Source organism: Amphiura filiformis, chromosome 3, assembly GCF_039555335.1.
Source record: "Amphiura filiformis chromosome 3, Afil_fr2py, whole genome shotgun sequence".
NCBI classification, from domain to species: domain Eukaryota; kingdom Metazoa; phylum Echinodermata; class Ophiuroidea; order Amphilepidida; family Amphiuridae; genus Amphiura; species Amphiura filiformis.
In genome coordinates, this window is record NC_092630.1 from 2,921,514 (window position 1) to 3,065,692 (window position 144,179).

Here is a 144,179-nt window from a genome sequence, read left to right on the forward strand (position 1 = left end):
ACACATCTATCCAAAATTAAAATGTATGTATCCACATTGAAATCATTGGAAACAACGGATTACACTAACAGATTACGCTAATTTCACTAATTATAAAAAACGGAAATACCACATCGATCTACAATAGTTCCCAAATGTAGAACCTTCTCTACTAGTTTTGTATCTGCATAGATTTTCTGGTGCCCAGGCCATGTGACAATTGAATAATTTTCCTGATAGCTAAAACTGCAGTCATAATTCTTCCATATTTGATACATGTGGAAACAAAATACAGAATTTGAGGGTTAAATCAGATCGTACATTGAGCCGATTCAGCAAACTTGCGTGCCATTTCCCTGCTCTATATCTGCTTTTCTTGGCACATGCAGACACAAGTCAAAAAGAATTATGACGGTGATTTTAGTCCGTTAATCAACAACTGCCCCCATGGATTTAATTTTGTGGCGAAATGAGTGAGAATATAGGTGATAGTAGTAGATAGAAGTGGTTCAACATAATATAGAAGTACTTCAACAGGAGCCTAGGGTACTTTTTTTAAGTACCTTAATTGGTGAAATTGGGACTGTGTGATTATGCTCTACATGTAAAAGTAGGCCTACATGATTCAAATGACTAGGGACTTTCAACTAACAATGCAAGCCTGTGATGACCGTATGCTGCACTGGGAATCCATACATGCTTGGACCAGAAACAACAAATACCAAATTTGCAAACAAAATACAAATCATACATATTTTTTATCCCACATTTGACCCATTTGTGCACATATATAGCCCGCCTTTTTTTTTAGGTAAAACATGTGTTAATATTGAACAGAAAATCTTGGTTAACTTAAACACTCCCTTTAAAATATATTGTGAAGTACTTCTATTTTCTATCCAATTACTGTATAAGTGGTTATTTTCGCGTAGTTATTTTCGAGAATTGGAGTGAGAGAGACATTTTTGGGATTGTTTTTTTCGCGATTGCCTAGTCTTGCCCTATACTTGCAATACATTTATACATATATTCGTGAGGTGTTAATTTCGAGGATGGCACTCCATTCGCGAATTCCGCGAAAATAAAACCCTCGCGAAAATTACCACTTATACAGTATTCTAAATGTAAACTACTGGCAATGAAGAGAAATGCTGTGATCAATATTGACTGCTACCATGTACATTATTTCTCTATGTGTAACATATGTACACATTTACAAAATATACAAAAACTACATCGAAATGAAAACTCTGTGACTTCTCTTTACTTGATGTATTCTTGAACAAATGGACAAGGCATACAATCAAGATTTAGACAATACATACTTGGATGGAGTATTTATATTGATATACAAAAACTACATCGCAATAGAGGCCCTGCATGAAATTATCGATTGGCTCCAAACAAAGGATTTGAGCCGGTGTCCTTCACCGTAGTTATGGCGGAGTGCAGTCCATTCAATCAAATGTTGTCATCAACTTATTTGATCGTAGTGCAGGGTTATGTGTGTGAGACGAACTGTCACGGTAGTTTGTAATCATGTTTTTGTTGAATGCATTTGAGTAGTCCGCCATATTTACGGGATGATACGTCACATGCAAGGCCTCTATGAAAACTGTGTGACTTCTCTTTACTTGATGTATTCTTGAACAAATGTCCAAGACATACATATCAAGATTTAGACAATACGTACTTGGATGGAGTATTTATATTGATATACAAAAACTACATCCAATGAAAACTGTGTGACTTCTCTTTACTTGATGTATTCTTGAACAAATGTCCAAGACATACATATCAAGATTAGACAATACATACATGGATGGAGTTTTTATATTGACACTCCGTTCAATGTGGCATTTATTAATTACTTTGTAATTTTATGTGCACTTCACCTAAAGATAGCACTATCCATTCCGCTGCCACCAAGATACATTGCAATCATTTTGCTCCAACAAGGGCGTAGCCTAAGCACAGCTCCTCTCAGCACTTGGATTGTAATTATCCCTTGTCAGCTCCCCTTTACACTCGTGTGGAACGAGGCAAACAAGACAAAACACCTTACCCAGCTAAACAACACGTTGGTGCAACGGATTCATGCCACCATGCCTTTAAATCTCGTATCGGAGCCCTGTGCTACCAATGTGCATCTATGTAGATACTGGGAAGTTTCCTGCATTAAATTGAATTACACTGGGTCTGTAACAAAGTGCATATAAAATGTGTGGTTTTATTTAATATACAGCATCAATTTCTCGCAAAAATGCTACCTAAACCTAGCGAGCATATTTTGACTGAATCAACTACCCATACAGAAGTTGCAGAAATGGTTTAATATTAGCATAATTGCTGTACCATATGGACTGCGCAGTTCAATAACCTACTATTATGTTTATAATGGATTTAACCTTTGTTGAATATTGCACTCTGGCTATGAGAATAAGCAAGATGATGAATATACACCATACTAAGTTTACTCATACAGATCACTATTGTGAATTCACTGAAAATGTTTATCTGGGGATAAGCTTAATATCCCAAGATTTCGGACCTATTTCTGTAGTTTTCTTTCTTTGTGCTAGTCAATGTATCAAACATGTTCATTAATTACATGGCCAAATTTGTTGTACACTTCTTAGGTCAAGTTAACATAAATAATATACTTTTATTCACACAATTTCACCCAGTTGATAGTGTTTTATCCCAAACCCTTACCCTATAGTACCGCAGTACATTCTGTGTACAAATCACAAGATATTGAAAGCCAACAGACCCTCAACCACCCAACATAACACAACATAACACCTCCTTAGGGCTACATGTGAGTACTAAGTGCTGTTATTGACATGTTTTTTTTTTGTATGCCAACATCAAAATTTGACATAACATGTCAATGACAACACTAGTGTATGTACATATTGTATACATATTAGCACAGTATAACAACATACCAATGAATCTAACATGGACACTTGGATGTTAATTCAACTTTTAAAAATACCACATTTCCCCAAAAAAATAAATTAACAAAAAAAAACATTAAGGACCAAAGTTTGTTAATCTTTAGGTCCAATGCAATCTATATATATTCCATTACGCTTGGGGTGGGATACGGTGGACATGAGGTAAACTCCAAACTTGGTTCTCATTACGACAGGTGCAACAGTACTTCTGTTAATATCAATATATCCTCTCTCTACTAGGGGATTCCCGAACTGAGTTAACCCATTGCATGCTGATACAAGATTGAATCAAGTTAACTCTTTCTTTTTTTATTATCACATTGAGGACAATACTTGCGGTAATCACTTCAGCATGCACAGCCGAATAATCAAACAACGCCATAGGTATATGATATGATATATGTACAGAGGAAGACTGTAGACGGGGTTTAACGTAATGAAACACAAAGATTGCATTCCACAGTGGAATAACCAACCACAATGACTGACATGAGCTGTTTTCAAAGCATGTTCCAGTAAAGTTTTGAATCTTTAGGGCTGGTTGTGCCACTGTAATTCTTTTAAAAAGCATATTCCTAACAAAAAATTGTGTGAGTTTACAACTCGTCGTGTAATTCTTCATCTTCCTCTGCTCCCTCATCATCAAAATCCTCTTCGAAGTCTTCATCTTCATCCTCCTCATCCTCATCTTCAGGTTGGTCTTCCTCTTCTTCCGCTCTCTTTTTGGCATCTTCTTCTCGCTTTTTCCTCTCTTCCTCATCCTGTGAATCTTTCATTTTCTTTTCACCATCCTGCAATTGGGTAACAAAAAGAAAATGATTGTTAATTATTTAGCAAAAAGCAAAAAACATTAATGCCCAATAATGTAGTCAATTTTTTAACATACCGTATTCATGCCTTTGTGGTGTGGATTTCTTTCAGTGCGCTAGCTTAAAATGGGGTCAAAAATCTTATTTTATTGATGTTTTGATTTTGGTCCCAGGCCATCAATATTTAGTGGCAAAACTAGCTTAGGTCACATTGGATATAAACAAAAACCTAAGAAAATTTAGGCCTGAAGAGGTGTGAATCAGAATCGCCTTCATCAGCATGGACTTCTCAGTCCCGAAAGATGGTTTAAAGCTTGATTTCATCATATTTGTCACCTCAGGGGTTTGACCAATTAGCAATATTTGGAAAGTGACAACAAGATAACCCTTGAGTTTCCACCCCTTGGCCTTGCACATTATGTGACCATCCATGATGAACCTGGTGTAAAAGCACTATTTTGAGTATCTTAAGATTAGTATTCAGTTGGAATCTCCAGAAAAGCTTTAAAACGATATCACTACAGGTAAATTTAGTCATTCCTGGCCAAGCCGGAACATGCGTGCGTACGCAATGTAAGGCACGTATATGCTTCTTTGGTACAGCGCTATCTGCGCATGTGTTTATCACAGAGCCACTAGCGTTCATAATGTTCAAGCGTGGCCAAGAATTGCTTAATTTACCTGTAGTCATTAACTGCTTGGGAAATAGGTGTTCAAAAATCAAGTTTGTCCTTGAAATTCTTTTGTTTTCTATTGATTTCTATAATACTTGTTGGTCCATATCTCTAAATAAGCACTAGCGACTTTTACACTGGGTTTGTGGTGGATGTCGATATATTTATTGCAGTTGTCATTACAACAGGAAAGACAAAAAACATGTTCCACATTATGACTGCAATACATACCTTTGTTTTTTCCCATAATTCTTTTGCGTGTGTTTCTGCATCTGCTACATCATCAGCAATTAAAACATTATCAAAAATAGTTCCTGATTTTACCTGCAAAACAAATAAAAGACAACCAAATAGTCAAGTTGGCTGGATTTTTACTCTTCCCATAACTTTCCTAATTTATTCCTTTTCTTAAAATGTAAATATGTAGGGTGTAAATCAGAATCGCCTTCATCAGCATGGACTTCTCAGTCCCGAAAGATGGTTTAAAGCTTGATTTCATCATGTTTATATTATAACCTTGGGTTTAGTCATCGTTGTGTACTATTACATCTTTAAAATTACCAAAATAATCTACCACTCTACTAGTTAAGTTAATAAGCCATTTTGTGAGCCTAATTAATTGCACACCCAATGTATACGACACATTTCTGAAGTGATAACCAAGATGGGTCTTTGGAGACAAAATACATTTTCCTCCTTTTGAACATGTGTGCTCATTGTATGGCAACAACAATTTTAGCCTTTAAGTAGGTCTAATCTTGACATAGGTAACCTGGACAAATTTGACCGACCTAGATTTTGCGTTTGAGGTTGTCTTTTTTGCTAATATCATGTTATTGGCCAAAATTAACCAAATTTGACTGAAAATTTTTATACAAAATTCATAACATTTTCAAAAAATCCCAACCTACATACAGACAGGGTTTTTTGTGTAAATTTGTGAAAGCTAAATTTCCCTCACAAAGTGCTCAAATTTTCCGGAAAACAGCTTCCTGTACACCCTCTTCCCACTTTACCAACCCTGCATTTTCATAGACCGAGTCCATCAAACAAGAAACCGCCATTTTGTTCCGCCACGTTTACTAGTTTCAAGAGAGGGGCAAGGGACTGAGGCTAATATCTGCCATGTTTACTAGTTTCAAGAGAGGGACCAAGGGACTCGGGCTATTCACTCACCTGCCAAAGATCAAATCCTATAGCACCAAAGTCTTTGTACATATATAATTTATCGTCTGCTTCATAGTCTGGGTTATCAATTTCTGGATGTACCCATTTGCCTTTGTATTCTGGATTGTCTATTTGTGTTGGTTTCCATTCACCCTATAGGTAAAAAACAAACAAGAAAATGGTTTTTTAAAAAAATACAGCAAAAAATACTTCCTTTGCATGAGAAACCTAATTTCTGCACATGGGGCTTTCTTATGTTCAATTAATGTCTTGTGTTATATTTAGCCTTCACATCAATAGGACACAGTTTTAAGATCACAGAACATTCTGTGTTACTTTTTTTTACAATTTAATTAGCATTTCTTTAAATTTGCTGACAAACAGTGGGCGGGCAAGTTTTGTCAGGTAAATGACAGGCGGTTAGCCAAGACACTGGTTCGAGATAGTGATATACTGCTTCTGGACTACTTGCAACAAGGAGGAGAAAAGTTCGATATTAGTATATATTTGAAAACGGAAACTTTAATCTGTGCCCAATTACAAGCTTTAGGCCAAAAATACATAAATTTCGAGGAAATATATTTTTGCTCCCTTGCCTTAGCCTGACTGACCAAGCTGGCTTTGAGCCTGAAGAGGTACGAATCAGAATCGCCTTCATCAGCATGGACTTCTAAGTCCCGAAAGATGGTTTAAAGCTTAATTTCATCATATTTGTCACCTCTGGTTTTTGCACAACACAACTTGCAAAAGGTTCAACTGCAAATAAACACCAAAACTCAATCTGTCTAATCACAAAGATCCCATTGCCAAGTGGTTAAAGAGCAATTCGTGAAATCCCTGAGCAAAACCATTTGACTGTTATTTCCAATTGCATTACTTAACAATCATATGACAATTTTCAGCAAAGAATCTCTCCTACCTTATAATCTGGATTATTAATCATAGCTGGTTCCCATTCACCATCCATTTCTTCATCCCAATCTTCTGGTTTCTCTGCATCTGGGTCGGGGATGAATTCTGGCTTTTCCCAATCCTGCAAATAAAATTGTTTTGTTAAAATGTTACTATCGAGAATGGTTTCTTTCATACATAAAATCGCATCATTATTTCTGTTAGGTTAGAGCACAGTCATGAAAATGATCAAACATTTAGGAAAAACAAACTTGCTGCATTGCCCTCAGCGACCACATTACCCTAAAACTCAAATGTTTAGTCACTCACATTTTGTTTTTTTGCTGAAAATGAAATTGTTGAAAGAATTTTTGCAAGTAAAATTGACAATTGTCAAGTTCATGACTCAGCAACCACATTACCCTAAAACCTGCAAATGTTTAGTCGCATTTTGTTTTTTCGCTGAAAATGAAAGTGTTGTTGAAAATATTTGCAAGTAAAATTTACAATTGTCAAGTTCATGACATTTGGCTGAAAGATGCAATGCTATTTTTCAGTATTAAAACTTATTATTTATTTTAAAAAAGAATTAAAAATCAATGGACAAACCTAATTTTTTTCCATTTTAGGGCAAATTTTTGGCCTAATGCTGTGTAGCCAAGATGAAGTATCAAAAGGCATTTATAAGGAGCTTTTCAACTGAAATACTCACATCTGGCTTGGCATCCTCAGGATCATCAATTTTCTCATTATCATCCCAGTCTTCTGGTTTCTTTGCTTCTGGATCCTTGATCTTCTTTGCTGGTAGGAAGTCCCAGTCATCTTCTAGGTTGCCAGATTCGACCTTCTTGTTGTCTATTCTTACTTCGTATGTGTTGTCTGGCTTGACTATAAGTGTGTACAGATGCGTCATTTCATCATCCTGAAGAAGAAATAACAATGATCAAAATATGTCACTACACATTAACCCAACTGCTCACCAAATTTTATGAATGGTACAAAATTGTGTAGCAAATGATGAAAATTGTGTAGCATTTTGCTACTGCTACGCACTTATTGCAGACACTGAACATATACTGTGTTTGATCCTTTGCAAAGATCTGTTATTTTGCTCTGAACACAAGGTTCTCCCAGTGCAAACGCATGCTCAAAAAGTGTGCATAATTACCGTGTACGTATGCTTTGCAAAATCCTTCTGACGTATTGCTTCTAATTAAGATACATGTAACAGAAATGGCCGAAGAGCCTGGAAAGGTGCGAATCAGAATCGCTTTCATCAGCATGGACTTCTCAGTCCCGAAAGATGGTTTAAAAGCTTCATTTCATCATATTTGTCACCTTGGGTTTTGCTCAACACAACTAGCATACCTGGGATGAGAACTAGAATTCTGTGGTTCTCTGCTTACCAGCCTTGGACGCTTTACCAGCCTCGGACGGACAGACAGATGGAATGACGGACATCCAGGAAATATAATATGAGCCAAAGGAACTATTGAACAGGCGCTCCTACAATAAGACATCATATGATTGATGATGAGACTTACCTTGCACCTAATGTCCTTCTTTGTGAGTAGATTTTTGTCTTTGTAATTGAAGATAACATGGACTTTTTTAGTGCCTGGACCACATATATCAGGACCTGAAAGAACAAATCATGAGAAATAATTTATACATTGGTATAATACTGTCATCCTTAAACTTCAAATGCCAAATTAAACTTGTAAAGCTGTTAGAAACAGCAAATATATACACACACAAAATTTACCCTTGAATGATGCGATTTCTATCGGCATTCCTGCTTGTGTAAGAGTGTTTAATAGTATTGGGTTGAAAAGAAAAGCCTGCCTCAATGTGAACTGATTACAAGTACCGTACATGCACCATACAAATATATTGCAAGTCTTCCCTTAAACGCAAGAGTATTGAAAATCTTGACTCATGGCAGAGCAAAGAACCATTTAATCACGAAGTGGACCTCTAAACAAATGAGCACACACTATTAAAGTAGTGTGTAGGTACTGAACAAAAATCCTTTGAGGAGCTGTGTGTGTAGGGGGTGTATGTGAATACCATTAGTGATGTGGTCGACATGCCTTATGTCGACATAATGTCGACGTCGGCACGTATGCCGACATGTCGACATCAAAAAATCATGTCGACAAAAAAAATTTTTTTTTTTTTTAGTTTTCAAAAAAAAATTTTTGGCCAGAAAAAGCAAGTTATAGGCCCAAACTGACTTGTTATTCAAGGTTGGAAACCAGAGAAATACTGCTACTAAAAAAAAAAAAAAATGCCAATTTTTTTTTACAAAGTTGGATGAACTTGTACATTTTGATTACTTTTGCTTCTATTGAACAGTCAGGGACACATTGAATTAGTATGCATTGCTAGCTGTTCAATAGAAACAAAAGTAATTAAAATGTACAACTTTTTGTTAACTTTGTAAAAAAAAAAATTGGCATTTTTTTTTTTTTGAGTAGCAGTATTTCTCTGGTTTCAACCTTGAATAACAAGTCAGTTTGGGCCTATAACTTGATTTTCTGGCCAAAAATATTTTTTGAAAATTAAAAAAATTTTTTTTTTTTTTTTTTTAGAATTTTTTTTATGTCGACACACTGTCGACGTCGGTATACGAATTATATCGACATGTCGACAATAAAAAACGGTGCCGACCACATCACTAAATACCATATATAAAACATATTTATAAAACATCATAATATCAAAGTACGGTAATCAAACAATACCTACCAAACATTATATTATAAGGTGAATCTCCGTGCATATCTTTTTGTTCAAGTTCTGATGAAAAGATTTTGACGTAACCGCCTCCGCAGTCAATTTTTTGTTCATGTTTGACTGTGAATTGGATGACCAAATCCTTGTCTTCATTGCTGAAGGTGTCGTATTTTGCAGAGAGGGCGTAAAACTTGGCATCTTGGGTGGTTTGAATACCTGAAAAATTAGGAAAGAAACAAAGAATTTACCATATATGCTGAACTTAGTAACTACAGGGCTTGAAACCTACTGCGACTCTGGGCAACTTGATTTTTACTTTTCATTTGCAGGGTTTCTAGAGGGGGACAGTGTTTTGAGAACAGTTGCTGGTCCCTTTCTGAGGGGATCAGAATGGAAGAGACTAGCAATGAAACTGCCGAAGTCAAAATTATACTAAAGTGAAGGCCATGCTTTTAACAATTCTAATTTTATCAAAAAAATTTTGTTCTAGACTGGTTTGGACCAAAAATGAATTATTTTCATTAATCTGTGCGCGACTTCAAAATGTGATTTTGCAGCGTAAATGAATACCGTATGCAATTGAAAGTAGGCCTAGAGTTCAATTCAGTAGAAATTTTCTTGAAAATCAAATTTAGTTAAAATTGTTTTGAAGGCAATTGAAGCTGACTAGCATTCTCCGTTTGGTGTAAACCAGGGGAGGGGAGGGGTACTCGGTACAAAACATCATACAGGGATGAGCCCCATTTTCAGTCATTGACTCCTTTTCTTTTTTGGTATAGACGAATCCAAGTAGCCAAGTCATGGTCAGGATTTGGTCGGACATCTTTGGGTAGCCGTTTGCACCAACCTGGTGTTTTGAGCGCCCCATTGTGCAAATAAAAGCACTCATCACCTGTGTATGTCTGCAATCATAGATTGAATACAATACCGCTTTTTTCAAAGATACTTATCGTACAGGTGTGAGTGATCAGAATGATATGGTTCAATGCATAGATACCGCGTGTAGTTAATCCGATTATTATGTCACTTCAACAGCGAATAGACCATGTAAGCTCATGTAAAAGCTGTGTGTTTTGTCAAGGAACTGTAGGGCCTATTGTGTTGTAAACTAATCATTCTTTTGTCCACCTGTGTTTTCGCGGAAGGTGTAAAACGGGTGATGGAATGCAGTTTAAAATGTCCGTCAAGGTCGAATCATTTCACATTTTGGGTGCATTGTAGCCGCTACCCAACTAAAGGCTGCTAGTCAGGTGTAGGAGTGCGTGGATTTGGATTCGTCTATAGCGATGGGTCTACTTACAAATTCTCAGTGGCACACCCCTACTCAAACCAAACTTGATTCTTGAACCCCACAGTGTAAACCCCCTAGTATCAAAAACAACTTGTGCTAATTCTTAGTCTCAATTTGTATTGTTGTCGGAATAAACCAGGATGTAACATTGACTCTACATACCTTTATCTGCATCAGCATCACCATAGAATTTGCCTGCTGACCATTTCCATTTGCCGGCTTCACTTCCCTTTTTTGTCGACTCCACCCATCTGTCTTCCCAGCCCTCTGTATAGGAGCAAATAAAATACACAGCTTATCAAATACGGTACCATAAAAGCCACATGTGGACAAAAACATTTCTTTGCAAGCTGTTCACCATACATCACACTACTACTTAGCAGTAATTACAAAGCCACTGATTTTAGCATAATTTACATGAGATTATTGTGCTATACAGAATGTTGCTGATCACCAGGATTCAAGCCACCCGGGGCCGGGAGACAACTTACATGTATCAGTTCAGGCACATGTGTTCAGGGGCAGGGTAGTATTAGCAACTCCGCAGTTGCACAGGTTGCAGCCAAACTACGTTGTCAAGGGCATACATGTAGAACCAGTGCAGGGGAACCAGTGCAGGGCTACCAGTAATTGCACTCGGCTGAATACCCACTTAAATAAAGTGTAATGCTTTCTAAGTATCTGCAGTACACAACACAATAATGGGCTCTCTGCTTGGCTCCAAAGATTTAAGATTAGGAACCATTTCAAAAGATTTAAGTGTGCATGGAAGGATAACTTTAATCCCACACAACACCGAGTCTGAGTATGCCTGTATACCAGAACTTTGGCAAAATCTGCCAGCTTCATGGAAGCATATGGTTTATAATTTCTTAATAAAATACATACAGTATACCCCTAAATTATAGATCCTTATTGGTCACATAAAATTTGCTTGAGAAGTGTAGCCACAAATTTGCTCACTGTTGAGCTTCGCATTCGAGGCTAGAGACTGTTGCATTCAAAATCTAGTCAGATTCGCTGAAGCATGACACCATGTAAAACAGTCGATCCAACGGGCGATTTAGGTATATTGCCGATCGAGATCGATGGGCAAATGTGATGCATGATGGGAATGAAAAGGGCTCAAAAGCTATAGAATTTGTCACCCGAGATTGCAAATTTGAGCCTTTTTCCTTCCAAACATGCATCACTTATTGCCTATCGTTCGCTATCAGCAATATACCTTTATATCGTATCAAAAATGTTGCGAAATTTGCCATTCAACAAAATTTAGGACTGTTCAAAAATATGCAATCTTTACTCAAATTGGTACACTACAGTTGACTCATCAAAATAACTTATCCAAACTTCAACATTAACAAAATAAATAACATCTGTACTCTAGCATTGAATGCGTACTATTTAGTATTTTACCTACTAAAGTTGTTTTCTTTAAACTTCCGTGGTCGGGGTACGCGCTGGTGAATTGCGATCGCGTAACAAGGTGACAAGGTCGCCTACTACGCGCCGAACAGACAACCAATGGGTCAACCGACTTGTTGTCAAGTGCATTGATCAGCCAATCAGCGTGATTGCTTATTTTTTCTGTGTGTACGCTCGTAGACGCTTGGCGCACAGCTCGGACCACGGAAGTTTAAAGAAATTAACTTTACAAAAACATCTTGAAAAATGAAAAGTAATTACCGTATTAATTTTAAGTTTAATAATTTTGTAATAACTTTTTGGCAATCCTTGATTTTAAGGGGTTTTGATTATTTTGACGAAATAAAATTGTATACTGTAGAGCATGCTATTTATTCCATCAATATCAAATAAAACAAAAAATCGAGGATTGCCACCTTTTTTATCATTTCACACATTAAAAATTTTAATTGCTGGAGCTTTAAAATTCGAAGTTATTCTTGAAAATTGAACTGCAACTTGTTCGTAATTTTGTAAATATTAACGGCATGCACGCGTATGTTAGGATTTTGCCTTTAATGCAAACGCGTTGTTTAACCAACAGGCAAAATGAAATTTTTAGGTAAGTGCACTACATGCCGTGAATCCCCGACCCGGGCGATGTCTACCCAGCCACCTGAAAAAATAGATTTTGTAACGATTGTACAACTAGACCGACAAATTCAAAATGATGATTTGTTATTGATTTCATTCATGCTAAAAAGCTAGTCTACAGAAACACGACAAACAGCTGATCCTAGTCAATTTCATACACATACATGACATACTGCATGTACATGAATGGGCCCATCCCACCCATCCATCGACTCACGACTCGAGCTGCTGATCACACTTTTTATAAACACTATTTTTTGGCTTTTCTCACCTGTAAATTTCTCTTCAAAAAGAATAGTAGCACCAGTAAAAGCTACAGCACACACACATACGAGAAGTACAGAAAGATGCATTTTGGCTCAGGTTTCTACACCAAGTAAAGCGAAATCTACAGCAGCAAGGCTTCCACACCACACAGTGTTGTTGATCTGTGTTGGCTGGCATACACGTGAATGTGTGCTACAAATGGCTACTTTTGATTGGTCGATTGCCAGAGTTCATGAGGTGGACCAATCAGAGCGAACCACGCGTCTGGGCAGTCGTGTTTACTAATGAAAACTCATCGCCAAATACGCGGTTTGAAAGGTGACGTTTATTTGTATTTTCTATGGGAAGGTAGAGCTCAATTTGGGATCGATATTGTACTTGACAGAAATCTTTACACAGCAAAATTCTTTTATTCAACATTAATCAGGTTCAACGAGTGGACACCACGTAGTTATCGAGGTATTATTCAGCCTTGGGCACTTGGATTTAAAACAAGTTACAACAAAAGCAGGGGAAAACAACTACGTGTAATATAATTTTTGGGAAAATATTATAATGTTTTGCCTATTAAAGGAAATAGAACTAACTCCAAAGGCAAGGAATATTTAAAGCGTTACGGTATCGTATTTCACATTATCTTTTTAATACCTGGTTTACCATTCTGATGGTATTCTGTGCGCTTTTCATTGAATCTCTGTGTAGGTGAATTGCTTTTAGAGTACTTGACTGAAATTATGAATGAACCGTATTGGTCATTTTTTTGACTAAGCACCCGTAATTGCACATGTCTAAAAGCATCTTGAGTAGGGACCCGGAGTAGGGATAGGCCTATATACCGGGGATTTAAAACATAGAAAATGTGTTTGCTAAACCATGGAAGTAAGGGGCTGTGCAATAATTATAAGCCCTGGGGGAGGATAAAATTGTTAAATTGGGTGCGGGGAAAGAAATTTTGGCAAGCCAAAAAGGGGGGGGGGAGCAGCATTTTTTGGCAAGCCGAGAGGGGATGCAAGCGATTAAATTGGGATCCCAAAAATGTGGCATGCGCAAGGCCAGGGGGGGGGGGCAAATAAATTTTGGCAGGCCGAGAGGAGGGGTGGCAAGCGATTTGCGAGCCGTTTGGAAATTTTACCCCCCCCCCCCCGGACTCATAATTATTGCACAGCCCCCAAGAGACATCGGCTGAACTAATAAAAATTCCTTTAAAAAATGAATATGGGCGCCCAATGTGAGCTTGGACGTGATATGGTGAATTCCATGGTGTGTAGATTTGGTATTATAATGATTTTTCTATGGAAGAGTAGAAGATGATCAAATGCAAGAGAAATGTGTTTGATTGGGAAAGGTGTTCTGACAATCCAAATATATACTTAGTCCCCCGCAGATGACCTGTAACAATTTTGGCGCAGAATTGTGATCGACATTACTTAAAGCAATATTATAACATTTTCAAAAAAAATAGATTAGCATTTCTTTGCCATAAAATGTTAGCTTTTACTGTCAGATATATCCCCTGTTATTTTTGAGCAGAACAACAACGGCAAAGCAAAGAAAATTGGAATTTACTACCAGCGCACGTGTCGCCAATACATACCACTCCTTCGGTCATGTTGTGGTACGACCCTTTGTTGTGTATATCACCGTCGCCCACGCCGCGTACATACTGTGTGTTATGAACATCGTGTATGCGTTCGACTAACGATTCCATCGTAATAATAAATGGCTGAATCAGCCTTTTATTCAAAATCTCTGATTTTGACAAAACTACAGCACCTAGAGTCTTGATTTTTGCAGGGTATATTGGTTTAATAAAGTACAATTTAATCGTGTAAAAAATGAATTAAAAAAATTCAGTGAGGGCGTCCTCCTCAGCAAATGTTATAATATGGCTTTAATTCACCTCGGATGACTTTGATTTGACATTCAACATCATTCGCGCGTACACCAATCATGTCCATAACAATTTAACTCTTACAACTTCCTGTCAACTCTCTAATTTAAAACTCTAAATTTCTGTGTGTTTGCCTTTTCTGTCTTGTACCAGTTAGTACACTGTGGTACACTACAGTTTTTTACAATTAAGATAAGCAAACATTGCTGGGTAAATAACAAGATTTAGTTACAAGCACATTAAATCAAAAAGACTGCATACTCAATCCATCTTGCATTTTCTGAATGAATTGAATTTATGAAATAAAGGGTAATGCATTATCCTTTACACCCAAATAATGTGTCCGAGGCAGTAAAAACGTAAATAATGGACGAGGCGCAGCCGAACCCATTATTTAAACGTTTTTACTGCCGAGGACACATTATTTGCGTGTAAAGGATAATGCTGCACCCTTTATTTCTATTTTATTACTATTCTATTACCAGAAAATAGTGCGATTTAAAGAGAAAATATCATTTTTTGGCACAAATGTTTGAAGTTGTTTACTTCAAGGTGGAGCGCGTACGCGTAAGTGACAGCGGGTATCGCGAAAATATTGCACGCGTAACCAAGCGTAATGCTGTGCGTAGAATGTGTTATGGCGCTTGACCCATTATTGCAGAATAATGGGCTCTCACGTGACGCGTTTTAACAAATCACAGTGCGCGATTTTGAATAATGGGTCGTAAGAGTAATAGAATGTCAAATAATGTCGTAAAAACTTTATTTGTGAACGGTTTTCATCGTTGACAAAACAAAATGTATGTTTAATATATATCAATTATTTCAATGAGAGCAGTTCCATTAACTTTCTTCCATAAATAATCACAGAGTAGGCCCATTATCTGTTTATAAAATAAGCGGTTTTTAATTGTATATTCAGATTTAATTAGCGTGCAATTATCATTATCAGTATTTACTCAAAAACATGGCCTTGCCCATGTTTACATTGTATAGTGACTGCCTTGTTTGATCTTAGGCCAATAAAAAAAATGAATTTTCAAAATTGGGTCGGTCGGCCATGGGATTTCTTCTTCTTTTTTTTTTTTTTTTTTTTTTTTATTACTAGCAAACTCTATAGGCCTACTGTTTGTATTAATTAAGGTTCAAAATATGAAAAATCAGACAATTTTGGTGTCAAAATGAATCAACTAACATAACATTACAAAACAACTAAAATGTTGAACACAAGTTCTAAAATAGGCCTACATTTTTTTTTACATCTTCAGAATGCAACAATTTGAAAATAGGGTCGGTATTCTTTTACAGTAAATAGAAAAAAAACACCCTTTTTCTGATTTCCAAAATGTAGGGCCTGTCGGTTGAGGGCAAGCAAACATCACATTACTCGTTGACTGCCGATAAAACGCCCAATAAAGACTTAGTCACCGGACCGCGCCGGCCAGTTAAAGTACATGCCCTATCACACCACTCCACACCATACATAAATTCTCCCAGTCACATTTCCCAAATATGAAATTTAAAAAGTCAAATTTTAATTTACTTCTTTTAAAGTTTGGCAGAGGCGGGGTTCGAACTCACGGCGCAACGCTTAGTAGGGGAGAGCGGGGAGTGTTCGCCCTAGGGGCAGGTTCGCCCACCCCTTGTTTCTCAGCAATGTGGCTATCTGGGAATTTGGTGATGGCAAAATTAGGTGACATAGGTCATTATAAACTTCTCATATTAGCTACGCGACATATAGGGACGTGTCCATCGAACTGCAGCCAAAACAAAAAAATTACACCAAAACGTAATTTTTTCTTGCATTCATAATGTTGTATTATCATTGATACATAAATACAGATGGTTTAATGGAAATCTGTATTGGGAACATATGGGATTTGTCAAAGATTTAATGCAGTTATAAACTTCTTATTCGATTTGTATTTTGCATACCCTGAAGAAAACAAAAATGTGCACAAGGGGCACGTTCGCCCTTTTGAGGATGGGGCATGTTCGCCCTATATCTTCCCCGGGCGGACTTACCCCAATCTGGAGGGCGGACCTGCCCCATCAGCGTATTATGCAAAATATTGATAATTATAACATTACACAAGGTAAAACTACTGAAAAGCATGTCTTTTAAAGTTATGTGGTATCAGTATTACTCATACCACCGTTTATGTCCTAATCCATAATCTCCCCGAAGTTGTAAACATGATACGTTTAAGCTCACTTTGGACCCCTACATTTTACCCTGACCCGACCCCTGCAACAAATTTAGTGACTCCACAGAAGAGAATGAATGCCCTGTATACTCTTGCTAAATGTTTGCATTGAATATGTTATTGTTATGCAATGTTTAAACCTTTTTTGTGATTAGGGCGAACTTACCCCACCATATGGGCGAACCTGCCCCAATATGGGGCAAGTTCGCCACTTTGCACAACTTTTTTGTTTGCTCTATCCTGTTGCTATTGTAAGGCCTATAGTTGTGGGATTGTGGCTGTATATAGCTAAGACATAGGGCTTTCACATGGGCTAATCAGCCCATCCCTAACCTTAAAATTGACATCGCTAGACTGGTCAGAAAAAAATAGGGCGAACACTCCCCGCTCTCCCCTACTCATGAGCCTAGCGCCTTAGACCACTCGGCTACTTGTCTTGCTGTTTATTCATTTGAAACTTATTTAAAAATATAATCGCTACCACGTGACAAGCAAAGACAGAAAACGTATTATATTTTGGAATTTTATCATTAATGTGTATTATAATAGAGCTACCATTATTTATATTGTTGAATTCTCAAGCGCATCATTTCGAATTGGGTTTTTATTCCTAAAGCCCGATACTGACTCCACCTGTACATTTTAATTTCATCGCGGGATGCTGAGATGTTTGAAAAGCATCGCAGCATCGCATACCGCTGCGAAGTGGAGTCAGGATCGGGCTTAATTCGAACCACCAGCATCCATGGTTCGATGTAGAGAGTCTTTCCTATTCAGAGGAAATATTGTAATTACACACCTTATTGCCTTTTAACAATAACCAATGACACTAGCACGTAATTCCAGTCAAGCACCAATCTTTAATCCTATTGTTGAAGAGGATAATAAGCTTATACTTATGTATAGCATTCGTAAAAAAGCTTAAGTCTTTGTTTGCTTTGGTTAAGTCCTGTTCAAGTGGTGGATTAACCACCATTTGATATTTAATAGGGGCCTACCAGCAATGTGGAAAAAAAGAAATAATGTAGTGCCAAAATAATGTACCCTTTTACGGAAGGAGCAAAGTTTAACAAGTTACAACTCCGCTTCTGCAGTACGAATGTCAGCGGCGAATGTCAGGTTATTATTTCCCAGTCTTGAAAAAAAATTGCAGGCAGAGGTGGGAATCGATCTCGGTACCTCCCGGTTAAAAAGCACTGTGCAAAACCACTAAGCCAACTAAATATCTGTCGTGAGATGCTTGACATTAATCTTTGATATTGCTGAATGGAACAAATCGCGGAATTAAATCAGTAATAAAAGAAGTAGATTCTTATTTAGCGGCCAAATTGGATAAAAGGGGAAATATTTGTCCCTGCTCTAAAGAAAATATAGGTTAGAAAATTATCAAATAAATTAAAATTAAAAATTGAGACTTTATATTTATTTATTTCACAAGGCGGCATTTTCACAGACAAACACTGTATACGCTAAAAACTCGACCCTCATTACTAGATGATGGCATAGCTCAGTGTTAGAGCATCAGACTGGTAATGTTAATATCGTTGGTTCGAATCCGCCTGCCAGCAATGGTTATTATGATTTTAATGCTACGCTACAATTTGTTCAATTTTTTTCATTTATTTATTTATTTATTCATTCATTCATTCATTCATTCATTCATTCATTCATTCATTCATTCATTCATTCATTCATTCATTCATTCATTCATTTATTTATTTAAATAATTTGATATATTTGAAAGGGGTATTTGAGCAATTTGAAATTTTTACCCCGTATAATCCTATGGGGTCATTTTGAACCCACCCCCTCCCAAATTGCCAAAAGTTTAAATCATACATAATGATCAGTACGTCAATCATGAGTGAACACCGGTTGGTCACTGCATTTATTTGGGAATGGGTAGGCACTGCAGCCTGATTCACCATCCACAACATGATAATGTGTGCACATGCTACATTATATACACTTGTAGGCCTATGTTGTTGTTGGTGTATAAGTAATGAGCCTTGCAATTGAAATGCCTCAAGCTTTTAATCCGATATGCAGATTATCTATTTGTTTTCATGAATTGGAAGACATTCTTTGATGTATTACTGAGCTCAATGATCTGAAATTACTGGAGTGTGAGGTCAGCATAGTAGGCCTATTTTATTAACAGAAAGTATAGACCACTTGGCATGTGACGTCATTGCCCGGCAGTATGCGCGCGCATTATGGCAATTTCAATTGTTCTTTGCCCTGCAGTGTGCGTACGCATCATAGTCTGCTAAGGGCACGTGCATTTTAAATCGCCCGCCACATTTCATATAGTACAGGAAAGCTATTGAACAGTGTAGCGGCTTGTTCGAGCATATCGATAGACGAGTCCCTCGCCTTTGTTGATAAACAGTGATGTCAAGTGGTCTATAGAGGCCCTGCATGAAATTATCGATTGGCTCCAAACAAAGGATTTGAGCCGGTGTCCTTCACCGTAGTTATGGCGGAGTGCAGTCCATTCAATCAAATGTTGTCATCAACCTATTTGATTGCAATCATGCTTTGTTGAATGCATTTGAGTAGTCCGCCATATTTACGGGATGATATGTCACATGCAAGGCCTCTATTCTCCAAATTCATTTCCTAATGTATGTGAGAATGATACAATAATGACATGATGAACATAGTCATTGATGCATCAGTTTTAAAATAGACTAGGCGGTTACCATATTTGGCGGTTCTCGGCTGGGCGCGATTACCAGGCTGATGGTGACATGTCCATAGGGGAGAGCGGGGAGTGTTCGCCCTATTTTTTTCTGACCAGCCTAGCGATGTCAATTTTAAGGTTAGGGATGACCTGATTAGCCCATGTGAAAGCCCTATGTCTTAGCTATATATGGCCACAATCCCAGAACTATAGGCCTTACAATAGCAACAGGATGAAGCAAACAAAAAAGTTTTTTAAAGTGGCGAACTTGCCCCATATTGGGGCAGGTTCGCCCATATGGTGGGGTAAGTTCACCCTAATCACAAAAAAGGTTTAAACATTGCATAACAATAACATATTCAATGCAAACATTTAGCAAGAGTGTACAGGGTATTCATTCTCTTCTGGGAAGTCACTAAATTTGTTGCAGGGGTCGGGTCAGGGTAAAATGTAGGGGTCCAAAGTGAGCTTAAACGTATCATGTTTTACAACTTCGGGGAGATTATGGATTAGGACATAAACGGTGGTATGAGTAATACAGATATCACATAACTTTAAAAAAACATGTTTTCAGTAGTTTTACCTTGTTTAATGGTTTAATTATCAATATTTTGCATAATACGCTGATGGGGCAGGTCCGCCCTCCAGTTTGGGGTAAGTCCGCCCGGGGAAGATATAGGGCGAACAAGCCCCATCCTCAAAAGGGCGAACGAGCCCCTTGTGCACATTTTTGTATTTTCTTCGGGGTATGCAAAACACAAATCGAATAAAGAGTTTATAACTGCATTAAATCTTTGACAAATCCCATATGTTCCCAATACAGATTTCCATTAAAACCATCTGTATTTATGTATTAATGATAATACAACATTATGAATGCAAGAAAACATTACGTTTTGGTGTAATTTTTTTGTTTTGGCTGCAGTTTGATGAACACGTCCCTATATGACGCTTAGCTAATATGAGAAGTTTATAATGACCTATGTCACCTAATTTTGCCATCACCAAATTCCCTGATAGCCGTAGTGCTGAGAAACAAGGGGTGGGCGAACCTGCCCCTAGGGCGAACACTCCCCGCTCTCCCCTACATGTATGACAGTTTTTACTAATTTGACCTCAGATGACCCCTGGCGACCCCAAAATGACCTTCCAAAAATTTGGCTCTAAATGTTGACTGTACCCACCAAGTTTCATGCCCATACGACAGTTTTAGTAATTTGACCTCAGATGACCCCTGGGTGACCTTGGATGACCCCAAAATGATCTAAACTTATAACTCTAAATGTTGACTGTACCCACCAAGTTTCATGCCCATATATAAGTTTTTACTAATTTGACCTCAGATGACCCGTGGTGACCTTGGATGACCCCAAAATGACCATAAAAAAATGTTGTTTTAAATGTTGACTGTACCTACCAAGTTTCATGCCCATACGACACTTTTTAGTAATTTGACCTCAGATGACCCCTGGGAGCGGACCCCGGTGTCAGATTACTTTAAAACGAACATAAACATCTTCTTGACAGGACAGAACTACACCCACCCACCGAGTTTGAGCCCCGTACGACCTAGTCTCATGCCCATATGACAGTTTTTAGTCATTTGACCTCAAATGACCCCTGGGAGGGGGCCCCGGGGTCGGATGACTTAACGAACATAAACTTCTTCTTGCCAGGACAGAACTACACCCACCCACCGAGTTTGAGCCCCGTACGACCTAGGACGGCCTCACATTAGCAGTCACAGACAAAACCTAAATCTATACAGAATATAGGGTACCTGCAGGTAATATGGGACCATTAAGGACGTTTAGCTTATTTGCATAAAAACTAAAGAAGATATGCCTACAAGAGATTGTTATGATGAACAACCTGTCCTTTAAGATTAATAAAACAGGCAATGTTACCTTGTTTTTATGTTTGTTTGGACGCTATGACGTCAAAATGACGTCATCGTCAAGTGTCCATATTACCTGCATGTGCAGGTAATATGGGACACTGTGTTATCTCTATGGTGAAAATCAAAAAGTTCAGAAAATCACTCTTTTGTTCTAAAAACATTTTTGTTACATGATTTTGAATCTTAAATGCAAATTTCTACAAGAAAATTCAATTTTCTAAATAGTTTTGCTTTTCGCATTGACAATGCACACAATTTCCTATGTGTCCCATATTACCTGCACCCATTCAGTTAAAAATCAAAGAAAATAATCATTTATAAAAGGAAAGTGCCACTTGTCAGTGGAATTTTACCTGCTGATAAGCTTAACCCATCACCTAAAGATCATAAAAATGACAAATGCCCCCTCAGTACCAGAGTTTTTGGATACACAATCATAAAATGTGACGTCATTGATTTTATATCAGGCCAAAAAAAACGACATAATTTTTTGGGCAATTTCACTCTTTTTGGCATTGATTTCCAAGAGTTTGATACACAGACTCCAAAACTGCATTTCTAGAAGCACAATTGATGTCTCTAAACACTTAACAAATCAACTTAAAGTGTTTACCTTCTCTAAGCTACTTTTTGTTAAAATGAAAACAGGTGTCCCATATTACCTGCTGTCCCATATTACCTGCACCTACCCTATCCATTACTCGTCTCGAAAGAGCTCAAAATAAATAACTTAGACAATTTTCTTGATGTCCTTTAACATGTTTCCATAGTTAACCATCGTTAGCCATGGATATCTATGCTGTAGAACTGACCGGTGACTAAGTCCGATTTATTGGGACGTTTATCGACCATCAACGAGTAATGATTTTTTTGCCTTATGGTCAACTTGCACTATAGGATCCACATTCCACAACATGCGCATCTATCAACACACGGTTCTTTAACCCCAATACATTGTGTACATTCATTGAATGACTTTGGGTACAAAAACTCATACTCTGCAAATTAGGTAAAATTTTGCACTATGATTGTTTATTTGAGGTTATTGGACTATGCCATTGAGATTAATAGGCTATTGTAGTCCATAGTGTTGGTCACCGTCTATCGGGATCTAAGAGGTCGGTGTGTCATGGTTTATATAAATCAATTTATAGTCAACATCAGCCTGCATCTCGTCGGAACTAAATTCTCTCTTGGGTAGGCCTTGTGCTCGGACCCGCGCTGGTCCAGGAAAAATTGGTTTCATAGCGCCATCTGACGTTGATCATAACATTTGACACGTGCTAAAAATAGCTCAATTCGACCGGTCTGTCTGGGAAATAATAACTAAACATAGCTGCTCAAAACGTCAATAATCAATTTTATTTTCACCTTTAGTGTAAAGATATTGTATTTATTGTCTTATATATATTTGTTTAAAGTTAACTTATATATTTATAATTCCTATTATAATCAAATGTGTTTTTTGTTTTAAAACTTATTATGAACATTATAAAATGAGTAGCATCATCTCAACGGTGGTTAGGCGTCACAATCAAAACAAATCTTGTAAAAATAATTGACAGGGGCGAATCTACCCTGACGGCTGTGACCTCCCAAATTTTTGGTTGCCCTGTTTTCTGTTTTTCGGAGGAAATAAGCACAAAATCGACTGCAAAAGCGAACGGTCAGTCTGGCTTCAGATTCTAGAAGTATGAGAGTTCGGTTTTATGACCACAGGAATACCAGGGATCAACTTCAGAACTTCAATAAGAGAAGGTAGGATCAATAAGACAATAATCATGATAATAAATTTATAAAGCTTACAGTTACACACTGCATGCAATTGCATCATGAACATTAAAATTAGCTGATTTGTTTGTTTCTTTTGAAAAGGGCATAATTAGTACAACAAGTCATACCTAGAATATTTTCTCAATTTGAATTTTATCCTTTCTATTCTAGCCTAGGGCAGGCATGTATTATACTTATAGTATAGGTCTACTTGTATACCGCCGTTCTTCCGTGAATGAACGGCGGTCTACTAAAAAGCGTCGCTATAATTCACCAGTGAATGTTGTTGGTTTTCACTCATTGTTCAAAATGTGACATGTACAACAAATACAGCCCCCGAAATGGTCTACTTTTAGCAACCCTTAACTCCGAAACAGTTTTTGAGTTTAGTCAAAGTTAAAAATGCGATCCCCAACCCTTTGCTTACCTTTGGAAGAATTTGTAGTAATCTCCGTGTTGAAAAATGTCCGGTACTTGCCCGGTACAAACATAGAAATGGCCACATTGCTTCAGTCCTGGTAATGAATATTTCTTCCGTAATCCAATGGTTCCAACGTGGGCGTCACAATGATAGTCTCCTACACAACCAGATTGTGTCTGCTGAGTAGTACTAAATTAGAGAGGCGCTAATTCGATCGCTATTTAAGTGAGGACAGCGTGAGCTCTGTACCTGCGTAAGAGTCTGTTCGACAAAGGTGATTGTGAATATGTAATGATATGAATGAGCTATGTGACGTAGCTACGAAAAGGATGATTGACAGCGCCGTATATGTATGTTCAGCGAGGTCATGTCACACTTCCAATTCCGGTGTGACATGTCCAGAACTCCAATACATTTTCGGAAGCGACAGACAAATTGCAGAACAGCGTGCAAATTTAAGCTTCCTGTAATATCTATTGCACATAACATACGAAGTCACAAACTTACAAACTTCAATATGAACTTCAAATGATAGGCCTACACCAGACCAGCTGTTTAATCATTACCGATCCTTCAGAACGTTTTACTCTTTGCAGCTGTTTGATGTAAAATGCGACTTCGCTATCTCCATTTTCCCTATCGAAACGTCAGGTGTTGTTTACAATTTTGCGGAAATGTGGGAAATCGCCAGGCCTTCTTCTGGAAATGCGCAAGGCATTGTGGGAAATTGTCAGATCTGCGCACGTTGTGTAGCCTAAGTTCCTTGGCCCTGATCTCGAAACAATAAACATGGCGGAATAAAATGACCGTGCGTAAGCAATAAAGGGACTGGTGGATCAAACCTATGTAACTCATCGGTCTGACAAGGTCAGGTCATTACGCATCATCAGAGATGGTAAATACGTCATCTGCTTAATTATTCATAGCTACGCTTGAACCACTGGAGAGCAAGCGTGAGGTCTGGACACTTTTCGTGTTCTGGACACAAATTTGTCATAAATATATTGGCGATGTCCAGTATTTAAGGGCACTTTTACATACAGGTACGTTTGCTTGTGATAGCGTAGATTCGATAGCTGTACAAATTGTACAAAATATCAATTTCATACTGACCTCAAATTGTTTACAAAAATATTTTGGTCCACACGTTGTGATTGTATTCCGTTGTTCGACGTACATGTACCGTATATGGTTCATTGGGCGGAGCCATAAATGCCCATATTAGGCTGTTGTTGTGCAGACGTCACACTCTGTGAATGGTAAAACCAGCATTAGAACCGCCATTTTAACATGTGAGTTCTACTCTTCAGAAAAATTACTTTTGTTGACGTTTTATATCAAACAATTTTCGATAACGGGTCATACTAGGATTTCAATTTTTTATTAATGAAGGTATGTAGTTTTGAGGAATAACACGGGAAGTTTTGAGTTTTATTTCAACTGGTGGTCTAGGAAGGTGAGTGCCGGAGGTGAGTGAATTCGTGAATGAGGTTTTCATGTTTCAACGATCCGATAGTAGGATACGAAACGTAGGCTAAAAATGTCTTACGCATGCGCGGTGGTGTTCTTGAAAATTGAAATCATCTACATGTAGAAACGCTTCATTCGCTGGTATCATTTCAGGCTGTCTTGGCACGAGTAGGCATGCTACATGTAGGTATGACAGGGTTCGAGGTTTGAGTACGGTTTCACTGCCAAATGTGTGAAAAAAATATTTAGGTGTGAAGAATACTTCTAAAAATGAGCATATATATAGTATTTCTAAGGTAAAAATGTCTGAATTTTCAATTTTTCTAACTTAGAATACTGTATCTTAAGTCGTTTTTTGGGTTAAACATGGATTTATGGCCATTTTTTACTGAAAATGACCAGTTTTAGGTGAAAAAAAAATTCACCATTAATTTTGAATCCCTAATATTTTCTACTATATAGATAAATGTTGTCTTTCTCTGTTATTTTGTATTACCTGATGGTTTATTTGTTCACATAAAACTGTTTTTAATTGATTTCATTGCTTACTTTGTATACCATACCGGATAAAGTGGAACTTGAAAGTGAAAAACAAAGCCCAAAAACGGCCATTTAGAGAGATTTGTATCTTAGTTTTAGCCATAAAATTTGATCTAAAGGGTTAGAGACCTCATTAACCCCTCATTTTAATGATATTTCAATTTGACACACACTGGTAATAATTTTAACTTCCTTCAAAAAAGAAAAATTGAAGAAAATTGCAAAAATGTTACCCCTACCCTAAGCGTGAAAAAAATATGGCAAATTGTAAAACATACTTCGTAAAAACTTATGGAGGTACAGCTCTGAACAGTTGATCGATTGTGCACTCTACCAATCCCCACAATCGATTAGATTTGTGGAATGATGCCATGTATACTTTTTTCAAAATAATTTTTTTTACGACTCAGATTTTGCCCCATTTTGATGTTCACACCATTTTATAAATATATAGGAATACAGGGGCCTCAGTACCAACATCATTTCATTTTCATACATGATAACAGTGTTTAAGCAGTCTTTATAGTTTGTTTAACATATTTATAGATTCAAAACAACTTTAACTGAAGTAATAATGCTCTGTAACTTTTTTTAAATACAGTTGTGTTCCAAGTAGACTCCCAGGATTGGTTAACATTTTCATATTATATTCTTCGTAAAAACAACATGCGCTTAGAATTTGTTACATATCTTTAAAATGGTGATACCCTGTGTATTAAAAAGTTCAGAAATGGACTCAGCACAAAATTCTAGGCCAGAAAACATGTATAATGTTATGATAACATGAACTTCATTTTTCCCCCATTTTGGCAGTAAAACCGTACTCAAACCTCGAACCCTGTCGTATGACTGATCATCATGCTGTTTAAAAGTTAATACTGTAAGATGTGTGTCAATTACGATGTCATGATGATGATTAGTCCGAATAATCAGACCCAGAACAAAATATTAATTTCTGACATGATCCTGTACTGGGTCTGAACTGTTTCCATATGAAATCTTGATGGCAAATTGGACAATAGAAGCACATGGTTCTACGTGACAGCTTTTTAATCCCTATTCATGTTACGTGAATCACGCTATTGTGGACCATGCTTCTGATACTTGAGTGTTTGGACAAGCGGAACGGTCTTTTGTCTACCTCTGTTTGTAAACAAACCAGGAGGTCGAAATCGTCGGCGTAATAGTACGGCACTAGATGATGATATTGTAATGCTTTGACGCAGAACCAGATGGGCAAAATGGACAAGGATGGGCAAAATGGACAAGGATGAGCAAATAAACGTAGACAACAGACAAATGGAGCTAAAAGAGATGAATGGTGTTATCTATCAATAGTAAAACATATTTATTCAGCAAATATATACCTCAACAAAATCAACCTCTCTAGATATGAATGTATGTCCAGTCTCTTAAATCCTATTGGTCATCAATGCAGTACAGAAAAATAATATGTGTTAAAAGAAAGGGCTCCAACTGAAAAGTTGCCTAACTGAGAGGGGGACGGAATGAAAGTCCGCCCTCTAGGCCAGGCAACATCATAACTCCAACTAGGCAATCAGAAGGTGGAGGAGTTAACCACCGAGTTTTCCTGTCTCCATCCTGCGCAGTGCGTTTCCCTTTCGCTGCATTTCTATGTGCCGAAAAGGTGACACAAAAGCTATCAGGAGAGAGGAACACAATGGGACCTAAGAAACAATCAGTGCTAATTTGGATAATTATTTAGTTTCCTGTTAAAGATTTTGAAAAGGTGTAGTAAGCTTACCAAGTTGTCCACATGGTCTTAAATTGCGTCAATAATTGGCGAAAATCTGGATTGGAAACCTGGAAGTGAACCAGAAGTCAGTGTTTGTAGTTCATAGTTCGTCATTTTAGCGTGAGTTTTAAGTTTTCCTAATGATTTTAATGGGAATTATCGTTCTAAAATTGACCTTGAATAAACGCCCCCCTTGGGGAAATGTAACGCCCCCGGGGGCGTTTATTTGACGAAATACGGTCATTAATTATTTTGAAATTTTGGACACAGGCGGTAAACAGGAAACTAACAATCAAGTGCGAAGGGCCTAAGAAGATGACAATGCAAAACAAGGGATAGTTTGGTTTCTATATATATGAAATAGAAAAAGATCGAAAGTACGCCATGCCAGGATCTGCGCCCTATGCTGAACACTGAAACAAACAAGTCAGATGCGTCCCGAAGCTGTCAATCATGTGTCCAGGGTCTCACACGTTGGTCCAAGGTCAGTGACTTTGCAGAATGTGTAGTCACGGTCAAGCTTAAATATTACATTATTTATCAATAATATCAAGGAAAGCCAGAAAAGGTAGAGAGACACCTGTAGGCCAGAGCATTTCAATATCATAATACTAATCACAGCGTTTCCGTCCGCCCGCGCTATTGCGTTCGCGCGGTGCACTGTCGCATGCTCGCCGTGCGCTATCAACAGGAGTGTGCGCGGAGTACAGTGCGCGCATCAGATGGCATTACAGTGTGACTAACAGGTGCATCTCATCGGACCAATAGGCCTAGGCCTATTTTCAACACATATTTCAATACGGAACACTTGCATATATAGGCCTATTTCAGCAGAATATGACTATATCCAGGGTCCTCCAGAATGGTTATCATAAAAATAATCAGTTATGGTAAGGCCTATATCAGCGTTTGCATTCACGTATCTCCCGATTGATTTCATTACTTTAGTAACGGCCTACATCCACGTCCAGATACTTATTTCGGGTCCTCCAATGTGGTAGCAGGACAGGGCTTGGAAGAGACGAATGATGGGTTTCCAGATTATGGGTAGGCCTACCGAACTACCGAAGTAAGCATCACAGCTACAAAACAAACAGAGTGAAAGTAAAATTGTGTTCAGTTGGGTCTTGATCATTGAGAGATGCATTTCATAGTACTTTAAAAGGTCAGGACAGGTATAACGGGTGTTGGGTAATATTAAACCTATCACGAGAATCGCCCGACCCGAGAACCGCGAAATATATAGCTATATATATGACAAAAAAATTAAAGTTTCAAAAAATGAAATATAAATTTGATATCACTGGAAAGCCCTTTAGAATAACTTTCCAATGACACCAAAAACTATCTTCTATCATAGTTCTATGACCTTTATTAACCGAGTTATGGCAATTTAAGTATTCTTCAATTGGTCATATTTGCAGCTATTAGGTATATTCGTCTCAGATGTATATAAACTAATTAGGGCACCAGATTTGAATTGTGACTGTTCTGACCCATTTTGAAGCCAAATCTAAAAGATGTAACTTTCTTATTTCTGATTCCTTTTTAAAAAGCTTGATGTCATTGTAAAGCTGAAAGAATGCCGAATAAGACCAAGACACTTATTTTTAGTTTCTGCCCCCTCCCTTCAGTGCTTGTTCCCTCTCCTGTCAGTGCTTTTCCCCCCACATGAAAGTGTCTTGGACACTATATACAGAAATAAAAATTTCAAATGCACAGAAATAGATGTCAAATATGACTGAGTACAGACAAAGAAAAAGAAAGAACGAAGGAACAAAAGAATGGAAAAGGAAGGAAGGAATGAAGAAAGAATGGAAGAAAGAAAGAAATAGAAAGAAAAGAACGAACTAGAGAAAGAAAGGAGAAAGGAAAGAAAGAAGTAGAAAAAAAAAAAAGAAAGAAAGAGAGAAAAGAAAGAAAAAAAAAAAATAAAGAAGAGGAATAAAAAGAAAAGAAAGGAAGAAAGAGAAAGGAAGAAAGAAAAGAAAAGAATTTCTTTATAAAAATTATATATAAAATTATTTATTTGTTTTTATTTTATTATAATTAATTTTAATTTTATTTTTTTAAATATTATTTTGTCATTTTAATATTTTTTGTCATCTGTCAATCAAACTCAAGCACAGTTTGTTTACAAGTGCTGTGATGATTACTTGCTGAACGCGGCGGTATAACCGTGCGCCTTATTGTTAATTTTGCACCTTCAAACACACAAACCATCTCAAAAGTTAGGTCTTTGTAGTAGGAAACTTTTTTTCGTGAAGGGCTCCTGAAGGCACCTTGTCAACAATGCCTAGAAATGTTGCTTTTTGTCTTGTAAAAGTATGTAATGTTTGACCCCATCCGTGACCCAGGGGTCACGTTATAGAGGTCAAAGGTTAAATCACTGACATGCTTGGATTGGGCTTAAACTGGATAGTATTAACCATTGTGACACTCTAAACACGAGAAAAATGCATTGTGACACGATCTGGTCCATGGGGGCCAAAGGCGGCAAATTTGAAACCGAGATAAAGGTAATATGGAGTAAAAAACAATAAAATACATAAGAAAATAGACATCAAAAAACTTCATAACTTTAGAACCAAGTATGCTAGACATTTGGATTTTTCAGTAAATGATAGCCTATTGTATGTATAATGTAATAATTACAGTAACTCAATTTTCAAAAATGCCTCCTTTGGCCCCCATGGACCAGATCGTGTCACATTTAATAACATTTGTGACCCAGGAATCAAGTTATAAGGGGTCAAAGGTCATATTTTAAAATTGGTCCAATCGAGCTCAAATTCAACAGGAAGGATTCTTATGACATTCTAAGCATCTTAATAATATTTATGACCCCAAAGGTCAAAGTTTAGGCAGCTTGTACGGTGTACCCAGATTCTAATGACTCTAGTTTTAAATTGTGGTGTTCCACAAAGGTCTATAATTGGCCCCAGGGTTTTTACTGTGTATGCACAACATGTAGTTTCCATTATTCATCGTCATGGGCTAAATTTTCATATTTATGCTGATGAGGTTCAGATATACATGGTCCAAAGGACTTGCTGACATCACCACTAATGATTTACGTGCTGGTACAGTGGTATTGATAATGAAAAAAAACTAAACAATATCGATGAGATATCCACAAAATTATGATGAAGGTGTTTTCAACATAAATCCATTTAGGTGGCTGTGTTCTCTCAGACATGCTCATAGTAAAGATATAAGTATACATTTTAATTAAAGGCAAGACATCAATAAATCTAAATACAGATTTGGTGTAAAAACAACAATTATGAAGAAAATCCCAAAGAAGTGAATTTTTGGCAATTTTGGTACATCATAATAAAAAACACTCTTTCAGAAAAAGTTTTCTTAATCTTGAGTTGAGGCTCCATTCCAAAAACTGTTTTTTTGTTTATTTTTTGTGTGTGATATAATTGGCCTTATTTTTGAGATATTGACCAAGGATACATCAAAGTGAACCTTTTAAAATTCACAAATGCCTATTTGCACAAAATGATGCCTAAAATCGGAAATAGACCAAAATATAAAAAAAATGAGAAAACGGTTTCAATCATGCTTTTTACAATGAGCATAATTACTTACCTATAGATGAGATGACTTCTGACGTCAATGCCTGGCAGTATGCGCACGCATCATCACAATTTCCATTGTTTTTGCCTGGCAGTATATGCGCGCAAGATCATATTTTGTTCAGGGCTCACGCTTTTAAAACTCCGCCACATCACAATAAGGCTATTGAACAGTGTAGTGGTTGCATGGGGTTCACTCAAGCATATACCCGGGGATATACCAGTCCCTTGCCTTTGTTGATAAACATTGAGGTCAACTCATCTATATAGATGCTGTATTTATTGAGTTATTGAGTACCTAAATCATCATTTTATTGAGAAAATGAACATTGAAATAATGGCTGTTGAAGTTTAAAGTGGTCACATTTTGCACTTTCATCGAATCTCACAGAAGAATGCGGCAGTTCTCATTTTTCTACCATTACGTGAACATCGGGTAAATCCACAGACCCTTGAGAAGTTTGAGTTAAATCCATTCATAACTTGATATTTAAATCAAGGGAATGAACTTCAAAAAACTCACATTTTACCAGCTAAAACAGAGCCATTTGACCACTAGGTTTTTGTGAAATCTGAAGCGTTGTTGAGCGTGTACCCCACTGGTACAACAAAGATTTTCTTTCCTTTTAAATTGCGAACATGAATGAAATAGTGAAATAAAATCAACAAAATAGTGCAGTTTGAGTGTGCTAACCTGGATTTTCTTTCCTTGTATATAAAAAAAAGCGCAATTTAGCAAAAGAAACAATGTCTAGAGTACACAGCCGTGTAAAACATAGGGTATATTCCAAGGTGTCTTCCAGATTGGGTCCCAGAATCTTTATGCACAAAATAGATACTAGTTGACATCAGGTCAACAACGTCTCTACATTATATGGACTGAGATAAATTTCTTCTGTAGTTAAAGGTGATAAGAAAGGTAAGATACATTGATCACTGGAATTATGAGTTCATTCAGTGGACACACTTGGATCTCCCACCCCTAAGAAAATCATCACTCGGTCACCATATAGTGGAAGGTCGTCATCGATGTTTTCTGAAATTCAGGGAGAGTCTTGATGACAGTTCATTTACCAAATGAAAGTACAATCATAGGCAAAATTAAGGCAAGCCATCAAGTGAAGAAAGTTGGTGGTAGGAATGGGACTGTTCTTGAATTGTGTCCTGTACCCTATTCTCAGTTTGTCAAGCTCTCATTCACGACAGAGGGGTCAGTTAACTAAAGCAACCATATTGTGGTCCACATGCAGGCACAACCTCCAGTTAAATCAATTTTAGAATTTTAAGCACTACCTTCATAATCAGGTTTGCTGGTGATCAATGCTGGTGAGCCTTCAGCCCTTCACTGAAGAGTGGCTCATGGAGCAATCGGAAGACTTCCATTTTGTTGATATAGAAGGTTTCAAGAAAAATTGTGACGGTTACATTAAGGTATGCAGTGACCATGTTCAAGATTGAGATCAAAAGAATTTGGCTAGTACTCTTTCAAGTACCTTGTTCTACAAACTTATTGACTGCCCCTTATAGAAAACAACAGGAAAACCATGCCTCTTTAATAGTTGGACATGCCACTTTTACAATGTGAAGAACATACTGTACATACAGTAATTTCAGTATAAACCAACAAAACACAGTTCACCATCTTTGTAAAAAAATGCTGTACATGTACAGATCAAGAGAAAGCTGTTCATACAGCAAGAGCTGTAGGCATTCTTGTATTATTTGTGATATTTGTACAATGTGTGAAATAAAATACGTTTTTAACAAATATATAGTGTGAATCTGTCTGATTTTTTACCCTTTCTGATGTTTTAATAAATTTATAATTATAAGATATCACAAAATATTGTTCATTCCACACAGTAAATGATCATTTTAAATGGTATTCATTTACTTGCCCCTCTCCCTCTGAGAAAAGCACAACCCGATAACCGTGCGTAAGCAGTTGAAGGACTGGTGGATCAAGCCTACACTATATACACGTAGTAAGCGCCATAAACATGATACGATTCGATCGGATGATTTTAACGTGACGATAACATGCATATTCATGATCGATGAATGATGAATTATTCATAGATAGTATTTATTTCCGCATTTTAAATAGAGAAGGGTGTGCAACACTCGCCGATTGACCAATCAGAGACCCGCATTATCACCTTTCAATTCTGACAACAATGTCACACCGATGACCTCTCAATATTTTTGCGTGATTTGCGTGACCTAGAAATTGAACGCACTTTCACCCATGATTTTTACAATTTCTTGCCGGAAGTGGGAGCAGGTGGGAATTTCACTTTGTTTACAAGTTAGATGCGATCGTGAACAACCGGAGATTCGGATGATGTTTTCTTAATTTTGTGAGTAATACTGTATATTCCAAATGAATTCACTGGGGGACTGATACATGAAAATACAAATAACCAACTGAGTAAATTTCACCGAACTGAATAAAATCATGAAATTATTCAGAGACACTGACAAATTTCAGTACAATACATCACTGCATCCGATGTAAGCTTACAAATAAATAAGTGATAAATATAACATAATGGAAATGCTACGCCATGCGCGTAAATCGACGGCATTCACAATTCTACAAGTAGTCATGGTAGTGCCACTGGTAGTGGCTGTCATCTATGCATCACAGATCCTGGCATGCATGGGCCCAAGCCGCCTACATAGTATGCATGCATGGTAGTTCAGTCAGTAGGCCTATAGTCTGTCCACATAGAAGTACAAACCAAATTTGTGGCACCTGGGGTCGATGCTTATGCGTCACATGCACTGCGTGTTAAAAAGCGTGACGCTGTAAATAGCGTGGCAGCGCTTCGGCAAGTACAAATTGTGCAATAGTTGGCGCGCCAAAGTCAAAGAAGCAATTGAATATATGAATACAAAAGCCACCTAAGTCCATACTTAAACCAAATTGAGTTAAGCATGGGAAAGTGTTCCTTTACATAGGCCTGTCATATGTATGAAAGAACAACTCAAATTCATCCTCTGTGTCTATTGAGCATGTGAAAAATAGCATGTATGAAAGAAGCACCCAATTCCATGATTTGAGTCTTGTAACACATTGATTAAAATCCAGTATGTATAAAAGTCCACTTGTAACACATTCATTGCTAGAGAGTGACTTTTGAAAAAAAAAATGGGTTTAATAAAGGAAAGTGTGTGGTTTATATTACATGGCAGAATGCTTATCAACATTATACATACCTGTGCGCTTTATTTTGTATTATCTTGCTAGTGGTAATCTCATTCTAACATTGTTGTCTTTGTATATGATTCAAACAACCACCTAAGTCCAAAATTTAAAATGAACCCCACGAAGTCCCTGAAATGCTAATCGTCATACCTAATACTATTAGTTATTAGGTGAAGCGGAGGTAGGTGCGGAAATTATGCAGTGCGAAGTGTCATACTAGGTGAAGCCGAAGGCTGAACCCAGTATGACACTGAGCGCACGATAATTTCCTGCGTACCATACCGACGCTGAACCTAATAACGAATTTATCATACCACTAAGTCATTCTAAATATTGAAATAATTACGTTTTTAAACATTTTAATTCCTGCTAAATAGGAAAAATATTACAAAAAATAGATGACTGTTCCGCGTATTACAGGTTGCGTGCATTTTACGCGCTACCGTTTACGCGATTCGCTTTTATACGCAGTACCTCGCCAGACACGCCAGATCGGCCTTGCGAAATACGCCTCACTGACTAGATATAAAGCGTAAAATACGCACTCACTGACTAGATACGAAAATATATCAGGTTAGCGGTGTTCTTTGATGCTTACCTTAGTGGTATGATAAAGGTTAATCCACTCATTTGCACGTAAAACTTACCATAATGACCAGGTAAATCTAACTGAAGGAATTAAAATGATACACAGGTTTTTCTCTCAAAATCACTTCCCATGGACTTAGGTGGCTTTTGTATTCATGTATTCAATTAGTAGGTATCCTAGGTGAATTCAAATTTGCCATCAAACTGCATCATTTTATATATCAAATTAAAGCCCTTGAGTAAACAAAGCCAAAACTGAAAACCTTTTTTTCATAGCACTTTCCGTAGCAAAGTTACATCTTGTCAAAGCCTGACTTTCATCAAAAACGACATTTCGGGGGTGTTTCTAGATCTTAGTCTCATGGCGATAGCAGCTTTTTTTAATGGAACTGCTATCAAAATCCCTCTGAAATTCCATGTGCGGGTGACTTATCACCATAAAAAATTATATATTTGGGTCAAGCTCAAGTGAAGTATAGAAAACATATTTATGTAGGTTTCTTTCTTCGGGCACAAGTTTTAAATTTCTATGTAAAAATGCATTGACATTGTCGGCGAATTTGGCTGACCAGCAAATGTGTTAACTAAGGTTTGCTTGGGTTACCTACAATTAGGCGCATTGCACTGACGTCTGAAGAATATATTCTCATACCTCCAGTTTCCGAGGTCTATTTACTTTGTACTTCTAAGTGGACAGACTATACCCCATAGTACGTACAGCCACAGCACATAGTCCGCCATGCCCGACTATAGAAAAATTATCAAATTCGTGGACATCGTGGAACATTCAACTACGCTTGTTACTCCGCGACTAATCATGCTAACTACACGCAGCGTACAACGCTACTTCACGCGTCCATATTAGCGAGGCTATCTGCGTACAACTGCTTACTACGCACAGCCACGCAAAGAGTATGTTCCACGATGTCCACAAATTTGATAATTTTTCTATAGTACAAGGAACTTATACGATGTCCTCATTCACAAACTGGTACTATCTGTCCATCGTATAAGGCTATTACCGTACGATAATGTGCTGAAGGAATATTACACAGTCAAGAATAGGCTCCATCATTTTTTTTGTTCTGATCCCTCCCAGTCTCCCAAAACATCAAAACAGTAAAAGCATTGCACATTTACTTGTACTTAAGACTGTCCTTTTTCATATAACACAGACAAAGTAGGGCAAAGCTACCTAGAAATTGTCAAATTTTGGCAAGAAATATCTCTGTGTAATCCTATGTAAGTCCCATATCACATCGTTATCGGCGATCGTGATTTTTTTTTTCTGAAGTTTGGCTGGTACCCACTAGTGTCATGCACGTGACGCGACACAGCTAAAATAATCGACCGGAAATCGGGGATCATTAAAACGTCAACAAATTTCAAAACACAGAAAGCAGTAAACTTAATGGCGAGCGGTCCGAATTTTGAGCCATACAAGTTTATGTGGTGAACTAATGCCCGACTGTACATCATGACATGTGTACAATGTATGACTGCCGCAATGCAATAATGATAGTATTATGAAAGTATACATTTTCAGGAAGGAAATTAAATAAAAGTTGTTATGATTATGAATGATAGGGATGTTCATAAAATTTTGAAGTTCAATATATTTAGCTGAAAGTTCTTTCATTTGAAAGAGAATTGAATTACCTAAACAATAAGGGGTCAATCATGTTTCTAGTGCATATACTTTTGAAGTTACAGACAAAAATAGTGTCATCAATTTGCCCAAAATTTTGTGTGTGAAATTGTGACAGCCATGCAGCAGGCACATGTACAATGCACACTACTGTATGTGACCCCAGATGACCTCCTATTCTTTACTGTAAGAAAGCTGTTTTGGATGGTCTTGATTTACACACAAATTGCTTTTGAGCTAAATCAAGCGTCGACTTGGTGGAACATGGATTGCACTATGTGATAGTTTATGAATCCAGTATCATGCCAGTACCAACATATTAAGTCAACATCACTAAAGGTTTTGGTTGTCAAAATTAATTTTTACTGATTTTCTCCAATGAGCCCCACAGTAAAGCCATTTTTGGACCGTACATGCACATTCCACTTCCCTATGGATGAATAGCGCCACCTATAGTGTGTGATGTGAGCTGGCCTATGAATGACCACCACCGCCGCCGTGGTTCGGCGCCCACACAAGTCAGGCGCCGCTCTGCAAAAATACACAGAGTCAGGCGCCGATCTGCAAAAAAATAGAGGGGGGCACGCGCCGGGTGCGCCCCCTCTAAATCCGCCCCTGATAGAACTTAATAGGACTAATATTTCAAAAATCACTTTCACCTCGCAAGCTTTGTAAACCTTAAATAGCTCAACCATTGTCTCACGGTCTATGCACTGGCACAGCAGCACAAAAAATAGTAAAAACAGTCTCTACAACTACATGGTCTGTATGTACAGACAAGCTCTAGTCTCAGCATAGTATAATTTGGTTCACCTCAAGTTTGGTAGTGATGTCAATTGTCAATGCTTTTGTGCGGTTAGGCCGCAAACGTGTCGACAAGTCACACCTGAATCTACATTCAGTGAGTTTAAGTTAATGTGCGCTATTCGAAATATGCACATATGTCGATCACTGCCATGTGTACAGTCTTGGGGTGGTCATAATTTTTGATTCATCAGGCAAAAAAAAATGTTTGGTTGCCCTCAGAGACCGACCCAAAAATTAGAAATTTTGGTTGGGCTTTTTTTTTTTCCATTCACTCTTTGAGAAGCAACCTTAAATTTGGACAGTATTAAGGACATTTTATAATTGTTATTCACTCATTTTATCTATTAAATGCATATTTGATTTAAATTCAGTCCAAAAACACACAATTTTTTTCCTTAAAATGATCGAGCATTTGTGAATTGGAGAAATTGGAGGAAAAACACATGGAAAAAAAAAGATCGATCAACCAACCCTCGAAATTTTTGTCTTGGAAGGGCAACCAAACAATTTACTTTGGCCTCACTAAATTTTGATACTCCTACTTCTATTTTTGGTTCATTTCATTTTATTAGAAAAAGGTATTGAAATCTTTAAAACTAAATACCCAATTACAGCAAAAGTATACATATTTGGAAAGCTTATGTTCCAAGCAATGCAACTGTGCAAAATGGAAGTTAGTATTCAGGGTGTGTAAGAAAAAATATAGTGTGATATCATGTAAAAACCCTGGTTTTACTTGAAATTGATAATTTATTGCATTTGCTATTTAGTACTTGTATGAATGAAACAACTCAAAAGAAATCTAATTTTGTTACAGGCCACACTATGAGCTTTAATAAATTGTATCTATAGTTAGTTAGCTACATAATGAATAACTAAAGTGGTGATACAGGGTGTAAAATAATAAGTAAGTTCATGCACTTACGGGGTACTACACCCCTGCCCAATTCTGTGCCTATTTTTGCATTTTTCTCAGTGCAGAGTGTACTTCCATCATGTATTTAATATTCAATTTCCTGTAAATTTCATGAATACAGGTAATAGTATCATCAACGACAGGCACAATCATGGTCAACCAGAACCAGCACGATGACAGTACATTGTATCTCAGCTGAGCTGTTGAGAATGAACATCTGCAGGGACTTCTTGCTATACTTCATGGATGATGACTTCTGTTCAAAACAGAAGCAGAGGAAGAATACATGCAACAGGTACTTTATTTTTTATGTGTTTTTTTTTTTTGGGGGGGTTGTGAAGGCAAGCATGGCAGAGTCAGAGCCCCTATTGCCCAGAGCTGCCAGCATTTGAATCTTGAAAAAAGGGAGATTTCCTGTTGCAATCAGGGAGATTTGTCAAAATGTGTACATCTTAATGGATGAAACCATTTCCTTTTCAGGGAGATGACCAAAATTAAGGGTTCTGAAGGTTTAAAAGTAGGGAGTCTCCTGCGAAAAGAGGAGAGTTGGCAGCTCTGTATTGCCAGGCGGACAGGCGGTTGATTTAAAGTTTTGGATGCCCATCCTGGGATGCCTATTTTCAAATCACCCATAATATATAACAGTTTCTGCTCAAGTTTGTCTGTAGCACTGCATGATGTGTCATGGAGTTACTTGAGGGAGGCCTGGGAATCACTCATTTGAACAGTAACCGGAATGAATGAATGAATGAATCTTATCTCCTTAAAATAAACCAAATACAATGAAATTTAAGGCTGTGACCTATAGGGTAATGACGTATTCGGTACCGTGGTAAATTTCGTGGGTAAACCGGTACCGTATCAACCATTTATCTTTTTAAGTTTTGACTTTGTAGTGTCCCTGGACCTAGAGCTAAATGCTAGGATCATTCATGGTTGACTTATTAAAAAAAAAAAAAAATTGTAGGCCTATGTCATTTGAATAAATTTGTACTCATGTCATACTCTATTAATGATTTCAAAATTGATACAAATTCAATGAATGAATAAGTGAACAATGAATTATCCTAGCATTTAGCTCTAGGTCCAGGGACACTACAAACCCGAAAAAATAATTTTTTTTTTTTTTAAATTCGGGTAATCCGTAAATGGAATTTATATCCGGTATGGAAAAATTTTGCCATTTTGAAATTTAACTGTTGAAATATGGTGCAAAAATGGAATAAATTTGCATGAAGTACTGAAGAAATTTGCACTTTGGGGGCTACAATGGTCAAATATGAGGTTAATTTGGTCAGAAACCCACATACAGGCATCAACATTGGGGGATGATTGTATGGACCATTTCCCCTGGCAAAATATTGGGGGGATTTATCCCCCATCCCCACGGGATCTACGCCTAATCGCCTATGATATATATATTTTTATTCAATGACTTTTTGTTTATTCTTACCAAAAATATACGACCGCTTTTTACCGTGACAGTAGTACTACTTCCAAGCTGTTTCGTGCGCAATCTTATGATGTATACTACATGTAGTAGTTATTAGTTTGACAGGATGTACCCTTCTTAGGTTATAGCAGAGAAAGTCAAAGGTCACATTTTTGGTCTTAGGGGTCAAAAATATCAGAGTGCTCTGATTTGGACAAAAGGTGTATCAAAATGTTTGTTTTCATACAACAATTCAAATAAAGATAGGATTTAACAATTTAATTTCACTTTCTATGTGTTGCAATAGGTGCAGGTTAATAGGCCTCAATGGTACTTGACCTATTTTGCTGTGTTTTGAGAAACTTGATGTGAATCAAAAAATGCAGTACTTGGTCAACTATATAGCTTCAACTTGTTTGTGAATGGTGTGTGCCAATGTTATACTGAAAATTTCAACACCTTCTGTAAATAGATTATAATACCCCTCTCTCTTCTCTCTCTCACTGTTTTTCAGAGTCATAGATCCACCATGGATATCCACCTGAGTTCTGATTGATCAGCTCAAGAGCAAATTTCCTGCTTGTGGTATTAGAGGGTGCATGTGATACATTGTTGTTTGCTGCATTCTCTTCAACATCAGCCAGGATGACTTAAAATGCAGGACCTTACGATTATGTCGGCCATCAATGATGTGGAAGCTTCTGATGCTGATGAAGTAGACCTGATGCCAGACCTGGTCCAGTGCGCTGATGTGACTGACTCTCCATAGTAATAACCAATTGCTCTACCCCGCCCCCAGGAACTGAGACATTGTTATCAGCCCTAAGCCCTCAATTAAGGATCTTAAGGAACTTTTTTAGGGCAAGTTGGTAATTGCCTTAGTTTCACTGAAAAGGCAAGGCAGCACAGCACTTTGTAATATTTCAAGAGGGCATCATGGCAACTGTTGAAAATTTGAGAAGGGCACCAAGGCAATTTCTCAAAAGTGAAGAAAACACACACAAACATCAACTTCATTATAGGGCACGGCAAGTAAATTGCCTTGGGTAAAGGACATATTTTGAGGGTATTACGGCAGTAGGGATGGGCACCCACGGCAAAATGCCATGGGTGCTTTGGGTTAATTCGATGGCTGATTGTTATTACCAAGAACAGTGGAAACTTGTTGATATCAAATCTGTCAGCATAAAATTCTTGATAACACACTTTTTTTCCAGCGTACATACCGTACATTTCGGGATTCAATCATGTTTCACCGTTGTTCATCACCGATGTGAAATGGATGGGATTCTGTTGCAATTACTCCAGATTCTAGAAAAATGCAACACTATTTTTTTTTAATTAAAGACAATATCTTTGCCAATTGTAACATAGCTAAATCCTAATCCAGAGGTGTAGCCAGGATTATTTATGGTCCCCAAAGTCAAACCCCAAATTTTTGTCCCATTTGTCAATTTTTGCTATAGTTTGGCTATTCCCCTGTCTTAATCCTTTAGTTAGTTCTATACTTCTAACAATAATGTCCTTTTTTTTTTACAATTTGAGGGGAATTAGCCCAAAACATGCAATTGTCCATGTTTTCTGTCAATTTTAGTCACAAATTCCAAAGACATGGTAGAGTCTAAGTATTCAAAGTCTTTAATACAGACTAAGAGTGAGCTCATAATTAAAAAGTTAATGTTGATTATTTGAGTATAGTTAAGAACAGAAAATCTGTTTACTAAAGAATAGAATGCATTATTAGTCTTTGTACTTGCAAGTCTTTGGCAGGACCCTCCATATATTGGGAATGTGCAAGCTCGGGGGTGAACTCTGACCCTCTGCTTTTGGACCTTACTCCTATCCCTGACTACACTGCAAAATATTTTTCACCCCGAGAATTAATTTTCACCCCATGTATTTGGATTTTCTGCAAGCTCGGGAGTGAAAAACACGGAAAACAACCCCTGACTTTCGGGCCTTAATGCTACCCCTGGTCTTTGGGCTTGATTGTCACAGCCAATGAAAAATGCCATAAACATGCATTATTTTGGCCCTTAAATTATTGCCAAAAATTGACCAAAATATTTGAATGATATATAACAAAGGTGTATCTTGTTCATTTGATCAGATCATGGAAGTACTTACTTCCATGATCAGATATTGATTAATCCAAATTTTTAGTGGTCAAACCTTTTTGAAACAGTATTGCTGATTGATTAAAATTGATTGATTTATTGGGAAAGTCTATCCTGATCAATAATTTTTCTACTACAAACTTTATATTTATTAAATAATATAAGAATTAATTTCCTGAACAATAACCTGGTTTTGGTGTGAATTTATTTTGCCTCATCATACATGTACATAAGGGTATCAATAAAGCACCATTTCCTTTTGCCAGCCATCACTACGAGGCTGGTCGATTGCAGATCCGTCGGAACACGCTTTTCAATATGGAATAAATGCTAACCTCATCGTGATATCATCCAAGCAGCAAAGTTCATCCCATTGGAAAAGCGTTATCCAACGGATCTACAGTCGACCATTCTGCTACCCATGGCCAGAAAATTGCTTATCCAAGTTTGTTGCACAACATATATTTATTACTGCAACCACTCGGGTATAAGCCCACCCACCCTAGACGGCAGATTTCACTTGAAAATGGGGGTGGGCTTATCGGGAAGGGCTAGTGCTTGAATTTAAAAATAAGAACAATCACCCCCCATTTGTATATGTCTAATGTGCCAGTAATTTCTATCATCTATGTCAATGTCTTAAAATAATAAGGGAATGTTAATTATCAACTGATACTTTTTTTTATATTTGTTCTTAAATATGAGAGCAAAGCATTGATTTGATTTAAAAACTTGGCCAAAATTTAGTAATGGGCTTATACCTGAGTGCACCCTTGTTCCCAGAATGTTTTGAAAATAGGGGGTGGGCTTATACCCAGGTGGTTATGGTATTTACCAAATTCCCCAAACTCCTGGTCTGTGACATAAACTTTGACATAATGTGGGAATTTTCACACAATGTATTAAAGCTCATGTAGTGTTGTGTACTTTGCCAATTTTGAAATACCTTGGGATACCGGCTTTTTTTTAATTTGTGATTTTTCTCGCAGTCCTATACATGAATGAACATAATTATTTGAGGATTTATTATTTACGTGGCATGTAAAAAAAAAAAAAAAAGCACAAATATTAATGTTCTGTGAAAATGCCCACTTTTACAGTATTCATGTGCCATGGGGAGGGCTAAATTGGGATGAGCAAGAAATAATTTCTGGCAGGAAAAAACTAAAGTATATGGGATGCTATACAACAGGCTGTATCAAAATGATTGATACACAAATAGTTGTGATATTTGCAACATAGAATTCTCTTGAAATGACAAAAGTTTATATATTGATCCACAATTGGGTTATTTTGTGTTGCAGTCTTGTACATACTTGTACTTGAAACTTGGGTAATAATCATTTTGATACAACCTTATAGTAGGCCAACATATGGCTATACATAGTGATCAAAAAAACTACCAAATACAAACAAAACTAGCAAAGTTTAAATTTAAAGCATGAGCAAATTTTGGGAGTTATTTTATTTATTACATGGAGACTTCTGGATACACAATTGGAATTTAGAAGTTAGTTAAATCCTGTTAAAACCGATATCAATGTATTGTTCTCATCAAAAGGTTTCAGAAAAAGAATAGTTTAATCTGCCTCCGACATACAGTTCGAGTTATAGGCAAAAAGGTCAAATTTTGGGGTCCACAGGTGTCCACAATTGAAAAATGCTCCTTTTTTCATCCAATACATTGTTTTGGATGTTTTGTTCCATATCAATACTATATATGGTCAAAATAGGTCATATAATATCAACATGCAGGGCTCAATTGATTTTGATCTTTTTTGCCCATGTTACTAAGATAACAAAGGGGTAACAAAGCACCCGAGATATGGTAAACTTCTTTTTTTCTAACTGTTTTTGCAAGCAGAGCACTCTGAGACCATTTTTATTAAAATCAGAGAATTTTTAAATGTGTGTCCCCCCCCCTGTGGAACCCAAATTTTGACATTTGACCTTTTCCACTATAACTGTACGTCTGAGATAGGTCAACCTAAAATTATCCTTATGACAAGAGGAATACATTGACATGGTTTCTAACGAAATTTGACCAACTCTGAAATTTCACCCCTGCATAAACAGCCTTTTTGGATTCATGCAAATTAGGCACTGTTCCACGCTCCTGTGAGATGTTGGCCCAATGGAGTAATATTCTAAGTCCAACATGCTCCAAGAGCATGTTTTGAATGCACACTGCTCCAGGAGCATATTATATGCTCCTGGAGCAGTGTGCATTCAAACATGCTGCTGGAGCATGTTGGACATGCTCCTGAGCATTGTGCATTCAAAACATGCTCCTGGAGCATGTTGGACTTAGAGTATTACTCTAGATTATTCATGCTCAGAGCAGCTCTTCCTGGAGCATAATTTAGGACCAAAATCTCTTTTGAGATTTTGGCCCAAAATTATGCTCCAAGAGCAGTGCTCAGGAGCATGAATAATCTGAGTAATATTCTAAGTCAACATGCTCCAGGAGCATGTTTGAATGCACACTGCTCCAGGAGCATATATATGTTGGACATGCTCCTTGAGCATTGTGCATTCAAAACATGCTCCTGGAGCATGTTGGACTTAGTTAATTACACCAGATTATTCATGCTCAGAGCAGCTCTTCCTGGAGCATAATTTGGGACCAAAATCTCTCTGAGATTTTGGCCCAAAATATGCTCCCAGAGCACAGTGCTCCAGGAGCATGAATAATCTGAGTAATGTCTAAGTCCAACATGCTCCAGGAGCATGTTTGAATGCACACTGCTCAGGAGCATATATATTGGACATGCTCCTTGAGCATTGTGCATTCAAAACATGCTCCTGGAGCATGTTGGACTTAGTTAATTACTCCAGATTATTCATGCTCAGAGCAGCTCTTCCTGGAGCATTATTTAGGACCAAAATCTCTTTTGAGATTTTGGCCCAAAATATGCTCCAAGAGCAGTTGCTCAGGAGCATGAATAATCTGTGTAATTAATTAAGTCCAACATGCTCCAAGACATGTTTTGAATGCACACTGCTCAGGAGCATATATATGTTGGACATGCTCCTTGAGCATTCAAAACATGCTCCTGGAGCATGTTGGACTTAGTTAATTACTCCAGATTATTCATGCTCAGAGCAGCTCTTCCTGGAGCATTATTTAGGACCAAAATCTCTTTTGAGATTTTGGCCCAAAAGTATGCTCCAAGAGCAGTTGCTCCAGGAGCATGAATAATCTGAGTATCTAAGTCAACATGCTCCAGGAGCATGTTTTGAATGCACACTGCTCCAGGAGCATATATGTTGGACATGCTCCTTGAGCATTGTGCATTCAAAACATGCTCCTGGAGCATGTTGGACTTAGTTAATTACTCCAGATTATTCATGCTCAGAGCAGCTCTTCCTGGAGCATTATTTAGGACCAAAATCTCTTGAGATTTTGGCCCAAAATATGCTCCAAGAGCAGTTGCTCAGGAGCATGAATAATCTGAGTATTCTAAGTCCAACATGCTCCAGGAGCATGTTTTGAATGCACACTGCTCCAGGAGCATATATGTTGGACATGCTCCTTGAGCATTGTGCATTCAAAACATGCTCCTGGAGCATGTTGGACTTAGTTAATTACTCCAGATTATTCATGCTCAGAGCAGCTCTTCCTGGAGCATTATTTAGGACCAAAATCTCTTTTGAGATTTTGGCCCAAAATTATGCTCCAAGAGCAGTTGCTCCAGGAGCATGAATAATCTGGTGTAATTAACTAAGTCCAACATGCTCCAAGAGCATGTTTTGAATGCACACTGCTCCAGGAGCATATATATGTTGGACATGCTCCTTGAGCATTCAAAACATGCTCCTGGAGCATGTTGGACTTAGTTAATTACTCCAGATTATTCATGCTCAGAGCAGCTCTTCCTGGAGCATTATTTAGGACCAAAATCTCTTGAGATTTTGGCCCAAAATATGCTCCAAGAGCAGTTGCTCCAGGAGCATGAATAATCTGAGCTATTTAAATCCAACATGCTCCAAAGCATGTTTTGAATGCACACTGCTCAGGAGCATATATATGTTGGACATGCTCCTTGAGCATTGTGCATTCAAAACATGCTCCTGGAGCATGTTGGACTTAGAATATTACTCCAGATTTATTCATGCTCGGAGCAGCTCTTCCTGGAGCAGCTGTTCCTGGAGCATAATTTAGGACCAAAATCTCACAGAAGTACAACTACTTGGATATTGTGACATTTGATGTTTTTTGCAAGCTTTTGGGAGATGGACGCATGTGAAATGGATTCTGTTGCATTTAGTAGTGGGTAATTTCATATTTAGACTGACCTATGATTATACTAGGGGCTATTTTAACGTGCCTCACTGTCACGTTCGTGCAATGAGATAAAAGTGTTGATGAAGTAGAGTGCGTTTCAAAAATAAAAATATTGACATTTTACCTGCATGTGACCGTAAGAAAGGCTCTACCATTGTCTACTATTAAAGCATATCTACACGGATTGTTAATTGTCACTGTACAAATATTTTATCTCGGCACGTACGTGACAGTGAGACACGTTAATTTCAAAGTACTTCTGTATGTATTTAAATGCTTGAATGGACATGCTCCAGGTTATTTAGCTTCTTGTTTCACACCCTACCATCAATCGCGTACTGGACTTCGCTCTGCTTCAGATACAACACAGCTTACTATACATAAGTTCAATGCCAAATTTCTCCATTCTGCCGCAAATAAAGCTTTTTCTCTGGCTGCTCCTGGACTGTGGAACAATTTACCCATCACCATTCAGTACTGCAAACTCATTACCAGTCTTTAAGAAATTATTGAAATCACATCTCTTCCCAAAAGTTGACTGTTTTATTGCTCACTTTGTTTTGTTATATTGTATTTATGCTTTGAATTTGTTTATGCGCTGTGGTCTAGATGTAACGGCGCTTTATAAAAGAATTGTGTATGTATGTATGTATGTTAAAATAGCCCCTGGATTACACAGTGTATAGTGCTATCTACTGAAGATAACAGACACACTGATCAGCATGCGGTGTAAAGTGCTATCAACTGCAGATAACGTATACCACTGATTACTGTGTATGGTGTTATCTACTGAAGATAACAGGCACACTGCTGATCATGCAGTGTAAACTACTATCAACTGAAGATAACAGATATACCACTGATTACATACCGTATAGTGCTATCTACTGAAGATAACAGACACACTGCTGATCGTGCAGTGTAAAGTGCTATCAACTGAAGATAACAGTGTACCGTACGGTGCTATCTACTGAAGATAACAGACACACTGCTGATCATGCAGTATGAAGTGCTATCAACTGAAGATAACAGTGTACCGTATGCTGCTATCTACTGAAGATAACAGACACATTGCTGATCATGCAGTATGAAGTGCTATCAACTGAAGATAACAGATATACCACAGATTACAGTGTATGGTGTTATCTACTGAAGATAGCAGACACACTGTTGATCATGCAGTGTAAAGTACTATCTACTGAAGATATTAGATATTACAGTCATCTTGGGCTATTTAAATGCAGGCACTTAATTTAATGCCCCTGTGGCCAGATGGGTGCTGACATTACAGGTTGCAGACAGGATGGGTCACATGGGCATTAAATTAAGTGCCTTAAATAGCCTAGGATGACTGAGAGTGCTGATCTACTGAAGATAGCAGACACACTGCTGATCATGCAGTGTAAAGCCTCAACTGAAGGGTTATTAGTCAATAAATACAGCAACTTAGTTTTAATCCATAAACCTTACCCTAAATGTCACCCTTACCTGTAACCTAAGCCCTAACCCAGACTCTAAAATAGCAGTCAGTTGGTCACTTTTAGTTCCATTCCATGCATGTTTCAGAATTATCACCTACCAGCCCAGTCTAATTAAAAATGACCCACCACTAAATGCACCAGAATCTATTACATATGCACCCATCTCCTAAAAGCTCACACAAAAATATCAAAATTACAGAAAATCCAAGTGGAACATTGCCTAATTGGCATAAATCAAAAATGGCCACTTATACAGGGGTGACATTACAAAGTTGGTCAAATCTTGTTAAAAAGCCGACGATACCAATTTATTCCCCTCGTCATAGGGATTGAGGAGTATACAGCTCTTGAGTAATAGGGAAAAAGGTCAAATGTCAAAATTTGGGTACCACAGGGAATAAAGATGTAAAATTCTATGATTGTGAGAAAAACAAACTCAGATTGCTATGCTTGCAAAAACATTTTAAACAAAGAAAAGTTTGTCATATCTCAGGTGGTTGTTACTTTGGTAACATGCAGTGGGGGGTAAAATCAACAAATTATGCTGAAATTTGCCCCTAAAAGTAGACAATTCCCTAATTTTGGGTTTTTAATGGGGGAACAAGGGGGTAAGAGTTCTGACTGGGGGAATAATTTGAAACCAGTTTCATTAAAATTAGAATATTTTTCAACTGTAGCTGCCTGTGGACCCCAAAATTTAACCTATCACCTTTTGCCTATAACTCAAGAACTGTATGTTGGAGACAGGTCAAACTATACTTTTCCCCATTCTTATATGGATATTATCCAGAGTGGAATAACTTTGAAATCTCACACATGCATAAGTGGCCATTTTGGATTCATGCAAAAATTAAGCATTGTTCCACTACTTTGACTTCTGGTGAATTTTATTGATATATTCTTTAATATGTTTTTCTGAAAAGAATGGATGATAAATAGAACTTGCCCAATTTGCAAAACCGCAATGCCCCTCAAATAGCGGCGAGTTCTATTCAGCAAAGCGTGATACCCCTCTAATAGCAAGCATCTTAGATCATTGTATGAGGGCCTGCTTGGAAAGCAGTGGTTGCCACTGAAGTAGTTTAAAGATTTCACAAATCAAATCGGTATAGGAGTCGAGCTCACAGCCTGTCTGTACTAGGTGGTTATATGAATTATGTTGCAATTAGTGGTGGGTTATTCAGGTTAAGCTCTTATTTACCTTTGACTGGGCTACCTCTTCCACAACAGTTTAAAAAAAACACAATACAGTGTCATTCATGTGAAGTCACAAATTTAGCACTCCAGTTCTTAAATATAGTCTGATAAAATGTCACTTTAATATATTACCAAAGATAATTCATTTCACCTCTTGATTTTTGCTGAATACTGGTATACTTTACATTATACTATAACATTGTTTGCCAAATGTGTAGATTGAATGACCAACAAGAAAATGTACGCTCTATACAAAAAGCATATTTGTTTATGGCAGCTATCATTCATGAGATGCATTGTAGATTGATGTCCTGAGGTCCCTTTTTCAAATCATCATGCCCCTGTGAAACAAAAAAATAAGAAGAAGAACATGATTATTCAAAAAGCTTGAATTATAAAACCATTTGATGTATGAGCAATATTATTGCATGCAATGCATAGATGAAATCTACCAACATGAATTTCAACCAATGAATTTCTTGGATCTTGTATTCTATATCTACCTGTAGAAGTTTAAACTGGAGCTGGAGGTATGATTGGGAGGTCTATTTTTGGAGTCAGGGTACTGTGTCAGAACATTCAGAGCTAGAACAGATTTGAAAGCTGAAGTTGTCTGATGAGTAACGGGGGAAAGGTGGCGCAGCAGTACAGGTTCTACCTCAATAATCAGAGTTTGCAAGTTTGAGCCCCAGCAGTGCCATCGTGTTGTGCCATTGTATTGAACAAGGCGCTTTACTTCACTTGCCTTTCTCTACCCAGGGGTGAAATGGGGAGCTGTTAGGAATATTGTCCATTTAGTGCCGTCCAAAGGTATGAGCATGCTTTAGGCATTGTATGGCAGCTGACACATTCTAACAACAGCGGAATAAATTTAAAGCGCTTTGTTACATGTGAAAGGCGCTGTATAAATGGCAACATTTATTAATATTGGATGTAAGCAAGTTGTTCCACTCTTTTACTGAATGAAAGAATTGAACATTGTACAATTTGGATCGTCTGAACATTTTCCCCAATACTTGACTTGGCTATGAAACTGCTTAACCCTAACCGCCTCAGGGTTTTTTTGGCAACGGGAAGGGAAAGAAGGAAGGAATAAAGAGAGAAAACAAAGAGAGAAGTTGTTTGCTCTGGGTGGGATTCGATTTATCCCAATTTTCAACAATTTGTTTTCTGTATTTAGTTTTGATGTTGACTGTAGTCTACTTACCAATTTACAGCAGCAGATCAATTGTATCTTCACAGACTCTTTATAGAGATAATTAATCCATTTCCACACATTGATAAGCTAGGTCAACTGCAAACCAAACACACACAAACATAAAAGCATTTAATATAAAATATGACTAAGGGACCTATCGTTATTTACAGCAGGGGGAATGGGCGTTTTGGAAAAATATCGACAGGAAAATTCGCGTCCACTCAAAAGTTTGGATACCCCTTGTTTTCCTGGGGTGCACCGCTCAGTCCGACACGCCGCTAGTCCGACAACACAAATTTCCTATACTTAAGGTGCGTCAGTCCGAAAATGAAAAGCACGGCGCTAGTCCGAAAAAAAGCATGCGCTAGTCTGAAAATGAAAACCACTGCAACAGCCTGACACGCCGCTAGTCCGAATCTGAAAACAAAGTTTTCATTCCGACACGCCGCTAGTCCGAATCCGAAATACACTGCGCTAGTCCGAATTTGGAAAACACTTCTTCAGTCCGACACTGCGCAAGTCCGAAACTGAAAACCATGGCGCTAGTCCGAAACTGAAAACCATGGCGCTAGTCCGAAACTGAAAACTACAGCGCTGAAAAACACTGCGCTAGTCAGAATCTGAGAAACACTGCGCTAGTCCGAATATCACACTAGCGCAGTGTTTCCCAATTCAAATTCGGACTAGCGCGGTGCTTTTCAAATTCGGACTAGCGCAATCGTTTTCAGTTTCGTACTAGTGTGCAGTGATTTTTAGATTTGGCGCAGTCTCAGACTGAAAGAGTGTTTTCCAGATTCGGACTAGCGCAGTGGTTTTCAATTTCGGACTAGCGCAGTGTTTTTCATTTTCGGACTAGCGGCGTGTCGGACTGGCAAAGTGTATTTTAGATTCGGACTAGCGGCATGTCGGACTGGTGCAGTCACTGCAGTGCATTTCAGATTCGGACTAGCGGCGTGCCGGACTAGCGGAGTGTCGGACTAGCGGCGTGTCGGACTAATGGCCTGTACCTGTTTTCCCGAATTTCTCCGTTTAAAACTTAAAATCCCCCTCCTGGTTCAACAAAAATTTTGCATTCCCCCTCAAGAAACAAAAAATGTCGGGTTCCCCCTCAAAATGCCCATCCCCCCTGTCGTAAATAACGATCGCTCCCTAACATTTATAGACTAACATTGCCTATCCAATATTGTGTCATAATGGATGGGCCTGGGGGATTGGCTGGCAAATATTTTGATTTTGAATCTAGCCAAAAGACAAAATCCTTTAATTCTCAATCAGAGTAATTTTTTGTTTACAAGTAAAATTGTTTTTCCCCTAAAAAATGAAGTTACTTTTGTAAGGACATCCCTGTTGTTTCTTAACCGGCACAAACATCTAAGCAGTAGAATCATGTTTTTAGTTTGCGCACTTGTAGTACATAAACCCATTATCATCTGATCATCAAGGACAAGTGTGCTGCTGTTGTCGGCGCATGCGCTGTCTTATGCTGGTTTCATACTTGCCGCTTTGAAGATGATTTTGCTTCACTGCGCAGATGACACGTAATCGGCCAATCAGATTATTGGTCTGTTGTTATGATTGTGACTTGCCCACTTCCGTGTTTATGCTCTGCACGCTCTCAAAATGTAAACAAATGCCGTTCTTCTCTGACAAAAACCGTAGTTCGTACCATGGACGAATTAAATTTAAAACATTTTTTTATACTAGGCATTTAAAACACAATACCAGTACCTTTTACAGTTCTATGCAATCATGATCCTTTGATTGCCTGTAGTCATGGTAGTGTTAGTGTTAGGTAGGTATGTTCATAAAATTTTGAAGTTCAATATTTTTAGCTGAAAGTTCTTTCATTTGAAAGAGACTCAAATTACCTAAACAATAAGGGGTCAATCATGTTTCTAGTGCATAGACTTTTGAAGTTACAGACAAAAATAGTGTCACCAAATTGTCCAAAATTTTGTGTGTGAAATTGTGACAGCAGGCACATGTACAATGTACACTACTGTATGTGACCCCAGATGACCTCCTATTCTTTACTGTAAGAAAGCTGTTTTGGATGGTCTTGATTTGCACACAAATTGCTTTTTGCGCTTTAACGAAAGCGCCCACTTGGTGGAACATAGATTGTACTATGTGATAGCTTATGAATCCATTATTATGCCAGTACCAACATAAGTCAACATCACTTGGGTTTTGGTTGTCAAAATTAATTTTTAGTAATTTTTTCCATTGAGCCCCACAGTAAAGCCATTTTTGGACCGTACAGGCACATTCCACTTCCCTATGGACGAATAGCGCCACCTATAGTGTGTGATGTGAGCCTGACTATGTTAGGCCTATAATTTGGTTCATCAAGTTCGGTAGTGACCTAGGTGCTTATTTTGCTCGCCGCCCCAGACAAACAAGTACCTAGACCAGTGACTTTGACATGGACGCATACCCGGTCGCAAGCAAGCAGATTATGTTCGCGTCTACAGAACATGTTGCATTTGACGCGAGTAATAATGGCGCAACAATCACGCAAACGAGCGCGTCTTTTCTCCAGACATGAACGCTTATTTCTCCGCGGCCGACCACCCGACCAAAATCACCTTGGATACGTGGCTTCACCTACTGCCATGGTTAAGTATGGGCACTCATAGGTCTAGGTGGTATGTCTATGCTTGCCGCAGTATCGAACCGCCGCGTAAAGTTAAACACCATGTACACGTACGCGCACACAGGCGATTTGTCAGCACGCTTGCGGCACAACCGCGAAAGAGCATTGATATCACTACCAAACTTGAGGTGAACCAAATTATAACTTTTCAATAGAGGTAGTCATTGACATTATTGTGACGTCAACGCCGCCATCTTGTGGGTATGAGTACCTTGTTGCTAAAGTTGGTTTTTTAAACTTCCGTGGTCGGGTACGCGCTGGTGAATTGCGATCGCGTAAAAGTGACAAGGTCGCCTACTACACGCCGAACAGACAACCAATGGGTCAACCGACTTGTTGTCAAGCGCGTTGATCATCCAATCAGCGTGATTGGTTTTCTTACCTGTGGGTACGCTCGCAGACCCTTGACGCACAGCTCGGAACACAAAAGTTAAAAAAAAATAACTTTAATTAAGATCACCGCGTTGACGCTTGACTGAAGAGGTGCACAACGCGTTGCGACTACCGCGTAATCGAGGACGTAATGTCTATCGCATGGCATGCAGTACGGCAGGACCCACTAGATGGCGGATCCCGCGGAAAAGGCTATTGCTGTTGCCGATTGCCCAGACCATTTCGTTCTAATTTCCGGCAGAAACCTAATTAATTAACCTCAGCAAGGTCAAGGACAATGTCAGGAATACGTGTAAGCTCATGAACATATTAAATAAATACATGAATAACGTCCATGTTAACATGTAACATCACGACATGAACATAAGCACATGCCAGTGCATCTCACAATTACAAACACATGAACATGTAAGCTTACAAAATTAAACATTGACTGGCCCGGGACCGGACGGGACTCAGTCAGGCCGATCAGACAGTCACATTTCTCTCAGAATTCAGTCCCGGCTTCAGCTCACGACAGGCAACTGCAGACAACAAGGCTAGTGGAAAGGTTTGTGTACTCAAAGGAATGATCAATCATGATTTCGATCAGGCGACAGGAATGCACATCCGTATTAATTTACCATGGCATGACCCGGAAGTTTTTGACTGGTTAAAAAAAAAAAAAAAAACATTGACTGTAACAACTATCCGATGTCCTCAAAATTTACCCGCAAAAATCAGTTTCTAATTTCGCTTTTATCAACATTCGATTCCAAAAACAAGTATAATGTTTTTATTGTTTTAAATACCTTGTTTCTGCCGTGTGCCCGATTCTGCAGCAATAAAATATATCCATTTAGCCCGCCATTTGGTTCATCTTTGTTGACAAACTCCGCTGAAATTGAAATCCGTCGATGTGTGTGCCTGCAAAATCTCTTTGTGTTTCGCCGCCGACCCTTCGCCCGCCCACAATTTCTTAAAACTTTTTACAGATTTTTATCTGCCCAGGCTCCGACGTCATTCTGCCCTAGCGACCAATCTGCCCTGGCGACGGTGTGACATTTTGGTCAGATAAAACCGCTTCGTTGCTCACCCCATCTATCTAAGAGATCAAGCGTTACACAAGTATTCTGATTGGTCCGCAATGTGAATATGAATATTAATCTCGAAATGTCAACATGAATATTAAGTAGATTCGCCGTCTTTGATCTTGATCATGTCAAGTATATAGTGATTTCTGAAAGGTTCGATCGGGAAAAGTGGTGGCGCTTATATTGATAATTAATCAAACCAGCAGGGACACGATACGATGAATCGATATTTATTGAATATTTTTTTATGATATTTTCTGATTACTTGTAACAAACAGAAAGAGACAAAAATAAGATAAATGAACACATAATATTTTAAAGATGTATTTTATTTGACAAAACATTTTACAAACAATACAAGAATGCCTACAGCTCTTGCATACAGTACCACTTTGTACCAGTTTGAAGATAATGTCAGAGTCAAGTACAAGTTAGGTCACTGTAGGAAGGTTAATACTAGTGATGAGAAGTTATCATGGTAAACTGTTATGTGCATGTCTACAGGATTTACAGGGGAGAGGTAGCTCTATGAGCCAGGGCTATATATACTAGTACAGGGATCTATACGATGATTTTTATATTGGGTGGTATCATCGTATAGGCAGTTTACGTATACAATACACGTAACCCCAATGCACCACGCAATTGAATAGCAGTGCGATATTGTCCCGGGGGGATCACTCACATAAATGGTCTGTACGCATGCGTGACCAAAAAACAAGTAAAAGGGGTGTTTTTTAGGCAAGGCAAGTTACTGAGTGACGCATTTTGGGTCTCAAAAACACTGATTTTCAAGAATAAGGGTAGTTTTCTGAAACTGGACAACTTGTTTAGGGTACCTTTTCAAATTTTTGGTAAATTACAAGTCCAAAAAGGGTACATTTGTTGCATTTTCACCCATTAGGGGATAAATTCTATATTAAATTACCTTATTAAGGGGCTAAATTTGCTGGTAGGGTAAAACTCGTTTAGGGGGTGTTTGAAAAAAATTTGGTCACGTATGCGTACACTGTCATATTTGAGTGGCCCCCCCCAGGGATATTGTACAGTACCGTGAGCTTTTTAACACATTAATAATTGTCCATTTGTCGTAATATTCATTATACAAGTTCTTGTACTTCTTAACTCTAATTAAGTGCTTGAAACTTACATTAATTATTCGTAATCATCACAATTAATCAGTACATTTTCACTGCCTCATTCAGCCGACTCCACATAATAATATTGTAGTAATAAGTTCTTTGCGCATGCGTAGCACAGATCAGGTCAAAATATTGTAGTAATAAGTTCTTTGCGCATGCGTAGCACCGATCAGGTCAACAGGTCAACTACTTGCTTAATTTTCTAGTGCCGTAGGAATGTATTGGCGAGAAATTTCTTCATTGATTTTAACTGATTATTACTTCCAAATGAAATTTGAAAGCGAAGATAGGATTGAAGAAAAGTAGAAGATACCAACAAGCCAAAAAAAAGTGTGAGAACGTAAGTTTAACATGAAGTTACACGAATTTAACTAGGGACTAGGTCATACCTAGAAAGGATAAAATTCAAATTGAGAAAATATTCTAGGTATGACTTGTTGTACTAGCTATATACTGTACCCCATATTTATACCCCTATCCACAAACCAGCTGGAAGGGGTGGCATATGAAATGAAAAATTCTCAAATTACTCTCAAATAGGATCTGTGCAATAAGTATGTGTACCCAGGGCCGTAGCAAGGTCGAAAAATGTGGGGCGGCCATCACAAATATGGGGTGGCCAAATTACACATCTATGCCCATATTGAAATAAAGATACAAAGAAAAACATAACAAATTTCTCAAACAGTGGGGCAGCCATGGCATCCCCGGCCGCCCCGCTTGCTACGGCCCTGTGTGTATCCCTGGTGGTAAATTCTCAAAATGGGCTGCCAAAAGTTGTTTGCCCCCTTCCCATTGACAAAATAGTGCAGTTGTTAAAATCGCAAAGTTTTGAATTAAATCTTTTACTGGAACTTACCATACTTCTACAACTTACAAAATACTTCAGCGGGTAAGCCAAAGAATCTGCCCCCCCCCCCCTTTTGACATGCCACAAAATCTTTGCATGTTGGCCTATATACCAGATTTTGAGGAACCCCAATTTAAAACCTGAAATTGTCTCATCATGTGATGCAAGCAGAATATTGTATATAATATATTATAAAAATAATATAAAAATCCACCCCACCTTTTTTTTTTTTTTTTTTTTAATCTTTGCCCCTCTTGGCCTGCCAACAAATCTTTGCCCCCCCCCCCTGGTCTGCCAACAAATCACCCCTCCTCCGTATAATCCACCACTCCAGTACACATAATTATTGCACCACCCCTAATAGCTGCTATAGAGAGAAACACCAAATCCTCCAGGTTATGGTAAAGCCTATTTGGTGAACCTAAAAATCCCCACTTGCAAGCAATATACAGAAGGTACACTACTATAGTATAAACTAGAGGCAAATGATGGTCATAGACCACAAACCTAGCTGGGGCATGTTTGTGTTGTGGAGGTATCCGACCTGGTAATGAGGTTTGTTGTCACCGAGTTTTGAGTCCTGTACCGTCCTTTTCCAGAAAATGCAATTCTAAGATTTGACCCCAGATGACCTTTGACCTGACCCCTGCAAGATGTTCCCCTGGTTGTGAGGTTGGTTGTCACTGATTTTGATCTTTGACCTGACCCCTGCAAATTGTTCCCCTGGTTGTGAGGTTGGTTGTCACTGAGTTTGAGCCCCATATACCCCTTACGGGGCTATCATTTTCTTCGGAAGGGGGGTCCCAAATATACAGGGGGGTCATAAATTTTCGGAAAGAAAAAAAGTACAGGTCTACTAAATGAAGCCTATTATTAACATGATTAAGCATTTTCCAAAGTGAGGGTAAAACACATCTTGTATAATAAGTACAACTTGTCAACTTAACGAACAATTTAACTGCCCGTTTTGATCTTGCCTTGCTTTTCACAGATTGCATTGTAAATTTATGTTTAAGGGCTCGAATAGCGATGTTTTCACATATTTTTTGTGGGACATGAGAGCACATCAGACATATCGAATTGCATTTTGAATACGAGGAATATCCTTCTGCTATCAAATAATTTTCGATTTATTTTTTTTGATACACACTTTATGGGAAACTATTAAAAAGTGATTTTTTGAAATTTAACAGTCCTCAAAATTGAAGATATAGATTTCGACCTCAAAACACTAAAAAGATGTATATAGATCTTTTTGAGAAAAAAATGTTTATGTTTAATATATGAAATGTCAAAATTTTCAATTGATCATGTTGATGGTCTGCTTTTTATCCCAGCTACATAGAGTGCAGACAATAATCTAGAAAGTGTGGGTGTGTGTGTGGGGGGGTGGTGGGGTGTTGGAGAGGGTTTACCAATTTTGTTTAAATGATTAGGGGCTGTGCAATAATTATGAGCCCTGGGGAAGCAATTTTGTAAGCCAAGGGGGAGGGCAAGCAATTTTTGCACACACATTCATGGGGCGTCTTTTTAATTAAACGCTCCAAAAGGCTTTGGAAAACAGTACGGAAATGCTTTAATATGCAAATTTTCTTGCCGCTCGCACCATATATCAAGAGTTTGCAAATTGGGATCCAAAACAATTGGCAACATGTTCAAAGAGGAGGGCAAAGATTTTTTGGCAGGCGGGGGGGATTTTGGGGCCGAGAGGTTTTTTGGTGATTTTTGGTGGGCCGTTCAGAAAGTTTACCCGGGGGTCATAATTATTGCACAGCCCCTTAAATGTATAAAGCAACTTATGTAGCATTAATGTAAACAAGCAGATTTATAGTTGGGCCAACATAATTATAGTTTGTTTCTTCACACACCAAGTTCTCAAGATGTACCCATGACCTAAGTACCACCATGATGAGCCCCAGGGGGCCACTCACACACATGGTCTGTACGCATGCGTGTCCAAAAAAAGCAAGTAAAAAGGGGTGTTTTTTCCGGCAAGGTGCGTTACGCATTTATTAGGGTCTAAAAAACACTGATTTTCAAGAATAAGGGTAGTTTTCTGAATCTGAACAACTTGTTAAATAGGGTACCTTTTCAAATTGTTGGTAAATTACGAGTCCAAAAGGGTACGGTACATTTGTTGCATTTTCACTAGCCAAAAAAGCTCAAAAACTAGGGGTAAATTCTATATTAAATAACCTTATTAAGGGGCTAAATTTGCTGGTAGGGTAAAACTCGTTTAGGGGGTGTTTGAAAAAAAAATTGGTCACGCATGCGTACACTGTCATATTTGAGTGCCCCTCGGGTGACGAGCTTTCCCCCCCCCCCCCCCCCCCACTGGCTACGCCACTGGTGAACACCCCTACAGACCTATGCACCTTGGAATTGTCGAGGTATACTATATACCTGTACTTAGTTCCTCTAGCTTTCAAAATCATCACAGGAAAATTCCAGTATTGAGCATATTTCTTCAGAGTCATCCCTCATATCAGGCGATTTAGAGCAAAATTATAAAAGTACAGCTTTCATCAGCAGTGATACCAAGATATAATTCCAGTTCAATGAATTGGTGGTCTGATACATTAGGCCAAATTCATATCAGCAGTCAGTACCCAAATTAGATTTCATTAAATTAACTTTTTAAACTTTCCAAACTATGCCACACAGTATACTCCAATACTTATACTAAAGTACAGCTGAGTCCCACAACAGGGCTCACAACCAACAAACATGTTATTTATATAGCCAAGGTCAATTATTTGTAACCCTTTTCCCTAAAATTCAGCATTGCTTTCATAAACCATATTATATGTTTCTCGTGCCACAGTTTCAGGACATATTATTCATACCCTGTAAACACCACTATAAATCATGGAAATTCTCTTATTCCCATGCTATAATTGAAACTCCACTACATTGACATTTAACCTTGAATGCCATTATTTTAACTAGTGCTTACTACACTCTAAATTACAGGGATTTGAATTCAAATCCAAAAACTTACTTTCAAAACTTAGTTAGGGACCAATCAATATAGGATTAAAATAAGTCTTTACAAAGTTTTATAAATTTCAGTCCCACAAGGACTTCAAAGACTTATTTTCAAGTTTAAAAGATTTAATTTTTAAATCCGATGCGGACTGTAATCAGTGACAAAACCTTTGGATTAAAAAATAAGACTATCCTTAGACTTAAAATGTCAAATCCTTGAAAGATTAAAAATGCAAGTGACAGCAAGTCCATTGGATTTAATATTCAAGTCCTTTAAGATTTACTTTTAAGCATATCTGGGATTTATTTCAAAATAATATAAATCTTTATGGGGATTTAAATATCGATATTAAAATACAAGTCTGTGTGACTTCTTATCAAGTAATACGTCTATTCACGGCAGTAATACCAAGTCAGGACTACTTCTTTCATAAAGTTCAAGCAATCACCAATTATCACCAGGCATCACCAACCATCACTAGCCATCACCAACCGTCACCAGCTATCACCAGCCATCACCAACCATCACCAGCTATCACTAGCCATCACCAACCGTCACCAACTATCACCAATTATCACCAGCCATCACCAACCATCACCAGCTATCACTAACCATCACCAACCGTCACCAGCTATCACTAGCCATCACCAACCGTCACCAGCTATCACCAACCATTGGTTTAATGTTTAAGTCTTTCGAAAGATTTAAAAATAGATTTTCATTTCCGATCCCAAAAGTAAAATTTAAATCCAACCCACAAAATAAATCTTTAAAGACTTAAAATTTACAAGTCTCAACTAATATTTTAAGTCTTTCTAATTTAGAGTGTACACCAATCACTGTCACTATTATTCAAGTTTTTTGCAATAACCTTTCAATTCCCTCTGAGCCCTTCCAAAATCATATTAGCCATCAATCCTCTCATACACACATTCCCTGGGCTTGGATGACCAACAGATGATAATTGCATTTTGAGAACACGGTGTGAGTTTTTTGAACCCATTATTGTCAAAGGTTATTCAATGAATATACAAATATATTGGGGTTCAAGAACTGTGCCCTGATAGATGAGCAAAAGAACATGTGCAATTTCACTTTGTTGTAGCACAAACTTAAACTAGTCAAATAATTCTTACATAGCATCAAGTCAGGGTTTCATACTCAAAGGGTAACTAAAAAAACATGTGCAATTTCACTTAGTTGCCAGCGGAAGAAAACGGGAAGATTACAATGGTTTGTTGCCAGCGGAAGAACCCGAATGATTACAATACCTAGCTGGGGGGTGTAAACCCCAAACCCCCCAGCTAGGTAATGATAGTTTTAAAAAACTTGAAATAATCAATGTTTAGATTACTACAAAAAGGAAACCTGAACTTCAAAAATATATTGCCAATCAATTCTTGGAATCCTGAAATATTTTTTAATATAAACATTAGTGTGCACATGCATGTATATTGATCCTGGGAGGTAACACTAGTATTATTTCAATACATGGTATACATGTACTTCCAATAGCTAGCATGCTACCAGAGCAGAGTTCACGCCCCCTAGGGTCATAGAGTTAGGAATGCACTGGTATGTGTGTGTACCCTTTACAAAGCAGATATTAGTCTGAGATTCCTGTGTTCAGTGAAATAGCTATGGCATGATAAGTCCTGATAAGTTAACGTTCATGTTCATGAGCTTCAATATCAAAAGGGCCGGGGGGAGGGGCATTCAGGTATGGCAGCTAGCACACACATGCCTGACAAAAAAAATCAGTGAAAAGGGTTGTTTTTTCATGATCAGGTGCTTTACACCCTTGACAACATCTTTTAGGGGTCAAACAATGGATAATTTTCATGATTTCGGGTTTCCAGTCGGCTGCCCGCACTTTGTTTTCGGGCCCGCACTTGAATTCATTATTGTGATTTTTCAAAATTGGGGGCTCCTTAATTACGAACCGCATAATTCTAGTTCAAAAATAAGAATGAAATCTGGTCATCTTTGCACAAAAAACCCATGAATATCCATGCATTTCTAGTGGAAAAATCAAAATCATTAAGACATCCTTTTCACTACCTACAGCGATTCAGTCGACTCATTGCGATAGATTAGAGTCTTTTAGTGAGTGAACGGTAACTAACAACACATTTTACACTCGCGTTTTGTCATATAATGAAAGTCGCATAAAAAATAATGAATAATGAAAAAGTTACCTCACTTGTTTTCAGAAATGTAATAAAAAATGCATTTGGAGCCAAAATACGTGCTAGGCATGGGGTTTGCCAAGTCAATTAAATTGCCACAACCCTATGGCAATTCCCATGGCAATGCTAAATGCACCATGTTTGGATTTCTTTAAAATTAACTAATGCATTTCCTTCATGGTATGGTAAGGGACGCACCATTAGATTCTCAGGGTGGGGGTAGGAAGTTTTTCAAAAAAAAAACTTCACCCACTAAAAAAAAAAAACTTTCCCCACCAACACTAAAAAAAAAAAAAAACCTTCCCCACCTAACTGTGTATAATGCATGAAATTAAAAAAAAAAAAAACTTGCCGCCTTCAGCGGCGAAAAAAAAAAAACTTCACGCCTTGGTACGAAAAAAATTCTTCCCCGACCCTAACTTCCTACCCCCCCCCTGAGTATCAAATGGTGCGTCCCTAACATGGAACTTTTTTATCAAACAGGACTCAGACTATTTTAAGTTCAATGCACCTAACCTGAATTGACACCAGTCAGATCACTGATCATACAAGATTTTGTTCATCCTATCATATTGTTGTGTTATAACCAGCTGACTGCCTATACATGTACTGCCACTGTACATGCAGCTCGGTGAATTATTGTTATCAAAACTGGTTTCAAAAATCTTATCAGGTATTCTTGTGTTTGCCTTGATTCTGATTGCAGGTACAAGGTCCGGTAGGAACAACAACGTATCTATCTACATACCTATACCTGCATGTTGGTTTAGTTTTGCGTACTGTAGCTGCATGGTCTTTCTGCAGGGCTTGTTTTATCATCTCAAGTGGGAGGACCTGCTTGTACTGTGAAATATACGAGATTTGTAGGCAAGTATAGTTTAAAACACTTTTGGTAAGAGTATTTGGTGACTTGTGTGTTATTATGTAAGTTTCAACTTTACCGTACATGGTTTGGTAGGCTGCAGACTGTTTTCAATAGCCATTTAAATTTAATAATGTACTATGGTACTAGGTGATTCATTAACTGAGTATTTGTACATAGTATATGAGAAGGCTAGGTCACTGTATTGCAATGTTAGCCTGTATGCCTACAGGTACGATCGTGCATATAAATTAAACAATTATCGTAATTGACATAATTAGCGGCCACAAAAATTCTGTCAAATTTCTAGAAAAAATTAGGATTTATACGATTCTAACTTCAGATACATGTACACTGTATTTTGAATATTGATATGCATGAAATTCCCATTTCTTACTTTCATTTCATAATTTTAATAAGCGCTCTTACCCCTACTCCCCCAGACTGCCTTCAGTGCCCATGGCACTAATTTAGTTGAATATGGTATGTTGAATTAAAATATTTTTGAACTTCATATAGTCAAATCAGATGTACATAGGCTTAGGAACCGGGGGCTTGAGGGGGCCCACTCAATAATTTTGGTGCGGGGGCTGGAATACCTTTCGGCCCCCCAATAATCCTAATAATCCTAAAAAGGTAGAGGGGGAAGATGTCTTTGTGACATATATTTTGCAAAATTTTCTGACTGCAAGGTGGTAACCCCCCTTGCGCACCCCCCAGTCTGGCCCCACAACATTTTTTTTCAAGTTTCAGCCCCCCCCCCATATTAAAAATCTTCCTAAGCCTATGATGTATATACTCCGATCAAATACATGTATGTGGGATTTTATTTAATTTGTTTACAAGTAAACCATCTATGGCTCACAGAGGTCTGCATTCAACATAAATTTATGAATAATAGAGCATGTTTTTCAGATGAGTCTACTAAATGTGTGCAAGTACATTATCATTTTACACCAGCTTATACAACCATTAATAGTATTGTTCAAGATGCTCCCTTGTACTACAGCCATGCAGCTGATCTCCCCGGCCAATGGTAGGCCTACAAACTCAGTGGACTATAACGCAATATGTAAATGAGGCAATACATTGACAAAATATATGCAGTTTTCATTGGTAATCAGACAACAAAAATTAATTACATCATAATCTCGGTACGTGATTGGATGTATGACTAACTGTAAATATTCATATTCAGCTAGCAGCATCTTATTATTTTCTATATTTTGGTATTCTGAATCCATGCCGAAGTAATCCGGTATCACAGAAGTTTTTCAAGCTAAAATATTGAAACAAGGAATAAAAGTTAATCTCTGTCATATCTTTAGTACTCTTTGACCACACCCAGTGTTCGAAATAAGCACTTATCCTCTTGTCCTCTTGTCCTCTTGTCCAAAAATCACTGGGGACAACCATATTGAGATATGTACTTATCCTCTGGACAACCACTATATTTTACCTCTTAAATAGGACACATTTTGGGGACAACCAAAATGTTTTGAGGACAAGCAGAATTTATGCTTTAGTTGTCCTCGGGACAACCTCCATATTTTCCTTATTTCGGACACTGACCCACACCCATCCTTCACCATCGTGACACACACTACCAATAAGGCAAAAAAAAAAAATTGTTTGTTTGTCCTCCACCGCCCACTCCTCAGATGAAGGCCTGACCAATATTTTTTTTTTTTAATTTTTTTTTTTATAAAAATAAGTAAAATTCAATTTTTTTCCAGATTTGGAGTATCTCTGGACCTCTTTCATGGTTGAAAATTTAAAAAAAGTCCACCAAATCATTAAAAGACTATGACATGAACACAAATTATAACTTTAACTGCATAAGAAACAAAATGTTGGTTTTTTTAAGTCACCATGAATGATTGTAGCATTTAGCTCTAGCAAGGTCCAGAAATACGCCAAATCCGAAAAGAAAAAAATCCGCCCGCCCGCACGTCCTCTTTCAAAGCTGTGGAGGACAAACAAACAATTTTTTTGGGGGGCCTAAGGCAAAAAAAAATTAAAATTATGCGCAGGTAGAGCACATAGTTGTGTGGGCTTTGGGCGGATACGGGCTTGAATCAAAGCTAATAACCTTAAAAGCAACGCTAATCAGGAAGAGGTTTATTATGGTGTGGAATATAATAATTGTTTTAATTACATTTTCTGCCTGTATACACCAATTTCACTGCGCAAAAGATGTACATGAGTATCACCATTCATTTATCAATTCCTGTTTTTGATCCAAGAGCACACAGTGGGGTCATTTCAAAGAAATTGTCATTTTAGATGTCAATATGTCAATCAAATGCATCCACAGGCTTGATGAATTAGTAATTGTCTGTTGAAGTTAGAACGGGGTCAGTCAAATGACCACAATACGCCAGCTATAAATCTGAAGGGTTTTTAACTTAGTTTCTGCTGCCCCCTTTCTATCCATATGATACAAGTAGATACATTCACTGTGGACCACAATAGCCTCATCCTAATGGCATAGTCCAGTAACCTCAATTACATAATCATAGTACAAAATTTGACCTCAAGTTGCAGAGTATGAGTTTTTGTACCCAATTCTTCAAAGGTCATTCAATGAATGTACAAATGTATCAGGGTTTAAGAACTGTCCCTGATAGACGAGCATGTTGTGGACCCTAGTGATTATATGCTTCTGTTGTAGGATCTCTAACACAATCCCTCCCCACCATTTCCCACATAATTTGTAACCATTTGTTTATGTTTAGTTCAGTGACCATGTTGACCCAGATGTGCTAATTTTGTCATCATAATTAATTAAAAGTAGATTAAATAGTTCAATTAGATTAAAAGTGGTTGCCAATGAGTCCTAAATTAAAATTCAGAAGAGAGTGGCACTAGACTGTGCTGATGTTCATTGTATTATTCATGTGTGTAGGGTTGAAGTGTGCACATATGTGATGCGATCAAGCAAAATCAGTCGGAACTCGGTAATATTGATTTTGAGATATAGCCAAACAAAGGCAATATTTCCTTTTGTTTCCTATTGTTTTGGAAGCGCTTTAATTGCTCATATCTTTGGAACAGGTTGTTCAATTTCAATGGGGGTTTCTGCAAAATCCAGCTTTGTAAATCCTTTTTACTATCCTATAAGAAACTGAAAATTTATTATTGCCGAGTTCCGACTGATTTTGCTTGATCGCATCACATTTATGCGTCAATGTTTGTCTGCAAACGAGGACACATGCAAGATTTTTCACATTTAAACTGTGGACTCGAACCTGCCAACGTGAACCGTCCTCACTTTGCGGAGGTCTGCAGTAGGTCGCAATTCCATGCATTTTAGAGATACGTCCACTATTGTACATAGTGACCTCGGTTGGTAGGCGTATTTTGTACTGTGTATATCATACACAGCTATACACATGAAATATCACCATCTTAGTCCTCGGTTTGTCGATTAAATGTTGATTTTAAGATGTCCTCGTTTTGATAGCAATACACAATGTCTGCAGTTGCCGGCAAACACTTTATGTGTTAGGGTAGGGATATGGGTGTGGGGTTAGGGTGGATGAGTGGGGGTGGGTGGGTGTGGAACTGTGGATGAATACTGTGTCATTGGATGAATCCATGGAGTTCAAGCCAGATTTCAATTAGAATATAATCCACTAATACACCCCTGTTTGTAAGTGCCTCCAAACGAGGACATACAAAATAAAGAAGCATTGTACTATCTAATCAAGGACACACATTCCTGCAGTGAATCGACATACCATGGACATATATATTTTGAGATGGTACTATCTAAGGGGTACAAGGGGTACACCCCCTATTCCACCAAGAGAGGACATGCTCTAAATAGCATATAAACATCATTTTCGTTATCCTGCACCTATCGACAGGCCATGGACAGTCCACATTTAGGTGTGTGTCCACTGTTGGAGGTGTGTTACCACAAATATGGCCTTGTTGGTGGCAAACACCTACTCACCACCCCTCCCCCGCTCACTTCAACCCACACCCACATGCCTGCAAATTAACAAGGACCTCATTCTGAATATGATTTAATACTATCTAACTGAGGACACAAACACCCAATTTTAACACACCATGGACTTACCTCACACACACACCAGACACCTTCCTATCCAACTTTGAACCGTCCTGAACCCCCTTAACGTGAACCACTTTTAAATGCATTTTTACGTTATTTTCATTGTCCTGGTTATATCCAGCAACTGTGGACATTGACGTTGTAGGTGTGTCCATGTCTGTGATACACGTATCCTATTGTAGGTCCACGTTTACAGGTTATTACAAACGCACACATCCACCCCTACCTACCCACAAAAAAATATGTGGACATCCGTTCACTGGCACTGATTTCAGAGGGTGCATATTTCTGTATTGTGTAGTACATGTAGTTTATCCCCGGGGGAGGCACTCCATATCTGAAATGGCAGGGATGTGCCTCGGCCATGTTAAAAGTAGGGGGCATTCAGGTCAAATGTACAATTACAAAAATATGGGGTCATTCAGTACACAACCTGAATAAAAATGGGGTCATTCGGTATGAAACTTTGAAAAAAGGATCGTCATTGGGGTAACAAATTGTAAAATGGGAGTCATTGGGTACAGGATTGAGTACACATAAATAAGTGCCAAACTGCGAAAAAAACAACTAATGGCCACCTTGGAAATTTGAAAAATCTCATTATTTTTGGAGGAGAACACAAATACCACCTAAATTTGGGAATTAAAAAGGGTGGTCATTGGGTAGCAGGAAATAGAAAAAGGGGGGTCGTTGAGTACATGAATTTTTTTAAAGGGGTCATTGGGTAATAGGTAGGACCATAACACAAAAAAGGGGGTCATTGGGTACAAGCCGGTTTGAAAAAGTGGGTCTATTCCCGAGGCACATGATGCATATCTGTTATGTAAGTGTCCCCCCCCCCCCGGAAGTTTATCCAAAAATGTACCATTGTTTGTTGGTACAGTCATGTTTATATATGTCTGGGGTTTGTGGTCTGATCTACAATGTACATGTAGGCATATAAAAGTTCCCTGTTTCAATATTGAAATGTCATAGCATTTATGTACGTGTGTCTTCGGTTCAAGGTAGTAAGTGCAAATATGTATGTGAGTGCATTTGACTTCATGGGGGTGTGTAATGTACAACGTGTATGCATGCACCCTCTACCCTGAAAATGTAAGTCAGGAACATTCCACTAGGCCTACTGATTGCAAACCCTTGCAAACCTTCCATGGGACTCAAGTTTGGACATAAAAGAACACTTTTGTGGACAGGAAGGGGAAGTTTTCAGGACATTCGTATTCCCTGTTTCCTCTTTCTGTGACTGTAGTTCAGATTTCTACAATATGAATGTCAGCAGAGTACATGTTCATAGTGTATACAGGGTGTTAACCTTTTGTACTGATGTATGAAATGTTCAATCCTGTTTTCTGGTAACTTGAAAACTGATACAGTGCAAAGGTCAGATTTATATCTGATAGTGAACAACAACATTGACTGTAATAGAGTTTTGTGACAAATGTTTGGGTGCAACCTGGGGTGTAACACAAAAAGGCAAATTTGAACAAATAAGTGTGCCACTCTATCATCAATATCTGCTGTAACTTTACTTGTGATAATGAGCTCTGAGCTTGATGTATTATTATGTGCAACCATGGCAGTAGCATAGGAGGATGTTTTCAGAGAGGGGCAAAAAGGGGAAGCCGGGCACTCAACTTAAATTTTGGTATGGGTGTGCTTGCGGAGCACCCAGTTTAGGAACTAAGAACTGATTTTTGGGCAAAATAGGGGCTTGATGAACTGAAATTTCAGCATTTTGGGGGGTCTAGTGAACTGAAATTGGGCCATTCCAAATTTGAGTGAAAGAACTACAATTGTCAGAGTTTGAGGCTCAAAAAACTGAAGCATGATTAAAATGTGGGTCTTGCGTAACTGCCCGAGAGCCTGAAAAAAGGCCCCTTGACTGCCGCACATACCCATACCACCTTTATATGTGCAGTGAACAGGGGCGGATTTAGGGGGGCGCAGCCGGCGCGCGCCCCCTCTATTTTTTTACTAGCAAAGGGCGCCGGTAACTTAAAAATACAAAAATTGTAAGAAATTAAAAAAAGGAACAAATTCGCCATGAACAGCAAACAATGGGCCAAAACCGTCGAGTTTTCGAGGGGGTAACCCCCTTTAATACATTTTTTTCGTCGTCGACCAAAAGGCGCCCCCTTTACATGTATCAAAAATTCCTGGATCCGACCCTGGTGAAGAAAACCTTTATATATGAGTTGAAGAAATAAATGTAAGTTTTGGGCAATTTCAAGGGGGTGTGGGGTGAAATTTGATGAAAATTTTCAAAAATGGGCTAAAGAAACTAAAAGGGTACAGGATAAATGTAAGGCCTCTGAAATCCACAGTATTCTGGCAGAACAGTCACAAAGACTCAAGATGGGAGAACAAAATCAAGAAAAGAAAGGAAGAAAAAAAGAAATCCAAAACTAAATTGGTAAGAGTCCAAAACCAAATTGGGCAAAATTTGTCTAAAACCTATTCAGGGGTGGTAAAACATGGAATGACTGCTGGGCTTGGTGGTAGTTAAAAAAAACTAATATTAAAATTTTTAGTAAAAAGAAAAATGTTTTTGTCTCGCCTGAATGTTCAGGGAGAGACTTAGTAATCACTATGGTGTGTGTGTGTCCGTGTGTGGGGGTGCGTGTGTGCGTTCGGAAAAAGCTTGTGAACGCGTTATCTGGAGAACCGTAAGTGCTATGATGACGAAACTTTATAGGGGGTAGCATGACCAAAGGGTGTCGACCTGATTAGATTTTGAGCGCAAAATATGGTAATTAAGTACCTAATTTGCATAATTTATGCGTAATAAGCAAAATACCTTGTGAACAGATTATCTGGAGATCCGTATGGGGTACAGTGCGTAACTTGGTGGGGAGTAGCATGGCCAGATGTTCTCGACCTGATTAGATTTTCAGCGCAAAATATGCTAATTAAGTACCTAATTTGCATAATTTATGCGTATTTGATGCGTATCAAGCAAAAAAACCTTGTGAACAGCTTATCTGGAGATCCGTATGGGGTACAGTGGCGTAACTTGGTGGGGAGAAGCGTGGCCAGATGTTCTCGACCTGATTAGATTTTCAGCGCAAAATATGCTTATTAAGTACCTAATTTGCATAATTTATGCGTATTTGATGCGTATCAAGCAAAAACCCTTGTGAACAGCTTATCTGGAGATCCGTATGGGGTACAGTGACCTAACTTGGTGAGGAGTAGCGGGGCCAGAGGTTCTCGACCTGATTAGATTTTGAGCGTAAAATATGGTAATTAAGTACCTAATTTGCATAATATATGCGTAATAAGCAAAATACCTTGTAAACAAATTATCTGGAGATCCGTATGGGGTACAGTGACGTAACTTGGTGGGGAGTTGCGTGGCCAGAGGTTCTCGGACCTGATTAGATTTTCATGAGGTCAAAGGTCACATACAAGGTCAAATGTCAACTGAGGTCACCAAATCTTTTAATAATTAATTTTCAACTGTGCATCACATATCCCAAAAACAGCTTGATCGATCATGTAATTAAGGAAATATGACGACTTTAAGATAGTCGCTTTCTTTGTAAAGTATAGCAAAGTAGCACTTTCAATGAGTGATAACTCGTAAAGGAAGCATCTTTCTGTTTTGATTTATTTGATGAAATAGTTCTTTGGTATTGCCAAATTTGATTTTTCAGCGCAACATACTTTATCCAATTTCGTGAGGTCAAAGGTCACATACAAGGTCAAAGGTCAACTGAGGTCACCAAATCTTTTAATAATTAATTTTCAACTGTGCATCACATATCCCAATAACAGCTTGATCGGTCATGTAATTAAGGAAATATGGCGACTTTAAGATAGTCGCTTTCCATGTAAAGTATAGCAAAGTAGCACTTTCAATGAGTGATAACTCGTAAAGGAAGCATCTTTCTGTTTTGATTTATTACTTTGATGAAATAGTTCTTTGGTTTTGCCAAATTTTTGGAAGGTCATTACGGGGTCATCCGAGGTCACTCAGGGATATCTGAGGTCAAGTTATTAAAAACTCGTATGGGCATGAAACTTGATGGGTACAGTCAACATTTCAAGGCAAATTTTTGGAAGTTCATTTTGGGGTCACCAGGGGTCATCTGAGGTCAAATTAGTAAAAACTGTCGTATGGGCATGAAACTTGGTGGGTACAGTCATCATTTAAAGCCATATTTTTGGAAGGTCATTTTGGGGTCACCAGGGGTCATCTGAGGTCAAATTAGTAAAAACTGTCGTATGGACATGAAACTTGGTGGGTACAGTCAACATTTCAAGCCAAATTTTTGGAAGGTCATTTCAGGGTCATCTGAGGTCAAATTAGTAAAAACTGTTGGATGGACATGAAACTTGGTGGGTACAGTCAACATTTAAAGCCAAATTTTGGAAGGTCATTTTGAGGTTAACAGGGTCATCTGAGGTCAAATTAGTAAAACTGTCGGATGGGCATGAAACTTGATGGATACAGTCAACATTTAAAGCCAAATTTTTAGAAGGTCATTTCGAGGCCACCAGGGGTCATCTGAGGTCAAATTAGTAAAAACTGTCGTATGGGCATGAAACTTAGCACGCAGTGGTACAGTCAACATTTAGAGCCAAAATTTTAGAAGGTCATTTCAGGGCCACCAGGGTCATCTGAGGTCATATTAGTAAAAACTGTTGCATGGGCATGAAACTTGGTGGGTACAGTTACCATCGGCCAGATAATCGTGCCCAGCCGATAACCGCCAAATTCATTTACCTCTCTACCAACAGTTATCGCAAAAGCAGGCGGTCACAAAAGCAGGCGAGACTCGTGGTTCGAGAACCGCCTTGTCTATGGTTATAGGCACTTGAATCACACATTTTGCAGATCAATACAATCTTAGATTTCTACAGAGTCTAAGATAGTCAATATGACAGGGGTTTTCACAGGGTTCGGTTTGTGGCAAAAACCTGGCAAAAACTGTTTTTGCCCGGTTTAAACCGGCAAAAACTGGCAAAAACTCACACATAGTCACTCAAATATTAAAAAGTGACACAGAAAGCTCATAAACAGTAACACACATCTTTCAACGAATCATTCAATATATTTTTTGTCTCATCAAGTCCTTAAAATGAAAAAGTTTTGAATTTGATACAGGCCACATTTCGATTAAATGCACTTGAGCAATGAAAACGCATGCCTTTAATTTCTTAATATATTGCTTATAATTACAAAATCTGGCCTTGTTACACTTGGGAACTTATTTTTGTAACTTGATAATTTGTTTTGAGATGAAAAAATTGAACTATAAATCACTTTTTTAGTTTTTGCCATTTTTGCCGGCAAAAACTGTTTTTGCCAAGTGGTTAAAACCTGCGGCAAAAACCTCTGCGAACCCTGGGTTTTCACCTTTATATGATTGAGAGCCATAAGGGGCCAAACACATTTCAACGTACATGCTTGAGGGCCAAATAAACGTACCCCAGTTTCTTATGTTTTCCTTTACACTTGAGAATCGGTCAATTAGTTTTGCCATGCGAGGCTCAGTGGATTTAGCCCGCTGGGCATCGGATAAAAATCCTGGCTCTATATGACGTCATAATTGTAAGTGGGAAAGTAAATGGTCTTAATCCAACTCCATCATATATTTTAGTGTAGTATCATATGAATACTGGCTAAAGTGAACTTTTAAGTGGAAATTGCCAACTAGCATTGGATTTTCACAGAAGGAAGTTATATTATAGGAAGACACGAATATGACTAACTTCCACCAGTCTACCACACATAAGTCGTGTTCACATTTTAAGTTACACCCGGCGTAAACTTACGCTAACATTGATAAAAATTCCACAAATATTTTCCATACTCCTACCGCGTGTCCACACCTGGCCTACTCCTAGCACTACGCGGACCAGTTCCACCAAGTATTCACTTCTGGTAGGCGTAAACATTGGCTACCACTTCCGATGTTTCTGTGACCTTTATCAACCACGCGATATGTAATTTCTTAGTTCTGACCAACAAAAGGTCAAACTTACTCCGGTGCTAGGCGTAATTTGTGTTTACATTGCAACTTACGTCTGGCGGAAGTTACACCTAGCTCGCTACTCCTGACTTTTGTCAGGAGTAAATCGTCGGACGTACGCCTGGCGGAACTTACGCTGACCATCGTTCACACTGCACCTACTCCTGGCAGCACCTACCGCTACTCCTAGCAACTTGCGCTGACCAAGTTCTGCCGGGCATACGTCCGACAATGTGAACATGACTATACTAGTGCATGTCTGATGATTAAGTCAATTACATTGTATACAGGGTTGCCATCAATATCTAATGTGCGCAGTTGGGCTCATTACAAATTTCCACTGATCAATATCTAAGCATCTTTTGCACCAAAAAATGGAGTGCTTTATAATTGTAAATTCCCTTAATTATGCTAATTTCCACAATAGATATTTGAGTCACAAGGTACTATGCTGAATTGCATAATTTTAATAAAAAGTATTTTAAAGCTTCTTTGTTCATTCAATATATATTACGTAGAGAAAAAAAATCAACAGGCCGGTCTGCTGCCAAGTTAGTGATTTGTTTGCTTTAACGTTCAATTTTCCTCCTTTAACGCATGTTATGCAAAAATTGCAATAAATGTGACATCACATTCCCACCGCAAGTCACAATACTGTGAGTTACACGTAGGATGATGGCGGCCATCTTGGATGTGGGTAAGGGAAAATATACTACAATTCACTTCTTAAATATTATGATCAATATGAATGATTATTCCGCACAAACAGTTTCAAATTTCCCCCCAAACTTATACTGTGAATAATTTGACTGTAGTATCATTCTCATGCCATGGTGGCATCTTGGATGTGTATCTATGGATCACAATGGCCTCATCCCAGTGACATAGTTCAATAACCTCAATTAAACAATCACAGTACAAAATTTCACCTCAAGTTGCAGAGTGTGAACTTTTGTACCTAAATTTAAAGAACAGTGTGTGCCCTGATAGATGCACATGTTGTGGATCAGTAGTGAAAGGGAAATCCCAAGTTGTGGGCTGTGCATATACATAGGAAGTGTTAACTGGAAATTGGGCTTGAATGCATGCTGCCTTCCTCCCTTGACATTTTGCACCCTGTAGTACTGTTTTTTCAAAAAGTTAAATGTTAGTGAACGCACTGGCATGTTCAGTTTGGATTCGCTATAATTTCACCTTTACAGTTACTTACTGTGTACTAAAACTGTTGATTTAATTTTCTTTGCCACCTATACAGATTTGCTCCATCAGCAGTCACTCTTAACATCTGTACGCCTTCTTGGAATGAGATAAAACCACTTCAACATGACAACGCCAAAAAAAGGTAGGTAAAATCGATACTGTAGTTCCGACAAGTAACACTGTTACTAGGGTCATTGTGATATATACCATGATGAAGATTTGCCTAAAGGTGCACATGGACTCCTTTGCCTTAGTTTATATTTCACGTACAAATAGTCCCCCTCCTCTGAAAATCCCAAAAAGAATTATGGGTCTGTGCCTTAATTTGCTGGTGGAAAGCCCATATATGCACCATTAGGCGAACCTTTGCGGTATATTTGTCACATTCAGTAAAGGGATACCAGTTGCTTGCAAAGGATTCAATAATAAAATTTGGTCTCCATGGGCCTGCACGTGTTTAATGATGTAACTTGTATACTTATTTTACACCTATATGAAATCAATGAACAGGGATGAGAATTGGTAGGCTTTATCAGGCTCCATGTGTAAAAGAATAGAATAAATAATACTGTTGAAGACCTTTATCAGCATTTTCAGACTCGTACTTGTGTACAATTATTTGAGCGTGTGATCTGCTCCACAGCAAAGGTCAAGGTGCCTACCATATACTGCAGTCAGCTCTTAAGTTAAAGCCCTGGCCCTTGCCTTTGTTCCATACACATTACAGATAATTTATTGTTAACTTCTTTTCTTTTTAAATATTTATGCTGTAATTAGAAGAGGAACCAGGCAGCAAAGCCGATAAGTACGAGCCACCAGGTATAAACTTCAAAGCTAAACTAATAGGTATTGAAGATGTCCCAGAAGCCAGGGGAGACAAGATGTGCTTGGAGTCGATGGGAAAGCTTAAGGTAAGTATGACTCAATCAAAGAATGCATGGTATTAACTAAAGATACGACAAGAGGAGGTATGAATTGAATACCAATGCCTGGTGTTATCAAAGTAGGAGTGGGACTACACAGTATCAACTTCAAAGCCACACTGGTTGTACCAAAGATGTGCCTGGGGCCAGAGGAGACAAGATGTGCTTGGAATATTTGGTTGGTATTATCAGTTAAAAGTAGTAGTGAGCATACTACAATCTTAGAAAATGATGAACACATCCTCTGATTCCCATGTTTTCTTACCTTAGTGTACATAATATATGAGTATCTGGAAACTAAGATATATGCCCCCTCCCATTTCCCCACCAATCAATGTTGGGAGAAGATACAATGAAGATGAGGACATTGTGCATTTCAACATTGCACAGGGGTAGATTGGGAGCATTTAAGGTATGGTACATTTTTTTCTGAGATTGTAGGTACCAACTTCTAAGCTTTAACTGATAGGTATGGAGGAGAAAAGATGGAAAAGCTTAAGGTAAATGTACGTGTGAACCCAGTACCATCAAGCAGGGATTGGTAAGGGGCACCACATGTCGTTGGGAAAGTTAAGTTTATGAATTTTGAAGATTGTTGGATAGGAGTTGAATCTGTATACAAAAGCCAAAGAAAGGAATTGGAATTATACCAGTAAATCTGTAACCAGATATGCAACAAAATTGACTTCCTTCTGTGTTTGGGGTCAAAGATACAGGATTCTGTTGAAAAAGATTTTTGATATTTCAATTTGGATTGAAATTGTTTCATTGGCCTATTCTATCCCCACTTTGACCTTGTCTCTAGGTTCCAGAGTCCTTCTCGCTTGGCCCTAATAAGGTGTTGAGAAGGATTCAACAAGAACCAGAACTATACGCTGATCTTAGACAGTTGACTGCTACGTGCATATTCCAGAAGTAAACGTAACTATTTCTTGATTTTAATGTGCACTTGTCAATTGTGAGTTGTTTTATTCTTGATTGATTTTTATAAAATTTTCATTATTTTGTTTGTTTGTTTGCTTGTTCTCTTTTTTTGTAGGCAATGGTGAAAGAGAAAGGTGAACACAAACAAAAGATAGTTATTAACGTTTCATTAGAAGGCATCAAAGTTATTGATGAAAGAACACTGGTAAGAATTAATGCTATGTGACGTGTAGGTTATAATGGTCCAAAGAATTAAAACCAGAGAACCTGGACTCCCCCGCCATCTTGGGACATGCATGGAGCAAAATGTGGGCTATTCGGTTTCGCTCGGAATGTGCTCAAGCCAATCATACGTGACATCACATACTTGACGCATATGAGAGGCGAAGTTGATGTGACCTGCAGGGAGTGCATGCGATACCTACAATATACGCTTTAGATGAGATACAGAATAGTTTTGGTTCATTTCTATTCACCGACAACAAGGACCCGAATACACTCAATTTTCCCCATAGCTGACAGCGTTATTGTATGTGGCTTATAAGGAGTCCAGGTTCTTTGGTTTAAATTCTATGTATCAAAAATGTAACTATTCTCTTTCCAGTATAAGGTGGAGCATGACCCCTCCATTTACCTTTGGTGTCTCATAAACCCTGTTAAAAGTCATGTTCCATCTTTGTCTAAATGACCTCTAACAACTGAAGTATGTTCTATCATTAAGTTGGTAATGTGACCGTTTCCCCATTTGTGTAAGATTCAGGTAGTTTGGTGTAAATCTTGTTCCATCCAACTTACACTGGATATACTATTAAATAGCATGCATGAATGAACATGTGAACAATGCTTTAAATACCATTGCTGATTTTTTTTCTACACATGAACATACCATAGATAAATATTTACAGTTTTTGTTCCAACTTTGGATGTGAACTTATCTGGTCACTTTCAATTTTGTTAACAAATTCTGTTTGAGAGCAGGTTTTTGTTTTGATGATTAAAGTACAAGTGAACTATTAAAGGGACTCACATCAGTGAAATTGGGATGCATAATTACTGCACAGACTGGGTATTAAGCCGACTTTGGGCCATGTTTGAAGCCTGATGGTGGACAAAGCCTGTAAACTGTATGTGAACAAAAATTGTTCAACTTCCTCACTTTAATGCAAAGTAGAACTTGCACTCATAAAAATGAAAATAACATTTACTCATCTGATTACCTAAGCAATAATGTGTAATTGGCATAAATAATAGATTCTTATTTAACATGTTTAAATGTTTGTTTTCACTGATCACATTATCCCCTTTTAATTTCAAGCCAAACAAATGAGGCATAACGAAGAAAATTACGATTTCATTCCAACGCCTACAATGCGTGTACTACGCTCGCCGATAGTATTACATGTAACTGCACGGAACATCGCGCTCGATGTGTGTACATACAAGCTGACATCCACGGTACATGTTAGCAAGCACTCGCTCGTTAAATTCTGAATAAAACCGGGTCGACCCGGTTTTATTACAAAAAGTCAAATTTTACTGGACTCAGTACACCGGTCGATCTTACCGTTTCCGATGTTGATTAAGATACTTCTTGCATCGATCCCGAGATGCGGAAAAACCAATAGTCATTTTGTCCCACATAAATGAATAAATAACAAAAAAACCCGATCCCCGGTGGACTCACCCAAAAGGTGACGTCACACCATATGATCGTCCTTATCCTCCTTGGTCTCCGACTGACACAGACGTGCCTATCGATTGTTCATAGCACTGTGTGTCAATTTCTCGACCAAGGCGAGATATACGGTTGTAGTTTCACACCTTAGGTAAAACCAAACCGGTATTGTTCGGCTGAGGATAGTTTTGACGGCATTTTCTGGCGAAAAAGTGACAAAAAACGATCCAAAACTTAACTACATATCGTGCCTCCGTTTGTATACGGGACACACGAGCAATTCAAAATGGCCGCTCGTTGACGCCATTCATTTTGTTTCCCACGTAAAACAACCATTGCAGCCTGTAAGTTACAATAGATGTTTGTACATACACATTGTATTTCATGTACGGTAGGTTATTGTTGCTATGTTAGGGTGATTACTCTATCGTTATGTCTTCATTACCGTCCAATAAAGACGAGTTAATCAGATATTCATACGGTGGGGATTGGTAGGGACCGTCTGACATTTTAGTAATAAAGTTAGCCAGTCCTTACTTTACCACTAACGTTAGCGACCAGCCTCCGTGCTCAGGTTTGCTTACTGGGCTTGAGTCGCGTGTTGGGGGTAGTGCCCCCTCCCTTTCTCCTCGCCGCCTCGGCCCTGTCGGGCTTGCCCTTCCCTGGTGACGGAGCGGGACCCACACCCGCTCTGTTTCACCCACAGGAGTGCTCACGATCTTCTAGATGTCTTTCTTTTGCTTAGGACTCTCCGAGTTCCAGCTTGACGATTGGGATAGGCTCCGTCATCGCCATAAGACGAAGAGAAGAAATCTACCAAGGGCACTGGTAAGGTCGATACGGTGGATTCTGCTGTGACAGCCCCTATGGGTCATGGCAGGTCTGCTTAAGGGGCTCGGTCCCCGGACAAGCAGGCGGTTCCTTCGGGACTGCTAAGCGCGTCCAAAGGCTCAGCAGCCAGCGAAAGCACTGACTATACGTTGGAGCAAAGTAGCAGGCAGCAGAGCGGTAACCACCAGCGAAAACCCTAGCGGGTTTTGCAGCAGGAGGATACCAGTCGACACGGTAGATTCTGCTGTGACAGCCCCTATGGGTCATGGCAGGTCTGCTTAAGGGGCTCCGGTCCCGGACAAGCAGCGGTTCCTTCGGGACTGCTAAGCGCGTCCAAAGGCTCAGCAGCCAGCGAAAGCACTGACTATACGCCGGAGCAAAGTAGCAGGCAGCAGAGCGGTAACCACCAGCGAAAACCCTAGCGGGTTTTGTAGCAGGAGGATACCAGCCCTCTAGCGAAAATCCTCACGGGTTTTTAGCAGGAGGACACCCGTCTGTTGCAGGCATGTCTCACGGGCTCAAACAGCCACAGTAGTAGCAGCGACGGGCAGCATGCAAGGGTACCCGGGCTTGCCTGGGTTGAACCCTAGCATGCATGGGTTCAGCAGAGACGATACCGCTGCTAACGCTGTGGGTGTAGTCTTAGCAGAACCAACTGGGGTTGTCACACGGCAGCGTTCCATGGCGGGACCGCCGAGTGATACCCTGGGCCCTAGAATAGCTGCTGGCTGTCCACAGGGACTGGCTGGCGATTATTCAGGGGTTGGGCTCGCAGTCTCTCACGGGACAGCGACCCAGGTGCATTCGTGGCAGCTACAAAGGCGAAGCTACGGCTTGACTTCAGTGGTAGCCGCTATGCACCCGCCCATAGCTGCCGTGAGTGGTCCGCCACACACAGCGACCTTGGGCGAAGCTCTAGAGGGTACAGTAAGTAGCTTGAACAGCCTAGCTGATCAACAACCCACTTATGTCCTCGAGAGCCAGCGGAGCGTGGGTGATCCATTACCGTCAATGGGTCAATTACCCTCTCTTGATCGATCACTGTCAAATCAACAGGGCATAGCTCCATTGATTGACGCTGCCTATTCAGGTGGCGAGGTGATTGATCGGGGGTATGCACGCTCAGCTACCCGTGGTACTAGGCAAGCTCCCTCTAGCCAAGGGACAGCCGGTATTGATCCCCTTGCGGGGAACGCAGTGAGGCATGGGTACAGTGGTACACAGCCGGGAGCCCTCACGGGCACCTACGCTAGTACCGCGCCGGTACCACGCCAGCACACAGCTTGATCCCCAAACAGGGAACGCAGTGTGGCGAGGGTACAGCGGTCCACAGTTGGGAACCCTCACGGGTACCCACGCTGATACCGCACCGGTACACGCAGCACCGCTTTAGTCGCCACAGTCTCTGTGGCAACAAGGGGAGGCGGTGCTGGTACTGCAGTACCATGGGGTTACCCTGGTGGCGGATCCTTTCAGGGTCAGCTGCCGGCGGGTATGCCCGTGGTACCCGCCGCAGGGTGTTTCTTCCACGGCCTAGCACCGTGGCAAGTGTCGCCTAGCGATGGCCACGCAGTACCAACATCAGCTGTTGACCAGGCCAGCCGGCATGGGGCTAACCCAGATCTTGATCAGGTAGGCCCGTGCTGCTAGCGCTAGGACGACGGCTGCGAGAGCATGCGGACCCAGTGGTGCCATGGCGGATACCTCAGGGTCTTGCGGGAGTACTCCCTCTTCTGCTGGCAGGTAGTCGGCGAGCCACACAGTGGTTATGCCTTCTTACCCGCTTTCAGATGCCCGTCCTCAGTTACCGTCATCATCGGAGCATGATACGGATACTGTGGGGCGAGGAAAGGAGTCGGAAGCTGAGTCCGGTAGAGACATCACTACAATCTCCTCCCCCCGCTGCCTCGCGAGGGGAGCAACAGCACTGATCTTCCTCCGGACACCCCTAAGGGGGAGTCCATGGAGGAGGACCAGGGATCCTTTCAGTAGGATGCTCAGCTGCTGCTTCCTCACAGGGGACGCCTGCACTCTCATTCCCGGCAAACCTCACGGGTAGATATCGTAGGGCTGTCGAGCTCAGTAGAGCTATGACGCCGCGTGCTTGCACGCTTCCTCTGCGTGTAACGCGGGAGGACCACGGGACCTACCTGAGGGGATCCGAGAGGGACCCAGATGTCGTCAAGCGCATCACGCTCAGACAACATCTGAGCTCTTCCGCGAGGTGAGCCTATTAGCGGTGCTAACAGCTAGCCTCAACGAGAGCTCCATGGGCCTAGCCCATAGGGTGTCCACTCAGCGCCGGGGGGAGGGGGGGGCCTGCCACTCCAACCGCTCAACGCGATGGAAAGGCAGGGTCCTTTTTCTCTTTGGATGCTTCTGTGCTACGGTGGAGGACCGTGCAAAGAAGCTACCAACGGGAGCACTCTGAAGAGGTCGGAAACTGCCCTTACCATGGGTAGGAGCTCCGACTTCAGCAGGCCGTGCACCACCAACAGTACCCGAGCCCACTACCTCTGCAGCACCCATTTCTGGGAGGCGCAAGGGTAGCACAGGAACAGCTGGCAAGCCCGAAGAAGAGCAAGCGCTCTTCCAAGGGAAGCTAGGCAGAGCATTCCTGGGGGCTCAGCGGTTTTTCCACAGGGGATCTCCCAGTGGATCGACCAGCTTATGGCTTTCACCCAGAGGTGGGAAACCATCTCTTTGAGCGCCTGGGTATGGTCAGTGGTGAGTGGGGGTTACAGACTGGCAACCCAGTCTCCCCACATTCGCCTGCACATTTCAGAGGTCCACAGTAGTGCCGCCAGACGGCCCCCAGCGCCGGGCACTACTGACAGGGATCACACAGCTTCTCACGAAGCGGGCGATTGTCCCGGTCTACCCCCGTTCTACGGGTGATCTTGGAGCCATTGGCTCCAAGGAAGACCGGCGACGGGAGCCCCATCCGGAACCGCAGGCTGTTGAACACGTTCTTCAGGCCCAAGAGGTTCAGAATGGGGACTCTCGCCCGGTGCTAGCCTGCCCCATCAGGGGCATGGGAACAGCATCGCTAGATCTCTCGGACGCCTATCTGCATATGCCAATCGCCTCTCAAGATCGGAGGCATCTGCGCTTCTAGGTACAGGATCAAAATTACCAGTTTTGATACCGCCATCCGCCTGTCCATCTCTCCCAGGGTGTTTAACACTCTTGGTCAGAGCGGTGGCAGCGCACCTGAAGCACAGGGGTGTCAACATCAGTTGCTACCTGGACGTTTGGCTCATATACGGACGCACTCCACTGAAGACTACGGGTCTCATGGGGTTGATAGTCCGTGGGTGCGGGACCCTGGATTTTTGATCAGCTCAAAAAAGTCCAGCGTGGTCCCGACGCATGAACACCACTATTTGTAGGGGCCCAGATCACCCTCACGGAGGGGTTCGCGGTGCTCTCACCCGAGCGGGTGGCGAACATGGTGCGGTGTGCCTGACTCTTGGCCGAGTCTCGGGCAAAACCCGCTGTGGCATGGATGAAGGTGGTAGGCCTAATGGCCAGTATGGTAGACCTCGCACTGTACTGCCGCTTTCTACGTTAGGGCTTACCCAACTACACCTTCTAGCCTGCTTGCAGGCCCAGTCGTCACTCAATATCCTCGCGGTTCCGTTGTCGGAGATCGCGCGAGAGAACTCTGGTGGTGGACCCATCAGCCCAATTTGACCCAGGGTGTCAGGTTTCCTGCACCCCGGTATGTCACGTAGTGACGACCATAGCGCCAAAACGGGCTGGGGGTCCACATCCACGGAGACTCCGTCTCGGGCCTATGGGGGCCATAGAGACAGAGTTTCACATCAACCTCCCTCGCCACGAGGAGGTGATCGTGGAATCACATACCGTTGTCCTGACGGATAACACAACCGTGGTAGCCTACCCCAACAGACAAGGGGACTCCGGCCACCACGATTGAGCCTGCATGCACGACACCTGATAGGGTGGTGCAAGTTCAGGCAGATTACGATGAGAGCGATACACATCGCTGGCGTCACCAGCATCCTCGCGCACAATCTGTCACGAGGAAGGGTGTCGGGACCAGCAGAATGGTCCCTTGCTCGCAGAGTCGCTCAGACGATCTTCAAGGGATGTACCACCCTCGAAAGATCTGTTCGCATCTCATCGCAATCACCCACTGCCGGTGTACTGCTCAAGGGTCGCGGACCCCCAAGCATTCACCGTGGACGCTCTGTCCATAGACTGGGGAGGGATGACAGCTTATGCAGTCCCTCCGATCTCACTACTCATGAGGGTGGTGGCCAAGATCCGGTGGGAAGACTGCATTGTCATTCTGCTAGCGGCAAGGCCGCTGGCACTCCCGAGGTACCAGATCTACTCCGGATGCCCGGAGCGGAGGTACCCAGTCTATCACTAGAGCACCTGCAGTTAGCTGCATGGCCCTTACCAGGAACACGCAGCGGAGGGATACTTTTCATCAGAAGCTGTTTTTCTCATCGCCGGGGCTAGACGGCAGTCTACCCTTCGTACGTATAGCCAGAGTCTGGCTCCATACTACGCTTGGTGCAATGAGACAAATAGCTCTCCCGCTAGAGCCTCTGTGCTGCTAGTTCGGAGTTTCTGACAGAAAAGTTCCAAGCAAGACTTCAGCGGGCCACTGGGGCCAGCTATAAGTCAGCTGTCCTCTCCATTCACCGAGGTTTCGAGGCGGGTCGACTATCATAGCCGATGGTTACCTTATTAGTCTACGCCTCGACGGTATGTTCAACGAGTGTCTTCCAAAAAGGAAAGTGATCCTCCTAAGGGATCCCAACACAGTCTTAGATTACTTTAAGGGTCACCCTTTTGACCTTCCGTCAAAAGCGACGCTTAAATACGTAACTCTCAAGATGGCTTTCCGGTTTGGCGTTGGCTTCGGGACGGCGGTGCTGAGTTGCACACGGTCTCGAGGTTAGCTTCCGTGTTCACAAACACTGGAGCGACACTGTTTCGGGCGCTCTGTTCTCGTGACTACTGAACGGCGCGGTGCATACCGACATTCGCCCCTCTCCAATCCCCAGGGTTGGGCAAGGTTCGGCTGAAGCCAAAGATAGGCTGGGGTGTCCGATAAGGCGCTGCAGCACTATTTCTTCCGAACACAAGCCTTGCGAGGACTCACGACCGCATTCATCACCCTTACAGAGTTTTCGGTCCAGCCGCTGTCGCAATGGCTGGTCCAGGTGTTGGTGGGGTCCGGGGATCATGAAGGTTTCAAGCGTCCCACGACCCACTCGACACGCAGCTATCTCATCATCTTGGGTATACCGTTCGGTTGTCCCTTGAGGAGATCTAGCAGGCGGTGTCCCGAAGCCACCTTCGCCCTTCTCACGATACTTCCGTTTACGTTAGTAATCAGAGACGGGCGGGAGGTTTACCGGGACATTGTTGGCGATCATAATACGGTGGTGTACGGGTACCAGGTTTTCAGACTATACAGAATACTCAGCATGGTAAGAACCAGTGTCGCTATTCTTAACCACCAAACTTATTAAGTAAGGAGGTTTATGTCTGTGATCGCGTGGTCTTTTTGTTTCCCGACCGTTGGGGAAAATATTTTCTGACCTCGCGAAAACCATCGTTACCGCCCGATCCCTGATCAGATGCTGACCAATCTTGTACCTCCATCCGTCGGTTACTTGCTAGATCGATCTTTCAGATGTTGATGCAAGAAGTATCTTAATCAACATCGGAAGCGGTAAGATCGACCGTGTACTGAGTCTAGTCCCAAACAAAAATGTTTGGTAGACTCATAACCGGTGCGATCTTACCTTTCCGATGTTGATTATCCCGACCCCGCCACCCCTACAAGTTTGGTCCGAGTAGGGGATCCCAAGTCGGTCCAGGGACGATCATATGGTGTGACGTCACCTTTTGGGTGAGTCCACCGGGGATCGGGGTTTTGTTATTTATTCATTTATGTGGGACAAAATGACTATTGGTTTTTCCGCATCTCGGGATCGATGCAAGAAGTATCTTAATCAACATCGGAAAGGTAAGATCGCACGGTTATGAGTCTACCAAACATTTTTGTTTGGGACTATTATTAAAGCACTTCAGGCTTAGTCTTTTACGTGGTATTTTAGTATACCACTGGGCATTATAATTATGCAAAAAGTAGAAATCCGAGTAAAATTGAGGGCGTCGCTATGAAGCAAATCACACATTATGGCTTTAATGAAGCTAATATGTGACACGATCAAGGGAAATGAGTCGGATGTCGCTAATATCGATTTTGAGATATTGGCAAAGAAAGTGTTGAAATTCTTTTGTTTTATATTGTTTTTAGTGATTGATAAATTGACATAACTTTGAAAAGAAAAGTCGTATTAACATGGGATTTTCAGTTTCCGAAAGCTCTAAATGTCCTCTTTAGAATCAAATGTAAAACTCATTTTTGACCAGGGTCGACATGTGACTCATTCCCCTTGATCTTGTCACATATTACTATCTGTATGAATTTATAAGTCTGCTGGAGATTCAATAGCTAAAAGTAGTTATCAAAATTTGTAAAATGTTATCTAGCTTGCTTCATGAAGCAAAAAGAAGGAAGGAATAAACAAAGTCTGTGAGCTTAAGGCTAGCTTCAGACTCCGTATTGTACGTACAATATTGTATGTACAATACTTTTCGTGACGTCAAAAAAAGTATTACACGTGCAATAAATATACGTGCCACGACGAGTTGAATCAGATTAAATAACGCGCTATATAACCCTGACGGTTCATTGTTTGCTAAATCCAAGCGAGGTCACCAGAAAATCTATGCAAGAGAAATTTCTACTGCTGCTGATGAAAAATCCTAGAGTGCATTTGGAGGTTTTTCTGCACTTTACCAGTAGCCCTAATAAATTCATAAAACAATAAAAATCAAATAAAGATTTAGGGCAAATGTTTTTACTCACTGCTCATCTGATCCACTTTCCCAGGAAACTAAATACCGATACTCCTTAGTTTTTCCCTGACTTTCCAGACATAATTATGAGTAAACATCAAATTTAATGTTTACAAAACAATCAAATATATATACATTCTTTTGCATTTTGTACATAAATATTGATATCAATAATGTAGGCCTACAAACATTAAAAAAGGGGGCCTAAGAGTATGTCTATTTTAATAATATACTAATTCCGCCATGCCCAAACATATCTTATTATGAAATCGTGTAATGGAACCCAAATTCCAATCAAAAATAAAAACAAATTTGTTATCAAATACACTAGGCCTATACATTGTATTATAGGCCTTTAATAGATGGTTCATTTTAATTAATAAATAGATTAACACGGGTAATGGACAAGAAATATTTGGCAATACCGGATTTACCAGAGAGCCAGTGGATAAAGAAATTAATTAAAATTAAAACAAATTAATGAGAAAATGAAAGCAAGGACATTTGGCGAAGTATTGTTTTAGAATTCAAAGGAGTCCTAAATGTTATCCTGGCCCCAGGACACTGATTAATGTAAATTCGACCCATAGTTATTTTATCTACTTTTGCCAGCATTCAACCTGTTCAATGTGATTTATGCCTATTTTTAATAAAATTCAAATCTGACGTATTAACGTTGTATCGTGCACAAATTATGATTCGAGACTATTTCATTTGACACGGTTGTATGAATTTCAGAAGATCGGTCCTATAATAGATATCGATTAGAGAATTACAGCAAGAGGCTTTGAGGATGCCGTAATCCTCTTTACCATCAACCAATCAGAGAGACATGTTTCAGAAATATATTCGTAGGCTTGAAACTCTTTCAACTCTGAAATATATATTTCAAGTAATCTCGTTTCACACTTTGGCTTGCAATAAAGCCACGAAGAAATGTAATGTTAATATCGATTTTAGTCAAATATTGGTGCAAATATACGATTTCGGTCAACTATTTGGCTATCCTTTGCCCAAAATTATGAAATGTTTATTAGTAACAACAACTCTTAGGGCGGTTTTCGAGTAATTTTAGCGAAATAATGAGGTTAAATAAAAGAAAACCCACTTACAATTTTGGACGCTTAACTGTGGTGTTCTAGGGAATTAAAATATCACAATTAACATGTTTAATTCAAAATCGTTGTCCTACAAGCACATGTTCAGATTGTGTGAACATTACAAATACAAACAATAAGGTTGAAAAATAAATAGCCATTTAAAAATGATTTTAAAAGATCGTCTATTTTGTAGCTTTATGACACTGAATAGGCCAAATATCTGCCTCTGACAAAAAAAAAAAAAAAATGTTTTTCATGCTGATTTGTTTTTGTAACAAGTACCGTATGTCATTTCAAAAAGAAAGAAAAAAAGGCGGATATTACTTTTTAAAAACTCAACGCATTACTATTAATACGCCTATAATTAATGAATGAAAAAGTATAGAAGGCGTTGCATCCGGTTCTGATGAGGGGGAGGGACACAAGCCGCCGCAGTTTTCCTATGGGATTTTCTAATATTTCAGATCAATGGGGGGCTTTCGTGCCCCTAACGCCACTGATTACTGCATTAACACGTTTATGGATGTATTGTGATGATCATAAGTAGGCCTATCATAACATGCCTCAACGATATCAATATGTAACAAGGTGTTGCAAATTCATAACACAGCGTGTTATAATGTAACGAATGCTATGCCAAAACTTTAAAAAATTAACAAAAATATCAGTATCAATAAAATCAGAACCAGAATAAATACAAAGACCTACAAATAATACTTTTAAACTTTCTAAATCAATATATGACTAAATATCAGTATAAATGAATCTCTAAATCAATTAATCAATCAGTTATCAATCAATCAATCAATCAATCAATCAATCAATCAATCAATCAATCAATAAATAAATAAATAAATAAATAAATAAATAAATAAATAAATAAATAAATAAATAAATAAATAAATAAATAAATAAATAAATAAATAAATAAATAGGCCTAAATAGATAAATCTATAAATAAATAAATAAGATCTGAATGTACCATTTATATTATTATTACAATTTTAATATTATTAATATTAGTATTAATACGACGTATTATTAACTTTAAAAAGGTGCCCATTGATTATATAATAATTCAAGTACAGTTGAATCATGGTAGGTATTATGATACCTACCATGGTTGAATACAAGAAGACATTAAAAGATGTTCATCATTCCGTGCACTCACTAAATTTAGAACTCTTAGAAATTTGGCAACTCCGTATCAATTAAGCAACCTATGATTGTAGCAAAATATATATTTTCCCGGTACATACTATTTATTGCACGTGTAATACTTTTTGACGTCACGAAAAGTATTGTACATACAATATTGTACGTACAATATGGAGTCTGAAGCGCGCTTAAGGATGCTTTTCCTTGGTACGGATATGTTTTTCCCAGCATTGTAAGTGGATATTTTGAATGGGAAGTCATCCAAGCCATCATGTATATACTGAGTGACTGCACATTGTATGGGATCTAGGTCAAATCATGATCAGGTGTTTATTTTGATGATCTAATAAATTGCTCACCTGTTAGTTGCCCCTGATATGACATTTATGTCTGAGCTACAAGAGGCTCATTCTACTGGGACAAAACCAAACTTTGTACATGTTTTATGTGACATTGAATGTATTATAAACTTTAATAACAGGATCAGAAGAAATATGTGATGTGATCAAACAAAATTATTGATATTAATTGACTGTGAAAAAGAAGATACAATTTTGCAGTCGTATTAATAGAAATTAAATTTAAATTATTTTGAAATGTGAAAATTATAGCTGCATATAAAAGATGAAATCGATATGGTTGGCATTACTTGACTCCTACCATCATAAATTGATCAGTCAGCAAATAAAATTCTTTTTGAATCTTTTTTTTTTCAAATCTCTTTGTATGAGGTTCAAGTTTTAAAGGTATTTTGTCAGTATATATAATTGCAGATTCATACATAGTGGTAATAAAATTAAAGTTTAATGCTACTTGCTTTTGAAGAACTTCCTCATCATTAGCCAATGTTATTAGCTCTGATGTGTCTAGGAAACGGCTAGAGACCAGGGACAGGGATTTTCCAACTTTGGTAATGATTATTATATGAACATCAACAACAAAACTTAAGGACTTGTCATCTAAAGATCCCAAAGAATTTTGGAAAATCTTGAAGAATAAGTCTATGTGTAGTAAGAAAAATGATTCTCCAGATCTTGAATGTTTCAAAAGTCATTTTCAAAATTTAAATGATGGGCCTGTAATTCTGCCACAAGTTGAACGGAATCTCAAAGATTCTGCCCATGTTGTAAATGCTGAGCTCAACATGCCAATTACAGAAAATGAAATTGCTAAATGTATTGTTCAGTTAAAAAATAATAAGTCTAATGGTGATGATTTCATTTTAAATGAATTTCTGAAGTCAACTTACCACATATTTTCTACTGTGTATGTAAAATTATTTAACATAATTTTGGACACTGGTTGTATTCCAAAAAGTTGGTTAGAAGGTGTTATTATTCCGATATACAAGCAAAAAGGGGATAAAAAGATGCCTGATAACTATAGAGGTATTACAATACTGAGTTGTTTTGGTAAACTATTTACATCTGTAATCAATAATCGTCTTACCAAGTATGTAAATGAATACGATCAGAGTCTTAGCCAGAAATCAGAAACCACCCGTCCAAGCAGATAGCAAAATTTGACCCTCAAATATAAAGCACTAGGGTCAAATATGTCCTGATTTGGCCTTTACATGTCCCTCTGAATTAGTCTCAAGTTCATACAACCTTAAAATCATCTGTTTTAGAGCTATCACATCTGTAAAATCCATTAAATCCACCCGTCTAAAATTAGATTAGGCCGTCTTAAAGACAGAGGAACGCATGGCTGGCTAAGACCTTGAATACGATGTTATAGGTTCTGAACAAGCTGGTTTTCGTAAAGGTTTCTCTACATTGGACCACATTTTTACATTAAAGCTTTTGATTGATTATTATTTAGGTCAAAGAAAACGCCTGTATTGTGCGTTTATCGATTACCGTAAAGCTTTTGATAATGTTGACAGAGTGAATTTGTGGAAAAAAATGCTTGGCCAAAATATAAATGGTAAACTGTTCAATGTTATTTTTAATGTCTTTTTAAAAATGAGTTGTGTTATGAAAACTACTTAAACAAATTGTCTTCAAATTTGAGAATCACATACACTCGTTTTAGATGTAGAAATTTTAGTAAATTACCTGTTGTTTCTGGTAGTTATTTGAATATTTCACTAGCAAATAGATTATGTGACAAATGTGATAGTAATAGTATTGGTGATGAGTTTCATTATGTTTTAGAATGCAGTTTTTTAGTGACTTAAAGGAAATCATTTCTCAAAAAGTATTTTTATGATAATCCATCCAGTATCAAATTTTGTCAGTTATTCAATTCATCAGGTAGAGAATTGATTAACTTGTGTAAATTTTTATTTTATATTTCCAAACAACTGAGATCATCTTCCTAATTTTGTACAAATCCAATCTATTTTATTGCGTATGTTTATTTTTATATTATGTAAAATTTTGTTCTGTATTTTGTTGTAATAACTGAAATTTATTGTTGTGCCGTACTGAAATTTTATGTTAAGTGCTTATGTTCTGTACCTTGTATTAGTAAGGTTTTGAACAATAAAAGAATCTTGAATCTTGAATCTTGGTAATGTTGTCTGATCAGGTTGGTCTTTAGCCATTTCCAAGAAACAGAGCTAACAACATCGGCTGATGATGAGGAAGTTCCTAGGAACTGATTCCGGTATGGATAATAAACAATTGAAGTCTAATTTTAAAATGTTCTTATTTCATCATTTTTTCTATATGTTACATCTATAGGGTCTAAACCACACACACGAAGTTCACAAGATATCATTCATTTCAAGAGATCCAACAGATAAAAGAGCGTTTGGCTACGTCTACGGAGATGAAGGACACCACAAATTCTATGCCATCAAGACAGGACAACAGGTACATAACACTTGCAGTAAGCTTTAAATTCCCATTTAGCGATAGTCTCTGGCCAAGCATTGGAGTATCGCACACACAATGTAGAAATCACATTAAGGGGGTACTACACCCCTGGCCAATTGTGTGCCTATTTTTGCATTTTTCTCAAACATTATAGCACATTGGTGACTAGTAAGATATGTATATTATAGGGGCAAGGACTACAACTACTGCACTGAAAATTCAGCAACTCAGAGCAAGTATTTATTGATTTATTGATCAAATATTGGTTTCCCTCATTTTTGATTGTAACTCCACAACTGTTGTCTGTGCTGAAATAACATTTCCAGTGTAGTAGTTGTAGTCCTTGCCCCTATAATATACATATCTTGCTTGTCCCCAATGCGCTATAATTTTTGAGAAAAATGCAAAAATAGGCACAAAATTGGACAGGGGTGTAGTACCCCATTAAGAAGTGATGCAAGAGAACTATAATTGATATAATTTGGTTCACCTTAGTTCAGTAGTGACGTATATCGCTCGCCTCGGTTTAAAATCGCGCACAAAAAGTTAAACGCGCAGAACGTACACGCACGCGTAAAAGGACAATTTGTCGGCACGCTTGCGGCACAACTGTGAATAAGCACCAAACTTGAAGCAAACCAATGTATAAGAACAGACAATTTTAGCCAAGTATACTAACTTGATGTGGCAAAACATTTTGAGGTCCCAGTCCCACAAAACAAATTTAACTTAAATACTATTATTTATATCAGGCTTATGAGCGATACAACAAAACTATGTATTATACAGTTTTTGCAAAGTACCCAGATTCTATACATTTATACAATATTGTTTTGAACACAGCACCAACACACATCACAACAATACAGCCACCACGCTGTACCGACTTGCAGGATTTTTTTACAAACAATTAAGTAAAACAACAAACTTAATTTGCAGCAATTCTGGATGATGGATAACCTTAGGAAATATAATCCACATCTACAAATAATTTAAACCTGTGTTAATTCTGAATTTGTCTTTGGGGAAAGTAAAAGCAGAAAACAAGAAGGTCAAAAGGTAAACTTAGTTACAATATGCATTAGTTAGACCGGTGGTTAGGTAAGCTTAAGATTTTATTTTGCTGCATAGTGAAAGCCTTATATAAATAATAATAATATTGAATGGCTTATTTTCATGTGATACAAGAATAAATTGCACTCAATAGAAATATATTGCACTCGTCTTTGACTTGCAATATTTTGCACTCAAAGGTATTCAATATTATATAAATATTTATCTAAAATATTGACAGCATAATAATTTGTGGTGGTTTTTTTTTCAGTCTTGACAGGGGCATTTTTGTATGCATTTACACTGTTCTTCCCAGATTTCTAATTTTATGTGTAAAGGTCCAATATCATGCTGGACTTAGTAATATTACACCTGTATGGAATCTGCCAAAACGTGAAGAAGTTTTTAGGCTGGACTCCGGATCCACAAAAAACAATGGCAAAATAATTTCCTCTTGAGATAATTTTGGCATGATTTAGGTAACACATATAAACTATTAAGGTTAGGGTTGGTTAGCTGTTCGCACTTTCCTTTATAATATATTCAGTTACCTCAAAAATTCCCCATTGTGTTTATAAATATGTTCTTGTGCAGGATGCATAACTCCATTACCTACTTTTCCATTTGTTTTTGTTCATACTGCCTAAATGAAACATATTTCAGGCCTAACATTTGGTTGTGGTTATGAGAAAAATCTGCATTTTGATTGGTTAAAGTAGGTAGTTGATGATGTAAATGGGGTCGCCAACCTTTACTGTCTGCACGCGTGATTTTGTCCAATGTGCAATATAAGTGGTCAACCATTTTAAATTTGGATTGTAAATTTTGCTGTAATATCGTAAGTAGGTCATTTGTATGATTAAAAGAATGGCAATATACTGATTTTGTATTTCATAATCATTGATGCATGCCTGGCTTAACACTGACCTTTCCCGTTGAAAAAAAAATCAATTTCATTTTAATTAAGTCACTTTTGTATGGTTAGTGTATAATGAGACAGCACTTTCCTGTGGACAAATATTAATACTGATTGCAGCCAAGGCTACCTGTCCTACGATATTGTAGCCCAATTGGGTGACTTCTGAAGATTTCACAGTGACGTTAACTGTTTCCTGTCCCATAGAAACAGTGGTTAAGAATAAGATTGGGTGACTTTTCAACATTGGCTCCTGCAAGTTTTGCCAGTTTTCAGTCCTATAAAAAAACAATGATTAAGAGAAAAATTTGGCAACTTTTGTTAAATTGGCCCACATTTTGGGCTGATTTTTTTTTAACCTTGACTGCAGCCTGTCAGTTTTGCTTAGTGTAACACAGGACACCTATATTGGTTCAAGGACAGGTATTGGCATATCAGGCCTAGGTTAAATTGATTTTAATTACGGAAATATCCTGATGAGTGGTTCATCTACATTGACAAGGACTCATTTCTCTAGTAATTTGAATATGTAAGGATTGGACAAATATATTTTTGTACAAACCTCAAGCGGTTCCAGGTTGTTTCGCTCAATATTGGACTATATTCTTTAAGGGGACTCATTATATCCATACTGCAGGGCTTGTTATTTCCATACTGCTGCTGGCATTGGAATGTTTAATTATTAGATGCCTGCTGTAACGAGCTATTCCAGTTGAAATCCAATCACCTCTATGGAAGACATGACCTTAATCTCCCATGCAGGAAGTGTAGATATCAAATTGAGTCACTCATTCAGGTAACCTCATTTGAAATACACACTCCCTGTGTGGAAGATATAAAGTCCCGTCTTCCATAGGGGTGTAAAAACCGGTGTATGGATTTCAGCAGGAGTAGTCCATTTATTATACACTATTTTTCACTCATAGGCTGATCTCCTGGTGCTCAGTTTAAAAGAGCTCTTTGAAGCAGTACTGGAACTGAAGCGAGAACAGATGACAGTGCAGAAACAAAAGATTGAGGAAACCACAGTGTACTTGCAATCCAGTTATGACACACCTTTAGGAGAGCCAACACAGAAAAAAGCAGAAAATGTAAGTGTGAAATTAAAAGAATAAAAGGGAAAATGCGTTACAGCAACAGGTGTTAAAGTTTGTTCGGCTTATAATTGGCGGAAAAATGAGACTCATAACATTGTGTATTGATATAGAATGGCGTATGCAGTTTGGCCTAGCACTTACGCTGGTTGCGCGTTGCATAATGTGTGACTGATGCACACTTATGGGGACTAATTGATGCATGAAGGGAAAAAAATACAATATTTGCTGTGGATGAAATTTTAATGCTCTGCGTGCTAGCCAAAGGCTTCAACATAAAAAGTCCTAGTTTTGAGATATTTTCTGAAAATATCAAGAGCTATCTTAAGAATCACTGAACCAATACTACACTTGTTTGTACTCATTTTAATGCATTTTTCATGCTGATTCCAAATATAGGCATGAAAATTTACAAATTATGAAATTTTTGAATTTTGATTTTTTTTTTTTAAGCTTGTCGTCTGCAGTCGACACCCGCGTGGAGAGAGTTAATACAGACCTATGTATCTGATGTTATTGTTATTTCTTTTATGATTCAGGGTGGTGTTGTCCAGGAGATAATCTCTTCTGAAGCTACTGATGCTACCTATGCAGTTCCTGATAAAAGCAATATGCAGGACCCAGAGGGCGTCAAAATGAGAGCACTTAGCAACCTGGTAGACTTGGAGAAAGAAGTCAAAACAATACAAGAGGTATGTACAATAACAAATCAAAGGGTATAGGAGAACATGGGTAACAAACAACTAAGTTCCGTCAATGTCAGGAATTAAAAAATCAATATATCGCCACTCAGTATCGATAAAAACGGTTGATTGATCCCCCAAATTTTGTCATCTGAAAACGCTTCAAATATTAAAATACTTGCAAATTGCGCTGCTGGCGTAAAAGTCAGGTGTCAGTCTTGAAAGATGTCTAAGGAATTTCAATCCGCAAAGTAACTTGTGAAATGTTTTGCCCTCATTGAGTTGTTACAGTTAAGTACTTCAATTCACAAGGTCGTATACATAGACGATATTGTCATGTTCCTACATAATTCACATGTTTCAACCCAAAATTAGATAAGATATTCAGATATCAATGAGTGTGTATCAGGACCATGTCAGAATGACAGGACATATGATGTCCTGTCATATACTCTAGTGTCATGCACAGATACTCTAGTGTCATGCAGAGTGGTGTGTGTGAGCAACTGTTGTGAGTGGTTATGTGCCCTTCCAGAGTGCTGTAAGTGAATTGTGCTGTGCAAATGTTGTGTGCTTGTGAGTAGTCTGGGTTGGATTTCTTGGGGTGGATTATTAACTTGTTTTGCTTTCGTATGGTTTGTGCTATAGGGATTGCTGCAATATTTTGTTTATTTATTTTGTTGTTCACTTGCATTTTGTCATAATTCTCTATTGTGTATATTATATATGTCTTTTAATGTAAACTTTGCTGTAATTTAGCCTGCGGGCTACAATGCATTGTGTTAATAAACCATAAATGAATGAATGAATGAATATGATAATGGTACTGGAATTTGTCAACATTTTTGTTTCCTTATTGGCAAATTTGATATATCGATGACACTTGTAAAGAAGAAGACTCAGAAAGTGATATTGGCGATATCGATATCATTGGATGGTTGCTTTATTGATTATTATCAATTTATCAATGGTGCTTAAGGGGTCAATCACCCACCTTTAATTGCAAGTATTTTTGTGGGGCCTGAGAGCATATCAGACACACCAAAGTGCATTCTGAATATGAGGAATGTCCTGATACGATATAGTTTTGAAATTCACAATATAAAACAAATTTTGAACTAAATTGCATGTGAGGGCTTATTTTCCTGTGCTAGGCATGTTTATAAAGTTTTGAAATTTAATAAATTCATCTAAAATTGCTTTCATTAAAAAGAGAATCGTTTGACTTAAAAAATGAGGGGTCAATCATGTATGTAGGCCTATAATTGGCAATGTTATGAGGAAAAGTATGCTCGCCTGAATGTCCCAAAATGGGCCAAATTGTGTGTCCCAGCATTATCAATGGCTTCCTATGTCTTAACATGTGTGTATGTATTTTATGGCTAAATGTCTTAACATGTGTGTATGTATTTTATGGCTAAATTTTTGAGCACGAAGGGCCATTTTACACAAATGTGCTAATGTTTCATGAAATGTAACTTTCATTACTTGATAGCATCAAATATTATTCAAATGCAGATTTTTTAAAAATCATGCTAGGTTGGAGTTTTGAGGGTCAAAATCCAAATTTTCTTCATTTTCCTATTGGATTACACAGTTAAGACAGGATCTTGGATCACAAGTAAGCTTAACGAAGCCCGCCCTCACATGTTCAAAATGTGATCATGTCTACCTGTGCTCATGGAATATACAAAACAAACAGGTCTAGACTTGTTCATTTAAATACAATATTCATAAATATAGCTCACCTTTCAAAGACATTAAAAGTTTCCATAGGCTACAGACCTGCTTATGATCACTGAACTTGCCCCCTCTGTAATAATAGAGAACCAATGTATAACAGGAGAAAAGATAGAGGGGGCTATTTATTAGAGTCCATTTATAGGCATTTATTTGTCAGCCATAATTTTTGTCAATTTTATATACCCCAAAGAAGAATAAATACCTTTTTATTAGTAAAATCACCAATACATGCTTTAAAAGAAAACCTTTTTGTTACTCACATACTGTTCTAGGATTTGATATGGTATTTTATCATGTTATTTGGTATTAACATTTTCAGTACCGATGGTTTGTATATTGGAAAGTGCATTTTGCTACTATCTGTTCCATTATTGCAAACCTAGCTTTAGTAAAATCTTAAAAGGAGTTAACACTTGGTTTGGCTATAATCGCAAATCATTGAGTAGTCTCGGTCCCAGCCGATTTGTGCTCCTTCGTCACTAAACAAACCGTCTGGCGACAACCTCACAATACGTCTTTTCTGATCAGCTGAACATCAACGCCATAAATACTGCAAGTCGCGTACATGAAAGGCGATATCAGACGATCGGCGCCTTAGTGGCTGCTAAAGCTAGCGTACATTTTTCGTTTGCGGTATCTACAAATAGTGGAGGGCCCAGATGTTTAGTGTCACTTACACAAGTCACGTCCTATAGCCAATTGAAAACAGTTTTATTTGGAAATTCATTAACCAATCAGCGATTGTCATTTCTGGGTTGTCGCCAGACGGTTTATTTAGTGACGGAGGAACACAAACCAGCTGGGACCGAGACAAATCATTGAGCCAACAACAACTCATTTTACCAATAGAAAGTTCATTAACCAAAGTGAAAGCCTCAATGCTGCAAATGTATCTGATTTATGCTTGTGCAATTCAAGTGTATTCCAATACCAAACAACACAAATATATATACAGGTGCTATCAATCAAAAAGGAATCGTGTTGTAAATGAAGTGAGATATGACAGGAAATAGCTCATCACATACAGTGCAATCACACAAGATAAAGATCAGATTGGAATAGAAGCAGGCAATAAAAGGTTTCATAACTGGCAAATTTCCTGAATGCTTGTACACCAGATATTGATATTACTAGTGATTAAGGGGTGGTGCAATAATTATGTGTACCCCCAGGAGGGAGGCAAAGATTTGTTTCTCAGGCCAAAAGGAGGGGCAAGCTTTTTTTTGGCATGTCCAAAGAGGGGAAGTGATTTTTGGTACATGTACTTTGAGCATGGTTTCGATATTATGCCCTAAAAAGGTGTAGAAGTATGCTAGGAAAAGGATCAAATATGCACAATTTTCTGCTCGCTGCGCTCACATCACATGATTAAATCTGGCATACGTAGAGGGGTAAAGATTTTTTGGCACATCAAAAGGGGGGCAAAGATTTTTTGGCACATCAAAAGAGGTCCATGAGGTTTAACGCTTTCCTTACAACTTTCTTCGTTCAGTTTAGGACCTCGAACCTCCTCTAGGTTCACCCAGTAGCTAATAACAACTTTCTAGTGAATAGAATTTAACTTCAACATTACACTATTTTTTCCTCATCTTTCTGGTGGCAATTTCTTAGCAAATTTTGTCTAATTAAAATTTAGAGAACAATTTTTTTTTGTAGAATTTATTTTGGACAAAATAATGCTGTGTAGAAGATTGTAAAATCCAGTTGAGTTACACCATACTTTTTTTGTACTTTGTCATTGCAAACCTTACACAATTATTTGTTTCACTTGTGACTTGATTGCACTTACTGCAAGGGAAATTCTTAAGGGAAGTTTTACACTTAAGGGAATTCACTTAAGGGAGGTTAACACTTAAAAGTGTTAGCATTCAGTGTGAATATGGGCAGTGGTCTCAAGGGATTTACTCTCCTCCCACTTCAGTGGCAATCATGCAGACAAACTTACTTCCTCTTCCTATAAAAGCAACAGCTTTATATTCTATGCTACATAAGTTCAAGGCTCAGGCCTTTAAACAATCGTTATATTGGCATAACGGACTGAAACAATATGAGAGGTAGGGCCAGATTGGGGTTTTTTTATGCAATCTCTTTCCGAAAATTGGTGGGCTATTCCTGACCACAATTTGATCAAAAATTAGCTTTCAATTGGATTACACCAATATGTTATTTCTTGCCCTCTCTGATATTTGCCGTCGTAGAATGACGTCAAAACTGATTGTTGCCAGGTCAACTGGTTCACGCTATCTGTGTTCGAAGCCATGATCAAAATGATCATAACACAAAGTCAATGGGTTCCTAACAGGTGTGCAAACCAAGCGTGAACCGGGAATTACGGTATGACGTATTCAAGAGTTAGATGTATGAAAATGTGGCTGGCTTATTATTTTGTGGATTTTGTTGGAGGACTTTGTCAAGTTTGGTTGTATTATAAAGAAAGTGGATTTAATAATGTCATCATGAAAAATTTGTATTACAGTGTGCTCTAGTCCTTGTTCTACAAACTTAATGTGTGTTGTTTAGAATGTGTTTTATGCTATTCTTAATCTAGTAACACCATCCAGCAGCATGTTCCACAGTGATTTCTCATGTTTGTCCTTGATTGGTGGTGTTTACACACACACCCCTACTTGTAAAACGTGTACATCGGGGACATGCATGTGTGTACCCTCGTCTGGGACTATCCAACCGCGACTTCGACATGTCGCTATGCATGTGTTGAAATGTCCCCACTTTGCCGGGAAAAATCACATGTGTGTATCCCCAATTAGATAGTATGGAGTCAGATTGGGTGTATTCATCCGATTCTGTACTATCCAATAGGGGAGCTCACCCCCCTACAATGTATGTCTAACTAATGCATTTAATACCCTCTAGGGGGGTTATATAGCCCCACTTGCATAGTAAGAAAATAGGGGATATCCCCGTTTGCAAGTGTATCCCCAGTTTATCGGAATTGTACGTGAATATATCCCTGTTTCACACCTTTTACAAATGCACCCCCCACCCCACACAAACATGGTCCCCTACACTAACCCACCACCACACCCTCTCTTGTTCCGTGTATCAATTTGGGACACTTGCCTAAAACAACCACATACACACGTCAACATGGGGGATGATTGTATGGACCATCTCCCCCGGCAAAATGTTGGGGGATTTATCCAGTCGTCAGATGTCCCCATTGGGTGGATTTTAGATCAGAAAATGTCCCAATTTGTCTCTGTTTACAAGCCCACACACAAAGATCTCCCTTGATTTTTTTGTCAACCGGGGATGTGTGTGTGTATTTTTAATCACACTAAAACGTACACAAACTTAAAAACAAGCATTTGGCCAGATGAGGTCACTGTAGACCTATGTGACCCCTCTAGGTCCCCATTTTTAGGGTTTTTAGGCATAGGTGATTTCACTGGCATAGTGTTGCCAACTGGGGATGTCTTTGGTTGGAAGGTGTTCCCACACACACATCCCCCACCTACACATTTTCACCGACAACCGTGGACCCGTATTGTGTGTGTGGTTGTTAGGGGTGAAACCGTGGACCCACACACAGAGACATATCATAATCCAAACGTGGACTTTTGTGATATTTCTCCGTTAACCGTGGACCTGGTATTGCACTTACGATAGAGGACCCTACTCCATATGCAAAGTTATGATGTATATATATATAGTACCCTCTGCCGCTGTCTTACGACCGTGGACGTGCACGGTTTGCTATGTGTGGTTCCTCACTATACACTACATAAGTGTGGACTCAAAGTCCACGTTTGTAGGTGAAAACAAACGCACATGGAAACAAGAAATCACAGTACTGTATTTGACCAAATTAGTGCCCAGGGCACTTGAATCAGTCACTTTGAGGGATGTTTAAACAATGAAATGAATGTCAATACTGGTAATTTACAGATACAAACCGTAAGTCAAAAGCATCATAATCGTAAGCCAGAAGGTTATGGAAATTATTATTATTAATATATTTACATTTGATTGAATTCAGCTGTAAAAGTTCATTGGGCTATTCTAGTTGCTATCCATACACCCCCTATGGAAGACATGACCTTAATCTCCCACACAGGGGGTGTAGATTTCAAATAGAGCCACCTATTCTGGTAACCCCATTTAAAATTCACACTCCCTGTGTAGTAGATTAAGGTCATGTCTTTCATATAGGGGGTGTATGGTTTTCATCTGGAATAGCCCAATTTGAACAGGAGGTGTGTAGACAATTTTACTTGAAAAACTCTGTAGGGGTCGCTTATTGCGGAGGAACATTAATTAAATTGAATACGATACTTGTTGCCACATTTTTAATTATCAATATTAGTTTCAAAAGCATATTACCATCATGCATGATGGATGGCATTCAAAATTTACTTTGTCACTAGATGGATAATTGGCTCGCAACATCAATATCAAGTCTAATTATAATAAAGCTATACCATTTCCCAGGTGAGGCTAATTACACAACGCAATAATTAGAAAAGATAATGTTTGAAAGCTAATGGGATATATCTCTCTCGACTTGGCTTTGCTAACGAAGATCTGAATGATGTTGTCTGGATGTATGCTAGTTGCAAATGCAAGAATTTGTGGTAAATTCCGTAAATTGGACATCACAAGAGATTTAAAGAGATCTGATTTGTTGCAAAGTACTTATGTTATTTTCAGTGTTTGAAGCTCCTATTATTATTGTGACAAACTTGATGTTGTGGTTTGCAGAACAGCAGTTGTATCATGTAAATGTATCCATTCTAAAAAGTTACCAGAAATGTTAACTTTCCCCCTACTGTTGAACTGAGTAACGAGCAGGATATGGTCGGTTCCTACTTCAATTTATCATGACTTAAATAGGGGTCATCACTATTGCAGTAAATAGGGGGAGACTGCTTCAGTGGAACACTTTCAAAAAGAGGAAGTTTGTTGTCGGAAATTACCGCGGTGAAGGTTAATCTGTTTCCTGAACAAGAAATCTAAGATGCATAACAGATCATATAATATGTAATTATGCAGTCAGGAAATTTTTTATGATGATATACATTGTTAACAACCACAGTGATTTTCATGTAAGATTATGCAACAATGGTATACGCCACCACCCCTGCATGGATTATACTGAATCCAAGATGGCAGCCACAGGAAGGTGCTCCCGAAAAAAAAAAGGCGGCCACAGGCAGTACGCTTCTCCGACAGCATCGAATGCTACCCCATTTACAAACTGTATGCGCAACAACCATGTCACCGGACGAGCTGGTGGGTGAATGGGAGAGGCAAAAGCAGCGGAGGGCTTCCACGATACGCTGGCGTGGGTTTGTCACTTGCTTGAGATACATCAATGCTACTGCAAGGTATTTTTTTGATTTATAGGCTTATGTGTCACAGTTAGTAAATCATATTGTGTTACGGGTGATGAGGATGCTATCCAACCGTTTAGTCATTTTCACGCTGTTGAGTACAGCGTGTGGTGAAAAGAATTAATGGGGCTGAGAAATAGTTGCAGCGTTGTGTCAAACGAGGTATCCCAATTAATAATTTAGACAAGTCAGGTGTTCCTGTATTGTCAACTTTTTGTGCGGTGTTGCATAGGAAAAAGTAAGGAAGTTACTGGATGTTGTTTTACTAAGTGGCAAATCCTTTGGGTTTTCTTGGGATTTCCTCAAGGTCACCGGGGACTGTTTACAATGTGAGCAATAGGTCAACGTACACTGATGAGCAATTTAATTTAGTGTCTTGTAAGTTTATTTTAAGCAATATTTGTGATTTTTGTGGCAACTGAGATTACAAGACAGGTATGAAGTTGGTTTTTAGTGAAAATTTTGAACTTTTTTTGTTATTGTTCACCACAAATGAGCTGTAATGTCGGCATATTTCACTTTTTGGGATATTGAAAAGACAGTATTTTCCCAAAATAAGTTTTACATTGATATATTGCATGTCCCTGTTGCTTGCTTGCAAGGTAAAAATAGACAAATAAGTTGGGGAAATCCTTTGATTCACTTTCTATTGTTATTTTTGGAGGGGTGCAATGGTACATCTCTCAAAATAAGCTCTTCCGACATAAATATTTCCCATTCGTGGTGGATGGTCAGTTGATCAGACTTGACTTTCAGAAATTGGGGCAAATGTGCGATGGAATTTGGTAGTCGATGTTACTTTTGTTTCAATTGTTTACTTTGATTTTTTAAAAGAAGCCTGCTTCTTCCAAACAAATGCAAAATGGATTTTGTTGAAATGACCTTAGTTCATAGTTTTAAAAGACTTGTCATAATATTCATCTACAAATTATGGGTATCTTGTGTTACATTTTGATGAGGGAATCTTGTGCATAATCACTGGAAACTGTTGGGTAACAAAACTAACAATCATTTTGATACAGCCTCCGTTGCTTAGTTAATTCATAGAGTGAATAATCGTAATCTCTGATAAGCTTGGATTGCGTATTCTTAGTCAGTGGGAGTGGTCTAGTTCGTAGACACTTTTTTGATTGGACAATCGCAAGATTTCGGTGCCGTTTATCAGGCCGTAGAGCGACCCCACGTCATCATGCGTCTTGATAATGCCTTGCGCTTGTAGGTGCGGCGTATGTATTGGCGCTGTAATGCGTGAACTAGTGCGGCATACGCGACGCATGTAGCAATACGCGCAACAGAATACGTGAAGTTGTAAACAAGTTTCGTTCATTTTATAATGAGGGAGTTTTTATGACGGTAACTTAGTTTTTGCTTTAAAAAATTGTTTACAGTTATTAAAATAATATTTAACTGACTAAGAATGAGAATAAGCGATAGGAATTTTTATTTTGCCTATCCTCTACCTATGATGGCGACAGGCAGGTCCAATATTTTTATCGTAGTGGATACCCGGCTGCGCCGGCATCCACTACTCAAAATATTGGACCTGCCTGTCGCCTATCACACGGTAGAGGATAGGCAAAATAAAAAATTCCTATCGCTTATTCTCTAATTATAGGGCAATCTTTGCTCCCAAACTTTGACCACTTTGTGTGTACAGGCACCATGAGCCAAAATATTCCTGTTCTCAGTTACAAAGTTCAATAACATCCATTCAATAGTGCTAGCTCAAACATTGACTTCTTGCTGTTGGGTATGAGTTTTTGTACCCAATTCTTACAGAGGTCATTGTATGATTGCATACACATATTGGGGTTAAAGAATTGTTGGAATGGGTTGTTTGAGATGGTAGTGAGGGTCACACAATTCAATTGATACTAGAATTAGTTGATGGGATTACTCCTAATAAATGAGTACCTGTGTGTCACACATTTCCCTTCAATTTATTTAGTTGAATGGGGCCTTTGTACATGTTATTGTTTAGTGATAAGTTTTCAAGCCAAAATGGAATAGTTGGTGTTTGATACTCCGATATTCTAAAACAAAAGGCTGATTGTGAATGGTTACAAGAAAGCAGTAGTTAAACCCTTTCCATGCGGGAGGCAGCTATAGCCGCACATTTGATCATGATATATTCTCTTGCAAAAGTGGGATATTCGGTACTTGATGCTCAGATATTCTAAAACAAATCTTTTTCTGTAGCTGCCCATTCAACCATTATTGCAACAGGCAGCTATACAGCCCCCCCATAAAAAAGAATATTTCTTCCAGGGTCTATGAGCCACCACAACAGGTCAGCTGCTTGGAGTTGCTGTCCATTTTAGTAACCGCCATGAAAAGAGTTCAGTTTCCGATTACATCAAACAAAAGTAATTCAAGCCATTAAAAATGTAAACCTACGATTAACTCAATAATGGCAGAAAAAAGGGTACAGGTATTTTTAATATTGATTTTTTTGTAAGAAATTGGGGAATATAAAAAAACAAGTGAATTTTTCAGTTCATATATGACACGATCTGGTCAATATAAGGAGGCAAAAGTGGGCATTTTTGACAAATGAGTTACTATAATTATTACATTAAATACAAGCATTTTAGGCTATCATATACTGAAAACATCAAAGGTCTTTCATACTTGGTTCTTAAGTTCTGAAGTTTTGTGATTTTCTTATGTATTTTACTATTTTTTAGTCCATATTTTCCCCTTTATATTAATTTCAAATTTGCCACCTTGAGCCTCCATGAACCAGATCATGTCACATATGTGACTTGCTCCCATGAAAGGCAAGCTGGGAGTTTTGAGACGTTCCAATTGTCAAGTTGATGTTCTTTGTTTGCGACTTAACACTCATTTCACTATATCTTTTTAATTTAGATTGAAAAATTCACTTTTTAAAATATATGTATTGTTAGAATAAAAATAGGTTAGATATTAAAATAGGTTAGAATTAAAATAGGTTAGTTAACTTAAATAGGATTATGGTTAGGATGAAGGTAGGCTTAGGATTGTGGTTGGGATGGCAACCACTAAACCACTCTTCTTATGTTGTTCCAGGAATTGTGTCAGTATAGCATTTTGTTCATAAATGATTCAGTCATCTGTCGGTTGTATTTGTCAATCACAATCACCATAAAATAGTGGTTGTAAACTTGTATATATATTTATTCTAGTTTTGCAGTAATGATGGAGTGCCTTGAGTCTTTCATCCGCATTTTTTCGAACTTTTCGGTCACCTCTATTTAAAAAATGATACACATCAACATTTGAAATTATTCATAAAATAGAAAACTATAGAATTTCAGTTTTCATATCCAAATATGATGTGTGTTGTACATTAGGAAGTCAATTATGACAAGCAGTAACAGGTGTCTCATTGAATTGTGTTGTCATTATCAATACCGTAAAAGTGGAAATGTTTGCGCAACATATACTTTCCCGCTTTGCGCATTCCAAGCTGCTACCCTGAAAATAACAACGCAAATATAATCCTTTTGTGTATGAGGAAACTCAGATTCGCAAATTTAAAAGCAAGGGAAACAGTTCAAAATTTCTACTTTAACAGTATACATATGTGATGCGATCAAGCAAAATCAGTCGGACTCGGAAATATTGATTTTGAGATATAGCCAAACAAAGGAAATATTTCCTGTTGTTTTGGAAACTCTTTAATTGCTCATATCTTTGGAACTGGTTGTTCAATTGCAATGGGGTTTTCGGCAAAATGCAGCTTTGCAAATGTTTGTTACTATATCCTATAAGAAACTGAAAATTTAATATTTCTGAGTTGCGACTGATTTTGCTTGATCGCATCACATATATCAAGATATGATGTGTGTTATATTAGGAAGTCAATTATGACTAGCAGTAACAGGTGTCTCATTGACTTGTGTTGTCATTATCAATTTGTCATTACTGTAAAAGTGCAAGTTTTTCCGCTACATTTATTTTTGCGCAATTCGCATTTCCAGCTGCTATCCTGAAATTAACTACACAAAATTATTCCTTTTGTATATAGGTCAATGTAAGGAAACTCAGATTCACACATTTAAAAACAAGGGAAACAGTTCAAAATTGGCAAAGCCACTTTGCCAATTTTGAACTGTTTCCCTTGTTTTTAAATTTCCACTTTTACAGTATGTAGCCTATCATACAGATAGGACCCAACTGACTGCATCACACACACATAGGAGAAATAACCACCCTACCTTTCTCCTAGTTCTACAGGTGCTAATAAACTGGCTTCAAAAAGAAACTTATATTATTTCACAAGGTCATATCTTAAAATCCTCTCCATAAAATGAATAAAATTGCACACAGGATTACTTCAATACTCTACTCTAAACACATGTCAGTAACCAAGCAGTTGTCCAACTGACACAACAGCAAAATGCAATGACATGGAACACCTTCCTGGACCAAAATTCACATCCCAACAGATTTCTTTTGTTGGGTTCCAATTATTCGCCTGTGCATGAACAAAAATTACACACAGGTCAGTAACCAAGCAGTTGTCCAACTGACACAACAGTAAAATGCACTGACACGGAACAGCTTCCGGGACCACATTCACATGCGAATAATTGGAAACCAAAAAAGGAAATCTGTCGGGATGTGAATTTTGGTCCAGAAAGGTGTTTCATGTCAGTGCATTTTGATGTTGTGTCAGTTGGACAACTGCTTGGTTACTGACATGTGTTTAGAGTAGAGTATTGAAGTAATCCTGTGTGCAATTTTTGTTCATTTTATGGAGAGGATTTTAAGATATGACCTTGTGAAAAATATAAGTTTCTTTTTGAGGCCAGTTTATGTTGTCATTTGGTAATGATTTTTAAAGCCTTGTGTTTTCCTGCACTTTGACTCTTCCTACTGAATGTCACTGCCTTCACGAATAGGTACAGTCAATCTTCATATTAATTGCACCTTTAAAGGTTACATGTTTTTTAAAGTTGGTATCCATATATAAGCCCTGTGTGTTACTGTTATCTCAGTGAATTCACCTGCATATTGAATCCTCCTATTACTACCACACACTGGTACCATCAATCTTCATGTTAGGCCCAAAGCCTTTCTCATTCTCAACTCACGTTAGATACAGATTAAAACATCTATATTTGGAGTGAGGTTAAAATTAGGAGGCCAATAATGAAATAGAAAACGTTGTTATAATCTTGACATAACATATAGGCACAGAAATAACATGTTTTGTTCCAAATATAGATTGTTAAGGCATTCAAGATGAACAAATCTGGTTATCTGTCTTAGGCATATCGAGTTGCCAAACTAGCGATTTGGTAGCCAAATTGGGTGACTTTTAAAGATTTTACCTGTGACTTTTGACAATTTCCTGTCCCATAGAAACTAATGGTTAAGAAAAAAATTGGGAGACTTTTAACATTGGCTCAACGACTCCTGGTAGTTTCCAGTCCCGTAGAAACCAATGGTTAAGAGAAATATTGTATGATTTTTTTTCAATTATTTGACCTGCGATTCAGGCTACCATTTTTTGCCCACCCTGCTTCAGGCACATTGAGTTGGTCTCAGTTCAAAGGTGCTGTATGTTGGACACAATGTATAATATTTTGCAGATTTTACAAATTAAGCATACAGCTAACTATACAGAGTGTATTATTTCGCACAAGGCCCTATGCACACGCTTGATTTCGTGTGCGGATACGTGATGGTTAATGCATAAAAGGAACCTTGTTATTATAGATTACTTTTATTGGGCTATTCCTGTTGAAATCCATACACCCCTATGGAAGATATGATCTTAATCTTTTACACAGGGGGTGTGAATTTCAAATGGGGTGACTCCAATCTTAACAATTGCAGCCAACAACCCACCCATTATATTTATGTCCATCTGTTAGCCGCTGTTAACAGGTCTTGGTATTAAGAAGGGGACATTTTACTTACATATCAATGTATGCCTAATCCATGTACAAGATTTCATATACTACATAGTACAGAGTGTCCATAAAAATGGCAGACTTCAAGCTATATTTTGAACCCTTCCTTTGTTTTATTGTTACAAAATTCCTATTATTAAATATTAAAAAGTTCTATTTTGTCATCTTAGTGCAAGGGTTCTATACAGAATGGTCGACTGCAGATCCATCGGATAACGCTTTTTCAATGGGAAATGAACTTTGCTGCTTGGATGATGTCACGATGAGGTTATCATTTATTCCGTATTGAAAAGCGTGTTCCGACGTATCTGCACTCGACCGGCCTCTATATTTGCTCTGGGGTCACACGGAATGCCAAAATCATTCCAAAGATTTGTGATTGAAGGCCAAATACACCAGGCGGCGGATGACATGATCGAGCCGGCAACTCGTGAAACCGCCCGGCCGTATGGCATTTTCCATATACTCGGTTAGTTTTGTGGGGTTCATTATCGAACCCCAACGGTTTTAGCTTGTATTTATATTATTTATCAACATAGGCCTATTTGTTTGTGATATTTCAAGCGTTTTAAAATTTCAAAATAATCCCATTCAATTACACGGTTGACGATGAAAATTTACTGAATTTAGGGACTGCACGTCATACACCACCTGAAATACACTTTGGTTTCCTACTGTACATTTCAGAGGTGTTCAAAGGCCAACCATACTAGTCGGCTAGCCGGATATGGCCCACGGACTGCCAGTTGAGACCCCTGTTGTATGAGTATCAAAAATCTCAAATTTGGGGGTGAACGAATGTGTCTCCCTTTGTACTGCCCAAAAAACTACAAGTTATAAAATAAAGAAAGTTGTTGTGGCTGTTTTTATTGGGACACCCTGAATGCCAGGGAAAAGAGGTTGAATTATCCAAGGGTGCAGACTGTTTGGGTTGGGTTAAGTCGGTGATACTTGAAACTAGGAAGTCAGATTTGAGATGATAAAATGTAAAGTGCTGAAAATAACCAAACTATCAAGAGCAATGTTGGCTGAATTTGTTGGTTTGCTGTTACTTTATCATCCCAATGGATTTATATGTCTATGTCAGAGCCAGAGAAACTAGGTATTTTAGTAGTCTGCAGAGTGCAGACCAATTCTGCATATTTTCCAGATGTAATAAATATCTTAACTTTATCTCCTCCATTATTTAATGCAATGACTTCAAAAAGTAACAGTTTGTCCACTCTGAAGTACAAAGTGACAACGCACGCGTATACAGCGCATAAACAGTGCGCAGTGATGCGTCTCTGCTGCAGGTATGCGTGCCTTCAAAGTCGGCACACTGTGTGCGTCCGCGTCAGTACTTTGTACTTCAGAATAGACAGACTATAGACTGTGTCTTGTCTCAAGTTGAGAGTAACACCATGTTGGATTTTGTAATGGCAGATTCAAATTGTGCGTGCTAACCTTATCCCACGGGGCATATACACATGTGTAGAAGGGGGATTTGTCCGTACGCTATTGACGCAACCGTGTTAAACGCACTGATTCGAGTCTACCACTACAAAATCCAACATGGCGTTACTCTCAACTTGAGACGAGACACTGGGCTGCCGCATTCCTTTCTAAAAGGTATTTTTATTCTCAATACAGAGTCACATAGATCACATTTTGTGATGTAAACTCTGTCTGTAGGCCCTAATTTTTGTTCCCAGAAAGTTGTAGCAATACGTCATCCAATCTTTGTCTAACCAACAATTTGTTTGTTTGTTTGTTTATAGGGCATCAGTAATATGTCAGACTTTGACTTGGCCTTTGATGCGCTACCATCCAAGAATACAGCAGATAATCCTTTCACAGCTGGAGATCCATTTGCACCAGCAGCAGCAGCACCGGCACCAGCAGCATCAAGGGCAGCTCCTCCTCCACCGGCTTCTAACACATCACAGGGATCAGTAGATCTCTTCAGTGTCCAAACAGTAAGTCATTTTATTGGTCATTGTCAGGAACTGATTACCGTATTCGTCCGAGTATAGTCCCACGTCCGAGTATAGTCCCACCCCCCATTGAATTTCAATGCATTTTGATATCATTAATTGAGTATGACATGAAAACAAATTATCAATTTTCATATTAAAGGTCAACCATGAATGATCCTAGCATTTAGGTCTAGGTCCAGGGACACTCCAAAACTGGAAAAAAAAAAAAAAAAAAATTAAATTTGAGTATAATCCCACCCCTCAATTGTGAAAAATTTCACCTAAAAAACGGGTGGGACTATACTCGGACCAATACGGTATATTGGGCTGTTCCCTTTGAAATCTGTCATATCCCTGTGGAAGATTGAAGAAACATCTTCCACAGAGGGAGTTTGTTTTTCAAATGGAATTGGCTAGAGTTAATTATTTTATAATGCATACTCCCCCTGTATATGGCTTTACCTTTATCTTCCAAAATCGGAGTGAGTATTTCAAATGGAAGTTCTCCAAATGTGTATTCTATTTGAAACCATTATTCCCTCTGTGGAAGAATTGAGCGAAATCTTCCACACGGGGATGTTGATTTCTAATGGGATAGCCCATTTACATCAGGGAAAACTGAGAATAATTCCAATAATGCTGTTGCTTTTCCTCCCTTGTGTTCCTCGTAATTCCTTCTTGAAAACAATATACTTTCAATTTCAGGTCTTCACCACAAAATGTACACTATTTGGTCCTCATGTGATATTTCTGCTTTATTGCATCATTTCGCTCTGCTTAAAAAACATTGCACTGATAGAATTTTAATTTGCACAGATGAATTGAAGCTAAAAAGCTCATTAACTCTCTAATGTACCAAACAGACTGCCTTAGTGTTTTATTTGCTGCCAAAATTGAAACCAGTGAAAGTATGCTAAATCACAGACCCGGTTATGTGATTTCACTGGGTCTCTGAATTCAGAGGAGTCTGTGAAGTCACAGTGCCTCTGAACCAGCTTAGCAACCAAAATACTAGAGAGTGGCTTCCTATAAGCCAACCTTCATACAGGATGGGTATGTGGGTGTTGGTGTGTAACACCAAACCTGTCAACTCCTATTCACCCAAACTTACATTTTAAGCATAGTGTCAAAAAAGGAAAGTCTGCCAAATATCTGCTATAATCACTAAATGTCAGATAATAAGAGGTTAATTTATAAGATACACATATTTCTTATCCAGAAAGGACTTATTAAATGTAATTGTACTTGAATTATTTTTTAAAAGCCATGTCCACCATGATTTGCAAAACCCAAGCTCAATTTCTAACATTAATTTTGTCAAAAATAGGGACTCATCTGCAGATTTTGGTTCAAATCGGTTCATTTTTTATCAATTTTACATTGTAGTACCTGATTTCTTCTTGCACTGCATACAAAAAGAAGATGTTGAGCCTCCAAATAGTAAATTTACTGGTTTTTTTACACATAGCATGGAATAATTTTCAAAAAAGACTGCATCTAGGGATTTTTTGGCACAAAGCAGCACCCATGTCTAAAGATTTCTTTTGAAAAACTATCCACTCGAATTACATATGCGCAAATGCCTCAACCATATAATGGGCCATAAAATGATCCCTGGTAAACTGCCACAAACTCAATACTTTGGGTCTTTAAGTGATTCTAACTTGGAGAAAATTGTATTTGAAGTCATGGCAAGTAGTTACAAACAAAAGACGGTGCTTTTAAAAGAAGTAGGTGGGGACAGGAATTACATGATCTTTGAATTTGTTCCAATGTGTAGGCCCTATGTATTATTTAAGATCTGCATCTATGTAGTAAAGAATTGGTTCACTTCAATTTGCACTGTCTGGATGCTATCTGATGTTCCAAATATTAAACATGCCAGGGCTTTACAAGGAAGTGTATTTATAAAATTAGAAACAAGACATTCAAAAGAGGAAACTTGAATACTTAAGATCTCCTTATCATATTACTTGATTATGTCTCACAAGTTTTTGATTTAACAAATAATGTGGTTTGTGTTGAAAATAAAACATGTAGGATTGATTTGCATTGGCTATAGAGAACAGCTTTATGTCAACTTTAATAATGCTTAATGCCAAAGGCAACACATCCTTATAAAATTGAAAGATTTACAGCAAAATTAGGCAATCTTTAGTGCATATTATTGCACAACATTTTCGTAGGGATCAGTTTGCTGGCTGAGTTGGAATGGGGTGGGTTGCCAATGTTTTTAAGAGTATGAATTGTGTGTACAACATTCCAGCTTTCCTAGCTTTATACATGCCTCAGTTAGTTCTTTGAACTCCATACCATCCAGTTCTTAACGACCCACTTCTGAAGTCGCCCAGTCAAAATTAAAATTGAGTATCTTTTCCCACACACTCAGGCCTCATGTAGCCATGCATGGAGCTTAAGAGTTACTAATGATTGACTGATGCTAATTCTCTGAATTGCTTTCAAATTTCTGTACCTTTTTTTGTTTGTTTATTTGTTTGTTTGTCAGTCTAATGTTTGAAAGTGACTAAAAAACCAATTAAATGTTACAAAGTCTAGCATTTTTAGATTACCCATGTGAATTTGGACGAAAATCAACAACATGGGCAGGATATGTTTTATATAGAAGTTAATGGATGAGAATAGGGAAGTTTCCTGGTAATCATTAATGTTTCTTTTACATTATCCAGGATATTACAGATAATATCTAATTAAAATTAGGCATTTAGGATTAATGTCAAACATCTATTAGTGTAATGTGTAGGTTGCAAATAGTTTTGGAAGTTTTCAACATGAAACAGCAGCTTTGGAATCGGCTGCCCTTGTCTACAACTAGGACAGCCGGTTCCTTTTCTTCCTTCAAATCCGGGGTGGTTGAATTTTTGAATTCTCATTTTACTCAAAATTTTTGTTCTTTGAATACATGCTCATGGAGCTCTTACTGCAGATGCTCGAATTGCAGGCTTATTTAATTTGGGATGGGGCTGTGATGGTGTTTTTTTTCCATAAATTGTTTTCAAAAATCGAAAGGTGGGATGGTCCTAGAGGTGATTTTGCACCTGTTTGTCCCATTCTTTTCGCTGGCATTTTATTCTATTTACTTTGTCTTGATTAGTATGTGCAATATTTATATATAATATATTTGTCTTTGTAATTGTATAAGAGCCAGTGATGAAGCATAATAAATATATAAATAAATAAATAAATAAATAGCACTAAATTGTTCAAATAAAGAAAATATCCCTTATCCCTTACAAATAGCAAATCTCAGATCTGCCTCGTTAGCTCTCATTTTACTCCAATTTGAACAAGTGATTGAAGCAGTTGAATTCAGTACCCTGCTTACTGAATACTGGGATTTAGATATTGCCCTGGGCCTCACAGAAGAACAGAGGATACCTTAATACATCTACTAAATGTGTAACTCAGGCAAAAGAAGAAATACAACATAACAAATCTAAGAGGTACTTGAGCTGTTTTAGTATTACATTAACATCACTACACACTAAAACATCTTCATCAGGGTGGGGCAGGCAACACATAGGGTACTTCCGACAGAACCACCTTGAGGGAGTTGGGGGTATAGTATTGAATATAAATTATTTATGGTTAAACTGGCCTACCCATACTGATTGATTATTTCATGGACTTGTTGTAGTTGTTGTAGTATAAGTATTTCTTACAGAAATTCTCTGCACGCAACATTAAAGAAACCCTTGGTGCTGCAGCCGGAACTATATAGGCCTATAGTGGGTGTTGATAGTCAGCAGCAATGCATTAGCCAGAAGGGTGTCCAGGTGTCAATTTGGACACCCTAAAATTCTGATTTTTATAATGGAGTGAATAGGAAGTGGACACTCTGATTTTGTAGAATAAGGTATTTTTGACCATTTTGGACACCCTAAAGACACCCCTCTGGCTAATGCCTTGGGTGGCAGAGACCAAAACTCATGTCATCCACTCATCAGCAGTCAGTCATTTCAGTGCACACACCACTCAAGTCAAGCTTGTGTCAAAAAACACATTATTTTACTAAATTAGTAAAAAATGAACATTTTAGGTAAATTGTAGCCAAATATGTCATGTTTCCCCCATACACCCACTCAGCACTAAGAATTTGCAAGCTGTAACCCTGGATGGTGCAGAAGGTATTGTGTGCATGGAGCAGCCAGGGTGTGGTATGCAGAGGGAAGGATGCTGAACCTAATTGAGTGGAAATTTGATTGCACTAAGGGACTTGCTACAAGATAAGATTATACCAATTTAGCTTGCTTCTATTGAGCTACAATGTTGCCGCATGTCTTGTGGTTATTTATAGTGCTTGGTGCATGTTTACCTGCTGGGTCTGCGTGAAATGTACTTTGATAAAAATGTTGAAAGAGAAACAAACATTCCCTGCACGGATCCAGGGGGGTGCTTTGGTGGCTGCAGCACCCGGGGGTATGACTCTCAAAAATGTGTGCACCAAATCGCGCGAATCGAGTTCAGAAATGCAGAATTTACCTAGGTAAGGCGCTGCCCTTGCAACCCCGAATCCCCAGGACCCCCTTTTGGTCACTAACTTTACAGCACCTGGGGGGGAAACAACCCTGGATCCACCGGTGAACGTTTGGGTGAAATGTACTTTGACAAACATTGAAAGAGAAACAAACATTCTGGTGAAATGTACTTTGATAAATGTTGAAAGAGAAACAAACCTTTCTTGTTATGAAATGTACTTTGATAAAGCCTAAAAAAAATTGTTTGATTGGCGTAACATAAAAAAACCAGTAGGGTAGGTCGGTCGGCAATTTTTTTTACACACATTTTAAGCTGTAAATTGGAACTTTTTAAAAAAAAAATTTTTAATTTCAATTTCAAATTTTTTTTGTTGCATTTTTGCAAAAATATAAGAAAAAAAGTCTAGGGACAGGCCTATTTTTAGGGTAGGTCGGGTTACGCCAATTTTTTTAGGCCTAAATGTTGAAAGAGAAGCTCTTGTTATGGTTTGTTAGCCAAATACCTCTAAATGTTTATAAAGCATAGGATTCTTGAATGTTTATGTTAAGATAACAAGGAAATATCAAAAGTGCACATGGCCATGGGTCTGTGCCTAATGTTTATTTAATACTTACAAAAAGGATGTTTCAGAGACATTCCTTTTTATGACAGATTAAACAATGTGCATTTTGTGAAGAAAATGATAATGATATACACACAGATAATAAAAAATGAAAACATTAAGAAAATGTAAAATGTCAACATTGAATGCAAATGACAAATTGTGAACTGAAAATGCACAAAGTCTTTGCGCTATTATTATTATTTTGAAAAGGGGTTTTGAGTAATTGGAGCATGCTGGACTGTGTGACTGAAGAACTAAAGCTTTCTGGTGGGTGTCTTGAGATCTGCCAAAAAGGCATAGACTGAGGGTCTTGATGGCCATAAAACACACCCTATCAATATGAATTAGTGATCCCCCTTGAAAATAGTGTTTGATTGTATTTGAACCTCATTTTGTAAAATCTCAGTGACCATACTGTAGAAGGTAATAATATCTGGTCAGACAAAGTATACATGTTTTTTAATCGGCTATTTGGAACACATATCCGTTGTCAGCCATGTATTTGCCACAAATAATAATAATATTTGTCAATATAAAATAATTTTCATAAAGAAAGGTAAAAATAAATGTGTGGAACAAAATGTTTTGATTTAAGTATATAGTATAATAGCATTTGACATGATTGAAATCAACATTTGAATTGAATGATTCATGATTATTCATTGTGTAAGAAGAATTTTTTAAATGGGCTATTTAAGTTGAAATCCATTCACCTCTATGAAAGATATGACCTTAATCTCCCACACAGGGAGTGTAAATTTCAAATGGAGTAACCCATTTAGTTAACTCCATTTGAAATTCACACTCCCTGTGTGGAAAATTAAGGTCATGTCTTCCATAGGGATGCATGAATTTCAACTGGAACAGCCCTATGCGGTTGAGTTCCCATGTAACATGGTAAGAAAACATGTAGTCCCAAAACATTGTCCGAGATATTTGCCGAATGCCTTTAAGAAATCCCAGAATCATGGGTATCAAATTCTACTTTTTCCCTGCAGAAGCTAATGTCTCCCAAAGGGTAGAAAGGCAGGATTACTTTTTTTTGTATGCTTGTAAAATAAGCCAGGGTTTTTTTTTTTTTGGGGGGGTATAGGCAAAGACAATGAATAAAATAGATCTTGGTGATTTTGAAGGGGAATTTAAGGTCATTCGCAACAACAAAAAATGCCCAACTGACGCACCCTACTTGACAGATTTGTCTGCCTGTAAATCATGGTTTGTTTGGAGTTGTTTGTCGCCTAAAGCCTCCATTACTTTAATTTCTGGTTTTGTCAAAGAAAGCACATATCGTATGTCAATAATTGTTTAGTTATAGAAAATGTATGTAGCGGTTGATCAAATAAATATTTGTTTTTGATTTCTTTCTTATTTCAGACACCAGCAACTCAGTCTTCAATGTCTACCAGCAAGAGCTCTGATGATCTGTTTGCTGAATTCAGTGACACATTCACATCACCAACTCCACAAGCAGCGCCCGGTCCACCTATGCCCTCTCAACCACCTCCTCCAAACCCATTTGGAGCAGGGTTTGGTGCCGCAGGCATGGGTGGTGGTGGTGGTGGTGGTGGATTTGGGGCTGGCTTTGGAGGAGGATTTGGAGGACAACAAGCCCCTGGTGCATTTGGTGGTGGTGGATATCAGCAACCAGCTCCGACAGCCTTCCAGTCAACGTGGGGACCACCTGCACCGGCACCAGCACAGACACAAGGAGGATTTGGTGGGTTTGGTGGCCAGCCGCAGCAGCAGCAAGCCCCATCTGATCCATTTGCAGCGGGTGGGGGTAATTTTGATGCATTCACTTTGCAACCACAATCAACAGCGCCACCGCCAGGAAAGCCAGGAGATCCTGCGAGGGGGAAGCCAGATCCCTTTGGTGACATTGGTGTGTTGGGATCATCAAAAAGCACAGACGCATCTGGCAAAAAAGCAAAGGATCCCTTTGCTGGATTTAAGATGGCCAAACCCGGAGAAGTCACCGTACCTGGTTTGACGACAAAACAAGCTTCCGGTAATTTAAAACCTAAACTCACATTGGACATTGCTGCTGCTAATGACAGTGCTCATGACTCATCGGAGGAATTCAGTCTTCCATCACCCCAAGAGCCTCCTCCACCATTACCCACCAACATTGAATTCAATATTGAAACCATTGAGGACAGTGTCAAGATTCACCGCCACCTCCACCGCCACGCCTCGAAGCTACATCCCAAAAGATGGCATCTCACCTCCACCCATCACTCCCAAGTAACACTGTACCATTACTACCTATTCCTCTGCGTCACAGACCTCCTTCCTCAACTTCGACTCTCTCCTTTGAATCCCAATCAGAGACAGATAGTTCTAAAGGTCCTCCATCAGTATCTTCCACCAGTTCACTCTCCACTCCTAGTCCATGCATGACCAGGAATCCTCATTCGTGTCCATCAAAGCTTGCTACATACAGTCCTTTATCTGAATATAAAGATGAGGTCACTGTGAACGGCAATAATCATCACACGCATCCTCCTACCAATGACGCTAACATGTCCACCTCAAATAATAACTCTAGTCCAAATACCGTACTTCATAGCACATCTGAGACACAGACTATCCCAAATGCAGCTTTGTCATCGCATGAAAATTCCAATCATGTCAACAATAAGACGTTGTCTAATTCTGTTTCATCGGACTCACATAATAAGAGCTTAGAGGAGTGTAACAAACTGTCAACGTCATCATCGCCGCCGCCTCATGGACGTGCTCTAACCCCCGATTGTGTCAATAATAAGGATGAATTTGCCGACGCTTCAATGTTATCCAGCTCTGTGCCAACTAATAACTCATCATTCCATGCACTCATGAATATTCATCATGCACATTTGTCTTCGTCTGTGTCAAATCCATCATTATATAAAACCAATGCTACAAAAATTCCTGTGGCGGTGCTGCCAAAACACCAGGATCCGTTTGCAGACGATCCTTTTAGACGTAACAATGATCCTTTTACGGAGGATCCATTTAAGTCAGATGATCCATTTAATTCAGACACACAGGATCCATTTAAGTCAGATACACAGGATCCATTTAAGTCAGGTACACAGGATCCATTTAAGTCGGACACACAGGATCCATTTAAGTCGGACACACAGGATCCATTTAAGTCAGATACACAGGATCCATTTAAGTCGGACACACATGATCCATTTAAGTCAGATACACAGGATCCATTTAAATCAGACACTCAGGATCCATTTAAGTCAAACACACAGGATCCATTCAAATCAGACACACAGGATCCGTTTAAGTCAGACTCGCAGGATCCATTCAAATCAGACACACAGGATCCATTCAAGTCGGACACACAGGATCCATTTAAGTCGGACACACAGGATCCATTTAATTCAGACACACAGGATCCATTTAAATCAGAAGGGCAGTCAACAGCCCCTGAGAAAATTATAGCTAAAGAACCAGGCGAAAAGGCAGTTGTTGTTGCCACTAGCTCAGAAAACTGGGCAGACTTTTCGTCCGATAATAGAACTGAAAATGAGAATAATTCTTTTTTTAAACAAAATGGTGGTTTGACAAATATTTCTTGTGATGCTTGGACAGATCCATTTGGTGCCCCAGCCAAGGCAGACGGAACAAAAGGAATAACAACCTCAGATGGCCAGCCATTGTTTGATAGCTCACCATTTGGTGACTTTGATTTTTCAAAGTAGAAGTAAGTATTGATATTGTTTTGGTTTTTTTTATTTCCTCTTTTTATGATCTCAAAATGCAGGGTAACATTTTTCTCCAAATTCCAAATTTCCCATTAATGAGTTTCCTTGAATCCACATGTTTTCCAGATATGCTCATCTATAACTTTGGGAATGATAAAAGCCATATTGTAACATTTGCTGAGGAGGATGACTTCAATGTTTTCCAAGATTTAGATGTTTACAGGATTGTAAAGTACTTGAATAAACTAACATACCCTGCAAAAATCAAGGCTTTTTTTTTGTTGGCCATTTGTAATATCAATGACTCTTTTTTTTTCTATGCCAATTTTGCTATATGGATGGTCATCTTTCACAAATTTTGTTGCCAACATTTTCAAAATGTGTGATTGTGAAAAGTTGTCAAAACGTTTGCAATTTGCATTAAATTTGGCCAAAAATGTCGACTTTTGGTACAAAGATGGGTCCAAATTTCTTGGAAAATTGGTATGTTGATGGGTCCACCCAGTGGCACATCTCTACCCAAACCAAACTTGAGTACCCTCAGCCCCACCCCCACCTGATGACAGCACCGGAAAAAGGTTTATACCCCCCCCCCCCCACCACCATCACCACACACAAATTCATCTCATATATCCACAGGTATGTTGTATCCAATTTTACACCTATATCCCCAAACATTTTTCATTTTGTTACTACATGAAGGCTGAAGGTGATGGTTTGGGACATGATTATTACAATTATTCATAATTTACATCAGTGCTGTACGGTGCAAAAACTGATTGAGGAGCCAATGGCTCCTAACTTTATAAATTTAGGCGCCCAAATTTTGCTCCCAAGTAAAAAAAAAAACTGAGGCGCCAACTCGCCAACTCATCGTATTCCAACCACTCAAACATACTCCATAGTCCATACACAGCATGTACAGTGTAGACCTATATGTTTTCCAGAAAGTCCGCATCGAAACATCATGATAAATGCTATTTATAATAGCCATACATTTGTACTATTGAATGCTATGTTATGTACATGTTTTGCATTTGCTGGCGATTAAAAGCTTCAACAGTTGGTCGCCATTGGCGCCAGGGATTGAAGGTTTGGTCGCATCAGAAAAAATCTAGTCGCCAATGCGCCTAAAATGGTTGCACCGTACAGCACTGATTTACATCAGGTATTTTTATGTACTTTCCCCATTCTGTGATACGATGTACACCAGTAAAAAAATTGTATTGTCATGCACATTACTTACAATCATGTCACCACCATGAGAAGAAATTGACAGCTCCTGCTGCCAGATGCAAATGAGCACGAATTGTGGCAATTCTGACATGATGATTAAGGTTACAGTGCAGTGGCACAGCGGTGTAAGTCTTCGACTCGTAATCGTGAAGTATCTTCAGGTCATGGGTTCGAGTCCCTGTGGCGTCATCAACGTTTTGTGCACTTAATAGTAGGCAAGGCTCTTCACCTCTATTGCCTCTCCACATCCAGGTGTACAAGTGGGTATCAGGTTCATTCAATGCTGGGAAGGTAACAGAATCACTGTGGATGAGGTGTAGCAATTTTTACGCAGTAACATTAAATAGTCACTAAGAAAGAAAGATGGGCACTCTGACCACAAGTTCATCCCCTTTATCTTTGCTATTAAGGGATGGGGTATGAACGTTTGGACAGTATTTATTGTATTCTGAATATGAAGAATGTCCTCCTGATATCAAATAATTTTGATTTTTTGAAATTCGCAATGTAATACACATTTTATGGCAAATCATTCAAAATTGATATTTTTGAGGACTGTTATAATAGTGTTATATATCAAAAATGTGGAAAATATCAAATTTTAATAATTTGTCATAAAATTTGTATTATATCGTGAATTTCGAAAAATGAAAATTATTTGATATCAGAAAGACATTCTTCGTATTCAGAATGCAATTCGATATGTCTGATGTGCTCTCATGTCCCACAAAAATACTGTCGAAAACGCTTAAAACGCTCATTCCAGATCCCTTAACCCTAACGCTCCTGAATACTACAAAATACTACTTGATATATGCGCTGTTCGTGCATGCATCCCACGTGGCGTGATGACGCAATCGCCCTAAGTGATACATAGGCACGGTTTCGCTGGCCAGCGAAGCCCAAGACCCGTGGCAAAGTGTCGCCGACCGAGTGCTTGGCATGCAAGGGGTCTCGGTTCGAATCCCACCCAGAGCAAACAACTTCTTTCCTTCTTTTCTCTCTTTATTCTTTCCTTCTTTCCCTTCCCGTCCGCCAAAAAGCCCCTAGGCGGTTAGGGTTAGGTTACCACTATCGAAACTCAGTATAGGCTTCCTTAACCCTAACGCTCCTGAATACTACAAAATACTACTTGATATATGCGCTGTTCGTGCATGCATCCCACGTGGTGTGATGACGCAATCGCCCTAAGTGATACATAGGCACGGTTTTGCTGGCCAGCGAAGCCCAAGATCCGTGGCAAAGTGTCGCCGACCGAGTGCTTGGCATGCGAGGGGTCTCGGGTTCGAATCCCACCCAGAGCAAACAACTTCTTTCCTTCTTTTCTCTCTTTATTCTTTCCTTCTTTCCTTCCCGTCGCCAAAAAGGCGGTTAGGGTTAAGGTTGTATATATATCAAAAATCAATGGAGATAAACGGAGCTTCGCATTACTGCAGTTTCTTTATTAAATTGTCAGATGCGAATATTACAAATTCAAAATAATTACATTGGCGCACTCTGCATAAAAAATGCGTTTGCGTGCATGTATAAATTGTTCGCATACAGTGACGCGCAAACGTTAGTGTCACGCTGTGACCTACATGACAAGAAGATTTTCATAAAATATGCGCGTGGAAAATATATATAAAAAATGGAAATTAATATTTATTTAATTTCGGGTTATAAGTATTAATCAAATGATTTTCAATGTTCAGACGTTTTGCTTTGTCATCATTTGGAACTTTATATAGAGACACAGCAGAGAATTTGGGTATTCCTTTTGGGTTTTTTTCGTGCACTCATCAATATGTTCACTCAGGTTGATTTGGCGAGTGCTTGGATCCCGAATTTGTTGTTTATGAACTCTAATGCGAGAACAAAGTTTGTCCCCTGTTTGCCCAATGTAATTTTCATTACAACCATTACATGTCATAACATAAACAAGATTTTTACTTTTACAATTCATACTTTTCTTTATTTTAAGACATGCCGTTTTTGAAAGTGAAGTTGGAACATTCAATATGTGCGCACACGTCCCACAGCGTTTGTCTTTAAAAATTCTTGTCATACTCAAAGCCATTATTATGCAAATAGACCTATTAATATCATGTTTTTGTTCAACTTTTGATTTCACAGTGCCAAGATAATTCTGGTATCAGTTACACAAGTCAGCCAGCCAGACAACCAGCCAGTCTGCTACTCGTTAATTGACTGCACATAACAAGAAAATGATTTGGGAGGGAAATTTGAGGATCGCAGCCAAGCAGCATGCCAAAAAGAAGTTACTACTATTCCAATATATATATATATAAGGCGACGAAAAAAGGAAACCCTGTTATACGGGCCCGACCGACCCAGATTTTTAAAAAATTGGGAAAAAAATTTTCCTGTACAAATGAATACCGACCAAAATTTCGACAATTTCAGGAACAAATTTTTTTTTTGTATTTTCCCAAATTGCAAATATTTACAGATTTTGGTGATTTTTCGGTCATTTAAAAAAAAAGCCAGACCGACCGACCATACTTGAAAGGTCCGTCCTACCGTAGACCAGGTTTTCTTTTTTCGTCACCTAACTGCATATTTCTCTTCTGCAGTCGTCTTCTCTCTCATTGAACAAAAAGTGTTTTGCCTGACTTGAGTGATTAAAGAATAACCATGTTTTACATGTATATAAATTGGAATTGCATTGATATGTCAATTTTCAGTAACCACAATGTAAAATAAGCATTTTGAATCAATTTCTACAAGCTTTATGTACACTTTAAAGCAGCTTTAGGCTTATTCTTATCTTCTCTGACATGTATGGTTTTTGTGCATACACGATTGTGATGCTATCATGCAAGATGACGCATTTGTTGCTCAGATTGGACTATATTATTCCAGTTAAAATCCATACACCTTGTGGAAGATATGGCCTTAATACACAGGGAGTATGAATTTCAAATGGGGTTACCTGAATGGGTGACTCCATTTGAAATCTACACCCCTTGTGTGCAAGATTACAGACATGTCTTCCATAGGGGTTGTATGGATTTCAACTGGAATAGCCCATTGCTCAAAAGGGTGCGAGTAAAAATAAAATTTTTTAATTTGCCACAAAACATTCTAGCATAATGTTGATAAAAGATAATTTTTTAACATTAATTTGACAACATTTTCAAAACTCTTTTTGATATAGAATGTGTTGAAATATTTTGTTGTCTTTTAATAACCTCATATTAAAACATTTTGAAAAATGCTTTAATAAGACATTTTGTGTTTACTGGCCCATTTAGTTTCTTTGTTTTCAAGGACTCATCTCGGGACGTTTAGTCCAATTGTGATGGTTTTTTAGCAGAAAATGAAAATTGATATGAAGCAACAAGTATCTCATATTTGCTTGATCCAATTACAATAAATATTATATATAGAAAAAAGCAGGCAAACTGCCAATGATCAGGTCATTGGATACAAGTACTTAAATGAAATGCAGAGAAGTTATGTGAGCCCAACAAAAGTAAATTATTAGAATCCATTTTGACACCAAAAGAGTTTTTGAATTCTTTAAATTTGTGTTAGCCCAATACTAAAAAATAATAATTTTTGATATCTTGGGCTTTTGAATTTAATTGTTTCTATTCTTTGGTTCACCTCAAGTTTAGTAGTGATGTCAATGCTTTCTCGCGGTTGCACTGCAAGCGTGCCGACAAACCTCCTTATACGTGTGCATGTACACTCTGCACTATTATCTTTACACCTGCGATTCGACACTGCGACCAGCAAAATACGCATATGACATTACCAAACGTGAGGTGAACCAATGTATAGTGTTGACTTTTGGAATCTGCATATTACTATCAGACACATTGTCGGAATTTTACCGTAAATATTTTTGTTAGAGGGATTAATTGTTCCCTCATTAATGTGACCAAACAATTTCTTGTCCTTTCAAGGTGTATATTTCTCCTTACAAGGAATACTTCTCTTTATAAGGAGTACACTTCTCCTTATAAGGAAAACATCTCTCCTTATAAGGAGAATATCTCTTTTTAGTTCCCATGCACATTGTATGCAAAAACATGCAATTTTTTACTAGTTTAATTGGCCTCGCATTATAATTGGCTACTTGACAGTGCTGATCAATTAATTGAAATTTTACTCTTTTATACCAAAACTACTATACATTTTGAATATTTTGAAATTGGCTGAATTTCTTTTAGTAGCCCAAATACTTATCTTCCATTTTATACTTGATTTCTGTATATTTTTACTCCTTAGAAATGGAGCTTCCAGTTTTGTCATCAACTCTTTTGTATAGTTTATCTTATAAGTATCAATACTATGATATTCTTGCTATATATCTTTTAATTGAAATAAATTTGCAATAATTTTGCTGTTTAAAATTGGTAGAATGTTACCAAATTATTTTGTAATTGCATAACTATTGTTTCTAATAAATTGATTGTCATACATACAAAGTTACTCATATCAAATAAATAGTACGATAGGACACTCATGTGTTCAGTATATAACTGTACATAAATATTTTGTTTATTAAAATGTTTATTGTAAATTATAAATAGCTATTGGGACACAAAGATGCGATTGTAATTGTGTTGTCATGGAGATGATCAATACAATGAGAAAATTTGATTTGCATCTCACAATGTTAAGTAAATGATTATAGATGTGAATTGAAGAATTATGGTTTCCAAATAATACAAGAATTATGGTTTCCAAATAATACAGACAGAGGTACACACGAGGTGTATGACAAGAGTTGTGTATGACTATGATTCCATACAGGATTGTGTCAAGTGTTCATTGATGATATCTAGAGTTGAAACAAACTTAAGATATAAGTAGTGACCAGGGTCTTAGCTAGGATTTGACAAGTGCCCATCTTCAACAAATCTGCTTGTCCAAAATTTGACCACAAAAATCTACCCCTTCTGGAGGTTCAGTCGGTTCAAATAGGTATTGCTATAATAGCCTTGATTTATTAGTCTGGTCTTGTTTTGAGTTCACATAACTTATTCAAGCATTATTTTAAGAATTAAGCATATGTGACAGGCATTAATTTTGCCTGTCCTAGAAGCAAACTGCCCATCCCAAATGACAGGTGGACAAGTACACGCTAGCTAACACCCTGATAGTGACTCTATATGTGACATGATCAAGGGGGATGAGTCACATGTCGACCCTGGTCGAAAATGAGTTTTACATTTGTTTCTTAAGAGGACATTTAGAGCTTTCAAAACTGAAAACCCCATGTTAATACGACTTTTCTTTGCTAAGTTATGTCAATTTATCAATCGCTAAAAACAATATAAAACAAAAGAATTATAACACTTTCTCTGCCAATATCTCAAAATCAATATTAGCGACATCCGACTCATTTCCCTTGATCGTGTAACATATTGTGACTATATATAATATTGGTTGCATTTGGAATTTAAATCCTGTCAATATGACCCTGTTTCTACTGTTATTCACCAGTGGCAACTGGCAACAAAATATTCCACTTTCTGTCAGATTTTAGCACTTCAGCATGAAATTACCCCTCTCAAGTCCCACCCTCTACTTTAAATAGTATTTTTTGTTATTTCTTAAGTTCCATAATCATTGCAGCTATATGGTATTTTTTATATTTTTTAAGTTCCATAATCATTGCAGCTATGTTCTTCCAATGTATACTTACTCAATACTCATGTACCTTTAAATACTAGCTGCACTTCAGGTGCAATCAAGTGATTTGATGTGTAAGGAATCCAATCATTTAAACTTAATTAAACCAATTTGTATGTAGGTCTATGCATTATTCACAACTGTACACTCAGTACAGCCATTATCTCACCACTTCACAAAATTTATGATACCAAAGATAAAAATTCCTTTAAAAAAGGAATGGGGCACCCAATGGCAGTTTTGTTGTGATGTGCTGAAATGAAACCAAACTTGATAAATTGATCACTAAAAATACATTAAAACATAAATTATCCAGCTGCAGGTACTTGAAATGCTGGGGGAAATTTGTAAAGTATATTGACTGGTCCAATTTTGATTGGTGAGCCTTACCTTTTCTGGTACCCCCTTCAGGGTACCCCCTCCACGACAACTTCAATAACAACATTTTGGAATTTCCTTTGGCAGGTGATACAAGTCGCCTTTGTTTAGTCAGATCTGTCAGTCTATGATTTCCAAAATGACAGGAGTGCAAAGTGTGCTAGTTTCCGTATATAATGGGTAAAAAAGAGGCTATAATTGCACAATGCTGTGGTAATTGAAAGTGTCCAATATCCTCATTTTTACATTGGTACTGCTATTTATGTACACCAGGCACAAAAAGAAACTCGTCAGTTATATTCATCCTTGCTGTTCAATAACTTGATAATTTTGGATTATTCGGAAATATACATTTTGTTAATTGGATATTTCTTTCTTATGTGACACCATGTTCGTAAACATTGAGTAAGAATTGACCAAGATATGCGCCTCCAAACTCTCAAACCCCAAAATGAAAAGTTGCAATTTTAACGATTCAATTGTGCCTGTTACACTGTGTGCTTTATTGATTGGCCCGTGTGCTCGTGTGTAATACAACGATGTGTTCCCATTGAAAATCGTTGAAAATGCAACTTTTGATTTTGGGGTTTGAGGCTTTGAGGCGCATATCTTGGTCAATTCTTGTTCGCTTTTCACGAACAGGGTGTCAAATGAGAAAGCAAAGTCCAATTAACAAAATGTATATTTCAGAATAATCCAAAATTGTCAAGTTATTGAACAGCAAGGATGAATATAACTGACGAGTTACTTTTTGTGCCTGGTGTACATGTATAAATGCATCGTCAAACTAGTCTCAGATGATATGAGAGACTACGGGTCCAGTCACAATTCTTACGCATTTTAACCAGGGTCTTGGGTAGAAATGAGGTTTGCCCATCATTTGAATAAAATTGCCTGTCCTAATTTGACCTTTAGAATATTTACCAGACTTCTACAGCCCATTGGGGGTTTCAAAGAGCTCAAGTATGTGTTGTTGTGGCCTTGTTTTGCAAATCTGGTTTACTAAAAAGGTCAATAGCCTTTCTCATTAACTACAATTATAATGTCAAAGGTATTAACTTTGCCCGTCCCAAGAGCAAACTTCCCATCTAAATTGACAGGCAGACGGGTGGCTAGCTAAGATTTTAAACAGTTAATAATAATATTGGAATAGGATAGTGGTGTCCTGATTGGTTGATTGAATCAGGTTATCAAATATTGGCATCTCATTGGCTGAACAAGCACAGTCCCATCAGATGGTACAACTTGTGATAAATCATCACATGCATGCTAGCTGGCAGAGGTGAAAGGATCATGACGGGACCTGTAGTATTGTTTTGCCTGAGTACATTGTTATAACATCATTTTAGTATTGGGCTATTCCAGTTGAAATCCATACACCCCTTATGGAAGACATGACCTTAATCTCCAACATGGGGGTGTAATTATGCCTCCACCGCAAGGCATACTGTTTTTGCAATGTCCGTGCTTCCATCCGGATGCGATATCTCGGGCATGGATGGGCGGATTGACTTCAGATTTTCAGGATAGGTGGGTCATGGTCAAAAACTCTGGCTACTTTTTTTTTGGGTGAGGTTCAAGGTCATATACTGAGGAAAAGGTCATTTGAGGTCAGAGGGCCCATTTTCCTTATTTACCTCTTTTCTCGGAGACTGGGGGTCGCACGTTCCTCAAACTTGGTGGGTGGGTGCATCTTGACCCCAGACAGAACAAGTTTATATTGGTTCGTGGGTCAAGGTCTCCTGAGGTCATGCAGGGGTCATCTGAGGTCAAATTAGCAAAAATAGTCATATGGCCAGGTACAGTCAACATTTAGAGCCAAATTTTTTGAAGGTCATTTTGGGGTCACCCAGGGGTCATCTGAGGTTAAATTAGTAAAAAGTGTTGTATGGGCATGAAACTTGGAGGGTACAGTCAACATTCAGAGCCTAATTTTTTGAAGGTCATTTTGGGGTCATCCAGGGGTCAAATTATTAAAAACTGTTTTATGGGCATGAAATTTGGTGAGTACAGTCAATATTCAGAGCCAAATGTTTGGAAGGTCATTTCGGGGTCATCCAGGGGTCATCTGAGGTCAAATTAGTAAAAACTGTCATGGGCATGAAACTTGGTGGGTACAGTCAACATTTAGAACCAATTTTTTGTATGGTCATTTTGGGGTCACCAGGGGTCATCTGAGGTCAAATTAGTAAAAACTATCAATGGGCATGAAACTTGGTGGGTACAGTTAACATTTAGAGCCAAATTTTTGGAAGGTCATTTTGGGATCACCAGGGGTCATCCTGAGGTCAAATTAGTATAATTACTATATGGGCATGAAACTTGGTGAGTACAGTCAACATTTAGAGCCAAATTTTTGGGCGGTCATTTTGGGGTCACCCAGGAGTCATTGAAAGGTTGTTTTGGGGTCATCCAGGTGTCATCTAAGGTCAAATTCAGTCTCCTCTTTTAGGCTTGAAGCTTTGTATCAACTTGTGAATTCCACATCACTCCCTTTGGTGGAGGCATCACGGTCGACGCTGTGCGTCGAAAACCGCGACATCCGAGAACCGCGGTCCATCTAGTTTCAAATGGAGTCACCCATTCAGGTAACCCCATTTGAAATTTACACTCCCTGTGTGGAAGATTAAGGTCATGTCATCCATAGGAGGGTGTATGGTTATCAACTGGAATAGCCCACTGATGTATTTCTTCCATTTTGCTGTAATAAATCAAGCAAATAATAAAAATCTATTTTTGCACCAAACGTGGCCAAATGTAAAAAATATTTAAGGTTTTGCCATTATGTATCAAATCACGTGCTGGTCTCAATCGTTTTTAACTGCTTAAAACAGTTACGCTGGTTTGTCTATTGCAAAATACTGTGTGCATCGTTTATTTTTGGCAAGTTTTAGGTAGCAATTTATTATGCCACCTTTTAATAAGCAGTGGTGTCACAGGTATTATACTTATAGATAGATTCCCATCACAGAGGTTCACATTTATGCTCATTTGTGTTGTTCATACTAAAAAAATCTCAAAACAATATGAAATAAGATTTAAATCCATACCTCAATAGCAACTACCAAAGTATGTTTTGTACATTTGTAACTTGTAATTACAGATATGAATCATTGTGCTTCTATTAGCCCATTGATACAAAAATGTCTTCTTACTTGCCTGTTTCAAAACCTGGATGTGTTAGCCCTGTGAGTGGCAATCACCTGGGGCATGTTATTCGGGCAATTCCACTTGAAATCCATACGCCCCCTATGGAAGACATGACCTTACTCTCCCACACAAGTGGTGTAGATTTCAAATGGAGTCACGCACTCAGGCAACTCCCTGTGTGGAAGACTTAAGGTCATGTCTTCTATAGGGGGTATATGGACTTCAAGGGGAATTGCCCAAATAACATGTTGTTATCAGACCCATAGCCAGGATTTTTTATTCAGGTGTGCTGGATTTCTAAAATGTGGACCTTTCTTCAGCTTGCATAAAAAGTGAACTTTTATATTTTAATCATATTTGGACAATTCTGTAGAATAAGTAGGTGATATCTGATAGTGTTCTTACACAATAACACAAATATGATGGCAGTATTTATGTATCCTTAAGTTTTTGTCAGAGAAGAACGGCAATTATTTACATTTTGAGAGCGTGCATAGCGTAAACAAGTGGGGTTCTGATTGGCTGAATCAATCGTCTGACAATCATAGCAACAGACCGATAATCTGATCGGCCGATTGTGCGTCAAATCGTTGGTCGGCGCAGATCGGTGCCCTTGAAGTGATGTCGCTCATTAACAGGGCGCTCGCGTCAATCTGAGCAAGGGAGTGTCGTTCTCTCTGAAACCCAGTGTAGTAAGAATGACAGTCTCTGCAATTAATTTGGAGCAATGTCATCAGTGTGTCAACAAATTGTTGATATTTCCGAATTGTTTTAGGAGATAATGTAAATGTTTCTATAGAGAGGCATTATTGCACAATTCACAAAATCTATCCTTATTAAATGTTTGCTCTTTGAAGTTCTGTGTGAACAGAACCACCTTCGTATGAAAATTCTTCGGAGCCAAACTTAAAATGGGAAATTCTAATATATAATTATTGTCCTGTATATTTCAAGTTCTGCTTGTGAAATTCCAAATTTCAATACTGCTTGTGAAATTCCAAATTTATTGCGATACTTTCAACATCAAAAATTGAGAGCTGATGTTGGAATCCAATACATGTTTCCAAGGATTGAGATGGTGATTTCTTGTGCCAATATAACATCCACATGTACACCAGTTAAATAATGGTCAATCCAGTTGAAATCCATACACCCCCTATGGAAGACATGACCTTTATCTTCCACACAGGGAGTGGAGATTTCAAATGGGGTTACCTGAATGGGTGGCTCCGTTTGAAATCTACACCCTGTGTGGGAGATTAAGATCATGTCTTCTACAGAGGGTGTATGGATTTCAACTGGAATAGCATAATGGTGTCATTACCAATGGCGTAATTCATGTCCTCCAAATTAAATGGTGCTGATATTTGATGTACTTCAGTCATTTTACAAGATTTTATGGGAAATAAATTGACAGAAATGTTTATCACTTGTGTTCTTGTGAATTTGTTTGTAAGCAACAATGCAACATTGCATGTGTCAATTAAAATCCACACTTCCCCTGTAGAAGATTTTGGAATTATCTTCCACTGGTGGAGTATGAATTTTAAATGGAATTGACACATTAAACAGCTCCATTTAAAACTCACACTCCCTCTGCAGCCGATTCGGGTTGAATCTTTCTCAAGAGGGTGTATAAAAATCAAATGGAGCTGCCTAATGTGAGAATTCCAATCGAAATTCACACTCCCCCTGTGGAACTAACAGTGGATTTGTGCAAAATTGTATGTTTTGATAGAGGTACCAACTGATTATAGGTCCCCATTACTAACCTTTTGTTTTGTTTTGATTGTGCAAAATACAGTAACTTAAGCTGAAACTATCACTGTCATAAATAGAAGCGATTCCCTATCTACTCGGAGCATATTAACAACTACAGAAAGCATAGGCAAAATTTTATACAAATGTCAAATTTAATTCTATCTAATACTAATTGAATTCTGGTGACAAATAAAACACCAAATCAAATATGTGTTCAGGGAACAAACTCTTTATGTGTTCAGGGAACAAACCAAAAGAGTTAAAAGTCGTATCAACATGATGACTATAGTCTCTCTCTCATCTCAAGTTAAGAATAACGCCATGTTTGATTTCGCTGTGGCAGATTAGAATTGTGTGCACAAATTTGTGTTCAGGGAACAAACTAAAAGAATTTAAGTCGTATCAACATATGCAAAAAATTCCATGGAACGTATACACATGCGTAGTAGGGCCATTTGTCCATACACTGGTGATGCAGCCGCATATTGCACTGATTTGAATGTGCCACTACAAAATCCAATATGGGGTTACTCTCAACTTGAGACTAGACTCCACATCACAGTCGCGATGAAACCTGAGCCAGGTTTTTATGAGCTCGGCGGCGGGTGGAAAAGTCACCTGCGATGAGAGTTGAACTTTGTTCAACTTTCTTCTCACCGCGCTGCAATATCGCAGCCATACACGCTTGTGATTGGCTGCTGGAAAATCAAGTATGGCAGAATGACCATAAAAGGAGATGTAGATTCTACATTGTGGCCGCGATATCACGATTTATTTTGCAGTACATTTTAATTTCATTGTGTGATGCTGTGATGTTTTAAAAGCATCGCGTTGCGATGTGGAGTCTTAATCAAACTTTACCTGAAAGGTCATGTCTTCCATAAGGGGTGTATGGAATAGCACATTGCCAACAACAAGAAATGGGTGGATGACAATGATTCTGGGAATTAACATCGACTTGATTTCTAATATTCTATACAAAATTTCTTGAATGATTTCTATAATAACAAGATTTGAAGAAATATATTGAAAAGTAGATCCTCATAACTTCTTCATGAAGGATTACATATTTTGTATTTAATATTTGTTTAAGAAATGGAATGATCCTTTCATGGGTGTTATAAACGGGGCATTTTGTGATCCAAAACCATTTGCCTCCAAAAAATTTGAGATGGTTATATCCCCGGGGGGGTACTCAAGTTTGGTTTTGGTAGGGATGTGCCGCTGAGATTTTGGAAGTAGACCCATAAATATACCAATTTCTCAAGAAATTTGGACCCATTGATATACCAAAAGTCAAAATTTTCGGTCGAATTGACCCAAAATTGTCTTAGTTTTTACAAATTTTGGCTAGATTAGGAAAAAATTGGGCTGTTTTCCAAAAAATTGAGAAAATTTTGAAAAAAGGACCCATTCATATACCAAAATAGGCTTTGAAAAGGGGTCATTGATATACCAGAAGGCTGAAAATGCTACCCATGTTTGTGGCACGCCCCCGTATGGTCATTTGTACTGAGTACCCCCCCCACGGGTTATATCATCAGAAACTTAATTCAACAAAATGCCCATTCAACAATTTTATCAGGTGCTACTTTAGATTAGGATAAGTACAGACCTTTTGACCCCAAATCTCTGTTGTTTCTTGAATTTTTGCTCAGTTTTTACAAAACACATTTAGTAGAAAGTTAGTCTTGTCTGTCCATCATTTTTTCCAGGGACTTTCTCATAAGTCAGCCGTCTTCTCTTTGAGGGTGTCAGTGGCACTTGTTGGGTATCAGTGTCTAGCTCGGCATCAAATCCAACATCTCCTGCAAATTGCAAAGAATATAGCACATTGGTTATGTAAAGCATTCTATTCTATGAACTACTCCTGGTCACAATTAACAAGTATTTATCAGGATTGATTCTCTATGTAAATAGAAGAAGATTATCACAATAAAATGTATGTGTATGTATGATTTTCAAATTACTTTAAACTTTACAGCAAATGTACAAGAAGCTTTTTAAAATCCCATTATATTGAATTTAAACCGCAATTTGAGGATAAAGGTTCTCCTGACGTCTGAAAATATCCGGAAGGGAAAAATCTTAAATTTCTGCCATTTTTGCCACATTTTAAGTCTACTGATTCAATTGATTAAGGGGTACTACACCCCTGCCCAATTTTGTGCCTATTTTTGCATTTTTCTCAAAAATTATAGCGCATTGGTGACAAGTAAGATATGTATATTATAGGGGCAAGGACTACAACTACTGCACTAGAAATTTTATTTCAGCACAGACAACAGTTGTGGAGTTACAGGCAAAACCAATATTTGATCAATAAATCAATAACTGCTTGCCTTGAGTTGCAGAAGTTTCAGTGCAGTAGTTGTAGTCTTTGCCCCTATAATATACATATCTTACCTGTCACCAATGCGCTATAATTTTTGAGAAAAAATGCAAAAATAGGCACAAAATTGGACAGGGGTGTAGTACCCCCTTAAATTTATACTTGGAGTTTGATCAGCTTGTATTGGCGGGCCTTGTAACATCACAGATTAATATCAATAAGTTTTATTTGGAGAATTGTCTTGTGACATCTCGCAAGTATTACAAATTATTAATTGAAGTCCTGTACTAATCTACTTTCTGTAACATGCAAAATATGGACCAGGCAGATCAACTATATCACTCTCAACGTGGGTCTAATAATTCCCGCCGAATACGAGCTGATCAAAGTATAGGCGAGTCAGAGAGGTGCCTGATCTAGCGGTGTTTGTGCTCAAATACTGTGAAAAATAAAGCCCACACATCTTCTTACCACTTTCATCATAGCCATCCATAAAGGTGTTATCTTTGTCTATATCCACACTACTTGGTACCGACTGATCTTCAGAAGACTTCCGATATTGAACTTGCCCACTGGAGTTGTTCCACTCATTTGATAGCTGATATCTATGCACTGATTGCAGAGTGGAAAGATTTCCTCTTGTCTGTAATGAAGGCTGCGTTGATGAAGATGGGACCTCGGCAGTGGCTGCAAAATATCAGAAATTCTTCATCATTCATAATTATAGTCATTAATTTTCTCAATTTATAAAAACATTTTGGACATTGTACAGATTATTCAACCAAAATTTAAAAGACCAAAAGTTTTATTGCAAAATTTGTACTTTCAGAGTTCCAGATGACAAGACTTATTCTAAAGTGTCATCAGGGTGGGGCGGTGTGTCCGATTGGGTGTGTGTATTTTGAAAACATGCCTGCTTTTGTCAGCCAATCTGTAATCGCTGCACTTTCAAATGAGTTCATTTACAAGAGTTTTGTGAGGTCTAAGCATTAAGCTATTGTCTTTGACTTTTCTTGTGTCCAAACGTACCAAATGACTATATGTTTAACCTTCATTTCAATCTAAATAGGGTTTCCCATTCTATTTTTATGTAGAAATCACATCTAAAGAAAAAAATAACCTTTAGGGTGTGGTTTCACAACTACAATCTGCTTTTACGTTCAATCAAAATAGGTTTCCAATTCTATTTTGGTTTTTTATAGAAATTGTGTCCTAAAGGAAAAACAAATCTGAATTTTGAGGGTGTGGTTTCTTGAATACCATCTGCTTTAATTTCAATGTAGATCTATAGGTTTCTCATTCTACTTTGTATACAAAAATTTGTTTCTAAAGAAAAAAACTGAATCGTGAAGGTGTGGTATCAAAACTACATGTACCCGGGGGGACTCCCATATATTGACATACGTCATGTGCCCATGAAAAGACCCTGGTATTTTTGGCAATATCCTACACCCAATGACCTCGTTTGTTTCAGTAGCCTACACTGAATGACCCCCTTTCTTGAACAATTAGTCCTCAAAAATGAGTTTTGTCTGTTTTGTACTGTAAAATTGGGTAAAAAGCTATTTTTGATTGTCAATGATGTGAAATTTTGGGCGCTCCCATACAAAATCACCCCATTTTTGACATTGCCAACACCGAATGACCCCCTTTTTTCTGAAAATTTATACACCGATAGACCCCTAGTTTCAGACGCTGGTGGGCACAGGTACGCCACTTTCATATTCGAAAGTGCCCCCCCCTCCCCGGCATGTACCATCTGCCTTAATTTCAATCTAGACAGATTTGTCATTCTACTTTTTATATAGAAATTCCATCTGAAGAAAGAAACAAACCTGAATCTTGTGGGTGTGTAACTACCATCCGCCTCTGGTAGCCTCTCTGCCCCTCTTGTTGGTGCCGATATGCATTGTGTGGAATACTCTCCATCCAGGTGGAACCATGCGTTTGAGAGTGATGCTGTGGATGTTGCTTGGCTTGATGATGTTGCATGAGGAAGTAATCAGGTTGCTCAGGTAACGGCAACCAGATGATGGATTCTCTCTGGATGTGTAGAAAGATGATTGTAAGCGGTCTTGTATGTGTCCTGAAGCAGAGGTCGTTTGGGGTGGCTCATAGGTGCCACATTGAGCACTTGCTCTTGGTGCATCAATGTTCCTCACACTCTGGAAATACTCTTGAGCATTTGCTCTTGGAGCACCACTGCTCCTGACACTCTGGTAATGTTGTTGAGCAATTGCTCTCAGCTCATCATTGTTTTTTACACTCTGGTAATGTTCTTGAGCATTTGCTCCTGGTGCATTAATGCTCCTCACACTCTGGTAGTGTTTTTGAGCATTTGCTCTCATTTCATCATTGTTCTCAACACTCTGATAATGCCGTTGGGCACTTGTTCTCGGTGCATCAACACTCCTCACATTGGGGTAGTACAGTTGAGCATTTGCTCTCAGTTCATCATTCTTAACACTCTTGTAATGCTGTTGAGGATCTGTGCTTTGTGCATCAATGCCCCTCATACCTGGTTCAATGTCAGTCTGATAACTTACTTTAGGAAAGAATTGTTGGCCATGGTAAGGATGATGCAATGTGCTTTGAGGAACTTGAGGAACCCCAGGCTCTTGTTTAATGTGTTTACCAATGAACTCAAGTGCTGTCATATCCTGGCTTTGTGTTGTGTCGTCTGCACAGTCAGGAGCATCGTACAAAATGGAAGGCTGACCTTTAACTGTGAAAATATGTAAAAGAACAAAATGACTAATTAAATAAAGAAAAGCCACAGATAATTACCTAAAACCGTTGCACGTGGAGGGACAATCAGCGATTTGTTAACTAAATTTCTAAACATTCAAGAAAGATGTATCACAATTTGCTCTCTGAAATATATATCACAACCACAGAATTAGAGAAGGAGAGCCGGGACTCGACCGCCATGATACAGGCATCGAGCAAAAATTGGGGGTATTCGGTTTCCTTTGGAATGCTCTTGATGCATTCAGAATGCTCTTGATGCATTCGTTGTCGTGCAAGCGCGACAACGCATACTAAGCATAATGTGACATGCTTCATAGTGAAACGCATCAATTGCAAGACGCTAAAAATGAGACGCAGGAATTGTTTTCGTTGTTTTCGGCAAGGGCCTGAATTCCCCAATTTTCTCCCCATAGCTGACGGCGCGAGGCCACAATTATGCATGGCGGTATAGGGAGTCCCGGTTCTCCTTCTCTAATTCTGTGATCACAACATTCACTTTTTGGCACCAGGCATTCAAATTGCACTTTAAAGTGGTAATGTTTGAACTTGATCAAGATGCTTTTGTTTTAGAGATCTCTCGCTTATAGCGAGTAAACAATTTTGTATACTTGAACATTTCCATACTGTTAGTATTCTTCTAAGCCTTTTTATAGCATATTCCTTGTGTTCCAAATCGTTTGCCCTCCTCTTTTTAATTGTTAAAAATTTGCCCGCCTTTTAGTCTTGCCCAAATTTTCTTGCCCCCTCCCCCATTTGACCCTCCAAATCCCTCATTTCTTCAAGTTCTAATGATTAACATCTATACTTGCCATGGTCGTCTTCCTGCTTGATTGCCACGTTGTTGGTCTCTTGACATTTGTGACCTTCTCCAGGCTCATCTTTGTACCATCCATGACCACTAACATGTTCTGATTTAGAGAGGTAATGTCCAGATGCAGTACCTTGCAGATGTTGTTGGTTGCTTACACCTGCAGTATCTGGTAAAGACATTGAAAATACCAATCACTAGTATAAATATCTTATAATAATTATACCGAATTATATCAAATACAAAAGATGCAAGCAAAACAATGCAACTGTAAACATTTGGTTTTATGAACAAAGTAATTCAACCGAAATTATGTTAACTCTGCCATGTCATGAAGGACAAAATAGTGCAAGTTCATCATAAGCTACACACAGCCAGTGTGATAAGGAATTCTGGACAGTTATAAGCGTGCATGTGTACACAAAAGGGGGCAAAGAGTAGAGAATGGGCGGAGGGGGGTACTGAGTATGAATTACCATACAGGGGTGTACCGCAAACATGAGTCTTATTTTCAGTCATTTGCTATATCATTGAATGACCCCCTTTTCAAGGCAAATTTTGATATATGGATGGATCATTTTTTGAAACTGCAACCAAAAGGGGACAAGGAGGGAATGGGTGGATGGGGTACTGAGTATGAATGACCATACAAGAATTGTACTGCAAACAGGGTCTTATTGTCAGCCATTTGCTATATCAATATATCAATAACCAAAATTTGCCAAAACTTCAGGCAATTTGTATTAAATTTGGTGGTGGCCAAACATTTGGACCTTTGGTATAGCGATGGGTCCTAATTTTTTGGAAAATTGGTATGGATGGGTTCACTTTCAAAATTCTGCAAATTTTCCAAAATCCCCTCTCAGAGGGAAATGGAGAGTGACATACAGACAGACAGACAAATGGATGATATTCTAAATGAAAAACATATTATAGCATGAATGTAAATATCAACAGCTCTAACAGCAAACTGAAACATAATCATGATGTTATAACAAAAACATCAAATACTTAAAGATGGAAAATATTAAGCACAACTTTTTCAAAGGATTTATACACATTTTAGATAAAAGGCTTATAGCTTTTCAAAATTCCTGCAATTTTAACATTCCAGAAACTATAATAACAAATAACATACATAAAGAACAGTGAAATAACATTAAAATAGATTAGCACATGAAAACAGAAATATACTATGGAGAAAAATACTTGAATCATTCAAAAGAAGAATGGTTAGTAAAATGAATTTGAAACATCATAACTGGGCAACAAACAATGTGAAGAACTATGGTCTCGGTCAAAATGTGTTGGAACATCTCAGCTTTTAAAATTCTATTATTTTCTTCATCTATTATTTAAAGAATCTTATTATATCATACACACTTGGAGAGGGAAACTTAAAATCTTTCTTGTAACCATTAACCCCACTGTCATCCCTTCAAATCAATGTCGGACATTATAAGTATTGGAACATTTTTACTTATAGAAGTTGTTCCGACACTTTTGACCGAGATGGGTAGGAGAGGTTACCAGAGGGTGGTGCTTGTGATGTGGATGAGTCGGTTTGTGATTGGGCTATCATGTTGCTTGGTTTGGCCTCATTTGCAGAGTGTGACATAAGCTTGACTTGAGATGGAGGTGGGTGTAAGTTTTCTTGCACACCATGAGCAAGCGAATGAAAGATCTGTGCACACAAATAAAATGGAAGGCTATATAGGCATGATAGGAGTATGTCATGAAACAATTCTGAATTATTCTGAAACAAGATATATACCATAGAATCTACAAGCATATATGCCTCTAAACAAGGGCTTTGAGCAACTATATTACTGATACAGGCAGCTGTACAAATGTGTATTATTGTGAGACCAATCTATTGTAATGTTTTTTATGCAGGATGTCTACATTTCACCTCTTTTGTCAAAAAAAACTCTAAATTTAGAGGCATATGCTTGCAGATGGAATGGTATTTAATTTTATCATGTTTTGGCAATTAAAGCGCTGAAATCAATCATTCAAATCAAGAAAGAAACATTCACATTTTGAGACTAACACTACTGCTTTTAAGCCATGTTGTCATATTAAGATAATATGCAAACATTTATTGAAATAAAGCTGATAAAGTTTGATAATTCATTAATTTGTTGTAAAATTCTCAGGACACTTATTTCTTCCGTTTTTCTTCTTCTGCAATCAGTGTGAACCTTTGAGTGCCCCATGCTACAACACACAACTTGGAAGTTGATCAAGTTTGACAGTTCATTAATTTGATGTCAATTCTCAGGACACTTTTGTCTTTCTTGGTTTCAATTTGGTACCATTGTTTGCTGCCATGAGTGTGACCCATGCAGTATCCCATGCTACACCATACTTGCCTTTAATGTTTTGTGCTGTATCCATGGACATGTGCTGATAAGTTCTGGCAATGACATTGTCAGCAGTTTCTTCAATGGTGCTGCTGTCAGCATTATCTGGGCACTGTAGGCATTCAGACATGGAAACTGTAGCAATACTTTCTCATGCTAGAAAAAGTAACAAAAATTGTTTTTCAGAAAAGACAAACATTTAAAAACAAAAACTTATGGTAAGTTACCACCTTAAGAAATAAGGTTAGATTTTTTTGGTCAGGATTATTATTATTATTATGATTAAGAGATTTTAATGTTCAGATTAGAATAATTTGAGTAAAGATTAGGGTTGGGGTGGCATTCAACCACCATTGGTAAGTTGCCCCATAATCTTGGTATTTTTGATTACAAATTTGTCATGAAACCCTTAAGGCGTGGGGTATGGGCGAACTTGAAGTATAGGTATCTGGAGAGGGGAAGCAACGAGTTACCCCAAATCACAGCGACAGGTAGTGACTGGGCCACCGAGTGCGAATATGTATTTATTTTGGAAGGTTCGTATTTGTTTTAAATTTTGGGGCGTTTTTCCAAAATTTGATATTTTTAGTGATATTTCAAAAAAGCGACATGCCAAAGACAACTCTTTGGGCACATACTTTGTTATTGCTATTGCACTTCTTTTCCACATACCTACGTTACCATTCGCTTTAGTGATTTATGAATATTACATATTTTGTGACTGCAATTTGGCATTTTCAATGCAATTTAAGCTTATCATGAAATTAAGGAAAATATCTGCTCACGCTTCTTTTATAATTTTTACCTGATCGTCGGCTTTTGCAGGCAACAGAATGCAGATTGGCTCACGATAGATGTCGTATTCCTCTATGTGGGTCACTTGATGATAACATTACTTTGAATTCCTTGTAACAAAACACAAATGTCCGGCTCGAAACCGGGTTCGGACTAAATTATGGAAGAGCTCTAGTCTTCGACACCGTATCAAATCTCATAAAAAGGCCACGACTGGCGAGTATGTATTTATGTTTCCCCTGACGAAAGCTTGCGTCTAATTCTATACTCTACTTCTTTGGAAACGTTGACCTTTGACCATTCTTTGTATAATGCCCTGCTATGACCTTGATATGTACACTTGTTTGGGTACTGCCTCATTTCAAATATATTGTTTCTACCTTTTGTTTAAAACCGAACATTTGTGTCAGTCAGTTTCGGTTTTGGTTTCAGTTTCTTATAAGTGGTGTGGATCAGTAAAATTATTTGATTTGAAGTTACCTACTCTAAGTATACAAAAGAAATGTTTAAATTTCGCAGTGCAATATTCACGAGCAGAGAAGTCGAACAAAGCAGTCTACATTTGAAAGCATTGATTTAGTTTGAAAGCATTGACTTGAGACTCACTGAATTAGCCTAAGTTGATTTCACTGTGAAAATATATAGACCATCGAAATATTTCCACAGACATTACAATAGGCACTTGACAGATTATGACTTCAGTGTTATAAACACTATTATACACAACTCTATTTATGTGCATGTCGCATGACGGAAGATCAATATCATAGAAAGCTGGTTTAAACTAACTTTTATTCAATTTATTTATTGGAGAATAGAGAGAGAGAGAGATAGAAGAGATCGCCAGGGAAAGAGGGAATGTGTGTGTGAGGGGGGGGGTTAGGGTAAGGGAGAAAGAGAAACAGAGGGAGAGAGCATTGGAAGTGGGAAGGGAAGGAGGGGGGAGAGGGGGCTCAAGAGTGGAGTGGAATAATAGGGAAGAGTCGATATCGAGTGTGGGGAGGGAGGAGGTTAAATATAGGTGGCGGAGGGAACATAGGTAAGAGGTATGGGTTGTGCTTTCCGGGGAATAATCCAATTCATAATCAAATCATCTACATCATCATGCATCGTTTATATTTCAGACAAATAAACAAAACACCCCCACCCCCACCCCTCAATATATGCACATGATGTCTATGCATAACTTATCAACTCGGGTGTAATTTTATGGTGTCATGGAAGTGTGCCACATACGGCAGAGAGAGCATCAAAAGTCGTCGCGTTGATAGATATCGATAATGAAAATGTTAGCACAATAGGCTATTATATACGTATGGTTATAGGCCATTATACGTTTGATTATATATACCCTCTTGTGTCCTCCCAGCACAATAGTGTTATGATTGCATACCAGTTCATCTCCACATTTTAATCCCTTGATTTTTGGTTTCTGAACAATAGAGAAACCAAAACTATATATTTGAAATGAGGGACTGTTAAAGCATCGACTTTAGTACCTGGTCAGAAAATAATCCTAGAGGGATATAGTATAGTTTAACTATTGAGTGAACATAGTGAAAGAGCCATTATTGATTAGGTGCGGATATTAAAAGCACAGGTCCTAATCCCGTGTATAGTACTTAGAAAATTATAAATAATAGAATAATAGAATTTTGTACCTAAAATAATACATGCGTTCTGCATTATGTATTTACTTCTCTTTAGGCCTATGCCTATTTATTTATTTTATTTACTGACTAGTTTGGTAGATTAGTAAGTAATTAATAATATTCCATGATTCATTGGTTTATTATTGATTGTTGATAACTTGAAAACTTGATTGATTGATCGATTGATAGCCATTTCACACATATTCCTAGTTTATAGGCCCTTTTAATTTTGAATTGCATTGTACATTAGATAAATAGGTCTATAAGTATTGATTTATTCTATTCAGCAATATCAAGGATTACTATCAAACTTCTCGCAGCTAATAGTTACTTGGCTCAGTGGTATGCACTGAGTTTTACAAACGGGAGGTCCCGGGTTCGATTCCCAGCTCTGCCTGTTGTTTTTTTTAAGGCTGAAAAAAAAAGCTATTATGCAAACTTATTTGGCGTGCGATCTGAGCTGGTCCTTTTCCGATGGCTGTTACTCTTTACAGGCACACCCCCTCTGGAATGCAAACCGGGTTCACGCTCATTACACCTCCCTTAAAGTTATAATTCCATCAAAGTGTATTTTTGATTTAGGATTCTTTTAGTCATAATTGCATCTCATTGGACAGTTTAATGGTATTTTTTGCTGACATGTTTCCATGCAAATTTATTACTTTATTTGAGCTACCTAATGCCACTTGCATAATAGATACATTGTTTTTTAGATTAAGAACTGTGTATGCTATCTACTGTACTGATGATAGCATGGTAAATGGTGCTATCACATTTTTACCTAAATGCTGACAGTGTAACAAATGCTGCTAGAGTTTGATCAGCTCGTAATCGGCGGGCCTTATAACATCGCAGATTAATATCAATATTTTATTTAGAGAATTGTCTTGTGACATCCCGTCAGAAGTATTACAATTTATTAATTTGAGTCCTATACTTTGTCTACTGTCTTTAACACACAAAATATAGACCAGGCAGATCAACTATATTACTCTTAACGTGGGTCTACTTTTCGGCGTAGTGGTAAAAGCCTAATAATTCCCGCCGATTACAAGCTGATCAAAGTATAGAGTTAAGATTCATATGCGGTCATTTTTGTGCATAAAAAAGATGCACCCAAATGACAGGATATGTGTTTTGTGTCTGACTAATGCCGTGTCCCACTAAGATGTAGTGATGTGGTCGGCACCGTTTTTTATTGTCGACATGTCGATATAATTCGTATACCGACGTCGACAGTGTGTCGACATAAAAAAAATTCTTAAAAAAAAAAAAATTTTTTTTTTTTTGCCCAATTGCCAAACTGACTTGTTATTCAAGGTTGAAACCAGAGAAATACTGCTACTCAAAAAAAAAAAAAAAATGCCAATTTTTTTACAAAGTTGAAAAAGTTGTACATTTTAATTACTTTTGTTTCTATTGAACAGCTAGCAATGCATACTAATTCAATGTGTCCCTGACTGTTCAATAGAAGCAAAGGTAATCAAAATGTAAAAGTTAATCAAAATTTGAAAAAAAAAATTGGCATTTTTTTTTTTAGTAGCAGTATTTCTCTGGTTTCAACCTTGAATAACAAGTCAGTTTGGGCCTATAACTTGTTTTTCTGGCCAAAAATATTTTTTGAAAAAAAAAAAAAAAATTTTTTTTGTCGACATGATTTTTTGATGTCGACATGTCGGCATACGTGCCGACGTCGACATTATGTCGACATAAGGCATGTCGACCACATCACTACTAAGATGATTTACCCATTTCAGAATATACGTCTCTGCTGATATAATAAATTCTTACAGCTCAGTCTTACCTTACTGACTGTATTAGTAAGCCAAGATCTTGTATGCCAATCCGCTTGATTCCAATTCCTTGTGGTCTTAGCAGCATTGTCTACAATCTGCCGTATCAACTGAGCAACTTCACATAAACCATCAGCAAACAGGACCTTATTAAAAAAGATAAAAATATGGTGCTTAACTCTCTTCACGCTGGTGTCGACTGCAGACGACATGTTTCAAAAAATATTTAAAAATTCAAAAATTTCAGAAATGTAAATTTTCATGACCATATTTGGAATCAGCATGAAAAATGCATTAAAATGAGTACAAACAAGCCTAGTATTGGTTCAGTAGTTCTTAAGATAGCTCTTGATATTTTGAGAAAATATTTCAAAACTTCAACTTTTTCCGTTGAAGCGCATGGCTAGCACACAGAGCATTAAGTCTGACATTGTAAATAATAGTTATGTAGTTTATAACAAGCAGAGAAGTGACTTAGTTGGCCACCCATCCATCTGTCATTTGTCCACCTGTTGTCATGTACCCCAAGACAAATTCCCGGGGTCACTCCCATTGTGGCCTGTACACCATCCGCGATAATGAAAACGCGTAAAAGGGTAGTTTTTCGAGGGTAGGCACAATACGCGCATACCGTGTTTAGCGTGTCAAAAACGTGAAAAATAGAAAAGGGTAGCAAAATTGCAATTGCTAATACGCTGAAATGAAATTTGATGCAAGGAAGAAAATCCGTGTTTAGGGTATCGTTTTAGCCAAGGGTTAAATCCTTGTTTAGGCGCTTTTCAAAAGTTGATTATCGCGGATGGTGTACAGGCCACAATGGGAGTGACCCCCCGGGGAAAAAATTCAATGACTTTGACAGATGCTAGTAAACCTGTCAAATCAGCCCTTTTTGGATGCTCTTCTAAACAGAACCAAATTCTCCATGACTGGGCGTTAGCTGTCCCCAGATTAATATCCTGCCTACCTTAACTTCATAGCCATCATTCTTGATTGAGAATTGTGTAAGAGCTGCTTGTAACCTGGCTAGATTGTTGACAGTTTGTCCACCAAGAGGGTACCTGAGAGCAAAATTATAGGTCACTTTAACACTGGTGTTATACCAATATCTCAAAGAAAGGAATCTGAGGGAGCACTAAAAGGTCCTACTAAACACATGCCTAATAAAGGATGTGCAGGCAAGTAATGTATTTAGTGTTAGAAATAAGGCAACAATTTCAAGGGCCATTTGGGCCTCAATTTTTTCGGCCCTAAACTGTAAAATTAACACATTAATACATGATCAGTTTTAAATCTTAAAATGCATTGAAATGTTACATTGGTCCACATTCATGTGACACTTTTTAAGACTGAGTTGAGTAATGACTAAAGATTCATAAATCAATGAATTATGTATACCAAGCAAGAGTTTGGATTAATTTTATAGTAATAAGTCTGTCTTGCTGGGTTTGGTAGCAATATTTCACAAGCCCTGCAGGCTGGCAGCGTAGTATATAAGCAGGCCCACAGTGATTTTCACAGGGTTTACTTCAAAGACTCGAATGCACCTAATGCAATAATGGGTTAAAAACACCAAGAAAAGGGTAGTTTTTAAATCATGATAAACTTAAGGAGGCACACAGGATCACTAATTATCCATTATTATTCACCTCATAACTCGAAAACTATTTATGTAAAGTATATAAAAGTATACATTTTTTGAACGGAAATGAGCTCATAAATCCATTTGAAATGTCAGTTTTGGGTCAAAAAGTACAATTTTCGACAAAATCCCAAAAAACGGCTTTTTTGACCAAAAATTTTTGGTCCGCCATAAAAAATTTATTTGAAAATCAAAAACTGTAAAACATTAATTTTATTAATTTAGACAAATAAATCTAGAAAGTGTTTTTTATTTTTTCAAATTTTGCTTAGTTTTTTAAAATATAGGCAAAAATCAGTAAAAACGTGTGACCCGTGTTCAAATTTTTGAATCATGGGTGATAAAAAAAGTTCTAGGCCCTAATTTAAAAAAATGAAAAAACACTATCTAGATTTTGGCCATATCTAAACGTTTGACTTAAAAACTTACCTCAGCGATGCTTCATTTAGATGCTATGGCGGACCAAAAATGGTTAAAAGTGGTCAAAAGTGAACTTGCCGAAAATCGCGATTTAGAAAAATACAGCGGATTTTAGGTCCATTTTTGAAGATTATTCCATAAATATATAATCCGGTGACTTGTGACGTTTGGTCAAGTTAGAAAATGAGAAGGGGCGTCCAACTGCAGCAGATTGGCAT

At 38.3% G+C, this 144,179-nt stretch overlaps 3 protein-coding genes and 2 long non-coding RNA genes across 6 annotated transcripts in view; 2 read left to right on the forward strand and 3 right to left on the reverse strand.

Moving 5' to 3' along the window:
• Positions 1 to 2,687: 2,687 nt before the first annotated feature.
• Positions 2,688 to 13,024, reverse strand: LOC140147873 (calreticulin-like). The gene is made up of 9 exons (XM_072169650.1): positions 12,843 to 13,024; positions 10,676 to 10,780; positions 9,235 to 9,438; positions 8,028 to 8,122; positions 7,196 to 7,405; positions 6,512 to 6,625; positions 5,602 to 5,745; positions 4,657 to 4,749; positions 2,688 to 3,733 (listed from the first exon to the last, which is right to left on the reverse strand). The coding sequence occupies exons 1-9, from the start codon at positions 12,922 to 12,924 to the stop codon at positions 3,539 to 3,541; spliced, it is 1,242 nt and encodes a 413-aa protein (XP_072025751.1). The 5' UTR covers positions 12,925 to 13,024; the 3' UTR covers positions 2,688 to 3,538.
• Positions 13,025 to 23,068: 10,044 nt separating this feature from the next.
• On the forward strand, positions 23,069 to 120,949 carry LOC140147874 (uncharacterized). The gene is given in 12 exon segments (XM_072169651.1): positions 23,069 to 23,280; positions 61,951 to 62,111; positions 73,424 to 73,510; positions 74,146 to 74,279; positions 75,331 to 75,420; positions 89,585 to 89,716; positions 92,615 to 92,779; positions 93,322 to 93,474; positions 108,229 to 108,426; positions 114,902 to 115,801; positions 115,804 to 117,230; positions 120,583 to 120,949. Coding segments are annotated over 9 exon segments (3,216 nt in total). The 5' UTR covers positions 23,069 to 23,280; positions 61,951 to 62,111; positions 73,424 to 73,491; the 3' UTR covers positions 117,229 to 117,230; positions 120,583 to 120,949.
• On the forward strand, positions 33,357 to 40,248 carry LOC140147600 (uncharacterized). The gene is made up of 3 exons (XR_011858361.1): positions 33,357 to 33,429; positions 38,361 to 38,534; positions 40,186 to 40,248. It is a non-coding gene; the product is annotated as an uncharacterized lncRNA (long non-coding RNA).
• On the reverse strand, positions 48,574 to 53,891 carry LOC140147601 (uncharacterized). 2 transcript variants are annotated; one of them, XR_011858362.1, is made up of 3 exons: positions 53,793 to 53,891; positions 49,962 to 50,048; positions 48,574 to 49,095 (listed from the first exon to the last, which is right to left on the reverse strand). It is a non-coding gene; the product is annotated as an uncharacterized lncRNA (long non-coding RNA). The 2 variants fall into 2 exon arrangements; XR_011858363.1 differs by lacking the exon at positions 53,793 to 53,891 and adding an exon at positions 53,420 to 53,625.
• A 16,521-nt stretch (positions 120,950 to 137,470) lies between the features above and the next one.
• The window catches only part of LOC140147602 (protein shortage in chiasmata 1 ortholog-like), a 13,989-nt gene continuing 7,280 nt past the window's right edge, over positions 137,471 to 144,179 (reverse strand). The window contains exons 6-8 of the mRNA XM_072169378.1: positions 142,867 to 142,960; positions 141,914 to 142,048; positions 137,471 to 137,818 (exon numbers count right to left, since the gene is read on the reverse strand). Of these exons, the coding sequence (XP_072025479.1) occupies positions 137,657 to 137,818; positions 141,914 to 142,048; positions 142,867 to 142,960 (391 nt within the window). The 3' untranslated portion in view covers positions 137,471 to 137,656. The remainder of the gene's footprint in view (positions 137,819 to 141,913; positions 142,049 to 142,866; positions 142,961 to 144,179) is intronic.

Excerpts from the sequence above, each read along its gene's own strand:
- LOC140147873 (XM_072169650.1), bottom strand. The coding sequence starts at position 12,924 with ATGCATCTTTCTGTACTTCTCGTATGTGTGTGTGCTGTAGCTTTTACT. Across the intron at positions 7,406-8,027 it reads AGAAGGACATTAGGTGCAAG|GATGATGAAATGACGCATCT; the intron begins GTAAGTCTCATC and ends TTTCTTCTTCAG. Across the intron at positions 4,750-5,601 it reads TAGGATTTGATCTTTGGCAG|GTAAAATCAGGAACTATTTT; the intron begins GTGAGTGAATAG and ends TTTGTTTTGCAG.